At 39.6% G+C, this 144179-nt stretch overlaps 1 pseudogene; it reads left to right on the top strand.

Moving 5' to 3' along the window:
* The first annotated feature begins 49698 nt into the window (after positions 1–49698).
* Positions 49699–135524, top strand: LOC139002580 (broad substrate specificity ATP-binding cassette transporter ABCG2-like; annotated as a pseudogene).
* Positions 135525–144179: the final 8655 nt, after the last annotated feature.

The following is a 144179-nucleotide window of genomic DNA, read 5'->3' as shown; positions in this document are numbered from 1 at the left end:
GGCTCCCAGACTGTAAGAGGGCGCAGGCCGGGCTGAGGGACCCCCCTCCCTGAGTGCACAAATTTCATGCACCAGGCTTCTAGTATAATTATAAGAATGAAATGATGAGAAAATGAAAAAAAAAAAAAACACAATTGGCATTTTATTTTTTTAAAAAAATATTGAATTTACTGGGGTGACATAGTTAATAAATGTATAGATCTCAGAGGGAAGGGGGTAAGGGTAGGAAGAGATTAACCAAAGAACTTGTATGTGTACATGCATAGCCCATGGACACAGATAATAGTGCAGTGAAGGCCTAGGGTACAATGAGGGCTGGGTAGAGGAAGGCCAAAGGGGAATGGGGACATCTGTAATACTGTCAGCAATAAAAAAAATTTTTAAAAATATAGGTTTTAGGTGTACAATTCTATAACACATCACCTGTACATTGTATTATGTGTTTGCCACCTCCAAGTCAAGTCTCCTTCAGTCCCCATTTATTGTGCCTTTAACCTCTTCTACCTTCTCCAACCCCCATTTCCTTCTGATAATCACCATATTGTTGTCTGTGTCTATTCAATGAAACAGAATAGAGGGCTCAGAAATAACCCAATGCCTTTATGGTCAATTAATATTCAAGAAAGGAGACAAGAACATACAATGGGGTATAGATAGTCTATTCAATAAATAGTGTTGGGAAAATTGGACAGATACTTGCAAAAAAATGAATTAAACCACCTTTTTACAGCATACAGAATAATAAACTCAAAATGCATTAAAGACTTAAATGTAAGACTCAAACCCATAGAAGATAACATAGGCAGTAAAATCTCAGATATTTCTATTAGCAGTATTTTTTCTATTGTCTTCTCAGACAAGGAAAACAAAAGAAAAGACAAACAAAATTGATTATTTCAAACTAAAACGTTTTTGCACAGCAAAGGAAAACATCACCAAAATGAAAAGATGAAACACTGAATGGGAGAACATATTTTCCAATGATACATCTGATAAGAGTTTAATATCCAAAATTTCTAAAGATTTACAAAACTCAACACCAAAAATTCCAATTACAAAATGGGCAAAGGACCTGAATAGACACTTCTTGAAAGTGAACATACAGAAGGCCTAGAGGCCTATGAAAAAATACTCAAAGTCACTAATGTTCTGATAAATGCAAATCAAAATGAAAATGAGGCACCACCTCACACCTGTCAGAATGGCTATCATCAGTAAATCAACAAAGAAGTATTGGAGAGGATGTGGAGAAAAAGGAACCCTCATGCACTGTTGGTGAGAATGCAGATTGGTGCAAACACTGTGGAAAAGTCTGGCATTTTCTCAAAAAATTAAAAATGGAACTGCCTTATGATGCAGAGATTCCACCTCTGGGAATATATCCAAAGGACCAGAAACACTAAACTGAGAGAATATAAGCACACCTATGTTCGTTGCAGAGTTATTTACAATAGCCAAGATTTGGAAGAATTGGCATTTTGATTTATAGAAGACCATATAGCTGCCCCCAAATATCCAATATATTTTTATAACTTGACTAGAGGCTGGTCCACAAAATTCGTGCATGGGTGTGGTGCCTAGGCCTGGCTGGCGATCGAAATGCAAGCATCTGGTGTGGAAGGGCAGGTCCCAGCTGACCTCTGGGTCCTGGGCAGCACCTGGGCCCCCAGGCCTCTGCACACCCCCTCCCCCTGAGTCCCCACACAGAGATGCGGTAAGCATGTCCGGATGCCGCGGGCTGGGGCACAGCGTGGGCCTCTGGGCCACCGCGCAGTGTAATGTGGAAGCTGAGTGGGCAGCGCACTCTCTCCCAGCCGGCCTCGCAGACCAGCTCCTGCTTAAACCCACGGGGAGCCTGACTGGCCCGGGCAGTCCCTGTGGCTGCGGCCCGGCTCACGTGCAAGATGCCGCAGGAATGCAGGGCAGGCTCCTTGCGGGCACCTGGCACCTGAGTCGGGGGCTTCCCTGGCAAGTGAGCCCTGGTGTCCCAGGAGAGGGTAGCAGGGGGAGTGAGAGCGAGGTTGGCAGACACCCCGCATTCTCACCACACCTCCATCCCTGTCACTTTCTCCCCAGGTAGCAGGTGAGAGGTTGCAGCATGTTGCCAACGCCTGCCATGTTCTGCACTGCCCCCGAGTGGTCAGTGCACATCATAGCGAGCAGCCAAACTCCTGGTCTCCTGGTTGAACTCCTGGTGGAACAACCTCCAAAGGGGACAATTTGCATATTAGGCTTTTATTATATAGAATTCCTTGAGATACTAAGGGGTTCTGGTTTCTCTACCACATAGTAGACAGAAAAGGCACAGCCAATTTAAAAAATATTGGGAACAAGTTAAGTGAGTGACCTAATCATTTTGTTTTTATTATTTTTTTCTTTTGTTATTGCTACTCTTTTCAAATGTTGTTATATGCTTGCTTCAGCAGCACATATACTAAAATATTGTTATGTTTCTACTTCATTTTCAGGAACCATTGCTTCACACATTGTTATTTGACTTTATTATTAACATGTCATTGTTTTGGTCACAGATTGTGAAAGCTGAATTATTTTACATAAGATTAATGGTTAATATATACCTTCATTAAACTGCACCCTATTAAATAAGTTTCTAAAGTTTGGTATTAAATTCATTTATGAAACTAAGGTATATTTTTACATTACCCATCTTTTTATATGATTTATGTTGAATGGTTGCTATTTTGTGTTGTTTTTTAATGTTGTATTTTATGTTATGCAGCTGTGTTACCTCTGGGTTAGTTTGATCCTTTCAGGATTCATTTAAGAATGTTTAGAATGAGTAAAGGTAATCTTCATTCTCGGACTAACTGTGCCCCTTCTCTAAAGCAGGCCTCACTGCAGTTTCTAATGATGCCATATTGATTGAATGAGATTTAACCACTTTTTTGTATGGAGCTCAAGGAACTTTTTTTTCTATTTGAGCTCTGGGATTTATAAGTCTTAACAGATCTCCATTGATTGTTCTTGCCTCAGAAGTTCTCTTCCCTGGCTTCTGGAACTCTGCCTGACAAATTCTAACTTCTCAGTGTTCCTGTAATCCTATCTCAGTCTGCTCAACTCATGGAGATTCACATTCTCTGCACAACAGCCTATAAATTGCACTGAAATACCCAATTAGATCTTAATCTAACAATGTAAAATAGCTGACCTCTTTGTTTAGACCAGTTATAAAAGTACAATATAAATATACAATAAAGTAGTTCAACAGAACTCACAATTATAGCAATAATGCAAACACTATTTTATTTTATTTTTTTTAATAAAAATGTCATGGATTCACATATTCAATATTTTCAGTTTTATTGAATTTATTTTAAGTATTTAATAAACATCTATATTGTTTTAAAACAATGTCACAATAAAGGTAATCACTGTAGGATAATTAAATCATGATTTTAAATTTTTAAAAAGCTGCTATGTATCATAAGACATTTGAAATATAATTTCTCTATTAAAAAATCCTTGTTTAATGTCAAATCCACACACACTAGAAATATTAGCAATTTAAACACAAAAGTAAAAAAATTAGGTGCTTTTTATTTAAATGCAAAGTTCCTTAAATTTTGTGGGCTTTTTGAATTGTCTTTGGAATTATTTTTATTTGACTGCATTGATAATGAGATCATATCCCACATGTGGTGAAAACAAAAGAAATTAATATTTTTAACTCTAAACTCTCAATATGAATATCTTACTCCAGGTTTTTTTCTAATGAATAAATGATTAAAATAATAGTTGCATTTTATTTTTAATATATTTTTATTTTTTACAGTATTACAGATGTCTCCCATTTTCCTCCTTTGCCCCACTTCTGTTCACCTCCACCCTACCCCAGGCCTTCACCTCACTACTATCTGTGTCCATGGGCTATGCATATATGCATATCATTATTTGTTTAATCTTTCCCATATCACCCCCCCAACCCCTTTCCCTCTGAAAACTATCTGTTCCATGCTTCCATGTCTCTGGACCTATTTTGTTTATGCTAAGTGAAACAAGCCAGTTAGAGAAACACAATTATCACATGACATGACCTAACTTATATGTGCAATCTAATGAACAAAATAGATGCATTTTAGATCATGGAAAGAACACATCTTATGATTATGATTTTGTTCAATGTATTTATGAAGTAATCTATGCTACTCTATTCTGAATCAAACTCAGGAATGCTACAGAAAAAGATGGGGTTCATGCACCCTGAATAAAATTTTTTAAATGTGAGAAATCCTTGGATAACCAGTTATCATATTCCAGTGTCAATGAATGAAGAGTGCACACATTTATACTTCTGAACCTTCAAACTGCATTAGCAAGAGTGAAAGGGAACCGCAGAATGATGAATAGTTCTAGAAAGAAAAATCTTTCCTCTCTTACCATCTAGTTCTCACAGCCTCACCAACAGTATCTCCCTAATAATGAACAGGGTTATTTCCATAATATTTGTCTCATTTGTTGTTTCCATAAGAAATTCCAATTTTAGGTTATCTCATAACCCCTGAATCCACAACCCAAATGACATTTAGCATCACTTTATCTGGCCTAATTTCCCAACCCTCCCTCTTCACTCCCATAGCTATTCTAAGCCTCCAGGCATGCCCCATCAGGCATTAGCAAAACACCTGTATCATCAAACTTTTCTAAGAATGTTACTATTAACTTTTTTTCTGAAACCTGGTAAGATGCATTTCCTGAAACCATGTATATTTTCTTACTGCTTCTCTAACATACCCTTCATGGTAATAGGCAATGAGATAGGGGTATTTTTGTGAGCCGTATTTAGATCATTGCTTTGTTCTCTCCATAACAACAATAATAATAGCAATGATCCTATATAATAAAGATGTAATATGCAAATGGTCGTTATGTAATGACCGACCTCATAAGGACTGGATCATGGATCAGCAGGAGGGTGGGGCAGCGAGCTACAAGCGGGCGGCCGAGAGCTACAGGAGGGGGAAGGGCAGCAAACTATGAGGGGGGGGCAGGAGGTGAGGGGGCTGGGGGAGCTACAAGAGGGTGGGGCAGTGGACGGAGAGCTACAGGAGGGTGGAAGTGAGCTACTGGCTACAAGCGGGTGGTGGAGAGCTACAAGAGGAGGCAGGGCAGCAAGTTATGAGGGGGTCCGGGGGAGCTACAGGAGGGTGGGGCAGCAGGCAGAGAGCTACAGGAGAGTGGCAGTGAGCTACTGGTGCATGGATTCATGCGCAGGGCTACTAGTAATAATAATAACAATAATATACAATCACGAGGATTAGATGATCATTTTGTATGAAAAACTACTCTCCATTTTTTTAATTTAAATTCTTTATTGTTTAATGTATTACATAAGTTTCCTTTTTCCCCCATTGACCTCTCCCCACAGCCCCCAACGCCTAGCACATGCTCTCACCCCCCCCCCCCCACTCCTGTCTGTGTTCATTGGTTATGCTCATATGCATGCATACAAGTCCTTTGGTTGATCTCTTATCCCCTTACTCCCCACCTTCCCTCATAGCTTGGACAGTCTGTTCAATGCTTCTATGACTCTGGTTCCATTTTCGTCCCTCAGTTTATGTTGTTCATTATATTCCACAAATGAGTGAGATCATGTGATATTTATCTTTCTCTGACTGGCTTATTTCGCTTAGCATCATGCTCTCTAGTTCCATCCATGCTGTTGCAAATGGTAAGAATTCCTTCTTTTTTACAACAATGTCTACCCACTGGTGGTCAGTGCACTTGATAGCAACTGGTTGACTGGTCAACTGTCTGCCCCCTGGTGGACAATGCACGTCATAGTGAGAGGTTAAGCTGCCTTAGCAATATCATTAGCTAATTATGCTTTGATTGGTTGACCAGATGACTAGATGACTGGACACTTAGCATATTAGGCTTTTATTATATAGGATTAGAAATCTGAAATGCTGGTTCACTGTATGGTGATTGGGTGAAGACCAAAAATTTGGTTAGAAATCCTTAAAAGCATGTCTTTTATTTTAGGCTATATAGATTTTTCCCCTAAGGGACATATTTTAATTCCAGGACTGTATAAAACACACCGCCAACATTCTGATTGTTGAATAATAGAAAAGAAAAAAGTCTTTCATGTGTTATGTTTGAGTTCTAGATTTTTCATTTAAAACCTTCTTTGAACTTTCATTCCATCCCTCGGTTGTTCATTCTGAGTCCAGAGACATTCGTCTTCCACTCTGGGGTAGGAAGTGACCTGGGGCTCTAAGTGCTTCTCATAAGTATATTTAAACAACCCTTCTTTTTCAGCCATAACCTACACCCAGTCTTAGAGAATACTGATGTCTCCTAACTTTAAGGCTTTGTGGCTTTGTGAAATATAATTTCACCTTCCCCACTAATATTCTTTCCATGCCTAGGTTTCAGTATTCTCTGTCTGGCAAATCATTCACCAGGTTCCATCTCTTCTCCTTTCTTTAGCATATTGGGAATTACTTTTTACTCTCCACTGTGTTTTGGTAAGGTTTCAGGTGGAAATGAAATTAATGTTTTTAAATGTATTGTATTAAACTGATTAAAATAATCATGCAAATTGAAAGCCAAATAAATTTTAAAATTTTGCCTTGTTTTAAGAAATGCACGAAATTAATAAATGTTAGAGGATGAAATGATATACGTGAATTAAAAAAAATGATAGCAGCATAGGTCTTTGTCAAGGTAATATAATTAAGTAAATTTATTAAATGTATTATATTCAGGGGGGCTGGGAAAAGAAATAATGATTGAATTTAAGAGGAAAATATCACACTAGAAAAACTGATAATAATGTGTCAAAAAAAGGAAGCAAAAAAGTAATTAAGTGTCTTTCTTATTTTTTTACACACATGGTTGGCCAGTTATTGATACACATATATAAACATTGCATTGGGCAAATAGGTCATTTTAAATAAAATTGCAGATTTACATATTTATTGTTTTACAATTTAAATACATTTTAAAAAATACTACTCTAAGTTACACTCTATATTTCTGTATTTTCCTGTTTCACTTGGGCCTTAGCAATTGTTCAAAATATAATTTTTTTGGTATCTTTATTTTTTATCAATGTTAGTGATGAAATAGGGCTATGCATAAATTGTCTATATATATAAAAGGCTTATTGACTGTCAACCGACCGATATATATGACGTGCACTCACCACCATGGGGCAGACGCTAATCACAGGAGCTGCCAAGCTGTGGTGACTTGGCAGTGGTGGTTCTCAGGTGATGCACCCTGGAACCAGAGAGGAGGGAACCCAATTCCTCTTGGGGCCTCACTATTCCACCTTCTGCCATGGATGCACAAATCAGTGGACTGGGCTACTAGTGTCTTTATAAATGAATATGTTAACTTGATACAAAAATGAATTTTTATGAAAACATTTCCCTTTTATTCTTACACTAGAGGCCCAATGCATGAAATTTGTGCAAGAGTAGGCCTTCCTTCCCCTGGCTGCCTGCACTGGCTTCCCTCTGGCACCTGAGACCCAGGCTTCCTTCCTCTGGCTGCCAGCAGGCACCCTGTACCTAGGCTTCGCTCTGGCCCCAGCTTCGTCTGGAAGGACATCTGGTCTAATTAGCATATTACCCTTTTATTATTATAGATGACTGCTATACTTCTCTAAATCTTGTATCAATTAGAGTCTGAACTCTAGTGTTATATAAGCAATTTAGATAAATCTAAGATAATTCCATTAAAATGCTCACTGAGTCCTTTTTGTATATCAGATTCTGCAGATGGAGTTCTTATTCAATTATATTTTGAGATTTATAGCCTACTGTTGATTTCATTCCTATGATATGACCCAATCAGTTTTATTCTTATTGTTTTACTAGGGACCCAGTACATGAATTCATGCACCTTGAAAGGAACTGTGGGCCATGAGGCTTCAGTGGGCATAGGGACAGGTCTTGGCCCCTCCCACCACAGCCCCAGTCCCCTCCAACAGCCCCACTCCCGCTATTGGGGTCAGCACCAGCAGTGGGTGCAAGCGGGAATGGTGCCATCAGTGGGTGTGAGTGGTAGCTGCTGCCCTGATTGCCCCTCTGGAGCAAGGGGAGGTGGAGAAGCCCTCAGGGGCAATCGCTGCCAGCAGCCACTGCTCACACCTGCTGATGGTGCCAAGCAATCAGGACTGGCACTGGACTCTGGCTGGAGGTGCAAGCGGCAGCTCCAGCACCAACAGTGGGTGCAAGTGGGGCCTGGGACAGCAGCAGGTGTGAGCTCGAGATGCGCAGAGCAAAGAATTTTCAGTATCCACCAGAGGCTCTCCCCGATGACAGCGACTGGCATCCCACCTTGGTCTGGTGCCCCCGCTCACCTGCTCCACCAATCCATAGCGGCCCACACCCGCCAAGTTCCGCACTCTGCCACCTGCTGCCGACACCCACCATGCTCTGTTCATGCAACCCCTGGTTGTCAGTGCATGTCATAGTGACCGGTTGTTCGGTTATTCCACCATTCAGTCTATTTGCATATTAGCCTTTTATTATATACGATGTTTTTATGCTAAGTTCAAAATTTTTTATTTTGCATAAAGATCTTTTTTTATAACTTTAGTTGTTATTTGAAGCTTTATTTAGCCACATTAAATTTAAATTAAGACTTAAAAACTAAAAAAATATTTTCTCCCATTCTATTAGTTTGAATTGCTAATATGAAAATGATGACAAACATGGGTTCTCAGATATTTGTTGGTTGTGGGCATTTTTGACATTTTAGAAATAGAAATTGATAGATTTTACTATCAAAGCATTTTTAATCTCAAGTTGCCATTAGGGAGTATAATATAGATGAGATCCTCAGGAAAAAAATGAGGAGCTCAATAAGTGGGCAGAATTGGTTGTTTCTCTACAAAATAAACTATTGATTTTAGAGTTCAACTTAGAGAAGTTCACAAATGGGCATATTTTGTTTGTGTTTGCAAGTATTTTGTTTCTGTTTTTTTATAAATTTCAATATATTTAGCACTGTGCAACATCAGTTTTACATGATGCAAAACTCAATTAGTACTTGGGTATAATAAAAAAGATTTGTTCTAATTATAAACTTGTGACATAATAATTTAAGATATTTTATTATTGATATTTATTTAGTGAGAACTATTTGATAATATAACTAAATTTTTGACATTTCAAATAAAAATTCCAATGGAAGGATAGCATTATATAATAGATTTGAAGTTGTTTGTCCATTTAGAATAAGTCTACTCCTAAGGAACAAATATATGGTAAGAAAAATATTCTTTATGCTGTTTTCTGTAGAGAACATTACTTTTCAATTACCCATTATTTTTTATAAAGATATTAAAAGTCACTTTCATTTTTTTATAATTTATCTTTATTTTTGAAAGTATTACAGATGCCTCCTCCCCTCTCCCCCTCCCATTAAGCCTCTTCTCTCCTGGTCCTGATCCCTTATTTCAGACTTAAAAGAGTATGTACAGCCCTAGCCGGTTTGGCTCGGTGGTTGGAGCATCGGCCTGTATACTGAAGGGTCCCGGGTTCGATTCCGGTCAAGGCCATGTACCTTGGTTGCAGGTACATCCCTGGTGGGGGTGTGCAGGAGGCAGCTGATCGATGTTTCTCTCTCATCGATGTTTCTAAATCTCTATCTCTTTCCCTTCCTCTCTGTAAAAAATAAATAAAATATATTTTTAAAAAAGAGTATGTACATACAAAAAATGTAAAATTTTGTTCATTAGCTCTCTAAAGTATACCATTTGGAAAAACATAAGAACAACTATCTTTTTTTATTATTTGTTAATCCTTGCCAGAGGATATTTTTTCCATTGATTTTTAAAGAGAGTGGGAAGGAAGGAGGGAGAGAGGAAGAGAAAGAGAGAGAGAGAGAGAGAGAGAGAGAGAGAGAGAGAGAAACACCAATGTGAGAGAGACATTAATTAATGGCCTCCAATATGTACCCCAACCGGGGTGGTCAGAAATTAAACCTGCAACCTAGGTAGGGGCCTTGAGTGCTGGGGTCAAGGCTCTGATCACTGAACAACACCAGCCAGGGTGAGGTAATTATCTTTTAAACTGCTTTTATTGTAAGAGGACAATTTGGCAGTGTCCAAGATAATATATTTTTAAAAGAAAAAACAATTAACCTTAAAGTACATAGAATGCCATAGTTATGCCATTATAACTTTTTCTTGCCTTTATTTTTATTCTGTTCACCTTAACGTTTTGATAATTCAAACAACTGAGATTTGCTTGCTGTTGGTGTAAGTGTATGATGACTTTAACTTATTAATATTTTTCAGAATCAAAATTTTATGCATAATGAATAAGCTGTTCTAATAAAACTTCATATTCATGAATATATTGTGGGCTAGTGTTGAACCATAATTTGTAGACCAGGGAGTTGGACCAATCCAAAACAAAAGCTGTAAACCACATCTAAAATATTGAATAGAATAGTTGAATGCTTTAACCTTCATTGAATAGATACTGGTTTGATTATCCCTTAAAAATCACTTGAATATTATGTTAACTTATAAATTAAAATATGTTGTGGGCCAGTGTTGAAACATAGCCCATAGCTATAGACCAGGGAGATAGACCAATCAAAAATAAAGCCTGCAATCCACATCTAAAATATTGAATAGAACACTTGAATGCTTTAACCTTCATTGAATTAATACTGGTTTATTTATCACTTAAAAGTCACTTGAATATTATAATAAATTATAAATTAAAAGTTAAATTTTATATATCAATATTAATTATTATATATATATTATATATGCATGTATATACAAGCATCCCTTTCTATCTTTTCATATTTCTGCTTGTCTGGTATTTCCAATAGAGCATCAAAGAAGATAGGACCTCAAATCACAGACTAAGGCATGAAGGATAAATTTTGAATCTTCATGTTTTATATACACTGAGTGGCCAGATTATTATGACCGGCCAGATTATGACCACCCCATCAGTACTTCGTTGGGCCACCTTTTGGCTTCAATACTGTGGCAATTCTTCTTGGCATTGACTCCACGAGATGTTGAAAGGTGATGGGAGGAATCTGACACCATGCCTCATGAATAGCACTGTCCAGTTCTGTGAGATTTGATGGTTGTGGAACCAGCTGCCTGTTGGCTCTTTAAACTTCGTCCCACAAATGCTCAATTGGATTGAGATCTGGTGATTGTGGGGGCCACCTAAGCAAGGTAAAGTCTCCCTCATGTTCTTGAAACCACTCCTGCACAATACGAGCACCGTGGCATGGCGTATTGTCTTGTTGGAAGAAGCCATCTCCATTGGGATACACCATCAACATGGTAGGATGAACTTGATCAGCAATGATATTTACATATGTTGTGCTATTCAGACGCTTATAATGATCTGGCCCTCTAGCAACTTCAGCGCAAAATTATAGCTAATTTTCCTACAAACGTCAGGTGGTCATAATAATCTGGCCACTCAGTGTATACTCCAAGTAGGATTGACACAGAGATAAGATGGTCAAGCCACAATGAAATGATACACATCAAACTGTCCTGGCTAGTAAGAAGACAAACTCATCCATAAACCATTTTTGGCATTTCTGGAGGTCAAGTACTCCCCGTCATAGATCTTGTCTCACTGTGAAGGACAGCTTTGGAATGGTGCTGTCTGGCACATTTGCCTATCACAGAAGGCATAAGTCTGATAATTCTATTAGCTTCAAAGGATTCATATCATAAATGCATATTTCAAAGGACATAGTGTTCAGGTCAAAATGGCATAAAAAATGGAAAGCTGTCAAATACTCTTTTAGGAGTGTAGAAGAAACCAAGCATCAATCTTCTTTCAGTTCCTAGAACTCTGAAGCAATTTTTGAAACCATGCTACCGATCTACCTTAAGAAAAAAAAAATCTCTCAAAGACATTGAATTGGCTTGTATGGCACTAAAAATTTTTACATGTGCAATTTTGAAATAATTTTGAGATATTTAGGATGTTATATTTATATAACACTTGGTTTTAATGAAATCCAAGTAATTTATGGATATCATTTCATTAAACATATGCTAAGCAGTCTGTATTACCTTCCCTTGGCTATCTGTTACTCAGATTTAAAATAGTAATAACTGATCTTTATAGAGTCTAAGAGAAGTAGACAAATGTACAAAATTAGACATACTGAAATAACAAAAATATATATATATATATGAATTTGATTGCAATAACATAAATCATTCAGTATGGCTTTAATATTAATTTTGTTGTTGTTAATCCTTACCAGGGTATACTTTTCCATTGATTTTTAGAGAGAGTGGAAGGGAGGGGGAGAGATAGAGAAAGAAACATCAATATGAGAGAGACGATGATTGGTTGCCTTCTGCACAGGACCCGATGAGGGCCAGAAATCAAGCCTGCAACCAAGATGTGTGCCCTTGACCAGAATCAAAGCTGAGACCCTTCTGTCTGTGGGCTGACGCTCTATCCACTGAGCAAACTGGCTAGAGCTCAGCATGGCCTTAGAATAACTCTTTAGGGGAACTCAAATGCAATCATTTAATGTCCAGCTAGTTTTGTTTTAATACATTCTGATGAGAATTTGTCAATATTTCTCTGCCTGAATAAATAACATATTATGAAATTTTATTTTATTTGAGAAATTAGTATATAAAAAGTTAATATATATTTTAATTTTAGGGTGTATCTTGGAACTAATTTATTAATTCAAAACAATAACAACAAAACTAAGATAGCAGCTATTTTGTGGGCATATTCTTTTACAAAAATTTAAATGCACTGACATATGAGTGGCTTCATATTAGATAATTAAATTGGATTAATAACTATATAGATATAAGCCTAAGCGACTGGTCAACCGGCTGACCGTTTGACCACCTGACCAGTAGCTATGACACACACTGACTACCATTGGGCAGATGCTCAGCACAGGAGCTGCCGAGCTGTAGTGACTTGGCATCTGCGGTTCTTGGGTGACACACTCAGACTCAGAGGGGAGGGAGCTCAATTCCAGGATGCATCACCCAAGAACTGCCTTGTTGCAATTCAGGACCCCACGGGGGATATTGGAGAGCCAGTTTTGGCCTGATCCCACAGGCCAGGCGAGGGACCCCACCAGTGCACGAATCCGTGCGCCAGGCCTCTAGCCCATTGGCTTCCCCCTTCGCGTCTGTCTCCCCACCAGTCTCTAGCCCATTGCAGAGGTCGTGAGTCTGGCCCTTACAGAAACTTTTCGACATGATTAGCTAAATGATGAGACGTGCAGGACCTACTGGCTGCAGCCCGACGTCTGGAGTTAGCAACAGATTTCCAGTGGCGGCAATGAATTTTCCAGCTACCACTTTTGGCTGGAAAACCAGCCTCAGCTTCCCTCCTTTCGGGTAGGCAGTAGCTCCAGCAGGCAACCTTCAGGGAGGGAAGGAGGAAAAAGAGCAGCTCAGGTGGAAAGAAGGAGGTTCCAGCTGCCACACGACTCCACCTGGATGGAGGGCCTGGGTGGGAGCCTGACATTGATCAGGGTCTTGCCCTAGGCCAACTAGATTCCAGGCTAAGTAAATCCTGTTTGCTAAATAATTACATTTTGCAATTAAATGCTTATAAGTCATCAGTTACCGCCAAACTTAGGATAAAATAATACAGAGAAAGTGACATAATATTGGGAGAAGAGAGGAGGGACCCTAATTCCAGGGTGTGTCATCCTAGAACTGCCCTCTCACAATCCAGGATCCCTCAGGGGATGTCACAGAGCTGATTTCAGCCCCATCCCCAGAGGCTAGGCTGAGGGGCCCCACCGGTGCAAGAATTCATGCACTGGGCCCCTAGTTCAGTATAAATCTATATAATAAAAGCCTAAGCAACAATTATGGCAGAATAACCAGAACAACCGGTCGCTATGATGCGAACTGACCACCAGGAGGCAGACGCTCAATGCAGGAGCTGCCCCTTGGTGGTCAATGCACTCCCACAGGAGGAGCGCCACTCAGCCAGAAGCCAGGCTCACGGCTGGTGAATGCAGCGGCCGTAGCAAGAGCCTCTCCCTCCTCCACAGCAGCCCTAAGGAGCAGCGAGCCCAGTGATAAGGAGCAGGGAGCAGGTTGGCGGTAAGAAGCAAAGGCTCCAGGACTGCGAGTGGGTGCAGGCTGGGCTGAGGGGACCCGTCTGCCCTCAGTGCATAAATTTTGTGCACCAGGCCTCTAGTATCAATATAATATACTAGAGGCCTGATGCATGAAATTCGTGCAAGGGACTCAGCCTCTGCCACCACGGTTGCCTCCTCTGCCTCAGCCCTTGCAGCCCCGGCTTTGTCTGGAAAGTCATCCTGAAGGACATCCAGTCTAATTAGTATATTATGTTTTTATTATTATAGATGTTTTTAGCATCAATATTTATTATTTTGTAATTATTTTTTTCTATAATTGAAATAATTGGGATCTTAATATTATTACTTAGTAGTTTAGTGAATTCTGGGTTTACTATGGCACATAATAATTGATAACATTTTGATTCTCCATACTGAGTAATCCAAGTATTAACATGTATAAATAATGTGTTTGGAATTATGGTTAAAATAATTATTATAAGCATTGATTTGTTTGTATCAATATTTTGTACTTCCAAATATATATGTCAGATTCAAAAAACCACATTAGTGTTTTAGATTTCTTGTCTTTAAAATTGCAATGATAAAAGTATATATATTGGAAGATAATTAGTATTTTTAGTTTATTTTGTATATTTGTAATTTTAATCTGAGTGTTTAAAATAAAAATATGGTATTTAATAGCTATTGAGGTTAGTTTGCCACTTGTATCCCCAGTCAACTGAAATATAGTTGAATTTATTAGTTTTGTTTGTTTTTCTTTGTAGATTTTTTTGCTCCAATCTTTTTAAAATATTTTTTTTTCTGAATTGGTAAAGATTAACATGACCCCAAGAGTCAAAACTACAAAAATGTATATTCAAAGGAATGTTGCTTTTCCTTACTTATTCCACTTCATCCTCACCATTCATCCTTTTATTTCACTCTTAACCATCCCCTGTAAGCAGTCACTCTTCATTGTTTCTTTCTTTTAGGGAAAATAAGCAGACATATGCAGTTGTCCTTATTTCTTATACAAAAAGTATTAGTATTATACAATTGGTATCCTTTTAAAAAAACTTTGTTATTTTCCTTTGAAACTACACCTCAAGAATTGCTCCCTGTGGGTTTAGTTCATAAATGTATTCTATATTATTTTTAACAGTTACATGATACTCCATTGTGAAGGTAAATGCACTTTCCAATGCTCAAATATTTAGATTATTTCCAAAATATTGCATTTATAAACAATGGAGTAAATGTGGATATGTATGGCATTGTTGGAGAATTATAGGAAGGGTAAAAATTTATAATGGCTGCTGAGTCAGAAAGTAGGCACATGCATCATTTCATTATGTATTGCCAAATTTTCTGCAAATGTACCCATTTCATTTTCAACAGACAATATTCAAGTGACTCTTTCCCCACAGCCTCACTAAAAGAATGTTTTCTCAGGCTTCGTAATTATCCAATATGATAGTTGAAAAATAGTGTTTCAGGGTAATATTTTGTATTAAAATTTTTATTAAGATAATTTAAGATGTACTTGTCATAAGAAACAATACAGAGAGATCCCACATTCTTTTTCTAGATTCCTCCAGCAGGGGAAACATCGTGCTAAACTATAGCAAATGCCTCAGCCTGGATGTCGACATTGATGTAATTAACAATCACATTTAGATTTCCTGAGTTTTACTTCTTTTCATTTGTTGTGTGTGTCTCTGTGTGTATGAATTTAATTCTACACAATTTCATCATATGTGCAGTTAATGGGCCCACCACTACAGTGTAAATGCAGGACAATTCCATCACCACAGGAATCCCTGGTGCTGGTGCCCTTTAATGATACTCATCTCTCTCCCCCTCCCTGAATCCCATCACTAGCCCCTATAAACAAATACTTTGTCTCCTCATTTCTAAAATTTTGACATTTCAAAAACATTGTATAAATGTTATTATACAGTATGAATTGAGCATTGTTGTTGTGTGCAAGAATAATTTGTTGCTTGTGTAGGTCCCATGTATCCCAATGCATGGACATATCATAGTTTGTTTAACCATTCACCTGTTGAAGGATATCTGGGCTGTTTCCAGTTTGGGGCTATTACAAATAAAGTTTATAGAAACATTCAGAAATAAGCTTTATGTAAACATCAGCCTTCATTTATCTAGGTTAAATGCAAAAGACTGCAATTGCTGGAAAACTGAATACTTAGTGTTTTATGAAATTTGCATATTGTTTTGCAGAATTGCAATGTATGATTGGTCTATTTTTTTATATCATTGCCAGCATTTGGTGTTGCTACTATTTTTCATTTTAGCAGCCTGATATGTTGTAGGGTATTTTATTTGTGTCTTAATTTGAATAACCCTGATGGCTAATAACATTGAACATTTTTTTATTGATTTTTTCAATCTGCATACTCTCTTAAGTTAAATGTTCATTCAATTTTTTACTCATTTTCTGTTCAAGCTTGATATAATTATTACCTTTAGATACTAGTCTTTTGCCATATAAATGCTTTGAAAATATTTTTAACCAGTTTTTAGCTTGTCTTTTTATCTTTTTTACATGTACTTTTACAAAGCAAAAGGTTTTCATCTTGATCAGCTACAATTTCCATTTTTAATTTTTTTATGGATTGTATTTTTTTTGGTGTCATCTAAAGACTCTTTGCTCAGCCTTAGATTTCAAGGATTTTATCTTAGGTGTTTTTTTCTAAAGTTATAGTAGTTTTAAATTTTTAATATAAATTATTAAAAATTTTGTATGTACTATATGTTAATATTTAATTTGCTAATTTTCAAATAGTCTTTAAGTATTCCTATAAAACCAATATTTTCACAAAGAAAGAAAATAGCAATTGTCCCTACTGAATCTTAATTGAGTTAGTTTAGGAAATACATACTGTAAGAAAAATTTCAGACTATAAACATCGTTTGGAAATAAGTCAGTTGGATAACTACTTAACATAGAGAAACAGTGTAAAACCTTATGATAATTGCTAAGTATTTAACAAAATATATAATAATGTACAAAAGCAATTAAGAAATTCAATAAATTTTGACTGAACTGTGTCCTTGTACATGCTATATAAACATATCTAATTAAATATCTGTAATTATTGATACTTCATATATACATGCATTTATTCACACATAGTATGTACTCAAGTTATATGTATTATAACACCAAATAGTATGGTTACAAGAGTACTACTTGACACTCTCAACCATAAATGACAACACCATGTTGCTCTACTGCACTTTCCTTAGTTCGAGTGTCACTTGCCCATCTGTGTCCTCACTCATGGTCTCTCTTGCTGCCATTACTTTGTATTGTGGTGAACAGTGAGTGGAGAAAGTGAAGGTGCTTGAGGTGCTGCAGAAGTGCTCAGGAGCAATCAGACTAAAAGTTAAAGATGAGAACTTTATTGTTGCTTGAAATGGGTGAGCATCTTACAAGGTGAGCCAGTGACAATGCGATAAATCTTGAAAGGTGATTAGGAAGGAACTGGTGACAGTTTTTGAAAAAGTCAGCTATAAAAGTAAAGAGAAGACACTATGGTTGAAAGCATGTCACCACTGCAACAATTTACAATGTTAGCAACAAATGCCCACAGGAAGTATGCTGGGATTTCACATTTAGTTGAATTTAATTAGCACTTATTTTAAGTATGGTGACATTTCACTTAACAGGAAAGGGGTTTTATTTCATCAAATACACACCTCATATAAAAGGGAGATACAGATATACTAAACATAACTTAGCACTTTAAATTGAATAAAACATATTGGAATATTTTTTAGAAGAAATTTCATATACCTTGTATCTTATACATAATTGTTCTCTGGGGTGAATGCCCTCTCTAGTCTTTACAGAAATGTTCACTTTTATATAAATACTAGAGGCCCCGTGCATGAAATTCGTGCACTGGAGAGGGGGATTGTCCCTCAGCCAAGCCTTCACCTTCTCCAATCTGGGACGCCTCTAGGGATGTCTGACTGCCCATTTAGGCCCTGTGGGATCAGGCTTAAACAGGCAGTTGGACATCCCTCTCACAATCCGGGACTGCTGACTCCCAACTGCTCGCCTGCCTGCCTACCTGATTGCCCCTAACCGCTTCTGCCTGCCAGCCTGATCATCCCCTAACCGCTCCCCTGCCAACCTGATCAACTCCTAACTGTCCCCCTGCTGGCCCAATCACCCCCAACTGCCTTCCCCTGCTGGCCTGGTAGCTCCCAACTGCCCTCCCCAGCAGGCCCAGTCGCCCCCAACTGCCCTCCCCTGCTGGCACAGTCACCTCTAACTGCCCTTCTCTGCTGGCCATCTTGTGGTGGCCATCTTTGACCACATGGGGGTGGCCATATTGTGTGTTGGAGTGATGGTCAATTTGCATACCGGCCATGACTAATTAGCCTATCTGGGCTAATTAGCATATCCCTCTCTTATTATATAGGACTAGAGGCCCAGTGCACAAATTCATGCACGGGTGGGGTCCGGCTGGCCCAGCCCCAATCAGGGCAGATCAAGGCTGGGCCTGTCTGGAGGAGGAGATGGTGGGAGGTTGGCCAGCCAACCCGCCCCAATTAGGGCCTGATCAGGACCAGACTGGCTGGGGGAAGAAGCCGCAGGCAATTGGCCAGCTGGTCCCACCCCTGATTGGAGTTGGGGGGCTGATTGGGGGTGGAGGCTGGCCATGTGGAAGGGCTATGGGCCAATCAGGGTGGTGGGGGCTCATAGGGGGTGGATTGGCTTGGGGGGAAGGGGCTGCAGGAGGTTGGCCAGGTGACCCCACCCCCTATTGTTTTTGGGGTGTTATCAGGGGTGGGGCCGGCCAGGGAGAGGGGCTGCGGGAGGTTGGCCGGCTGGCCCCAACCCCTATTGGGGTGGCGGGCTGATCAGGGGCTGCCGGCTGTGTGGAGGGGCTTCAGGAGGTTAGTCAGCTGGCCCCATACTCTGATCAGGCCAGTTCGCTGGTCACAGTGGACATCATAATGACTAGTCATCTGTTGTTCTGGTCGTATGGATGCTGGCTTTTTATATATATAGACTAGAGGCCCGGTGCACAAAAATTTGTGCACTCGCGGGGGGGGGGGGTACCCCAGCCCGGCCTGTGCCCTCTCTCAGTCTGGGACCCCTCGGGAGGTAAAGACCTGCTGGCTTAGGCCTGCTCCTGGGTGGCAGAGGGCAGGCCCAATCCCTAAGTGCAGCCCCTGGTCAGGCTCAGAGCAGGGACAATTGGGGAGTTGGGGCGCCACCCCGTCATGCACAGAGCAAGGCGGATCGGGAGGTTGCAATGCCACCCTCAGTCACTTTCAGGGTAGACTAATTGGGGGGTTGGGGCACCGCCCCCTGTTACACTCAAGGCAGGGTTGATGGGGAGGTTGCGGCGCCACCCCCTGTCACACACAGAGCAGGGCTGATCAGGGGGTTGGGGCGCTGCCCCCTGTCACTCACAGAGCAGGGCCAATCAGGGGGTTGGGGCGCTGCCCCCTGTCACACACAGAGCAGGGAAGATCAGGGGGTTGGGGCGCTGCACCCTGTCACACTCAGGGCAGGGCCAATGGGGAGGTTATGGCTCTACCCTGTCACACACAGAGCAGGGCCCATGGGGGGGGGGTTGGGGGTGCCGCCCCCTGTCACACACAGAGCAGGGCGGATCAGGGGGTTGGTGCGCTGCACCCTGTCACACACAGAGCCGCAGGGCGATCAGGAGATTGGGGAGCTCCCCCCTATCAGGCACAGAGCAGGGCTGATCAGGGGGTTTGGGCTCTGCCCCCTGTCATGCTGATCCTGGTGCCGGGAGCCTCGCTGCTCCACTGATCCCGGTGCCGGGAGGCATATTACCCTTTTACTATATAGGATAGAGGCCTGGTGCATGGGTAGGGGCCAGCTGGTTTGCCCTGAAGGGTGTCCTGGATCAGGGTGGGGGTCCCCACTGGGGTGCCTGGCCAGGCTGGCTGAGGGGCTGAGGGCTGTTTTCCCTCTGGCAGTTGACTAAAAGCTCCCAACCGTTCCTTTTTTTCTTTTTTCTTTTTTTTTTTTTATTCTGGGCCAGCTTTAGCTCTGAGGCCTCGCTGCTGAAAACATGGATACAATGTTGCGGTCCCGGGCTCACTGAAAGCCGTTTTGTTTAGCTTCTTATTTGCAACATAGTAATAGTTGCTTAGAGTTGCAGTTAAGAGTCTGGCAAGTGAGGCGGGGAACGTTGGAGTTTGCAGTCCCTGGAGGAAGCAAGCCTCCCTGCTCGCTTCAGTGCATGTCTGCCGGCCGCCATCTTGGCTGACAGTTAATTTGCATAAGGATACGCTGATTAGCCAATGGGAAGGGTAGCGGTCGTACGCCAATTACCAGGTTTCTCTTTTATTAGTGTAGATATACTTTTTAAAAAAATATATATTTTATTGATTTTTTACAGAGAAGAAGGGAGATGGATAGAGAGTTAGAAACATCGATGAGAGAGAAACATCAATCAGCTGCCTCCTGCACACCCCCCACTGGGGATGTGCCTGCAACCAAGGTACATATCCTTGACCGGAATTGAACCTGGGACCCCTCAGTCTGCAGACCGATGCTCCATCCACCGAGCCAAACCGGTCAGGGCTATAGATACACTTTTGATTTAGTGTCAACCTCATCCTATCTAATTAAAAGGGAATATTCAAATTGACTGTCACACCATCAGAAAGATGGCAGCGCCCATAGTGGAGTCAGGGTTTCCATACACAAGATGGCGTGCCACAGCGGAGGCCGAGTTCCCGTAATGAGCCTTAACAAGCAATCAGCAGGGACCTGAGGCTGTGTGGTGCTGGGCCGGGGCAGGGAACCTGAGGCTGCTCCCCCCACCCAGTAGGGCTTGACAGGGGACCTCAGGCCACACCCCCCACACTGGCACCGGACTGGGGGACCTGAGGCTGCGACCCCACCAGGTGGAGCTTGACGGGAAATCTCAGGCCGTGCCCCCTGCCTGGCAGGGCTTGAAGGAGGACCTAAGGCTGCTCCTTCTGCCCCTGGCTGGGGAACCTCAGGCCGCAACCCCCACCCCAGCTCCAAGGGACCTGAGGATGCACCTCCACCAGGCAGAGCTTGACGGGGGATCTCAGGCTGCATCCTCCACCTGGTGGGGCTTGATGGGGGACCTCAAGGCATGCCCCCCACCCTGGTGCCAGGCCGGGGTACTTCAAGCCACGCCGCCACCCCCGGGGACCTGAGGGTGCACTGGGGGACCTGAGGCTCCACCCCCCTCCCTGTGGGGCTTGATGGGGGACCTGAGGCTGCGCCCCCAGCCTGGCTCTAAGCCAGGGGACATGAGGCTGCACCCCGGCTTGGTGGGGCTTGACAAGTCTGGGTTTCACATGATTTTGAGGCACTGCAGGTGGGCGGGGACTTGACTCTGGGGTGGGGGGGCGTGGCCTGAAGTTCCCCAGCCAGGGGCGGAAGGAGCAGCCTTAGGCCCCCCCTCAAGCCCTGCCAGGCAGGGGGCACGGCCTGAGATTTCCCATCAAGCCCCGTTTGGTGGGGTCGCAGCCTCAGGTTCCCCCTCAAGCCCTGCCAGGCAGGGGGTGTGGCCTGAGGTCCCCCAGCCTGGTGCCAAGGTGGGGGGTGTAGCCTGAGGTCCTCTGTCAAGCCCTACTGGGCAGTGGGCACAGCCTCAGACTCTGACAGGAGGAAGATTTTCATATACATTTTACTAATTTTCTTTCATCTCTGACACTTTTATTATAGAGAAAGGGCAAATAGCAATATTAAAATATTTCCTCTAATTAATCCCCTTTTTATGAGCATGAATTTTGTGCACCGGGCCACTAGTATTCTATGTTAGCCCTTCACCCAACAACAGTCTTTAGAAAAACTATATAAAGTGATAAGCCCAATAAAATACACCTTTCTCCTGACATTTTCTTACCTTGCTCCATTAATAGCTTGGATTATTAGTGACAAGTTTAGAAAATAATATATTTGAATGCTTTGTGTCATGAAACAAGAAAAGTCATTCTTACATTATAATTCTATTTTATGCTTACATCTTAACTTCTTTCAAAGACTCTCAAGATCCTCAGGTCATGTGCTGAAAAATCTGTCCAGTGCACATAATGTGCGCTCATATTTAGCTCAATAGCAATTTCAAGTATTTTGACAGGAGGTAGTCTAATGAAAGATTTGGAGTTCGAGATAATTGAGAGGATTTAAATACTGGCAAATGAGAAACTAAAAAGAGTGGAAAATAATTTTGTGTTCTGAAAATCAAAGCTATCAGTAAGTTTTTAATCTTCAAATCCTAAAGCATTGTATTCATTTGATTTTCTTTCCTTAGAGACAAAATTTGGATTTATATTAGTTGAGACATAGAGAAAAAGTAATGCAAATTGGCTTTCCAATATTCAACGATCTTTTGAATTTAGCCTGGAAGCACAAACTCTGGGAATTCAGTGCAATGTTAGAACAAGGGGCTTGGGTAGATGCACCATCTGTCTTTTCTCAACAGACCACATTTGATGGTTCTCTGGTTGGTTGGTTGGTTTCTTTGGTCAGTAACTCAATGCATCCTCAGGTATACAATTTAGGCATAGTTGTAAAATAATACTGCACTTTTAGATCCCCCTGTTTATTTTTGTCAATTAACATTCCCTTAACACTGTGATTTAAGAATTTTTTTCTTGCTGCCATGTTCTTGCTTACTTGTGAAAGAGAGAGAGAGAGAGAGAGAGAGAGAGAGAGAGAGAGAGAGAGAAAGAGAGAGAGAGAGAGAGATGATCTCTCTAAGGTGCCAGGCTGAAAAACAAAAAATAAATGAAACTTTATTGCCCACATATCCTTCTTAAACATAGTGCTTTGAGCCAAAAAGAGGTCATTCAGAATTAGAAAAGCATGACTGACATATTATAACATTAGATGGACACTGATATAATATTGTAATTTGAATTAAAAATAATTAAAAATTAAAAAACTATATAGAATGTGATATAATAATATAATAAAATAATGTGGAATTAATATATGTGGTTTATTTTTAATGAGAAACTATTCAAACACATGATTAAGTTTCAGTTTTTTACAAACTAACTTTCTCTTTCAAATTATCAAATAATTTTTTAAAAATATCAAACCTAGTTAAAAGTAAAATAGTTTTCCCAATGCTTGGAAGAAGGGAATTTTTCACACATATGGTGGGAGTATGTATTTATTTAAATTTATTGGTGTAATATTAGTTAATAACATCGTATACATTTCAGGTGTACAATTCTGTAATGCACCATCTGTATGTCACATTGTGTGATCACCACACAGCGTCCAGTCTCCTTCCACCACCTTCTTCATCCTCCCTCCACCTTTCTTTCTCTCTGGTAACCACCATTCTGTTGTTTCTGTTTATGGTTATATTTGTTTTGATTGTTGCTTTCTATTTTATATCTCACATATGAGTGAAATCTTGACCTTTTCCATCTTACTTATTTCACTTAATATGATACTCCCAAGAACCATCCATATTGTTGCAAATGTTAATATTTCATCACTTTTGTATGTCTGAGTGCTGGGTGTTTTGGAATACACTCATTAGTCATCCATTAAAAACTCCATGGTGGGAGTTTTCATTGGTAAAATAGTATAGGAAAAGAGCTTTTAAAGATATGTAGCCTTTTTCTTTTTAATTATGCTTTATGGAATTCTCAGTGATATACATAATACTTGTAAAAAGATGAAGAATCAATTATCACATGCATCAGATGAAAGGCTTTTTAATCATTGAAATGTTATTATAGATAATATAATACATAAAAATGAATAAAAGCAAACTACAAGGATGTACAAACATGTACCTTTCCTAAATATTCAACTTTTATACCTTTTTATATTGTTTGAATTTACAATATATTTATATAAACTAATACCCCATTGTTTTGCAATTTTTTTCAATTAAGAAGTTATATTAGATAGATCTTTTAAATAACCATGTGTGTATCTAACTCATTTCACTGCAGTTCATTTTTTATATTTCTTTTTTTTTTTTACAGAGAGGAAGGGAGAGGTATAGAGAGTTAAAAACATTGATGAGAGAGAACATCGATCAGCTGCCCCCTGCACACCCCCCACTGGGGATGTGCCCACAACCAACATACATGCCCTTGACCGGAATTAAACCCTGGACCCTTCAGTCTGCAGGCCAACACTCTATCCACTGAGCCAAACTGGTCAGGGTTCATTTTTTAAATTTATCTTTATTGTTGAGAATATTTCAGTTGCTTCCCTTTTCCCCTCTTCCCATTGCTCCTCTCCACCCATCTACTGCCCCACCCTAGGCATTCACAGCACTGTTATCTGTGTCCATGGGTTATGAATATAAGTTCTTTGGTTGAACAGACTGACAAATCTCACAGAAAAGGGGGAGTGGAGGATGGGAAGAGATTAATCACTGTAGTTCATTTATAGATGTATCATACTTTATAAAATCAGTCTCCTTTTGAAAAAGATTCAGATAGAGAATATACATTCATGTAAAGAAAAGTGGTAAATTACTAGAATTGGTTAAAAAAAGAACAAAATAAGTAAACTAACTAAAATGAGAAATAGGCTTGATAATTTAATTGATTATGAATTATAAAACCCTGAATTTCAGAAACATTGCCATTATTTGAATTAGTGGTTGATATGATTGAAGTAATAATTAAGTGAACATGGATTAGGGTGGACAATATCATGTTTTCTTTTCCTTCCTTTCTTCCTCCTTTCCTCTCTCTCTTTCTCTCTCCCTCTGTCTTTATGTATTTTTTTTAATATAGAGTGGTTTCTTCTTTTAATTCAGTTTAATATAATTTCAGAAACTATTTTTTATATATGACATAATAAATAAACCTCTAGATAATATTGTACATATAGTAAACTTATCTTTCCCATAGTTAACTGATAAATGGCAGTTATTTCTATGGGACAGTTGTCATTACACCCACTTGTTGATAGAATTATGTAGCAATTTAGAACTTTGTCAAAAGAAATTACAAATCTATATACAAATTATTTTATGACTTTAATCGATTAAAAAATATAGCTAACTCATCGATTTTTTAAAAAATAAATACTTATTGTTGAAAGTATTACATATGTCCTTTTTTTCCCCCATTGCCCTCTCCCACTCCCCTCCTCCCAAGCCTTCACCACCCACTGTCTGTGTCTATGAGTTATGCATATATGCATATGTGTTCATTGATTGATCTCTTCCCCTGCTGCCTTCCCTCTGAGGTTTGACAGTCTGTTCAATGTTTCTATGTTTCTGGCTCTATTTTTGTTCATCAGTTTATGTTGTTTATTAGAGTCCACATATGAGTGAGATCATGTGATATTTATCTTTCTCCAACTGGCTTATTTCACTTAGCTTAATGCTCTCTAGGTCCATTCATGCTGTTGCAAATGGTAAGAGTTCTTTCTTTTTTACAGCAGCATAGTATTCCACAGTTTTTTAATCCATTCTGCTAATTCATTCTGCTAATGAGCACTTAGGCTGTCTCCAAATCTTAGCTATGATAAATTGTGCTGCTATGAACATAGGGGTGCATATATTACTTCTGATGGGTATTCTGAGTTCTTGGGATATATTCCTAGAAGTGGTATCACTGGATCAAATGGGAGTTCCATTTTTAATATTTTGAGGAAACTCAGTGGCTGCACTGGTCTGCATTCCCACCAGCAGTGCAGGAAGAGTTCCCTTTTCTCCACATCCTCGCCAACAGTTTTCGCTTGTTGATTTGTTGATGATAGCCATTCTAACAGGTGTGTGATGGTACCTCAGTGTCATTTTGATTTGCATCTCTCAGATGATCAGTGACTCTGAGCACTTTTTCATATGCCTTTTGGCCTTCTGTATGTCCATTTTAGAGAAGTATCTATTGAGGTCCTTTGCCCATTTTTTAATTGGATTGTTTATACAACTCATTGATTTTTAAGTAACTCCTTAAAAATTACAAGAGTTGTAATAGACCACTAAAATAATTTAGAGTTTTAGTAATATGGGAGAGAATAAGATATAGAATTATTTATGGGGTAAAAATTATAACACCATAAATACGCAGCACTTTATTATATTTTATATAATTATTTTAGTGCAGAAAACAAATAACTTTTACTGAATCAAAAATTTCCAACTACATCATTCAATACACTTTTTGTTGTTTTTTGTTTATTTTCATTGCAAGGGTATGGAATTGGAGAATTCCCTATTTACAGTCCTACCTATACCATGTGTATTTAAAGCTATGTGTTATTTAGATTTTTGTTATATTTAGAAAGTTATAATAAATAACATTTTCTAAGAATCATTACCTCCAAAAATATGGCAAATTAGATCATGACCCAGTATATTAGACTGGTGGTAGACATAATTGCAGAGAAAAATAATATTTTTGAAAACACAATTACCCATGAGAATTGTAATTTTTGAAAGCTGCTCCATTTATTAAATAATGTTTAGGTATAACAATTATGACACAGTATTGGAATGGGTTTATGTTATCCAAGAATAGCATAAAGTTGCTAATTTTTGTGCAAAAAAAAAAAATTCCAGGGACATAAAAAACTGCAGGATTATAAAAATAAATAAGATATTTTTAATAGTATATGCTTGCTTTCTGTGATGTTTTATATTTTGTTACTAAATATCTACACTAGAGCTATTGATTTATACTTGTGTTAACTGACTCAACAATGGAACTATGCCAACAATAGATTATATTAGAAAAAGTAACTTCTCTGATAGTTAAACATTTCCTAAAATAACCTAGATTTGGAGGCAAATATATTCTGTAGTTTTACTTTCTTCTCAGTCTCTAAAGTAGCCCCATTAAAGCATAACTTATTTAAAGATGCCGTCCCATAAAAATAAAAGTAAAGCAAATACAGTTATACATTTCAGTGAAGAATTGAGCCAACCCAAGCAATTTTCTGCAGAGATGTGTTTGTGTTTAGTTTATTTCTTAACTTATCCTCTAGTGAGTATCTGTAGAAAAGTTGACTCTGAAATTATTCTCTAAGTGTAGATTTTCTTCTTTTCTAACTTGGACAGAAATGCTGTCAGGTAAAAGGCCAACTCACCTTACTGCCTGATTGTACTAACACTTTTAAATAATGTTCTTTGGAATAAGTACCACAGAGGATTTCAGAAGCCACAAAATGATTTGCATCTTCTCCTCTTTTTAAAAAAAATTAAATTAAATTTTATTTTTCCATCACCTTTTATCCCCTTCATGCCTTCTTCCATCTCCCCTCACCACACCTCCTCCACAATCACAACACTGTTGCCCCTGTCCATGAGTTCTTGCTCTCTCTTTTTTTCTTTTTCGCTCAATCCCTTCATCCCCCAAAAAAACCCACCCACCAGAGCTGTCTGCCTGTTCTCTATCCATGAATCTGTCCCTATTTTTATTGGTAGTTCAGTTTCCTCATTAGATTCTGCATATGAGTGAAATCATATGATACAGGTCTTTCTCTGATTTGCTTATTTCTCTTAGTATACTGCTCTCCAGGTCCACCCATACTTTCAAAAAGGGCAACATTATCTTCCCTTTTATGGCAGAGCAATATTCCATTGTGTCAATGTACCATAGTTTTTATCCACTCATCCACTGATGGACAGTAGGCTGCTCCCAAATCTTGGCTATTATAAATAATGCCCCAATAAAGATAGGGGTACATATATTCTTTGAAATTTGTGTTTTGGGTTTCCTCAGATAAATTCCCAGAAGTGGGATCCCTGGGTCAAAAGGCAGTTCCATTTTTAATTTTTTGAGGTAACTCCATACTGCTTTTCACAGTAGCTACAAAAATCTGCATTCACACCAACTGTACACAAGGGTTCCCTTTTCTCTACATCCTTGCCAACACTTGTTTATTCATTTATTGATGAATAGAGGCCTGGTGCACAAATTTGTGCACCAGTGGGGTCCCTTGGCCTGGCCTGTGGAATTGGGCTGAAACCGGCTCTCCAACATCCTTTAAGAGGTCCTGGATTGCGAGAGGATGCAGGCCAGGCCGAGGTACCCCACTGGTGCTCGATCAGGACTGGGGAGGGACGCGGGAGGTTGGCCAGCTAGAGAGGAATCACGGGAGGGTTCCAGGGCATGTCCAGCCCATCTCGCTCAGTCCCAGTAAGCCAGACCCCAGCAGCAAGCTCACCTACCAGTTGGAGCATCTTCCCCCTGGTGGTCAGTGCACGTCATGGCGACTGGTTGACAGGTCGACTGTCTGCCCCTTGGTGGTCAGTGCATGTCATAGAGAGCAGTTGAGTGGCCTTAGCATATCATTAGTATATTATGCTTTGATTGGTTGAACGGCTGACCGGATGACCAGACACTTAGCATATTAGGCTTTTATTATATAGGATAGCCATGCTAACAGGTATGAGGTGATATCTCATTGTGGTTTTAATTTGCATTTCTCTGATGATTAGTGACATTGAGCATCTTTCATGTCTATTGGCTGATTGTAAAGAAAAGTGGAATATTTAATAACCAAAATAATTCAAGATTGTAGCTACTCTTCAAAACTTTTCAATGGTTCCTCATTATTTCCTGTTTTAAAAATATGATGTTTAGTTTATCTAACATTTGATAAGTTCTGAGAATTTTACAACTAGTAAAAGAAAGCTTAATTTCAGAGTTAATATGATTGTGCATAAAAGGAAATCTCCCTTTCCAATAGAAAAGACCACCAGAACATTAAAATCATGAGATATAATTCTCAAAGTCTGTATTCATACTGAAAATTACAATGAAGTAATCCAGAGTAGATTTCTTTACTCTATCAGCTAGGGATATGATCTAGAGTCACATTAAAATTATCTACAAATAAGATTAAAGATATTTTCTCTCTTACAACAACATAGTCTATTATTTTTGTTTCATCACTACCATGTCTAAATCACCATAATATCTAACAGAATGAGCTACTTTCCTAAAATGCATGGTATTATGTCCTGTAAGAGAAAGGATGAGTACTTTTAATTTGCATATTGGGAAACCATATACTAGGTAGTCTGTTAAGTATTGAGGATATGAACACAAACAGAGCCAAGTTCCAATCCCTAGTCAAGCTTACAGTCAAGCTATAATGCAAGTATATATGACAATATAAACTAAGCATGCTGAGTGCATTACCTGTGGGAAATCTCAAATAGTTCTTAATAAGTGTGGCACAAATAATGTCTAAAATGACATTTAACAGGGAAAGGGGCATTTGTGCCAAACTATTGAGGATGTGTGAAGGTTCACCAGGGCTTGATGTAGAGAATATTCTATAGAAAGGCAACAGGATAAAACCCAATAAATTGTGACAGCACATATATTATTCATTTAAGAAATATTTATTGAGCCCTGGATGTGTGGCTTAGTTGTCTGGGTGTTGTCCTGTGCACCAAAATGTTGTGGGTTTTATTCTAGTCAGGACACATACCCAGGTTGTGGGTAAGATACCGGTTAGAGTGCATGTATAAGGCAACTAATCAATGTTTTTCTCCCACGTCAATCTCTCTCTCTCTCTCTCTCTCTCTCCATTAAAAAAGAAAGAAATATTTATTGAACCCTGGATGAATAGCTTACTTGGTTAGAGTGCCGTCCCCTACACCAAAATGTTTCAGGTTTGATCCCTAATTGAGGCATAAAGGATAGGCAATCTATTGATGTTTATCTCTCACCTGAATGTTTCTCTCTTCCTTCTCCTCTCTCTAAAGTCAATAATAATAATAATAAAAAACCACAAAACACACACAAACATATACTCATGTAAGGATTTTTTTTTAAATAAGAAAGAAATATTTATTGAATAGCTATTAGAAAATGGGCAAAACTCATGAATTAAATATTCAGGACAACTTTCCTCAAAAGCTCATAGTCAATTGGGTGAATATAGACATTTCTCTATGACAATAAGGGCCTATTAGAGGTGGGCACATGAGAGGCTTAGAGAAGATATTTAATCAATGAGTTGATAAGATGCAGTTTTGTAAAGAAGACACCACCAATGAATAATAATGAATATAAAGTTAATCAAATAAAATTAGTCAAAGTGTACAAACATGCTGAAGATAAGCATAATTCAAAATAGTCTATTTAAAGATCTAACTACGTCTGATACATGGCAACATTGGGAAATTGAAATTAGCTGTTTACCATTGTTGTACTGAAAAAGGAATATAATAAAGTGCCCATGTCCAATAAGGAGTGAAAACTCATTAATTATAAAAATATTTATTGATTAGCTACTTTGTGTCAGGGTCTATGATCAATGATTATAATTTAAATTTATATTAAGCACATTTAATTATTTAATTTTTATTATATTCAATTTTATTTTTGTTAACATTAAATTAGCTTTCAATTTTATCTATTTTACAACTAGAGGCCCAGTGCACAAAATTCATGCATGGGGGTGTCCCTCAGCCCAGCCTGCACCTTCTCCAATCCGGGACCTCTTAGGGGATGTCCAATGGCCAGTTTAGTCCCAATCCCGATGAATGGGCCTAAACTGGTCATCTGACATCCCTCTCACAATCCTGGACCACTGGCTCCTAATCACTCACCTGCCTGACTGCCTGGTCACCCCCATCTGGCCCCCTGCCAGCCTGGTTGTCCCCCACTCCCCCTTCCCCACTCGCTAGCCTGGTTGCCCCATGCAGACTGCTGTTCAGTTGTTTGGTTGTCCCTCACTAACCCCCCTGCCGGCCTGGTCACCCCACATAGCCTACTTGTTCAGTAGTTTGGTTGTCCTTCACTAACCCTCCTGCAGGCCTGGTCACCTCACACAGCCTGCTTGTTCAGCCATTTGGCCATCCTTCACTAACCCCCCTGCCAGCCTGGTCACCCCATGCAGCCTGCTTGTTCAGTCATTTGGTCGTCCTTCACTAACCCCCCTGCCAACCTGGTCATAGGCAGCCATCTAGTGAGGGCTTGAGGGTCAATTTGCATATTACCTCTTTATTATATAGCATTTTAATCATTTTTTAAATATATATTTTAATTGATGTCAAGAGGAAATGAGAGGGAGAGATAGATAGAAATATCCATGATGAGAGAGAATTGATCAGCTTCCTCCTGCATGACCCCCACTAAGGACTGAGCCCACAAGCCATGCATTTACCCTGATCAAGAATTGAACTATGACCTCCTGGTTCATGGATCAATGCCCAACCACTGTGCAATGTTGGCCTGGCAACCTTTTGATTTTAATATGCTTTTTAAAAAATTATAACCCCTTCAGTACCACATTGTTATACTTTACTAGTTCAAAAGGAAAACAAAATCTACAAGGAGTCAACCACCTTAAATAAAATGGGCAATTTGTTTTTGTCATACATCTTCTTAATTCTATTAAGTAATTTTGAATACACTTTTTGTACTAAGTGAGCAAGAAATAAAATGAAAATGTGAAAAGAAAAGTTGTATGCTGAAAATTTGTTTTGGAGCAAATTTTATAACTTTTTGTGAAGAAATTATAAATTTAAAGAGGAAAAACTTAAATGGGACTCTTACTCAATATCAATTTTGAATTTAATGTAAATTTTAATTACACTGTCAACTTATTGTATTTTAAGTCTGATGTCAATGTTTGTATAATCTTAGGAGCAAAATATACTGTCAGTCTATATAATAAAAGGCTAATATGCAAATTGACTGAATGGTGAAATGACTGGTCTCTACGACATGCACTGACCACCAGGGGGAAGATGTTTAAAGCAGGAGCTGCCCCCTGGTGGTCAGTATGCTCCCACAGCGGGAGCTCCACTCAACCAGAAGCTGGGCTCACAGCTGGGGAGCACAGTGGCGGTGGTGGGAGCTTCTCCCACCTCCGCAGCAACACTAAAGATGTTCCACTGATGGCTTAGGCCAGCTCCCCTTGGGGAGCTGGCCTAAGCCATCAGTTGGACATCCCCTAAGGGCTCACGAACTGCCAGAGGGCACAGGATGGACTGAGGGACGCCCCCACACCTGAGTGCACAAATTTCATGTGCCAGGTCTTTAGTATAAATAACAGTATTTTAATTTTTCATTAATTTTTCATCTCTGATGAATAATGAGAATTCAAAATATAACATATTAGCAATTAAACTCTAAAACCAAAGTCTTTGTTGTTGTTGTTGTTAATCTTCACCTGAGCATATTTTTCCATTGATTTTTCAAAGAGAGTAGAAGAGAGGGGAAATACAGAGAGAGAGAAACATCGGTTAGTTGCCTCCCACGTGCACCCCACCACCGCTGGAGATGGAGCCTGCAACCAAGGTAAAAAGCCCTTGAGTGGATTCAAACCTGGAATTCTTCAGTCTGTGGGCTGGCACTCTATTCACTGAGCCAAACTGGCTAGGGCTAAAACCTAGGTCTTGAAGTATGGATGTAAGTGTATACATAAACACCTATATCTGTCAAAAGTAGTACTATCATTATTCCCATTGCATGATTGGAAAATTGAAATGCCATGTGGATAAAACTTTTCCATGGTCATGTTACCGATATGTGTCAGAATTACACCAAACACAGACAAAAAATAATAACTGCCTATTTCAATTTCATGATCATGATATACTCTTAAATAGATCTATCTTCTCTCCTCTCAGTCACTATATATTTTATATGCCATGCTCTATACCTAAAATGTATTCCCATCTTAATTCCTTGTTGAAACTCTTGTAAGACCAGATATTAAATATGAAAACCTATGACATGGCAACAATTTATAAAGTATATAAATTGACTAAGTGAGAAGAAATATGACACCTATTTTCACTTACTAAAAAAGATAAGTAATGACATTTGAGACCAACTGAGAATGGATTACTAAATGTGAGAACTGTTCAATGTTGTTAGAAAAAGCTGTAAAAGGCAGACATCAGTGTTGATGCTTAATAAGTATTAAACCATGCACTTTCAACAATTGATGCTTTCAAAGCTGTTCATATTTGTCATTGTTCATTTCAGTTACTTAGAAAAACAAGAAAAAAATTTATTGGTTCTTTAAGAAAAGCACTTAAATCACAAGCAAACACACCCATACATATACATACAAAAGAAAAGTAAAAATAAAAAATAAATGTAAAGTGTATAACAAACAAATATCAAACAAAAAGGGCTGGTATTGCAATATTAATATTAGAAAATATAAGACATAAATATAAAAAAGTTTTATACATAATTAAAAAGAGCAATTCAATAAGAAAATGTAATAAAATTTTAAAACATGAAGTAAAAATCAATAGATTTATGTGGACGCATTGAATTATATAGTATTCACTTATATCAATACAAAATAAAAGTACAACTGACACAAGACATTTAGAAAGAGACTCAGCTAACATATAATACTCATTTCAATTTAACTAATTGAGGCAATTGTGAGCAAATATCAAGAAAATCTCCTGTTAGATACATTAAGGATGATGTTAGATGTTTTGTAGGTTTAATGAAAAACATTATTAATCAAGAAAGTCAATCTCTCCTAGCAATATGTTTACCAATACATCTCCTAGGATAATGGAAACTAAGGAGAAAATAAACAAATGGGACTAAATAAAAAATTTAAAAAACCCAAAAAAACCCAAAAAATACTTCTGCACAGCAAAATAAACCATCCACAAAATAACAATAGAGCACACTGCATGGAAGAACATATTTGTCAATGATACATCCGATAAGGAGTTAATCTCCAAAATTTATAGGGAACACATACAACTTAATAAAAGGAAGATAAACAATCCAATTAAACAATGGAAAAGGACTGAAATAGACACTTCACAAAACTGGACATACAGAAGACCAAGAGACATATGAAAAAACTAGGGGCCTGATGCACGAAAATTTGTGAAAGAGTAGGCCTTCCTTCCCCCGGCTGACAGCACCGGCTTCCCTCCAGCACCCGGACCTGGACTTCCCTTCTCCTGCCACTAGCAGGCATCCAGGATCCCAGTTGGCTTCTCCTGGGCCACCCGAAGGCACCTGGGACCCCAACTGGCTTCCCCCAGGCTGCCTGTCAGGAAGGATGTCCGGTATGACATCTGGAAGATGTCCGGTCTAATTAACATATTACCCTTTTATTATTATAGATGCTCTCTAAGTCACTAATTACCTGAGAGATGCAAATAAAAATGACAATGAGGTACCATCTCACACCTGTCAGAATGGCTATCATCAACAAAACAATGAAGGACAACTGTTGCAAGGATGTGGAGAAAAAGGAACCCTCATGCACTGCTGGTGGGAATGCAGACTAGTGCAGCCACTGTGGAAAACAGTATGGAATTTCCCCCCCCAAAATTAAAAATGGAACTCCCATTAGAACAAATGATCCCACTTCTTGGACTATATCCCAAGAAATCAGAAACACCAATCAGAAAGAATAAATGCACCCTTATGTTCATAGCTGTGCAATTTACAATAGCTAAGATTTGGAAACAGCCTAAGTGCCCATCAGCAAATGAATGGCTTAAAAAAACATGGTACATCTACACAATGGAATACTATGCTGCTGTAAAAAAGAAAGAACTTTTACCATTTGCAACAGCATGGATGGATCTGGAGAGCATTATGCTAAGTGAAACAAGCCAATCAGAGAAAGATAAGTATCATGTGACTTCACTCATATGTGGAATCTAATGAACAACATAAACTTATTAACAAAAATAGATCCAGAGACATAGAAGCATGGGACACACTGTCAAACCTCAAAGGGAAGGGGAGGATGGGTGGGCGGGAATAGATCAACCAATGAACTTGTATGCATATATGCAAAACCCATGGATACAGACAATAGGGTGGGGAAGGTCTGGGGAGGGGGGTAGAGGCAAGATGGGAGAGGCTAATGGGGGGAAAAGGGATATATGTAATACTTTCAACAAGAAAGATTTTAAAAATAAAATAAAATTTTTAAAAAGGCATTTTTTGCAGGTTGGCTGAAAGAGATTTTGTTTTTATTGTCAAGAGAAATATCTACAATTAATTGAATAAAATATGTGGAACAGAATTTAACATTCTGTTCATGAAACTAATTTCCCATTCCTGCTAGGCTCATCATAGCTAGACTATATTTTCCAGTATTTATTGCAGTTTTGTTCAGTTATATACCCAAATTTTGGCTGTAAGGTGGTTGGAAGTAATGTATATTACTTTAGTTTAGTCAGGACTATAAAAACTTATGCCTTTTGTCTGCATGTTGATATTCAGGTAAACCTCTATCAGGATGTATGGGTAGATAGATAACTATTGTGTTATATTACAGATATAAACTTTTATTTAAGTAAATGCCTTCCTTTCCTATGTCCACTAAACTTCCTTTTCTCATGACTAGAGTTTTCCTTAAATTCTAAAGCTCTACCATGACATTGGAAGGGTAACACTAATTTTTGCTGAACTGGGAAACTATAGAGAATTAGCAGCAGAAAGACCAGGAACAAAGACAAGAGCTCCTCAGTTTCTAGAACTTAATTCTAAGAGATGTCTGGGCTCCAACACAGACTCCATGATCACTTTCGGGTCTGTTTAAATGAAAGGATTCTGAAGGCATGACCTGGTCACTGAAATAAATAGAGCTTTGAATGAACAAATGAAAAAAATAAGGAAATCCACAATGAGACTAAGAAAGACCTGGCAAAACTTAAAACTGTCAACTCCTAGTAAAGTAAGAGACTTGTAATAGGAAGATCAGAGTCCAACTTATAATAACATTAAGAGTCAATTATAAAGAATATTTCCTAGAAAAGTGAATTTTGAATTATTGATTCCAACTAATGAACCATGAGATGGTAATGACTATTGAGTACTAAATTATTAGCCTGGAATATCAAAAGAAAAAATAATGGTCATGCACGAGTAAGTAAAGCAGGATCTAAAAAAGACACAATGAATATAAACAAAGGAAAGAAAATTTCAAGAAAGAAAAGGAGCCCAATCAGCATGACTCGGTAGTCGAGTGTCAACCTATGAAACGGGGTTATAGTTCAATTCCTGGTCAAGTCACATGCCCGGGTTGCAGGCTTGATTCCCAGTGTAGGGTGTGCAGGAGGCAACCTATCAATGATTCTCTCTCCCCATTGATGTTTCTTTTTCTCTTTCCCTCTCCCTTCCTCTCTGAAATCAATAAAAATATATTAAATATATTTTTTAAAAAAAAGGAAAGGAAAGGATAAAGGGATTTGGGGAGCTTACTTAATGATAACACAAGTTTCAAAAAGAAAATAAACAGGAGATACAAAACATAGAGTAATAAAAATTATAGCAACATCTATAGATGTTTGTAGATTGAAATGTTTCACTAAGGTTTAGACAGATTAAAAAAAGAAAATTTAAAAAATAAATTACACCAGAAAAGCTTAGTGATTTCTGACCTAAAAAACACATCTTGTTAAGAAAATACTTGGCATCTGACTTTTCATTCAAAACACTCTACAGGGAAAGCAGCCTAGTCAGAGCTACTACAGTTAAAAATGTACAATGACACTAGCATCCTAAATATGCCCAAACTTTCTAACATTCTTACTAGCACTAAGGAACGATAGTGGTTTATATATAGCAGTTGAGAGAGTAATTCAGGCACATATGGCATCTGAGGAAAATACTCCACACTGAAATCAAATGAGCAAACTATGAAATTTCAATATAGGAAGAGATTAATGGTAGAGGATAGTACAAACCAACGGGCTTTTAAAAGCCATATAATTTCATATAAAAAGAAAAGGATTGGTTATCAGCATTCTTAGAATAGAGTTGACTCATTGTAAGGAAAAGATTATCATCTAACAGCTAGGAAAAAAAAACAATAGTAAGCCTCATGAATGTAGTTTTTTGAGACAAAAATCTAATGAGAGCACTCATAGAAAGTTTAGAGCAGGGGTCCTCAAACTACGGCCCACGGGCCACATGCAAATACAAATATTGTATTTGTTCCCGTTTTGTTTTTTTACTTCAAAATAAGATATGTGCAGTGTGCACAGGAATTTGTTCATAGGTTTTTTTTAAACTATAGTCCGGCCCTCCAACGGTCTGAGGGACAGTGAACTGGCCCCCTGTTTAAAAAGTTTGAGGACCCCTGGTTTAGAAGGTTAGAACACTTTTAAAGGTTTTGCTTAATTGACATCAAAAATATAGAGAGGACATTAGTGGTGATGGGGTCAGGAGAATTAATTAGGTATCTTATTTTTTAATAATAATAATGAGGAGACAGAAGGAAGCTAGGTAGACAGGGGTGCAGCCACAGGAGAGGAAGTAGAATCAGGAACCCAGATGGGCAGAGTTACTAAGGCACCCCAACTGGGCAGGGAAGGAAGGCACTCATGAGAGAGACATGAACTTTAATATGTATGGATGTTGCTAAGGCAGGCGGTGTGCAGAAAACCAAGCACAGGGCAGTGAGACATAAAAACCAATCCAAAGGATATTGCTTAGGCAGAATTCTTTGAAAAGATCAATTAGGAACTAGCAAGACTACCCATCCCCTAAATTAAAATGTGTGCACTTTCTCTCGCTCTCTCTCTTTTTCCTGGCACACAATGGGCTCTGTGGTGGGGGAGCACATACCTGTGTCCACGCGGGTTATGGCCATGTGGGCCTCCACACACAGACTATTAGACTTTTGCTCAGATACTAAACTACTCCCGACTGCAACATGGAAAGGAAGCTCTGAACACTGGCCTGCTCTTAGAACCCCGGCTACACCTTTTCCAGGACTGGCTTCTCCCAATAAACTTTGGTTCCATTAATTGTTTGTGTCCCTGATTTTATTGAACTTCATGAGACATGATCCCAGGAAGAACTTTGGCTTGGCATTCGGGTACCAATAATAATGATAAGGGCGCAGATATAGTTAATATTTCAGAAATGGGAAAATAGTTACTAGAATGGGTTAACATGTAGAGTTGAAAATAGAACAAAAGACAAAGTACTTAATATATTGCAAATCAAGAAAATTAAAAAAAAAATTAGTATACAAAACAGAATCAAACAGGAAACAAAATTAAAGTTTTGGAATATAATAAATTGCATCTGAATGTTAAATGACTTGTTTCATTTATTACTAAAGCTGGATTTCACAAGCAGAACTAGACTACTTGTTATTTTAAAGAACTACTCTTACAAAAGTATTGAAGAAAAGTTAAAAAAAAGAGATAAACAGAAAGATACTGGCAAATATTAACTAGTAATAATAGCAAAATATTATTGCAATGTTAATAGCACAGTATAATTGATAATATTAAGAGTAAAACATTGATAATTTTTAGTGGCTTATGGTATATGCATATTCTCATATAGTTTGTAGGACTAAATTGACGGCAAATTTATTGGAACAGAATTTCATAGAGTACAATCTTTGACTTAGTGATTTCACTCTATTATTCTACAGAATAATTTCTACTTGATGTGTTTATCCTTACATTTGAACTCAGGATTGCACACAAATATACAGACAAATATTTTAGCGATTCTAATATATCTGTAAGATAATATTCTAAGAAAAAATTATATTTAAACAATGTTAATGAATAGATTAAGTGGGAAGAGATTAAGGAGAAGTTGGATAAGCTCAATATCAAGAAATACTATATTTTTTTTCTAATCTGCAAGGCATTACCTAAATGATTTTTTTTTTAAGAAAGCTATTTGATAGGTAGTAATTTTTGGGACAAAAATTATTAAAGGAACAAAAGGCAACAGATAAGCATTCAAATATATTTAGATATATTAACAAAATCTGTATTCACAAAGAAATTTGTAGGATATGCAAAAAATTTTTTGATTACTCATACTCTCTATTTTCTTAATAACTAACTGTTAGAAACACTGCATATAAAACTTCAAATTAAAGTATTTTTATCTTGCCGTAACCAGTTTGGCTCAGTGGATAGAGTGTCGGCCTGCAGACTGAAAGGTCAGGTTCGATTCTGGTCAAGGGCATGTACATTGGTTGCGGGCACATCCCCAGTAGGAGGTGTGCAGGAGGCAGCTGATCGATGTTTCTCTCTCATCGATGTTTCTAACTCTCTATCTCCCTTCCTCTCTGTAAAAAATTAATAAAATATATTTTTTTAAAAAAGTATTTGTATCTTACTCCATTTCTTATGGCCTTTACCAAGGAACACATATTTTCTATGCCGTAAAAAGAATACTCCTGTAAAGGGGCTCTGAGTGGAGCACCAATAATGTTGACTACTAATAGCACTTAAAGTGGGAATATTCCATTGTGTGAATGCACCACAGGTTTTTTCATCCACTCATCTAATGATGGGCACGTGGGCTGCTTCCAGGTCCTGGCTATAGTAAATAATTCTGCAATGAACATAGGGGTGCATATTGGCCACCCAGGACTTCTGTCCATTTTTCAATTGGATTGTTTGTTTTTTGGTGTTGAGTTTTATAAGTTCTTTATAAATTTTGGATATTAACCCATTATCAGATGTATCATTGGTGAATATGTTCTCCCATTCAGTAGGTTGTCTTTTCATTTTATTCATGATTTCCTTTGCTGTACAAAACCTCTTTAATTGGATGTAGTCCCATTTGTTTATTTTTTCTTTTGTTTCCCTTGCCTGAGAAGATATATCAGAAAAAAATATTGTTACAAAAAATGTCCAAGATTTTACTGTCTATGTTTTCTTCTAGAATTTTTATGGTTTCCAGTGTTCATCAGTAGATGAGCGGATAAAAAATGCTGTGGTGCAATTATACAATGGAAAAGTACTCTGCCATAAAAAGGAAGAACATTTTATTTTTTGTGATAGCATGGATGGATCTGGAGAACATTATGCTGAGTGAAGTAACCCAGCCAGAGAAAGATAATTACCATATGATATCACTCATATCTGGAATTTAATGAACAAACTGAACTTGCAAGCAAAATAGAGATAGACTCATAGATAGAGAGCAGGCAGACAGGCCTGGTGCGGGTGAGAGTGTTAGAGGGGAGTTTATGAGCAAGAAAGGGGAAGAAAAGAAAGAACTCATGGGCATGGACAACAGAGAGAGAACTCATGGACATGGTGATTGTGGGGTGGGGTGTGGAGGTGGAAGAGGGCAGAAAGGGGATAAATGGTGATAGAAAAAATAAAATAAAAATTTAAAAATAAATAAAGTGGGAATATTATCCAGTCTGCAAAAAGAGCATCATTAAAGGTTTTGCTATTCATCATACCTCATTTTTCTTAGGTAAAATGTATTCATGGAGAGTAAAGAGCTTAAAATATTAAAGTTAATATTTTATCATTCATTATTTAATTCCTTTCTCTTTATCAGTCTGCTAACATAACAGCATTCAAATATTCTGTTGTTTAAGGGTCACAGTCAGTAGTCAGCTGAATGTTATAGGATGCATTTTAGCTATATCATTGATTATCACCATTATCATTATTATCAAACTAGAGGCCTGGTGCACAAAAATTTGTGCACTCAGGGGGGTCCCTCAGCCCAGCCTGTGTCCTCTCGCAGTCTGGAACTCCTCAGGGGAAGACCACCTGCTGGCTTAGATCCGCTCCCTGGTGGATTGGGCCTAAGCTGGCAATCAGACATCCCTTTGGCAGCCCAGGAGCCCTCGGGGGATGTCTACTTGCCAGCGGGGAACAGGCCTAAGCTGCAGTCGGACATCCTTAGCACTGCTGAGGACGTGGGAGAGGCTCCCACCACCATTGCTGTACTGGCAGCCGTCAGCCTGGCTTGTAGTTGAGCAGAGCTCCCCCAGTGGGAGCGCGCTGACCACCAGGGGGCAGCTCCTGCATTGAGCATCTGCCCCCTGGTGGTCAGTGTGTGTCATAGTGACCAGGCATTCCCAGATATCCTGCTGTTAGGGTCAATTTGCATATTACATTTTCATTATATAGGATAGAGGCCTGGTGCATGGGTTGGGGCCGGTTGGTTTGCCCTGAAGGGTATCCCGGATCAGGGTGGGGGTCCCCGTTGGAGTGCCTGGCCAGCCTGGGTGAGGGGCTGATGGCTGTTTGCAGACTGGACACAGCCCCTTCAGGGTGGGGGTCCCCACTGGGGTGCCTGGCCAGCCTGGATGAGGGGCTCATGGATGTTTTCAGGCTGGTCAAGCCCCTCAGTGGGGACCCTCACTCCATGAGGGTGTGGCCAGCCTGGGTGAGGGGATGATGGCTGTTTGCAGACTAGCCACAGCCCCTTCAGGGTGGGGGTCCCCACTGGGGTGCCTGGCAAGCCTGGGTGAAGGGCTGATGACTGTTTGCAGGCTGAACAAATCCCCTGAGGGTGGAGGTCCCTGCTGGGGTACCTGGCCTGTCTGGGAGAGGGGCTGATGGCTGTTTGCAGGCTGGCCACGACCCCCAGCCACCCAAGCTCCCAGTGGAGGCTGGCTGGAAGCAGGTATCTGGGATTTATTTATCTTCTATAATATTTGAAACTTTGTTGCCTTGAGCGGTGGCCACAGCTGGCCAGGGCAATCGGGAAGCTTGATTTCCTCCATTGAAGGGGAAACCAAGCCTCCTGCTTGCTCCAGCTCTGTGGCTGCCGGCTGCCATCTTGGTGAGGTTAATTTGCATATAGCCGCTCTGATTGGCTGGTGGGCGTGGCTTGGGCGTAGCAGAGGTGCAGTCAATTTGCATATTTCTCTTTTATTAGATTAGATATTTATTGAATCTACACAGGACATATTTCACTTGTGTGTGCTTGTTTATATTATTCCTTAATAAGTTACCATAATTTTAATACAAGGTGCATAGTCTGAGGATTTATTTCCTTTTCAACACAATTATAGTGGGAAAGAAACATGACTTTCCACAAACTCTGTCCTTTTGTTATTTAGCATTCTTGTGCTTCCCTATTAATGCTGAATTCCCAACAGGTGGCTTTCTCTTTAAGTTGAACAACATATATTAACCCTAAATTCTAAAATAGCATTTCTATTGAAAATAAAAATTAGGAAAAACAAAACAAACAAACAAACAAAAAACCTTTGGAAACATTTTTAAATGAAAAACAGAAAAATAGTGTATTCCCAAAAAAACAAGTAAACATGACAGGATCCTTTTGCTTTTCTTTTTTCTTCTTATCTACTTGTACATCTTTAAATATATACATACAAATATTTTCAACAGAATATTAAGAGTATAATTAATATTTGATATTAACAGTGTTAATTTATTGCATTGTATTATTGTCTTTAATGTGTGGTATATTAACATTGGTTAAAATAACAAAACACCTATGTCAACAAAGTGAAGAAAGCATAACAAATTGTACCATCATATTAAAAAGCATAACAGACAACTAGAACATGTTATTTATTAATTTACTCCAATTCATAGAATTACCAAATTATCAATGTTTTCAAAACATATAAATGTAATCGCAAAACGTCCAGTAAAATATCCAGTGTCTTGTCCAGTAAGATTAGAGTGTGGCAGTAAGTGAGAACAGGATATTTATTTTCTCTCTTCTCTGCTTGTTGATTTACAGTGAGTTGATGGTCTCCCTTTATTAAAGTTATGGCTCCATTCACAGGACCTTCACACTATATTTTATCTTCAAGATCTGCAAACTGATCTTTTTTTTTTTATATCCTCACCTGAGGATATTTTTCCATTAATTTTTAGAGAGTGGAAGGGAGAGGGAGAGCTGGAGAGAAACATCCATGTGAGAGAGACACATTAATTGGTTGCTTCTGTATGGACCCCAACCAGGGCCAGGGAACCTGCAACCAAGGTATATGCCCTTGACTGGAATGGAACCCAGGCCAACACTCTATCCACTAAGCCAAATCGGCTAAGGCTGCAAATTGATCTTTTGTTTCTTCTGGCCTTAGCATAAAAATGGACCCTTTCATACATCTGGTTTCAGGTTACTCATCATCCTTGTCAGTTTTTCCATTAAAACTGAACCATATTTGCTGTGCAGAAGCTTTTTATTTTGATGTAGTCCCATTTGTTGATTTTCTCCTTGGTTTTCATTCCCCTAGGAGCTGTATTGGTAAAGACATTGCTAGGACAAATGTCTGCTATTTTGCTGCCTATGGATTCCTCTAGGATTGTTATAGTTTTCAGTCTTATGTTTAAGTCCTTTATCCATTTTGAGTTTATTTTTGTGTATGGTGTAAGTTGATAGTCTAGTTTCATTTTTTTTTCATGTATCTGTCCAATTTTCCCAATACCATTTATTGAAGAAACTGTCTTTACTCCATTGTATGCTCTTGCCTTCTTTGTCAAATATTAATTGAGCATAATGATTTGGGTTGAACTCTGTGTTCTCTGTTCTGTTCCATTGGTCTATATGTCTTTTCTTGTGACAGTAACAGCCAGTTTTGAGAACAGTAGCTTTGTACTATAGCTTGATATCTGGTGTTGTGATACCTCTAATTTTGTTCTTCTTTCTCAAGATTGCTGCAGCTATTTGGGGCCTTTTTTTTTTTATTCCAGATGAATTTTTGGAGAGTTTGTTCTAGGTCTTTGAAGTATGCAGTTGGTATTTTAATGGGGATTGCATTAAATCTTTAGATTGCTTTGGGTAGTATGAACATTTTAATGATGTTGATTCTACCAATTCATGAACACTGTATATTCTTTCATTCCTTTATGTAACCATCAACAAAACAACAAGAAAGTCCACTGCATGGGAGAACATATTTGCCAATGTTATCTCTGAAAAGGGTTGAATCTCCAAAATTTATAGGGAACTCATACAACTTAACAAAAGGAAAATAAGCAATCCAATCAAAAAATGGGCAAAAGACCTAGACACCTTTTGTAAGAGGACATACTTAAGGCTGAGAGACATATGAAAACATGCTCAAAGTCACTAATCTTCCAAGAGATGCAAATCAAAACAACAGTGAGGTACCATCTCACACCTGTCAGAATGGCTATCATCACCAAATCAACAAATGACAAATGTTGGAGAGGATAGGGAGAAAAAGGAACCCCCTTGCACTGCTGGTGGAAATGCAGTCTGGTGAAGCCACTGTGGAAAACAGTATGGTGTTTCCTCAAAATATTAAAAACGGAATTTCCATTTGCCCCAGTAATCCCACTTCTAGGAATATATCCCAAGAAAACAGAAACACCAATCAGAAAGGACATATGCATCCCTATGTTCATAGTAGCATAATTTACAATAACTAAGATTTGGAAACAGCCTAAGTGCCCATCAGCAGATGAGTGGATTAAAAAATCGGTACATCTACACAATGGAATACTATGCCACTATTAAAAAGAAGGAACTTTTACCATTTGCAACAGCATGGATGGAACTGGAGAGCATTATGCTAAGCGAAATAAGCCAGTTGGAGAAAGAATAGATTGATCTAGAGAAAAATTGTAGGGCAAGGGGGTTAGAGAGCAATCAAAAGACTTATAACTAATAACTTATAGCTAATAACTCATTGGTTATTAGCATAACCAATGGACACAGACACTAGGGTGGTAGGTGCTTGCCCAGGCTGGGAAGGGATGGGGGAGGAGGTCAATTTGGGGAAAAAGGAGACATCTGTAAAACTTTAGACAATAAAAATAAATGAATAAATAAATAAATAAATAAATAAAAAGTTGTTACTTAAAAAAAAAGAAAATGGTGGTACATCTACACAATGGAATACTACGCTGCTGTAAAAAGAAGAAATTCTTACCATTTGCAACAGCATGGATGGAACTGGAGAGCATTATTCTAAGTGAAATAAGCCAGTCAGATAGAGATTAATATCACATGATCTCACTCATTTGTGGAATATAATGAAGAACATAAACTGAGGAACCAAAATAGAACCAGAGTCATACAAGCATAGAACAGAATGTCCAACCTATGAGGGAAGGTGGGGTTGAGGGGGTAAAAGATCAACCAAAGGACTTGTATGCATGCATATGAGCAAAACCAATGAACACAGATAGGAGTGGGGCGGGTTGGGGCAGATGCTGGGGGATTGGGGTGAGGTCAATGGGGGAAAAAGGAGACTTATGTAATACTTTAAACAATAAAGAATTTAGTCCTAACCAGTTTGGCTCAGTGAATAGGGCATCCGCCTGTGGACTGAAGGGTCCCAGGTTCGATTCTGGTCAAGGGAACATGCCTGGGTTGCAGGCTTGGTCAACGTGCAGGAGGCAGCCAATCGATGATTCCCTCTCATCATTGATGTTTCTATCTCTGTCTTCTTCTCCTTCCCTCTCTGAAATCAATAAAAATATATTTTTTTAAAAAAATAAAGAATTTAAATTTAAAAAAAAGTTAGCCACATTGGTCTAGTCAATTTATGAAAGACTTCACAAATTACACAGTTTGGGAACGCCATTTGTTTGTTGATAGAAGTCAAACTTCTATAGCTGAAGATTCTAGATTGTAATTATCTATATATATAAAAATCTAATATGCTAAGTGTCCCTCCACCTGTCCGACTGGTCGCTATGACGTGCACTGACCACCAGGGGGCAGACGCTCAAGCAGGAGCTGCCGAGCTGCAATGACTTGACAGTGGCTCTTCTCTGGTGACTCACCCTGAAACCAGAAAGGAGGGAGCCTGATTCCTCGTGGGGCCACATGATTCCACCTTGGGCCATGGGTTATGTTGTGGCTGGGGCACTGTCGACCCCGAATCTGGTTTGCTGCACACTTGTGTTTGCGTTTCACACCCTGTACAACAGCAACTTTGCAGAGTGCCCTCTCGCACTCCAGGACCCCTCGTGGGATGTTGGAGAGCTGATTTCGGCCTGATCCCCACAGGCCAGGCTGAAGAACCCCACCTGCCAGAGGTACCCCACTCTCTCCACAGACGCCAGGGAGGGACTGTGGGAGGTTGGCTCCAGGGCATGTCTTTCCCAGTCCTGCCCCGCCGGCCACCTTCTAATTAATTTTCTTTTGATGTGCACTAGTATACAAATATAACTGAAAAATAATTTTAGCTAGCTTTAATGTGTTAGGTTTTTGTTGTTGATTTGTTTCTTATTTTTAAATGGATAATACCATAACCTAGACAACTATTGATGAGAGCATTATGTAGGCTTTTAATTTTATAAAATTCTAATCTTATAAAATTCTGTTTTTTTAATTTACAGTAATAATTTTGTTTTATTACATGATAGAATATTAGTCTGCTAGTAATCATTGAGAAATGACAATCTTACAATAGATTAGTTTATCTTTCCATTGGAATTAGTAATGCCTTATGAAAAGAAAGAGGAAACTGTAAAAGATTATGCATATTTCTTTGCCTCAAAATATACCTTATAAAAATTATAGTTGGAAAAGGAGTTAAGCGTCCATGATGACGGGAGGAGGAACACTATTTATTGTTTTTGATTGATTTATTATCTATTCATGCTAAACGAATCTCTTAAATTGTTAAGTGTTTTTTTTGTTTGTTTGCTTGCTTGTTTATTTGTTTTGTGTTTTCCTTCTTTTCAAAAAATTCACCACAATCAAGCATTCATGATTATCTCATTCATTATGTAACTAAAACATTATTAATCTAAAATTTTAGTTTGGACATCAAATGGAAGAAAAAGTGTGAGTCTTAGAATGCTTTAAGTTTCATAAGTAAAACAGTTATGCAGCTGGGATGAGTCATGAGCTAAATGCCTCCTCAGAAGGGTTACATAATAATTCTTTTATTCCTTAGGTTTGAATCATGAATATTTTGTTGAATGTCCTCATTGTGTGAGGAAATTTAGAAAGTAATGGATCGATTTTGTCATGCTGTATAAACATTCCTAGTGTGGTAAGTACTGAGAACTGCACGCTCAGAGTTTTACCAAAAAAAAACACACTGAAATGAATTTCTGAAGCCTGGGACATGATAAGAGAGAGGCGAAAGAGAGATAACGTGGTATTGACCCTAGAGAGTTTGAAAATGTTATGGTCATGTCTTTTGAGAGAATCTCTTAAAAGGAGATAATGGGCAAACTGAATCTGTAAAGAAAAGATCTTGCTATCAAGTGCCTGAGAACAGGGCAATCAAAAGCCATGGGCAGTCAGCCAGAACCTGAGTAAGTTATTCACTTGCTTCAGAGTGAGGCTGTGCCCATACAACAAGAAATAAATTAACCAGCACCACATCTTTTTTTTTACTCTCCACACTAAACTTAACAGACATTCTTTTTTTTTCTTTGTTATGGTTTATAATGTGGGAGTTGTTAAACTCATGCATTGTGAAAAACATATAAAGGATATTTCATGAAAGTATCTGACATGATATTTGATAAATGAAACATCAGATCTGATAATTGTTTAATATTGTATATTTATAGTTCTTTGACCTGTTCAATTTGTGGTTTTAACTCAATATTTTATTGAGTTAATATTCTTCATTTCAGTTATATATCAAAATATGTACCCTGAAGGTACTGTCATCATCCATAATTATGTTAGACTTGATATCTCAAACTCTTGACTTAATCAATTCCAGTATTCCTATATTTCTTGCCTTATATTTCCCCATGTATTCATCTCAATTTTTACACTTTGACATGCCCTTCAGCTCCCTGAGCTGTCCTCTTCACTAGCCCTATCTCCTCCACACTACTACCAGACCTTCCCATTCCCATTTCAGCTCCCCCACTCCTTATGTCACTTGAATTTGAGGCCTCCTGCCCCCGTTGGTGACACTTGCAAGGCCCAAGGACCACAGAAGTAACCATCTGAGGCTAAAACAGCTAACTGAGATCAGACTGTATATTTCATCCACACAGATGAGTTTGGAAATACCCAGATGACCAAATGGTATCTCCTCCATCATTTGGAGTACAAACTCTCCATAAGATCATACATCATGACAAAGAAAATCTTAGGGTTCTCTTCCACAAATATAGGTGAGGACACTTTAGCTCTCATATTGAACAGGTAAACTCCACTTTTTCAATCTGCCAAAACACAGCTATGATAAAATACAAAGGTGGGTCAAAGATAAGAGTGAACTCTTTGTTGTAAACCAATAATACTTGCTTTTTTTGTGTGTGTTTATATCTGAGCTATGGCTAAAGTTTTAAAAATATAAACTCTCTATTTTTGCCTATATCCTTATGCATATTTTTATGTATATATTTGTGTGTGTGTTATATTTTCTTAATTCCAGATAGTCTTACCAAATTAACTCTAAAATCTCTTAAAGTATCTCCAGTCTAATTAGAAATAAGTAAATGTTCATATAAATTAAATAGACCTAAAAATTACAGAAATTAAAAAACACTGAATTTCTTATATTTCCAATATTAAAAAAATGAATTAAAAAATCAAGTTTGCATTTATATACACTTTGGTAAACAAGTGTAGTTTAATACTACTCATTCAATGAAAAAGGCTATGTGTTCTGAGCTATCAATGTTAAGTATAAAAAAATACATATATATTTTTTAATTCTACTTGTGTATGTTCCCTAAACTTTACAGGTCCTAGTTGAATAAGCTAGCATTATATAGATGGTGTATAAGATTATAAAAACATAAATGTGCATTCAATCACATTGAGTCATTAGTCTGAATAACTTTATTTAAAGACAATTATATTTTATAATACATCAGGTTAAAGACAGCTTCCAAGGTATTTCTGGTTACTTAAAACATTAGCCTTAGGTTAAATTAAGTATGCAAGATATGTACAATGTGTGTCTACGAGTGTGTGTGATTTTTGTTTTAATCTGCCCAAAAGGCAAGGATGGTGTGTCTCATCAGAATAATTTTCAGTATTTTAAGTTGATTTATTATGTCCTTAATTATTTTTTTTAAAACTCCTTACTTTAAAATTTATTTTTTTGTTAATCTTCACTCAAGGATATTTTTTCATTGATTTTTAGGGAGAGTGGAAGAGAGAGGAAAAGACAGAGAAAAACACTGAAATGAGAAAAACACATCAATTGGTTGCCTCCTGCACAAGCCCTAACCAGGGCTCAGGCTGGGGAGCAGCCTACAACCAAAGTATGTGCCCTTAATGGGAATCAAACCTGGGACCTTTTGGTCCGCAGGCTGACACTATCCACTGAGCAGAACTGTCTAGGAACAAATCTTACTTAAAAAGTGAGGGATATATAAATATTTCTTCCATGGGTTAACTTTCACAGGTATCAAGTGCACAGTTCTACAGCACATCGTCTGTCCATTGTATTGTGTTTACCACCCCATTTCATGTCTTTGTCCATCACCATTTATTCCCCTCTGGCCTCCTCCACCTCTTCCCCTGTTACTCCCCTGAAATCGTCACATTGTTCGCTGTTCTCCTTGTCTATGAGTTTTTCCTCTTTCTTTCTTTTTTCTTTCTTTTTTGCTCAATTCCTCCACTTGCCCCCCAACCCCACTACCTGTCATCCTGCTCCTTATGAGTCTATCTCTATTTTTGTTACTAATGTTGTGGCCCCACCCCATAACAAAGAAACAGAATTTCTGGAGGATGAGGCCCAGAAATCAGGATTTTGAAAAGATTCCCAGGTGATTCTAATGTGCAGCCAAGGTTGAGAACTACTGCCCTAAGGTATGGGCCATCCACGGAAAAGTAGACAGAGCGGGTATGGCTATAAAGGCACTATCTCGCCTCACCCCAGGGTTGGTGGAGTAGGATTGGGGCGGACATGCCCATGACAATCCCATACTCCAGAGGCCAGGTGTTGGTCACCCCATTCCATGAGGTCTCTTTTGGTTTGCTGGAATCCCCTTACTAGAAAGGTCTTTTCTTAACCTTACAATCTTAGCCCACCAGTCTTGGAAGGCCATGGTGGGGGCAGTTGAAGCTCAACAGGAATCACTAAATTCCCTAGCCCATGGTCCTCCAGAATCAAAGGCCATAGACATACTGACAGTAGAAGGAGGAGGGACACGTACTCTGATAAATGAAACCTGCTGCATGTGGATTAACACATCCTCTACAGGTAAAGGAAAATCTTAATATTATAAAAAAGAACATCAAACTCATTGACAACTTGAAAGCACAGGCAGGACAGGGCCCTAACTGGCTCCTGTCATTCTTATCTCAATTCAAAAGTTCCTTGTGGCCCTAACCAGTTTTGCTCAGTGGATAGAGCGTCAGCCTGCAGACTAAAGGGTCCCAGGTTCGATTCCGGTCAAGGACGTGTACCTTGTTTGCAGGCACATCCCCAGTAGGAGGTTTGCAGGAGGCAGCTGATCATTGTTTCTCTCTCATCGATGTTTCTAACTCTCTATTCTTCTCCCTTCCTCTCTGTAAAAAATCAATAAAATATATATTTTTTAAAAAATTCCTTGTGGTCATGGCTATTACCCATTTTGTCTCCACTTATTATGCTTAAGTTAGTACTACTATTTGGATCTTGCCTTTTGAATTTACTCGTATATTTTGCTTCCACCAGAATAGAGGCAAGCAAGCTACAAATGTTCATGGAAATGGAACCCTAAATGGCAGCTCCCATCTTCCATGGTCCCCTATCACCCACCTCTGATGGAACCCTAACGATAATTGCCCATCACCAGTGCTCTTACCAGGTAGAAATAGTAAGAGCAGTTGGAGGGGGGGGGATGAGGAGTTAGGAGCGGCTAGGCAGTTAGGGACTGCACTAGTTAGGGACAGCAGGAGAGTGTAAAGGGCAGGTGCAGTTGAACCCCAAGACCAGAAACCAGTTTGTCAGCCATACCCTGTCTCATATAAAATCACAAGACCAAAGGGCCCTGATCCTGGGCTGAACACTCAGGGCGGGGAAAATGAGCGGGATCCTTGAAGTTTAAAATGTATGGATGTTGCTAGGGCTGAATTTTTCAAACCAACCAATGGGAAGTTAGCAGGGCACATTCTTGGGTCCCCTACCTGCAGCAGGGATCTTTTCTATTTTAAAGCTTTGCTTTAAAAGAAGAAGAAAAGAAGAAGAAGAAGGAGGAGGAGAAGAAGAAGAAGGAGGAGGAGGAGGAGAAGAGGAAGAAGAAGACGGCAGCTAGTGTCACCATTTATACAAAGTTATTGCAATTATTGACTGGATACAAAAATAATGTATCATTACTTTTTTAAATCCTTATTGGAGGATATATTTTTATTGACTTTAAAGAGAGAGGGAGGGAGAGTGAGGGAGAGGGAGAGAAACATTGCTGTGAGAGAGAAACACCAATCAGTTGCATCATGTATGTGCCCTAACAGGATGGAACATGAAACCTGGATATGTGCCCTGACCAGGAATCAAACCCATGACACTTCAGTGCATGGGTTGATGCTCTACCCAACTGAGCCATGCTGGTCACGGCTAAATTATTTAATTTATTACTTTTGTATTGGTATAAATGAATATTATATATAATTAAGAAGGAATCAACAGCCCATTGGTATTATTTCTTAAAAGAATATATTTTTACTGACTTTTAAATTTGCCTGTAAGACACAGTAAACCAAATAAAAATATGCACATGCATGTGTTTCTCTCTCCCTCTCTCACTCTTTCCCTGGTTTGTTTATACAGGTGGTATCACATGTTACAAAATGTTTTAACTTGCTTTCTTCTTTAAAAAGTCCTTAAGATTGTTCAATATTAATAAATATAGAGCTACATTTGTTTATTTATTTTTTAATTTACTTTATTTTTGAAAGTATTACAGATGTCCCCTTTTTTCCTCTATTGACCCCCTCCACTCCACTCCTGCTCCCTCCTCAAGCCTTCCCCACACTATCAGCTATCCATGGGCTATGCATATATGCATGTAAATTCTTTGGTTAATCTCTTCCCCACCCCCCTCCCTCTGAAATACATCAGTCTGTTGTATGCTTCAATGTCTCTAGAGCTAAATTTATTTTTAATAACTTAATAATATTAAATTTTAATATGTCCTGTGCATATACCATAATTTATTTAACCAGGACCTGTGCCTTTTGCTGGACATTCAGGTTTCTATTTGATATCACAAACAGTAATGCATTGACTATTCTATCAAGACTCTGAATGGTATGAAACTTTACCCTTCTTGCAAATTTACAGTGTATCATGCCATAGTTTTGTGGATTCTGGCAAGAGACATGAGATTCATGAGTTAAAGACATTATTCACAGCAGTAGCAGTAGCCAGAGTATTGTTATTTGCACTGATTCCTAGTGCCCCAGTCCACACAGGTGGTGCAAAGAGGGCCAGGTGATACCTGCAAACTGTGGATGATGTTATTACAAGAGAAGAACACTAAGTACTAAGTTTATTTTTATTTATTTATTTGTTTGTTTGTTTGTTTGTTTATTTATTTCCTCATCCAAGGACATTGGAGAGAGAGAGAGAGAGAGAGAGAGATGTGAGAGATAAATATTGATCATATGTGCCCCAAACTGGGATCAAACCCACAATCCAGGTATGTGGACTGGAAGTGAACCAGCAAGGCAACCTTTCAGTGCAGAGAATGTTGCTCAACCGAGCCACTCTGGCCAGGGAAGAACACTGAGCTCAAAAAACACAATCTGCCTCCATTTTGCCTCAGAGAGAAACATTATCTTTATTATACTGGACAGTAAACAAAACTGACTTGTTCTGGAGGAAATATTATCTTTATTTTTCAAAGTTGCTCACTATACAAACTTCCTTGAACGGAATGTCTGGAACAAGACTGTCAGTGATTCTGATCACAATACATGTGGGAATGTGAAAGACCTGTGAAGGGCTGTCTTCCAATATGTCACATATATATTTTTAATTGAAGGATACATTTCCAATAATAAAATTGCTGAATTGCATTTAAACATTTTTTTTTATTTTGATAGAAATTTTCAAATTCTTCCATAGCAATGTATAGTGTCTACTCTTTCCAGCAATATTGAAGAGTACCTGTTTCATAAAACCCACTTAAACTCAGGGAATTACCAAGCTTAATTTTAAAAAATAGGTATATTTAACATTAAACATTATATTAGTTTAAGGCATACAACGTAAGGATTTGATATTTGTATATATCATGAAATAATTACCATAATCTATTCAACTTCCATAACCAACAGTTATATTTTTCTTATGATGAAAGTTTTAAGATTTATTGTATTAGCAACTTATAAATATACAATACAGCATTATAACTATAGTCACCATGCTATACATTATTACATCCTTATGACTTATTTTATAGCTGAAAGTATTTGTATTTTTTGAGGTTCTTAATCCATTTCACCCACCACTATCCCCTTCTAGCAATCTTCAATCTGTTCTTTTTACCTAGGAAGTCTTTTTTTTTTAAATTCCACATATAATTGTGATCATACAGTATTTATCTCTCTATATCTCATTTATTTAACTTAGCTTAATGCCTTAAAAGTTCATTCACGTTGTCTTATATGGCAAATTTTATTTTCTCTTATAATTGAACTAGAGGCCAAGTGCACGATTTTCGTGCACTTGGGGAGGCGCAGTGTTCCTCAGCCCAGCCTGCACCCTCTCCATTCTGGGACCCTTTGGGGGATGCCTGACCAGCGGTCGGATATCCCTCTCACAATCCAGCACTGCTGGCTCCTAACCACTCGCTTGCTTGCCTGCCTGATTGCCCCTAACCGCTTCTGCCTGCCAGCCTGATCACCACTTAACTGCTCCCCTGGTGGCCTGATTAACACCTAACTGCTCCCCTGCTGGCTTGATTGCCCCCAACTGTCCTCCCCTGCCAGCCTGGTCACCCCCAACTGCCTTCCCCTGCTGGCCTGATCTCACCCCCAACTGCCCTCCCTGCTGACCTGATGGCACCCAACTTCCCTCTCCTCCTGGCCTGATCACCCCCAACTGCCCTCTTCTGCTGGTCTGGTTGCCCCCAAATGCCCTCCCCTGCAAGCCTGGTTCCCCTCCCCCCAACTGTCTTCCCCTGCTGGCCTGATCAACCCTAACTGCCTCTGCCTGCCTGATCACCCCAACTTCCCTCCCCTGCCAGCCTGATCTTGCCCCCAACTGCCCTCCTCTGCCAGCCAATTTGGTTCTGATTGGTCAGTTTCTATGCCAGTCAGTGTCAAAAGCTCAGCTTTCTAGGCAGCCATTGGCTCCTCACAGTTGACCCCAATTTGGTTCTGATTGGTCAGTTTCTATGCCAGTAAGCATCAAAAGCTCTGCCTCCTAGGCAGCCATTGGCTCCTCACAGTTGACCCAGATTTGGTTCTGATTGGTCAGTTTCTATGCCAATCAGTGTCTCTGAGCCTATCAATGGGGCATAATCAGAAAGGCGGGGCTGATCAACAGCCCAGGTGGAGGCCTGAAGAGAAATGGAGGCACTGCTGCTGATGAGAGCTAAAGAGAGAGGCAAGTTTTGATCAACAGCTGCCACAGAGGCTACAAATCAGACTCTGCTTCTCTCTTTAGGCTTCTCTCTGGGCCTGATTCACAGCCCCCTCAGCAGACAGTGCTGGGTCACTGGCAGCGCACTGACTTCTGGTTTGTCCAGCCTCCTGGGTCTTCGTGGATGTGATGGATCCAGGGTTTTCATATATATTAGGATATATCCATTCTTTTTAGCTTGGACACAGATTGTATCCATATCTTGGTTGTTGTAAATCTACACTAATAAAAGAGAAACATGGTAATTAGCGTACGACCGCTACCCTTCCCATTGGCTAATCAGCATATCCTTATGCAAATTAACTGTCAGCCAAGATGGCAGCCGGCAGCCATGCACTGAAGCTAACAGGGAGGCTTGCTTGCTCCAGTGACTGTGGACTCCAACGTTCCCTGTCTGACTTGCCGGCCTCTCAGCTGCAACTCTAAGCTGCAACTATATTGCAAATATAGAAGCTAAACAAAACCCCAGAAACCGGCTTTCAGTCAGCGACGGACTGCAACATTGTATCAAATACAGAAAGAAAACCAAAGGCCAGCAACCTGTTTTTAGCAGCTGAGGCCTCAGAGCTAAAGCTGGCCCAGAATAAAAAAAAAGAAAAAGAAAAAAAGGAGTGGTTGGTAGCTTCAGTCTACCCACCAGCCTGTAAACAGCTCTCAGCCCCTCAGCCAGACTGGCCAGACACGCCAGTGGGGACCCCCATCCTGATCCAGGACACCCTTCAGGGCAAACCAGCCGGACCCCACCCATGCACCTCTATTCTATATAGTAAAAGGGTAATATGCCTCCCAGCACCGGGATCAGCAGAGCAGCGAGGCTCCCGGCACCGGGATCAGCGTGACAGGGGGCAGTGCCCAAACCCCCTGATCGCCCTGTGGCTCTGTGAGTGACAGGGGGCGGGGCCACAACCTCCCTATCCGCCCTGCTCTGTTCATGACAGGGGAAGGCGCCCCAACCACCTGATCAGCCCTGCTCTGTGCCTGATAGGGGGAGCTCCCCAACCCCCTGACCGGCCCTGCTCTGTGTGTGACAGGGTGCAGAGCCCCAACCCCCCCACACCCCCCTATGGGCCCTGCTCTGTGTGTGACAGGGAAGAGCCATAACCTCTCCATTGGCCCTGCCCCGAGTGTGACAGTGGCGGAGCCCCAACCCCCTGATCGGCCCTGCCCTGTGGTTGATAGAGGGTGGCACCCCAACCCCCCTCCACGGGCCTTGCTCTGTGTGTGACAGGGTAGAGCCATAACCTCCCCATTGGCCCTGCCCTGAGTGTGACAGGGTGCAGTGCCCCAACCCCCTGATCCGCCCTGCTCTGTGTGGGACAGGGGGCGGTGCCCCAACTCCCCTATCGGCCCTACTCTGTGAGTGACACGGGGGAGCTCCTCAACCTCCTGATCGGCCCTGCTCTGTGCATGACAGGGGGGAGCTCCTCAACCCCCTGATCGACCCTGCTCTGTGTGTGACAGGGTACAGAGCCCCAAACCCCCTGATGGGCCCTGCTCTGTGAGTGACAGGGGGCAGCGCCCCAACCTCCTGATTGGCCCTGCTCTGTGAGTGACAGGGGGCAGAGCCCCAACCCCCTGATCGGCCCTGCTCTGTGCGTGACAGCGGGTGGCGCCGCAACCTCCCCATCGACCCTGCCTTTGAGTGTGACAGGGGGCGGTGCCCCAACCCCCCAATCGGCCTTACCCTGAGCGTGACTAGGGGTGGCATCGCAACCTCCCAATCCGCCCTGCTCTGTGCATGGCAGGGGGCGGCGCCCCAAATCCCCAATCGGCCTTGCTCTGAGCCTGACCAGGGGCTGCACCTAGGGATTGGGTGTGCCCTCTGCCACCCGGGAGCAGGCCTAAGCCAGCAGGTCGTTATCTCCCGAGGGGTCCCAGACTGCGAGAAGGCACAGGCCGGGCTGGGGGACCCCGCCCCCGAGTGCACAAATTTTTGTGCACCAGGCCTCTAGTAATGATATAATGGACATTGGGGTGCATATACCTTTTCAAGTTATTATTTTGATTTTTTCCTAAGAAATACCCTATTTTTAAGTCTTTGAGAAAAACGTAATACTGTTTTCCATAGTAGCGGCACCAATTTACATTCCCACCAACAGTGTATGAGGCTTCCCTTTTCTGCACATCCTCACTAACACTTGTTACTTCTTGTAATTTTTATAATAGCTATTCTAGCAGGTGTGCGGTGGTTCCTCATTGTGGTTTTGGCTTGTATTTTCCTGATGATAACTGATCTGGAGCACCTTCTCATACACTTATTGGACATTTGTATGTCTTCTTTGGAAAAATGTCTATTCAGAACCTCCCTTCATTTTTAAATCACAGTTTCCTTTCTTATTGAGTTGTATGAGTTCTTTATATGTTTTATATATTAACCCTTGTCAGAAATACAATTTACAAGTATTTTCTCCCATTCGGTACACAGCCTTTTCATATTGTTGATAATTTCCTGTGTTGTATAGAAGCATTTCAGTTTGTTGTAGTCTCAATTATCTATTTTGCTTAAACTTTTTAATATTTGAAATGTTATGGATGAAATGTTATTTTCATAATTGTAAGTACTCTTTCTTCATGTTATTTCAATATAGCATTTTTTCATATTTGAGAAGCATTTATAAATGTGTCTATTCATAGCTTATATTAATATTTCTGTAAGATTGTAAATCATTGTTCACACTGACTTTAGAAGCTTCTCACATTTTAAGGCAATTATTAGCTCTTGGTGTTTATGAGTTATAAATATTTTCCTTTTTGTAATGTATCTTTTGTCCTCTTTTACCATGTTTTGTTTATTTCAAGGTCTAGTTGTTTGGGTTTTGTGTATGCAAAAGTACCCATACTTTTTTTTAAGAAACTGGTTTTGTGTTATTTTTTTATGAAGGGCTTCTATATTATTCCTGTAACTTATGGATAACAAGACTTTGATTAAAATAACACACTATTGAATTCTACCTTTATGCAATGTATTTATCTAATTTCTTACAGAGAAAGGAAGTAATTTTATTTTAATATGTATGCCTACTGCACTGTCTAGGCTGAATAAAAATGGCAAGAACATACATCTTACCCTTATTACCAATCTCAAATGGAAAAATATTCATTTTTCATCATCTGATAATTTCTGTACATTTTTCATAGACGTCCCTTAGCATTTGAAAAGGGGTTTACTTCCTGCTTTGTTTATCTAAACTTTGTTTTTTGTTTTTTTAAATCCTCATCATAGAATATGTTTTTATTGATTTTAGAGAGAAGGGACAGGAGAGGGTGAGAGAGAAACATTGATCTGCTGTCCCCGTATGTACCCCAAGGGGGGGATCAAACCTGCAACCTAGGTATGTGCCCTGACAGGAGTGAAACCCACCAACTTTTAGTGTTTCGGATGACGCTCCAACAAACTGAGCCACACTGGCTAGGGATAAACATTTTTCCCAAAAATAGATATTGAGTTTTATCAAATCATTCTGCATCTGTTGAGATTATCATACCATTGTTATAGTATAATCAAATAAATTGATTGGTTTTCAAATGTTGGACCAAAATGAATTTATGAGATAAAGCTCAGTTGGTCATGCTATATTATGTACAAGGTGTCCCCAAAAAATGCATACAACTTTAACAGCTGATAGCTCAATTTTGAAAAGGAAATGTGTTTTCATAAACATTGCCTTTATAATTATTCAAAGTGTGTGTGTGTGTGTGTGTGTGTGTGTGTGTGTGTATGTACATTTATGGAACATCCCAGATACCATTTTATTTATTATTGGATTTATTGGCTAAAATTTTGTTAAGAATGTACATTAAGTTCTCACTTAACATCGCCGATAGGTTCTTGAAACTGTGGCAAAACACATATAACAAAACCAGTTTTACCATATGATAACTGATAGATACAAGAGTTAACTTTCTACAGTGTCCGATTAACATTATACTGAAATGACATTGAATGAAATGACATCCGTTGAGGACCTGCTGTGTGAATCTATATTCACAGAGAATACTTGTGTAATAGTTTTATTTATACTAGTAATGTCTATACCTAACTTTGATGGGATAATGTTTGTCTTAAAGTATAAATTGGAAAGTTTTTCATCCTTTTTTATTTTAATATAAAATTGGCATTTAATTCTTTCTTAAATGTTTATAGAATTAACCAGCAATCTATGTGGGCTTGGATTTTTCTTTGTGGAAAAATGTGTAAACAAAAATTCAGTGTCTTGTTAGATGTCAAGCTATTCTTGGTATTCTAAATGGAGTTACAGCATCTCAAAAATAAATGAATTTCATTGAAATTTTCAAACATCCTGGCATGAAGTTGTTCTTAATAGCCCCTTAATTGTATTTTAAAGTCCATAGGAATTTCCTGTGAGTATCCTCACTACAGTTTGTGAAATCATGACTTAGTCACAGTCCTGTGTGTTTCCTGGTGATTGATATGCCTGATCCTTTCTGATGAATTCCCCACAGTCTTGGAGAGCTTTCTCAAGTGTGCACTGGTTTGTACTCAGTTGAAGAACAAAAAAGAATCCTTCTCAGATATCCAGAACCATTTCTATGTCTGTGCAGCTTTCTTTTATCCACTAATCTCCTCTGAGAATTTTACACTTTGGCTTTCATAAATTATGAACATGTTCTCTTTTACTCAGAGAGACTGATTGTTTCGGTTTGAGTAACCCTTCCTGGTATCAGAGTCTGGAAAATGTCTTCACGCAGTAAGCTGGGCTATTGTAGGGATTACCTCATTTGTTTGCCTTCTCTCAAGACAGCTAGCCCTTGTTGCCTGATATCTCATGTCTGAAATTATATATATACTAGAGGCTCGGTGCACAAAAATTTGTGCACTCGGGGGCGGGGGGGTCCCCCAGCCCGGCCTGTGCCCTCTCACAGTCTGGGACCCCTCGGGAGATAATGACCTGCTGGCTTAGGCCTGCTCCTGGGTGGCAGAGGGCAGGCCCAATCCCTAGGTGCAGCCCCTGGTCAGGCTCAGAGCAGGGCCGATTGGGGAGTTGGGGCACCACCCGTCATGCACAGAGCAGGGCGGATCGGGAGGTTGCAATGCCACCCTCAGTCACGCTCAGGATAGACTGATTGGGGGGTTGGGGCACTGCCCCCTGTTACACTCAAGGCAGGGTCAATGGGGAGGTTGTGGCGCCACCCCCTGTCACGCACAGAGCAGGGCCAATCAGGGGGTTGGGGCGCTGCCCCCTGTCACTAACAGAGCAGGGTCCATCGGGGGGTTGGGGCGCTGCCCCCTGTCACTCACAGAGCAGGGCCCATCAGGGGGTTGAGGAGCTCCCCGCTGTCACTCACAGAGTAGGGCTGATAGGGGAGCTGGGACACTGCCCCCTGTCCCACACAGAGCAGGGCCAATCAGGGGGTTGGGGAACTGCACCCTGTCACACTCAGGGCAGGGCCAATGGGGAGGTTATGGCTCTACCCTGTCACACACAGAGCAAGGCCCGTGGAGGGGGGTTGGGGCGCCACCCTCTATTACCCACAGAACAGGGCCGATCAGGAGGTTGGGGCGCCACCACTGTCACACTCAGGGCAGGGCCGATGGAGAGGTTATGGTTCTACCCTGTCACACACAGAGCAGGGCCCGTGGGGGCTGGGGGTTGGGGCACCTCACCCTGTCACACACAGAGCCACAGGGCAATCGGGGGATTGGGGAGCTCCCCCCTATCAGGCACAGAGCAGGGCTGATCAGGAGGTTTGGGCGCTCCCCCCTGTCATGCTGATCCCAGTGCTGGGAGCCTCGAGGCTCCACTGATCCCGGTGCTGGGAGGCATATTACCCTTTTACTATATAGGATAGAGGCCTGGTGCACGGGTGGGGGCCGGTTGGTTTGCCCTGAAGGGTGTCCTGGATCAGGGTGGGGGTCCCCACTGGGGTGCCTGGCCAGGCTGGCTGAGGGGCTGAGGGCTGTTTTCCCCGCTGGCAGTTGACTAAAAGCTCCCAACCGCTTCTTGTTTTCTATTTTTTTTTTTTATTCTGGGCCAGCTTTAGCTCTGAGGCCTCGCTGCTGAAAACATGGATACAATGTTGCGGTCCGGGGCCGACTGACAGCTGGTTTTGTTTAGCTTCTTATTTGCAACGTAGTAATAGTTGCTTAGAGTTGCAGTTGAGAGGCCGGCAACTCAGGCGGGGAACGTTGGAGTCTGCAGTTCCTGGAGGAAGCAAGCCTCCCTGCTCGCTTCAGTGCATGGCTGCCAGCTGCCATCTTGGCTGACAGTTAATTTGCATAAGGATACGCTGATTAGCCAATGGGAAGGGTAGCGGTCGTAAGCCAATTAACATGTTTCTCTTTTATTAGTGTAGATATATATATATATATATATATATATATACACACACACACACACACACACTGAGTGGCCAGATTATTATGACCACCCCATCTGTACTTCGTTGGGCCACCTTTTGCCTTCAATACTGCAGCAATTCTTCTTGGCATTGACTCCACGAGATGTTGAAAGGTGATGGGAGGAATCTGACACGGTGCCTCATGAATAGCACTGTCCAGTTCTGTGAGATTTGATGGTTGTGGAACCAGCTGCCTGATGGCTCTTTTAACTTCGTCCCACAAATGCTCAATTGTATTGAGATCTGGTGAATGTGGCAGCCACCTAAGCAAGGTAAAGTCTCCCTCATGTTCTTGAAACCACTCCTGCACAATATGAGCACCATGGCATGGAGCATTGTCTTGTTGGAAGAGGCCATCTCCATTGGGATACGCCATCAACACGATAGGATGAACGTGATCAGCAATTATACTTAGGTGTGTTGTGCTATTCAGACATTTATAATGATCTGGCCCTCTAGCAACTTCAGTGCAAAATTATAGCTAATTTGCCTACAAATGTCAGGTGGTCATAATAATCTGTCCACTCAGTATGTGTGTGTGTGTGTGTGTGTATATATATATATACACACTAGAGGCCCAATGCATGAAATTTGTGCAAGGGGCTTGGCCCTCACACCCCTGGCCGGCCCTCCCAGCCCCGGCTGCCTCGGCCAGACCTCGTAGCCTTCACTGGGCACTGGGCCTTGCAGCTCCTCGCAGCCTTGGCCAGCTCTTGAAGCCTGGGCTTTGTCCAGAAGGTCATCTGGAAGGAAGTCTGTTCAGTTGTTCAGTCTAATTAGCATATTAGCTCTTTACTATATAGGAGATTATATATATATATATATATATATATATATATATATATATATATATATCCTGTTACTTAATTATGACAGGAGAAAAAGGTCAGAATGTTATATTTTTATGGAGGAATAAGTAGAGTGAGGCAGACTAAGATGAAAGAAAATGTTTGTAGAAATGTACTTGGAAACATTAAAAACTATCTGCATCTTTTCATAATTCTTAGCTTCCTCTTTCTATTCACATTAGTTTTTCTATTTTGTTTATTTGGTTTGACTTTTGTTTGTTCATTTGTTTTGGATAGGGTATGAAACCTAATTCAAAAATAAATGCTATCAAATGGAGGAAATAAAAAGAAGTTTAAAACATCTCTCACTGGTTGAAGAAAATGCATTTTTCAATCAAGAAAAATATAATTCTATTTAATATATAATGTGACAATTTTATAGCAAATTTCAAGGCTTACTGGCAATATAGGAGACTGTTTGGCTCACTGATTTATATTTTATTTCAGTAAAAGAGAAAAGCACAGATGCTTTGGACCTTAGTTCAGAGCTCAATTAACTTTGAAAGGTTTGAAAGTAATTTCCAAGGCCATACAAGTATCTAATGAATCAAGTGCCAAGGGAGGTGAACGTACCTGAGCAAGAGATAATAATAAACCTCCCCCTCTTTGACCCACAAATCATAGATGACTTTCAGTAGCTTAGTAAGTAGGACAACATATTTGTCATGCTCAAGATGAAGTAAATAAAAAATATATAAAGAAAATAAGGGTGCTTTTTATAAAATAAATGAACTGACCTTAACTATAACAAATATATTTTTAAATCTTTATTGTTGAGAGTATTACAGATGTCCCCCTCCCCCACCCCCCATTGCCCACCTCCATCCAGTTTCCATCCCATGCCAGGCCTTCACTATCCTACTGTATGTTTCCCTAGGTAAGATCTTTGTTTAATCTCTTCCTGCACCACCTTCTTTCCTTTCAAATTTGTCAGTCTATTCCATGTTTCCATACTTCTGATTCTATTTTATTCACCAGTTTATTTTGTTCCTTAGATTTCTTGTTCATTTATTTTTATTTTTAGATTCAATTGTTGATAGGTATGTATTTATTGTCATTTTATTGTTCACATGTTTTATCTTTCCTTTTTTTCTTCTTATTCATCTTCTTAAAGAATACCCTTCATTGTTTCATGTAATACTGGTTTGGTGGTGATGAATTCCTTAGGTCTTTCTTGTCTATCAAGCTCTTTATCTGACCCTCAATTCTAAATGAGAGCTTTGCTGGGGAGAGTAATCTCAGTTGTAGGTTCTTGCTATTCATCACTTGAATAGTTTCTTGCCACTCCCTTCTGGCCTGCAAAGTTTCGGTTGAGAAATCAGGTGACAGTCTAATAGGTGTTCCCTTGTAGGTAACTAACTGCTTTTCTCTTGCTGCTTTTAAGATTCTTTCTTTGTCTTTAACCCTTGGCATTTCAATTATGGTGTGCCTTGGTGTTGGCCTCTTTGGGATTATTTTGTTTGTGACTCTCCATGCTTTCTGGACTTGTAAATCTATTTCTTTCAACAAGTAGAAGTTTTCTGTCAGTATTCTTTAAATAGGTTTTCAAAATATTGTGCTCTCTCTTATCCTTCTGGCACCCCCATAATGTGAATGTTGTTAGTTTGAAGTTGTCCCAGAAGCTCCTTACACTATGTTCATATTTTTGTTGATTTCTTTTTATTCTATATTTTTCTTGATTTCACAGAGAAAGGGAGAGGGAGAGAAATATAGAAATATCAATGATAAGAGTGAATCATTGATCAGCTGCCTCCTATACACCCCTACTGGGGATTGAGCCCACAACCCAGACATGTGCTCTTGACCGGAATCAAACCCAAGACCTTTCAGTCCACAGGCCAACACTCTATCCACTGAGCCAAACCAGCTATGGCTGTTCATATTTTTGGATTTTTTATTTTATTTTTACTCTTCTGTTTGAGTATTTTTTGCTTCCTCATATTCCAAATCGTTGATTTGATTATGCCTCCTATCATTGTGCTTATGTATGCAAATTAACCACCATCTTTGTTGGCGGTTAACCACCATATTTGTTGGCAGTTAATTTGCATATCACCCTGATTAGCCAATGGGAAGCGTAGCAAAGGTATGGTCAACTACCATGTTTGCCTATTATTAGATTAAATAGGTATATAATTACAATAATAAATAGTAAATTAAATATTTTATTTCTTTTTAAATAAAAAAATAGAATAAATAAACAAAATTTTGATCTTTTTGAGGATATTTTGGGAAAATATAAAAATTAGAAAATAAAATCTGTGTAAAGAATTTAAGGAAAACTTGATATTTAAACTTTATTAGATTTGTGATGTCAATCTAGAAACAATTAATTTTAATAAAACTTAATTTTAATTTAATTGAATCAATTAAAATAATTTTAATAGATTTTTCAAAATACTTATCCAAGGATATGTTTATTGACTTGGGAGGAAGGGAGAAGGAAAAAGAGAGAGAAAACATATATGTAAGAGAGAAATATTGATCGGTTGCTTCCCATACACTCCCCCACCAGAGATCAAACCTACAGTCTTTTTGGTTTACGAGAGGATGCTCCAACAAATTGAGCCACCTGCCCAGGCAAAATAGGTTTTAATACAATAATTTTAGAGAGATGTTGCAATTACATATATTTTTAATAAAGCTTCTTTTTTTATGCATTTTCAGATGAGACTTCAGAGGCTTATTTCAGCAGTAGAGACCCATTTTCTTCATTAACATTCATTAACATCGGTTATTAAAAATCCGAGCTTGCTTTTAACATCTTACAATTTAATTCACAAGTATAAAATGTTCTCACAGAGGCAGTGTATGGTTGGAAGCTTAGCTTCTGCAAGCAGTGGTTCATCCTGATTCACCTCTGGGGATTTATGGTATTAATAATTATTGGTAGATGTTTATGGGTTAAAGTTTATATTTTATTCATATATATTAATATGAGAATAACACTAATTATCACTGTTCTATGTATCTTTTATTGAAATTGTAGAGAAATACAATGAGAGTGAACTTAAACAAAATACCGTAACCACATTGGTAAAAGAAAATTTGACCACATAACGCTAGTAGTAAATTACTGTATGCTTAATTTAGAGATCCAAATTTAATCTTTGACATCTTTGACTGCTAGTCATATTTTATGCAGATAAACCAAATAGTCTTTTCCAAGGCTTGTGCTGTAAATAAAAGAGGCACTGATTTTATAATATTGACACCCATGGGAAGTACCTCTGCATTTCTCTCAATTTCTAGAAAACATGTTTATTAAAAATGTGTAATGTATAATAATCACATTGGAAAACAAAATTTGCTTAAAATTATGAAGACTAATGTTTATTTCTACCTGCATTGTGCATTGTGCATTGTGCAATCACTTTTTGATCTCTACACTTTGCCTTATCAACCACCCTATTGTTTTTTTTTTTTGGAAAATTGAATATACATCTCACAAGGCATATAATAAACCAAGTTGTTTTTTAGCTATAAATGAGAAATATTTCTATATTAAATGGACACTATTTGTCTGTCTAAAGTAAATAGCTGATATCCTTATACTTAACATATTAAAACATTTAAGAGCAACAGTAATCCCTGGCCTGTGTTGCTAAGTGGTTAGAGCATCGGCCTGAGCACTGAAGGGGCCTGGGTTCAATTTCCAGTCCAGAGTACGTACCAGGGTTGCAGGTTTGATCCCTGGCCTGTTTAGAGCACATGAAGGAGGCAACCAATCTGTTTCTGTCTCACATGGATTTTTCTGATGTTTCTCTTTTTCTGTCTCCCCATCCCTCCTTCCTTTTCACTCTTTCTAAAAAAAAAAAAAAAAAAAAAAAAAAAAAAAAAAAAAAAAAATCAATGGAAACAATATGTTTGAGTAAGGATTAACCAAAAAGAAAAAATTAAAGAACAACAACAAGAAATACAGAATAACAGTATTACTGAGGTATTTGATATACACTGAGTGGCCAGATTATTATGACCACCTGACATTTGTAGGCAAATTAGCTATAATTTCACGCTGAAGTTGCTAGAGGCCCAGACCATTATAGATAGGGAAGCAGGTTGTTTACCACGACGGTAGGGTGATCTTTTTCTGAAGATATGGGTAAACAACGCTATTTAACAGTCTTTGAACGTGGGATATAGTTCTGGTCGTGATGCCTGGCCTTTTATTATTATAGATGTCCCAATTCCAGTTTCTTTGTTGTTACTTTCTGTTTGCTTCTTTGTATGGTTAACATTAGGTTCATGCAAAAGAAAGTTTTATACATAGAGTAGTCCTCCTTTTGTGTTTTGGTTGTCACAAATGATCCCTTTATATTGGAGTTCCTTATCAAGTTGCAGTAGCTAGAAACTACTTTTCTTTCTAGCTACTTTTCTTCTCCTTTTCTTTCTTCTTTTGTGTTTTTACCTTTTTTAACCTTTATGTTATATTTAAATGTATAGTACCCTAGTATGAATAAGGGTTGCAATGACTGCTCTGTCTGTTAGTGATCTTATTTACAGTTTTATATCCTTTTGCCTTTTTGTTTCAATATTTCCTGTTATATATGTCTTGTGATGATAAATTCCCTCAACTTCTCTATGTCTAGGGCTGAGCAGGAGGAGGTGGATGGAGATTTCCAACACCCTACAAAGAACATCACAGATTACAAGTTAAATAAAAATAATGAATAGAAAGTAACTTTATATAAAGATAAAACTACATTTTCTACTTATGAGGTAAAATTAATTTCTATTTGATTTCTTCAAAGTATTTGGACAATATTTGACAGTGTTAAGGGAAATGTAAAGTCTGTCTCTCACACTGGATACTAAATAAGCAGAATTGCAGCTAAACCTCATGTTATTTAAGAGAAGATTGATTGCTGTTTTATTTCACATAGAGATATGTGTTTTATAAATATGCTTATTAGAATGGCTGATTATATAAGTAGTAGCTATTAATCTCATTTTCTTGCTTATACTGGGAATAAAATAGGAATGACTCATAGTTCTCATTTCTTTTTAGCAGTTGCCCTAGTCCGTTTGGGCTGCTATACCACAGAGTGCCTGGATCAGAAACCTCAGTTATGGAAGCTGAAAGTCTGGCATCAGGGTGCCAGCACAGACTGGTGAGGCCCTTGCTCTGGGTTGCAGATTTCTCTTTGTATCTTCACATAGGAACTGGGGCTTTCTCTGATGTCTCTTTCATAAGAACACTAATAAACCCTCAAGACCTAAGCATTTCCTACAGGCCCCTAATACCATCACCATTAGGTGATTGTAATCACCTCCTAGTACCATTAATATTTCAATTTATGAACTTATGGGGTGGGGGTGTGGGTGCACAAACATTCAGACTATAGCAACAATTTAAATGAATATACTTAGTAGTTTTATTTAATCCAAGTTTAGATAATTTTGGCATAAAATCACCCAACAATGGTTCTAATAATAGGCTTAATTTAACCAACAACAACTTAAGTATTATAACAAAGTATATAAGTATATTGAGTAGAACAACAGTCAAAGGTTATAAATTGTGGCTTTCCTTGCAAACTTTAAAATCTGTTTTTTAGGCTACCATTTTACTCTTACCTATATATATTTTTTAAACACAGATCCATAACACAATAAAGGAAGGGAAGGGAGAGGGAGAGGGAGAGGAAGAGGGAGAGGGAGAGGGAGAGGGAGAGGGAGAGGAAGAGGGAGAGGGAGAGGGAGAGGGAGAGGGAGAGGGAGAGGGAGAGGGAGAGGGAGAGGGAGAGGGAGAGGGAGAGGGAGAGGGAGAGGGAGAGGGAGAGGGAGAGGGAGAGGGAGAGGGAGAGGGAGAAGGAAGGAAAGGAAAGGAAAGGAAAAAGTAAGTATTCAAAGTAAATGACATTTAGAGATACTTGCTTAAAAATACTGCCAGAACAGAGGAAATGGAGGCTGAGAGACTTGGTGAAAGAGGTAAATGGATTAAGAAGTACATATTGGTGGTTACAAAATAGTCATGAGGAATTAAAATACAACATGGGATACATAGGCAATAATCTATACCAGTGGTTGGCAAACTCATTAGTCAACAGAGCCAAATATCAACAGTACAACGATTGAAATTTCTTTTGAGAGCCAAATTTTTTAAACTTAAACTATATAGGTAGGTACATTGTTATTAACTTAATTAGGGTACTCCTAAGCTTGCCTTTGCTAAAAACGTCCTCAATCTGATTGAGGTACGTTCGCTGAGGTCGACCCCTTCCAACTCTCACATACACACTTGTCTTGTATACTTGTTTCAGATAGACGAGTGTGGATGGGAGAGTTGAAAGGGGTCGATCTCAGCGAATGTACCTCAAAGCAATGTACCTCCCCTGCGCTGCGTATCCCATGGCCAGCCTGCACTGGTCTCCCGTCGCCCAACCGTCACCCCCCACTTCTTCTAACGCCAATTCTTCAAAATAGATTCACCCAGGCCGAAAAACAACTTCTGCACATGGACCATGAAGTTTCAATCACACTGTACGTGTGCGCCTGCACGTGGTATTTTGTGAACGAGCCACACTGAAGGGGCCAAAGAGCCGCATGTAGCTTGCGAGCTGCGGTTTGCTGACCACTGATCTATTCTAATAAATGGTAAAATGCTAATTAGACTGGGTAGACCAGACGTCTTCCAGATGTCCTTCCAGACAAAGCCAAGGTGGTGGGGCTGAGGCAGTTAGGGGCAATAAGGCAGGTATGCAGAGGGGCTAGGAGTGATCAGACTGGCAGGGGAGAGTGGTTAGGGGCATCAGGCAGGCAGGCAGAGGCGATTAGGGGTGATCAGGCAGGCAGGCAGGCAGGCAGTGGTGGTTAAGAGCAATCAGGCCAGTAGGCAGGTGAGCAGTTAGGAGGCAATTGACCTGGATTGTGAGAGGGATGTCCAACTGCCAGTTTAGGCCCAATCCTAAACCGCAGTCGGACATCCCCCAAGGGGTCCCGGATTGGAGAGGGTGCAAACCAGGCTAAGGGACCACCCCCTCTCCATGTACAAATTTTTTGCTCCAGGCCTCTAGTATTACAATAACTATGTCTGGTGCCAGGTGGGTAATTGAAATATCAAGAAAACACTTTGTAAAGGGTATGATTGTCTAACCACTATGCTGTACACTTGAAATCAATGCAAAATAATACTGAAAGTAGCTATAATCTACACTAATAAAAGAGAAACATGGTAATTAGCGTACGACCGCAACCCTTTTCATTGGCTAATCAGTGAGTATATGCAAATTAACTGTCAGCCAAAATAGTGGCTGGCAGCCAGGCACTGAAGAGAGCATGAGGCTTGCTTGCTGTGGACTCCAAAGTTCCCCACCTCACTTGCCGGCCTCTCAACTGCAACTCTAAGCAACTATGTACTATGTTACAAATAAGAAGCTAAACAAAACACCAGAAACCAGCCGGAATGAAATCCAGCCGGACCAAAACATTGTATCAATGTTTTCAGCAGCAAGGCCTCAGAGCTAAAGCTGGCCCAGAATAAAAAAAAAAAAAAAAAGAAAACAAGGAGTGGTTGGGAGTTTTTAGTCAACTGCCAGCGGGGAAAACAGCCCTCAGCCCCTCAGCCAGCCTGGCCAGGCACCCCAGTGGGGACCCCCACCCTGATCCAGGACACCCTTCAGGGCAAACCAGCCGGCCCCTACCCGTGCACCAGGCCTCTATCCTATATAGTAAAAGGATAATATGCCTCCCAGCACCGGGATCAGCGTGACAGGGGGCAGAGCCCAAACCCCCTGATCGCCCTGCGGCTCTGTGTGTGACAGGGGGCGGGGCCACAACCTCCCTATCCACCCTGCTCTGTTCATGACAGGGGATGGTACCCCAACCCCCTAATCAGCCCTGCTCTGTGACTGATAGGGGGGAGCTCCCCAATCCCCTGATTGTCCTGCATCCCTGTGTTTGACAGGGTGCGGCGCACCAACCCCCTGATCGGCCCTGCTCTATGTGTGACAGGGTGCGGCGCCCCAGCCCCCCCCCACCCGCCATGGGCCCTGCTCTGTGTGTGACAGGGTAGAGCCATAACCTCTCCATCGGCCCTGCCCCGAGTGTGACAGTGGCGGTGCCCCAACCCCCTGATCAGCGCTGCTCTGTGGGTGATAGAGGGTGACGCCTCAATCCCCCTCCACGGGCCTTGCTCTGTGTGTGACAGGGTAGAGCCATAACCTCCCCATTGGCCCTGCCCTGAGTGTGACAGGGTGCAGTGCCCCAACCCCCTGATCAGCCCTGCTTTGTGTGTGACAGGGGGCGGTGCCCCAACTCCCCTATCGGCCCTACTCTGTGAGTGACAGGGGGGAGCTCCTCAACCCTCTGATGGGCCCTGCTCTGTGTGTGACAAGGGCGGTGCCCCAACTCCCCTATCGGCCTTACTCTGTGAGTGACATGGGGGAGCTCCTCAACCCTCTGATCGGCCTTGCTCTGTGTGTGACAGGGGGGAGCTCCCCAACCCCCTGATCGGCCCTGCTCTGTGCATGACAGAGGGTGGCGCCGCAACCTCCCCATCAACCCTGCCTTGAGTGTGACAGGGGGCAGTGCCCCAACCCCCCAATCGGCCCTACCCTGAGTGTGACTGAGGATGGCATTGCAACCTCCCAATCCACCCTGCTCTGTGCATGACGGAGCGGCGCCCCAACTCCCCAATCGGTCCTGCTCTGAGCCTGACCAGGGGCTGCACTTAGGGATTGGGCCTGCCCTCTGCCACCCGGGAGCAGGCCTAAGCCAGCAGGTCATTATCTCCTGAGGGGTCCCAGACTGCAAGAGGGCACAGGCCAGGCTGGGGGACCTCCCTCCCCCCGCCCCCCGAGTGCACAAATTTTTGTGCACCGGGCTTCTAGTATCTACACTAATAAAAGAGAAACATGGTAATTGGCGTACGACCGCTACCCTTCCCATTGGCTAATCAGCGTATCCTTATGCAAATTAACTGTCAGCCAAGATGGCGGCCGGCAGCCATGCACTGAAGCGAGCAGGGAGGCTTGCTTGCTCCAGTGACTGCGGACTCCAACGTCCCCCACCTCACTTGCCGGCCTCTCAGCTGCAACTCTAAGCAACTATTACTATGTTGCAAATAAGAAGCTAAACAAAACTGGCTTTCAGTCAGCCCCGGACCGCAACATTGTATCCATGTTTTCAGCAGCGAGGCCTCAGAGCTAAAGCTGGCCCAGAATAAAAAAAAAAAAAATAGAAAACAAGAAGCGGTTGGGAGCTTTTAGTCAACTGCCAGCGGGAAAACAGCCCTCAGCCCCTCAGCCAGCCTGGCCAGGCACCCCAGTGGGGACCCCCACCCTGATCCAGGACACCCTTCAGGGCAAACCAGCTGGCCCCCACCTATGCACCAGGCCTCTATTCTATATAGTAAAAGGGTAATATGCCTCCTGGCACCGGGATCAGCGGAGCAGAAAGGCTCCCAGCACCGGGATCAGCGTGACAGGGGGCAGCGCCCAAACCCCCTGATGAGCCCTGCTCTGTGCCTGATAGGGGGGAGCTCCCCAATCCCCCGATTGCCCTGCGGCTCTGTGTTTGACAGGGTGTGGCTCACCAACCCCCTGATCTGCCCTGCTCTGTGTATGACAGGGTGTGGTGCCCCAACACTGCCCCCCCTACGGGCCCTGCTCTGTGTGTGACAGGGTAGAGCCATAACCTCTCCATTGGCCCTGCCCTGAGTGTGACAGTGGCGGTGCCCCAACCCCCTGATCAGCGCTGCTCTGTGGGTAATAGAGGGTGGCGCCCCAACCCCCCTCCACGGGCCTTGCTCTGTGTGTGACAGGGTAGAGCCATAACCTCCCCATTGGCCCTGCCCTGAGTGTGACAAGGTGCAGCGCCCCAACCCCCTGATCTTCGCTGCTCTGTGTGTGACAGGAGGCGGTGCCCCAGCTCCCCTATTGGCCCTACTCTGTGAGTGACAGGGGGGAGCTCCTCAACCCCCTGATGGGCCCTGGTCTGTGAGTGACAGGGGGCAGAGCCCCAACCCCCTGATCGGCCCTACTCTGTGAGTGACAGGGGGCAGCGCCCCAACCCCCTGATTGGCCCTGCTCTGTGCGTGACAGGGGGTGGCGCCGCAACCTCCCCATCGACCCAGCCTTGAGTGTAACAGGGGGCGGTGCCCCAACCCCCCAATCAGTCTACCCTCAAAGTGACTGAGGGTGGCATTGCAACCTCCCGATCTGCCCTGCTCTGTGCATGACGGGGTGGTGCCCCAACTCCCCAATCAGCCCTGCTCTGAGCCTGACCAGGGGCTGCACTTAGGGATTGGGTCTGCCCTCTGCCACCCGGGAGCAGGCCTAAGCCAGTAGGTCATTACCTCCCGAGGGGTCCCAGACTGTGAGAGGGCACAGGCCGGGCTAGGGGACCCCCCCCCCCCCCCCCCCACCGAGTGCACAAATTTTTGTGCACGGGGCCTCTAGTTATATAATAAAAGCCTAATATGTAAATTGATCAAATGGCAGAATGACCTATAGCTATGACACGCACTAACCACCATGGGCAGACACTCAACACAGGAGCTGCCCCCTGGAGGTCAGTGCATTCCCACAGGAGGAGCACCACTCAGCCAGAAGCCAGGCTCACGGCTGGTGAGTGCAGCAGCAGTGGCAGGAGCCTCTCCTGCCTCTGAGGCAGTGCTAAGGAGCAGCGAGCCCAGCAGTAAGGAGCAGCATGCAGATGGGTGGTAAGTAGCAAGGGCTTCCAGACTGTGAGAAGGATTTCAAACTGCTAGCTTCGGCCTGCTCTCTGTGGAGCGGGGCTAAGCCAGTAGGCGGACATCCTCCAAGGGGTCCTGGACTGTGAGAGGGCTCAGGCTGGGCTGAGGGACTCCTCTGAGTGCACAAATTTTGTGCACTGGGCCTCTAGTAAAAAAAATATTACCAGAACATTTATAGTAGCTCCACATAGTCATCAGTAGGAGAGACACAGAAATGCCACTTCTCTGCTTATGACTATTTCAAATGTGAAGTAATACATTTAGTTTAATACTAACACATAACACTGTGGATACAAATTAATTTATGAATATAAAATTATTTTTACTTTCCAAATATCAAGAAGTTTGGCTTTCATATCAGACTAAAGTTTTAAATTGAGAACTCGAGTGAAATTCACTTTTATTTTATCAACAAATTTCCATCGGACTCTGTATTTCACACTGTGTGCACACATAATGATTCAAACATTTCATATCCTACTTCCAGAGGTAGTAATATCATGCACCCAACAGTGTGCATTTGATTTAAACTGCAATTGAGCATATTTTAGAAACAATCTATTTTAAAATCATATGCACAATTTCAGTGTTGAAAACTTTTATTCTTATGAAAATATATACTTCAGAGTAACAGCTTCAAATATAAAAGGAAATTCAAGAAACTAGATGAAAGTGTTGGTAAGTAGATGATGTGCCACTTCTTTGAAATTATTTATATTACTAAAAGTGATATAAGACAAGGCAGGAGATAATGTTCTGTAGCATTTAAATTCAAACAAAATCCATTTGTAGTGGCCATACAATTCAAGTAATATTTTTAGTTTTAATCTTGAAAGGTTTTAATTATTTCATGTCTAAAATGTATTTCTAATCTGATTTTTTGAAAGATTATGAAAAATTGGCTTTATTCTGTCTCTGTGCTTTGAGGTAGTAATGAACATTAAAAAATCAGCATATCCATTTATTTATATACCAATGTATAGTTAGAACACACGTTATAGAGTCAGACTCAGTATAATAATGCTTCAGTCAACAATGGACCACATGCATATAAAGTAGTGATTCTGTATGATTATTATGAAGCTGAATTTCCATTAAAAAATGAACTATATGTGGTTCAGAAAGAATTCGTTTTTCTCTGATGAGAACAATATATGTGGGGAGTAGCAATAGATTCCCTCTCACTGACAGCAGCTCAATTTTGAGTGCACCGATTACATCCCAGCGAGTCAGCCCCTAGCCTGTTTCAGCACAAAGGAGCCTGTATCTCCAGCGCTTCATATTGAGAGGGCACTACAGCCTTCCCAGATCTAGTGTGATGGTCTTCAGAGGGCATTGCTTTAACTTCTTTGTTGAGGACCTAAGATCTGATACCGGGGCCCATGTCACAGGATCTACTTTAACAAACACTAAATGCCGTTGCCACTTTAGTAAAAGCTTTCTGTGATAGTGTGAAGCTAACCTGTCCTTGTACTTACAAGCTAAATATCTTCAGCTTATAATGAGGCACAGATCAGTTTTATTTCTTCTATTAATTCAATGATAGATTGGGTCTATGGAACCAAAAACAAATTTCCAAGGTCAAAATTTTGAGTACTCAATTCTACACTCTCTCCATATTAAACATCATATATATATATTTTAGAGGTCCGGTGCACAAAATTCGTGCACTGGGGAGTGGGGTTCCCTCAGCCCAGCCTGCCCCTCTCACAGTCTGGGGGCCCCTCAGTGGATGTCCTACTGATGGCCACAGTCTGGCAGCAGAGGCTCAGAATAGGCGTCCCATGTGTATGGTGTGTGTGTGTGTGTGTGTGTGTGTGTGTGTGTCCCCGCTGGGGGCCTGCCCCCAGCTGCGTAGGAAGCTCAGAGCAGGCACTATGTGTGTGTGTGTGTGTGTGTGTGTGTGTGTCTGCTGAGGCCTGCCCCAGCTGCATTGGAGGCTCAGAGCAGGCACTGTGTGTATGTGTGTGTGTCCCCGCTGGGGGCCTGCCCCCAGCCAAACCATGGAGGCTTGGAGCAGGTGCCCCTCTGTGTTTATCTCTCAGCCTCCTGGCCTCCACTGCGTGTTGTACTCTACTTTAAGCTGCGACAAGGGTGGGGTGCTTCCTGCATGCCATGCTTTCCTGCTCACGGATCGCCGGATCGCCACAAAGACCCAGGGGCAGGCCTTCCTGGGTGCTGCCTGCAGCCGCACTTTCCTGCTCTGGGATCGCCATGGTGACCCAGGAGCAGGCCCACCTGGGGGTTGCCTGCCCTCTGCACACGGGGGTCCCAGCTGGGGGCGGGGCTGCACATGGGGCCCTGATGGCGGCTCGTGCTATCCCGCCCTGCCTGCAGTAAGCAAATTAGCCACCATCTTTGTTGGCAGTTAATTTGCATATCATGCTGATTAGCCAATGGGAGGCATAGCGAAGGTACTGTGAATTACCCTCTTTGTCTATTATTAGATAGGATATATATATATATATATATATATATATATATATATATATGGTGAAGATCCTTAATCTGATCACTGTTCCAATGTTCCAACATGCAATAGCCCAAACCACATTGCCATGACAATCCCCTAAATTCCTTATCTCTGTATCTTGATTTTTAATTCCTACTGATCCTCTGGCCACCTTTCACTCCCTCCTTATAGCCACTATCATAATGATCTACACATGACCCAGAGAATTCCTCCTCAGTATTTCTAATCAATTCAACCCACATCTCATGTTCATGGAGCAGCATTAACAGCTTTGATATTGTATTTCTGACCCTGCCAGTTGGAAGCAGGATGTGGGTTTGTGGGACAGTTACAAAATCTACTGTAGCATACAGTAATGCCCTAGCCTTCACATTCTTTCACTGTGCATTCACTGACTGACTCAGAGCAACTTCCAGTCCTGCAAGCTCCTTTCATGGTAAGTGCCCTATACAGGAGTACCATTTTTTATCATTTATATCATATTTTTACTGTACATTTTCTACATTTAGATATGTTTAGATACACAAATACTTATTTCCATTGTGTTACAATTGTCTTCAGTATTCAGTACAATATGCTATACAGGTTTGTCACATAGGAACGGGAGGCTATCTTGTACAGCCTAGGTGTGTAGTAGGCTATGCAACCTATGGGTGGGCAAGTGCACTTGATGTTCCCATAATATTGCAGTTGCCTAACAACCATTCATCAGAACAGATCCCTGTCTTTAAGTAACACATGACTAAATATTCATTTGGTTATTATTAGGCTAAAAAGCTCAATTGACCATATGAATCTCCAATAAATATAACAGAGTAAGGGAGGATATAATTCTCAACAAATGTTATACAAGGGGAAAATGTAGCTTAAAAAAAAGAACACATGAAATGCTATGGGATTTCATAGAAAGAAAAAAAAAATAGTGTTTGAGGAACCAAAGAAAACTTCATGAAGGAATTTCTATTTGAACCAGGAAATAGAGAAATTCTTTGAATCGTGGGAAAATGGGAAGTTAAATTTATTCAAGTCTATAAGAAAACAATTGGAAAATATATGGCAGCTCGGCTGATGTGACACAGTGGCTGAGAATCAATCATGAACCAGGAACTCAGTTCTGTTCCATGTCAAGGCACATCCCCAGATTGTGGGCTGGATCCCCATTAAAGGCCATGCAGGAGGCAGCTATCAATGATTCTCATCATTGGTGTTTCTATCTCTCTCTCCCTCTCTTCCTCTCTGAAATCAATAAAAATATATTTTTTAAAAAGAAATATACAGCAACAAAAAATATTTGGACTAGAAAAAATTATAGATTCCATATTTTTAATGCTAGAACATATATCCATTTTTCCAGGAATTATTTTGAACTCAGAACAAACATATTTTGCACTTTATATTCTACAATCATGTATTTTTAATTAAATAACATTTTAAAATTGATTTTAGAGTGGTAAAAGAAACAAAGTTTGCTAATTGAGAATATGAGTTCCTAGCATGGGTTTTGCACACTACTTCAATATGCTTTCACAAATTATCAAAGCATGTGTGACCACAAAGAGATAGCTTATATTTTAAATTATTAAAAAATATGGCAATATTTCTTTGTGAGCCAAATATTTTCTGGTTGTGATATGTAACTATAAAGAGGAAGAGAGAGAGAGAAAAAAAGAGAGAAAAAAAGAGAGAGATTAAAGAAAATATTTTAACAATGATTTCACATACTTCTTACACATGAAAGAGGAATAACTATATTTTTATTAGATGTTAAAGTTTCATAAAATGAACACTAGATTTTTGTATTCAATTTTTATATTCTGAATTGAAAAATTATAGGTAAATATATCAAATGAATTATTTTTTGCCATATGGTTATGCATGTTCATGTTCCTGTGTATGTATAATTCTTTATCATTTGAGTCAATTCTTGAAAGTAAAATGAATTGATTATTATATTTGATACAAGTTAATTACTGTACATTTCTTCAGAGCTAACTCCATAATAGCTCAATTTTAAAACAAAATGTAGAACTCAGTTTTAAATACTGCAGTCATGTAAAAAATCTTTGATTAAATTAAAACAAGCAGAGTTGTTGTTTTGTTCTATTAGCATCATGAAAAATCTTTTCTAAGTATAGGTATTTACTAAACAGTAATTCTAAAAATAATTGCAATAAACTTGATCCCAGGAAGAATTCATAAGACCTAATTTAACACTATTTTTGTTTTTGAAACAAGTTTTTTTCATGATGGTTTATAATAAGTTAGCAAAATATAAATAATAAACTAATGCAAAATCACGTTCAAAATTAAAGGTTGAAATAATAGTTTAAATGGTAAAAATATCTTTTATAATCACCTTGAAAGCATGTTTGTAAATTTTAAAACATGCATTCAATCTGAAAATATATAAATTGGTCTTCTTGGGAAGGTGTATATATTTCTTTAAAATAACATTTTAAAAGAGCGTGAGTTCTATTAGAGGTCATGAAAAACAAAATGACTAGGATTTTGTATTACATGTTCAACCAGAATTACAGATACTACTTTATTTTTTTCTAAATCAATTTTTAAAAATGAGACGGGTTTTGAGGTAATTTTTTTACTTTAAATTTTTTTTGCTAAATTTATTAGGGTGACATTGGTTAATAAAATTATGTAGATTTCAAGTGTACAATTCTATGATACATCATCTATATATAGCATTGTGTGCCCACACCCACAGTCAAATCTTCTGTTACCATACATTTGGCCCCCTTTACCCTTTACTACCCCCAATTCACTCTCCTCTGGTAATCACCATAGAGTTGTCTGTGTCTATGAGTGTTTGTTTTTCTTTGTTCATTTATTGCTTTCAGTTTCATATCCCACATATGTGTGAAATCATATTATTCTTGATTTTTTTCTGTCGGACTTATTTTGTTTAGCATGCTATTCTCAAGATCCATTCATGTTACAAATGGCAGTGTTTCTTTTTTTATGGCTGAGTAGTATTGCATTGTATATGTTGTATTTTCTTTATCCATGATGTATGCACACTGTGTCCATTGCATCATTAAATCAAATTATTTTTAATTTCTTCAAGTCTCTCTAGTCTTGATCTATTAGAGCATTTTTTGATTGTTCAGAGGGTCCAAATAACAAACATATCTCATGTCCTTTCTTTGGAGTCAAGAAATTTTACCTATTTCTTTCTTACCCTCTGTTTTAAAAATTTTTTTCTGCCTTATCCTCTAGTCTTTCCATCTTGATGACTTTCTTATTTTGATCTAATTGGGTTTAGATTGAAAACCTCTGCTTAAGGTATATTATTGACTTAGCACCTATCTAGGAAAATATTCTAGAGACCTATACTATACAAGCGCTTAAGAGATGTCACATCGAAGGAACCAAGATGGCGGCATAGGGAAACACCTGAACTTGCTGCCGCACACAACCACATTAAAACTACAACTAAAAGACAAAATTAATATCATCCAGAATCATGAGAAGGTTGACTGAGTGAAAATTCTACAACTAGAAGGAAAGAGAAAAGAACATTGAGTCTGGTAGGAGGTGCAGAGTTGTGGAAGTGTGGAGGTACAGAGGCGCACACAAAAGGGACTGGCAGCTGGGTATACTGTTGTCTTTTTCTTTTTTTTTTTTAATATATTTTATTGATTTTTTACAGAGAGGAAGGGAGAGAGATAGAGAGTTAGAAACATCGATGAGAGAGAAACATCGATCAGCCACCTCCTGCACACCCCCCACTGGGGATGCACCCTCAACCCAGGTACATGCCCTTGACCGGAATCAAACCTGGGACCCCTCAGTCCGCAGGTTCACGCTCCATCCACTGAGCCAAACCGGTCTCGGCAACTGTTGTCTTTTTCAATCAGGAGGGAGATACAAGCTCCCGATGGCTCTGAATCCCAGTTCCAGGCAAGAATCTGGGGACCCAGACTCATATGGAGAGAAACTGGACTGTCTGGCATCGGGCCGGAACACGAGGGTGGTTTTCTCTCAGAGGTGCTTACAGAGGTCATTGTTCCTGCATGGGGCCGCGGGACACAGAGACCCAGGGACCTATATGGGGGAGGGCCGAAGGGCAACCATTGCTGTTTGCTCCACCCTGGTGATTCCCTGAGACCTCACCCCACCCAATTTACAACCCCACCCAAGCTGTGTGCAGAGGTTTTTGCATACAAATTGCCTAGCCTTTCTCCACCTAAAAACCTGTCAAACTGCAGCTGGGTAAGAGAACCCCAGAGCTTCCAAAAGAAGGCCTAAGGCTCATCAGCAGCCTGCATTGCTTCATAGCTGCACCTCATCTGGGCACCTCCAAACCCCAAACAAAGAAGAGGAATCTGCAGAGCTCCCTGTAGCTCCTGCTGGGTGGCCTCAGGCAGTGGCTAACTTTGCATTTCCTTGGAGATCCAAGAGCCAGTGTACCCAGTTGTCAGAGTGAGACCATCCAGATTATAACTCCTCACATCCATAAGAGACACACTCAGGGGGCAGACTCAGTGAGTGCCAAAACCCCACTGAAGCAAGTCCTGCCCCATAAGGGTGTCTCCAGCACAGAAGTTCTCCCATTGTAGACACAACTGTCCTCACAGCCAATTGGCCTGGAAGTCAATTTCTCCCAGTGATACCAACAGCAATCAAGGCTTAACTACAAGACTGTGCACACAGCCCACAAAGGGGTGCACCAAGACTGTCAACTTCAGGTAATTAGGGAGGCTGAGCCACTGGGCCCTATAGGACACCTAGTACACAAAGATACTCTATCAACACAGGGAAACAGCCAAAATGTGAAGACAAAGAAACAGGTCACAAATGAAAGAAGTGGAGGAAAGCAAACTACTGGATATAGAGTTCAAAACCACAGTTATAAGGTTACTCAAGAATCTTCTAGAAACCTCTGAGAAATATAGTGAGACCCTCAAGGATATGAAAAAGGACCAATTAGAAATTAAGCATACACTGACTAAAATAAATAATAATATACAGAGATCCAACAGCAGACTAGAGGATCCCAAGAATCAAGTCAAAGATTTGAAATACGGAGAAGCAAAAAACACCCAACCGGAAAAGCAAAAAGTAAAAAAAAAATCCAAAAATATGAAGATAGTGTAAGGAGCCTCTGGGACAACATCTAGTGTACCAACATCCGCATTATGGGGGTGCCAGAAGAATAGAGAGAGCAAGATAATGAAAACCTATATGAAGACATAATGACAGAAAACTGGTGAAAGAAATAGACTTACAAGTCCAGGAAGCGCAGAGAACCCCAAACAAAAGGAATCCAAAGAGGACTACACCAAGACACATCATAATTAAAATGCCAAGGGCAAAAGGCAAAGAGAAAATCTTAAAAGCAGCAAGAGAAAAACAGTTAATTACCTACAAGGGAGTACCAATACAATTGTCAGCTGATTTCTCAACAGAAACTATGCAGGCCAGAACAGAGTGGCAAGAAATATTCAAAGTGATGAATAGCAAGAACCTACAACCAAGATTAGTCTACCCAGCAAAGCTATCATTCAGAATTGAAGGTCAGATAAAGAGCTTTACTGATAAGAAAAAGCTAAAGGAGTTCATCACTGCCAAACCAGTATTATATGAAATGCTGAAGGGTATTCTTTAAGAAGAGGGAGAAGAAGAAAAAGGTAAAGATAAAAATTATGAACAACAAAGTGACAACAAATACGTATCTATCAACAAGTGAATCTAAAAATCAAGTGAATAAAAAATCTGATGAACAGAATAAACTGGTGAATAGAATAGAATCAGGGGCATAGAAAGGGAATGGATTGACAATTCTCAGGGGGTAGGGGGTGTAGGGGATGCGGGAAGAGACTGGACAACAATCATACACCTATGGACGAGGACAGTGGGTGGGGAGTAAGGGCAGGGGTGGGGTGGGAATGGGTGGAGGAGAGCTATGGGGGGAAAAGAGGAACAACTGTAATAATCTGAACAAAGAAGATTTATTTTTAAAAGAGAGAGAGAGAGATGTCACATCAAGCTCATTGGAGGTTTTAAACATAATTTGCCACTCTGAAAAGAACACCAATAGATGCCCCATTCACATGAACACCTCTACTGCCATCACTCTTTTATTGGGAAATACATCATACTTTTATAAAGATCATCATAAATTTTATATCGTTTGTTATGCATATATGAATTAGATAACTTTCAGAGGTTTCAGATTGAGGGAAGAAAAAAGAATTCCAGGTAAATGAAGTAAAGAAGACATATTACAAAAAAAAAAAAAAGTAACATGCCACCAGAAATCACATTGATAAGCTTTAGGTACAATCAATCTTCTTGTCTGCAATTCTTCTTAGGTTCAACATTGATTTCCATAGCCTTTCCTAGTAGACAATGAATTTTAAATGTGTGCCAATAGCGGTTGGCACAGAGTTTTATGAAGTGGATGAGTGCTTTCACATTTTTGACTTAAACTTTCATTGTCTCTTTTTCAAAGTTATATTTTTCTTCCTTGGTTAGAAAATCAAAGAATTTATTTTTCAGGTTTTATCTTTGTACTTCTCTTCTCTTGAGGATATGGTGGTGGAGAGTTTGGTCACCTTGTAAGTATTGAGGAAATCACAATTAAATGATCTTTCAAGGCATGTTTCAGGATGTGCCCATGTTCCTCGAAGAATACAGGTCTTAGGTAAGGATTTGAATTTAAAACTGTTAATGTTCTATAACATCATAGAATATTAAAACTATGAGAGATCATAAAGTTAATTCTATACTGATAACCTTGTTTTATCTGAAAGAAAAAAGCTTCAAAGTGACAGAATATAGCCCAAAGTCACAATGTCTGTTAGCAACTGAAGATAGACAGAAACTTAGGCCTCCTGATCTAACATAATCTTCTGCAGTTAACTGGATATGGAATTTTTCATACATCAAAGTAGTGATGATATAACAATGAATCATCCACCTTGACTAACGACCATAATGTAAGACTTGCTTACCATAACAAAAGTAAATGCAGTAAGCAGATTTCTTGAATTTAAGAGGCTGTAATGTCTTTCTATGGTCTGCAATGTAATGCAACCCTGGTCTTTTTAATCTGCTTATGTTGTAGTTACCAGATCTATGATAACTGGTAGGAGGATATTAACATATTTTAGATAAATATTTTAATTTATATGTTATGGGAAATTTAATATCTAAGAAAAAATCTATCAATACCCAAATCCTAATATATAAAAACCCAACATCCGTAACAATTGACTGAAGGCTCGACCAAACACTGGAAGTCAGTCCTGCATTCAGTGCTGGATTGAACATTTTTCAGCACTTTCAATGAACATAGGCAGTGGTGTGCAATTAATAGAGTGCGTTTGGTAAGACTTAATGGTTTAAGTTTCTTTTTATGGAAAGTTTCTTTGAAATAAAGAAATAGAATTAAAAAACCAATTATGAAAAAATGTCAATAAATATAGGAAACAGAAAATCCTACCATGTAAGTTACATATGATATGTTTTTATAAAGAATTTGGTATTAAAAGAGAGTGAAGCTGTTAATTTGACATGTTATAATCACAGATGAAGGATCTAAACAACCCAGTTGAGGGAACCACTTCACCAGTTTGACTCTGATGTTTCTTCAGTAATAAGGATAAAATAAAACCTCCCTTAACTATTTCCCACAGCTACTCTGGGGACAAGTTAAAATGGTGATTATAAAGTGTCTTGAAAATACAATTTCAAATAAAAAACTAGATGCCATGATAATTAGTTCTAAATGTAATGAGCTCTCATAAATGTCTAAAATTAATATTGTTTTTATTTTAAAAAGCCAAATATTTCTTTTCCTTTTCAGTTCTCCTTTACATTTTATTCTTTCAATATTTTCTAATGAACATATGGGGATAATTTTCTTTTATTACATATATGAAACACACACACATACACAACACAGCCACATTTTTCTATGCCATATTGGTGACATTTTCTCTGTAACTACACAATTCCCCAATATAATTATTCATCCTTGATTTTTTTTTTCCTTCCGAGTGCCAGGCGAGACCACGGTGCATGGAAGCAAAGAATTTTCAGAGAAGCTGCCCTGATGACAACGACTGGCACCCCACCTAGGTCTGGCACCCCTGCTCACCTGCACCACCAATCCTGCCACAGCAGATGCCAGCCATGTTCCACGTGCCCCCCCGGCTGTCAGCACACGTCATAGCAACCAGTTGTTTGGTTGTCCGCCATTCGGTCTGTTTGCATATTAGTCTTTTATTATATAGGATAATACTGTCATATTTGTAAATTGCTAAGAGATGTCTTAAATGTTTTCATCAAAAGAAAAACAATTAACTATATATAGTGATGTATGGTCATTTTGCAATATATGCAACTATCAAATAATTGTTATACAACTGATACAATTATAATATTATATATCAATTACAACTGAATAAAAAAGATTGTAGGAAAAGTGTAACTTTCATATGTAAAAAAACACCATGTTGCCCTGGCCAGTGTGATTTAGTGGTTAGAGCAGGGGTCCTCAAACTTTTTAAACAGGGGGCCAGTTCACTGTCCCTCAGACCATTGGAGGGCCAGACTATAGTTTAAAAAAAAACTATGAACAAATTCCTATGCACACTGCACATATCTTATTTTGAAGTAAAAAAACAAAGCAGGAACAAATACAATATTTGTATTTGCATGTGGCCCGCGAGCCGTAGTTTGAGGACCCCTGGGTTAGAGCATAAGCTCTCCCACCAAAGAGTCCTGTGTTTGTTTCCTGGTCAAGGGCACATACCTGGGTAGCAGGTTCAATCCCTGCCCCAATAGGGGCACTTGAGGGAGGAAAACAATCAATGTGTCTCTCTCACATCAATGTTTCTCTCTCTCTCTCCCTCTCTCTCTCTCTCTCTCTCTCTCTCCCTTCCACTCTCTCTGAAAATCAATGGAAAAAATATTCTCAGGTAAGGATTAACAAAAAAAGAACCACCAAGTAATTCTCCACACTTCACCACAACTAAAGAAATACTTTGATATGAAAAAATGGATGTAGAATGTCCACATATATCTTTGTCATTAAAAAAAAATCAACACACAAATCAACTTAAAGAATGACTCAAACCAAGGGAATATGGAAATCAATGTTTGAAGCACCTGATAATAAACATTGAAACTATTAAACCTAAAATTTATTTTTAAAAATTTACTATAAATTTAAATATGTGTAATTTATTGTTTAAGATCTTGTACAGTGGAGCCTTGACTTATGAGTGTCCCGACTAACGAGTTTTTTGAGATATGAACCGTCTCTTGGCCGATTTTTATGCTTTGAGTTGCGAGCTAAAATTCGGGTTATGAGCCAGCTTCAGATACCCCACCGCTAGTTGGCGCAGTGAACGTCACAGTGAACGCCACAACATCAGCCCAGCATCACGTGTCTCACTCATTCACTTTTTGATTTGACATACGAGTAATTTGAGTTACGAGCTTGATCATGGAATGAATTAAACTCCTAATTCAAGGCTCCACTGTACTTAGTTTTTTTACCCATTTTGAATTAATTTTTGTACATAGATACAAACCGTAGTCTACTTTCATTCTCTTGCATGCGGCTTTTCAATTTTCTCAACACCACTTATTGAAAAGGCTTTCTTTACTCCATTGTATGTTTTTTATTTACTTGTCAAAAATTATTTGCCCATACACATGTGGTTTTATTTCTGGGCTCTCAATTATATTCCATTGGTCTGTAGGTCTGTTTTTCTGCCAACACCTCACTTTTTAAAAAATTAAGTTTAATAAGGTGGCATCTAATCTAATAAAAGAGAAACATGCAAATTGACCGTACCTTCTCTACACCCACAAGCCACACCCATAAGCCAATCAAGAGCAAATATGCAAATTATCCTAACTAAGATGCTGGCTGCCATGGAGCTGGAGCGTTGCCCCTACCAATGGAGGAAGCCAAGCTTTCCGCCTGCCCTGCTGGCTCTGAACTCCACTCAAGGCTATAAAGTTTCAATTATAGAAGGTAAATAAATCCCAGATACCTGCTTCCAGCCTGAGGCCATGGCCAACCTGAAAATGGTCATCAGCCCCTCACCCAGGCTGGCCAGGCACCCAGCGGGACCCCCACCCTGATCCAGGACACTCTTCAGGGCAAACCAAACAGCTCCCACCTGTGCACCAGGCCTCTATCCTATATAATAAAAGGGTAATATGCAAATTGACCTTAACAGCAGAACGACTGGGAATGATTGGTCACTATGACACACACTGACCACCAGGGGGCAGATGCTCAATGCAGGAGCTGCACCCTGGTGGTCAGTGTGCTCCCACAGGGGGACCTCTGCTCAGCCACAAGCCAGGCTGATGGCTGTCAGCATAGCGGTGGTGGTGGGAGCTTCTCCCGCCTCCTCAGCAGCACTAAGGATGTCAGACTGCAGCTTAGGTCTGCTCCCCCCTGGCTAGTGGACATCACCCAAGGGATCCTGAGATGCCAGAGGGATGTCTGACTGCCAGCTTAGGCCTGATCCCCCAGGGAGCGGGCCTAAGCCGGCAGGTGGACATCCCCCGAGGGTTTCCAGACTGTGAGAGGGCACAGGCCGGGCTGAGGGACCTGCCTGAATGCACAGATTTTTTTGCACTGGGCCTCTAGTATATTAATAAGATTATACAGGTTTCAAGTGTACATTTCCCATGCTGTTTTTTATATATATATATTTTATTGATTTTTTTACAGAGAGGAAGGAAGAGGGATAGAGAGTTAGAAACATTGATGAGAGAGAAACATTGATCAGCTGCCTCCTCCACACTCCCCACTAGGGATTTGCCCACAACCAAGGTACATGCCCTTGACCAGAATCAAACCCGGGACCCTTAGGTCTGCAGTCCGATGCTCCATCCACTGAGCCAAACTGGTCAGGGCCCCATGCTGTTTTTTTTATTTAATTTTTTATTGTTGAAAGTATTACATATGTCTCTTTCTTCCCCCATTGACCTCTCCTTGACCATTCCCACCCCCCCAAACGTGCCCTCATCCCCCTACTGTCTGTGTCCATTGGTCATGCTTGTATGCATGCATACAAGTCCTTTGGTTGATATCTTACTCCTCCCCTATCCCACCCTCCCCTGTCTTCCCTCGGAGGTTTGACAGTCTGTTTGATGTTTCTATGTTGTTTGATTATCATTGCTCTATAGTATAATTTGAAGTCAAGTATTGTCTTAACTCGGGCTTTCTTCTTTTTTTTTAAATCAAGACTTCTTTGGCTATTTGGGGTCTTTTGTGATTCCTTATAAGTCTGAAGATTTTTTGTTCTATTACTTCACAAAATGTCATTGGAATTTTTGACAGAGGTACTATAATTTTGGACCTTGGTCTTAGGAAAGATCTTATGAATTTGACTCTAAAGGCAAGGGAAGTAAAGACAAAAGTAAATGAATGGAACTATTCCAAACTAAAAAGCTTCTGCACAGCAAAAGAAACAAAAAGTCAACCCACTGAATGGGGGAAGACATTTGCAAAAAACAGCTCCAACAAGGGGTTAATATCCAAAATATATTAGGAACTCATACAATTCAACACCAAGCAAAAAATCAATCTAAGTAAAAATGTCCAGAGGACCTGAACACGCTTCTCCCAAGAAGACATACAAATGGCCAAAAGAAATATAAAATGATGCTCAACTTTACTAGCTATTAAGGAAATGTGAATCATAATGATATCCCATAACTACAATGGGATATCATCTCACAACTGTTACAATGTCTATTATCAACAACATCTTATCTAATGAAGGGGTAATATGCAAATTAACTGTCAGTCTCTCACAAAAATGGTGGCACCCATAGCCACAAGATGGCAGCACCTAGTCCCTTCAGTCCCGCTGGAGTCTCTCAGTCCTGGGGTGGCGGCCGCTGAGAGCAGGCAGCATGAGCAGCCTGGCAGAATGCTTGCTTTGTTGCCCCGGCTGTGGAGAGCCTCTGGGCAGCAGGCACAGAGCAGCCAGGCCCCACAGAGAACAGAGAACCACAGGGAGTTGGCCTAAGCCATCAGGGCTCCCAGATTGGAGAGGGCTCCTCTGAGGGCTCCCAGATTGGCGAGGGTGCAGGTCGGGCTAAGGGACCCACCCCCCAGACACGAATTTCATGCACCAGGCCTCTAGTCTATATATATAAAAAGCCAGCAACAGGAACTCTGTAGCAACGAGAATGACCAGTTGCTATGATGCCCACTGTGGCCAGCAAACCAGCCGGATCTGGAGGTGGGGCCAGCCAACCCCCCCTGCTCCTCTTCCCTGTCAGCCCTGCCACTGATCACCCCCCCCCCCCCAAGCCCCAATATGGGGTGGGGCCGGGCGGCCAACCTCCTCCAGCCCATCCCCCTGCCCGGCCTCCCCACCCTGATCAGGGGCAGGGCTGGCTGGCCAACTGCCTGCAGCCCCACTCCCTGGCAGGCCCCACCCCCAATGGGCCCCCACCACCCTGATTGGCCCATAGCCCCTCCCTCCAGTCAGTTCTGCCCCCGATCAGCCCCCCAACTCTGATCAGCAGGGCTGAACCACCCACAGTCCCTCCCCCAGGTCTCCGGCCCCTGATCAGCCTCCCTACCCCATTCGGAGGTGGGACCAGTCAGCCCACCTCCCATAGCTCCTTTCTACAGCTGGCCTCACTCCTAGTCAGCCCCCATCACCCGATTGGCCCACAGCCCCTTCCCCCAGCCAACTCTGCCCCTGATCACCCCCCACCTCAATCTGGGGCGGGGACTGCTGGCCAACCTCCCACCATCTCCTCCTCCCTACAGGCCCAGCCCCAATGCACCCTGATTGGGGCTGGGTTAGCTTCACCCTGCCCATGCACAAATTCATGCACTGGGCCTGTAGTAGGTAATAAGTGTTGGAGAGGTTGTGGAGGAAAAGAACTCCTATTTCACTGTTGGTGGGAATATGAACTGGTACAGCCATTATGGGAAACAATATGGAAATTCCTCAAAAAATTAAGAATAAAATTACCATATGACCTACCAACCCCTCTTCTTGGTATCTACCTGAAAAATTTAGAAACATTTATTCACAGAGATACATGCATCCCTATATTTATTGCAGCATTATTTGTGGTGGCCAAGACATGGAAACAACCAAAGTGTCCTTTAATAGATGACTTTATAAAGAAGATGTGGTACATATATACAATGAAATACTACTAAGCCACAAGAAAAGATGAAATACTGCCATTTGCAACAACATAGATGGACCTTGAGACTATCATGCTAATTGAGTGGGATATTTGCATGAGGTGAGTTTAGAAATGTAAGCAATTAAAAATAAGTCAGTCAGAAAAAACTCAGAACCATATGATTTCACTCATATGTGGAATATAAAATTGAAACTAATAGTCTCAGGCAACAGTATGGTGGTTACCAGAAGGAAGAGGGGTGGGGGAATAATAGTAAAGGAGACTAAATATATAGTGACAAAAGATGATTTGACACACACAGTGAAATATACAGATCATGTGTCATAGAAATGTGCACTTGAAATCTATATGATCTTATTAATAAATGTCTCACCAATAATGTTAATAAAGAAGGAAAAATATATAAATGTATATATAAGAGAGGCTGCAACTGTAGTGAATAAATTTGAAAGAAAAGAGACATTAAGTAATATAATTATAAATAAACAACTTGGGCTTGAAAGCTATAGAGCTCTAACCAACACACACTGAACATTAGAAAAATATATTTTTAGAGAATCTGATAATTAAAAAAAATATTTTAAGTTGATTTAAAAAGTAACTAAATTAACAATGAATGTATTTGACATATTTTTATGTTAATCAAACACTTAGGGAGAAAAAAGTATAGGCCTCTACAGATCTTAGTCCAATAGGACACAGATTTGAAATTTACACTGTAATGTAGTTAAAATTGACATTAATTGTAATAAGGATAATAATGATATATTTAATAATTACTTTCTATATGCTAGAACATGACCTCAGTGCTTTACATATTTTAAATCTCTAAACTTCACAGTAAATATATTATGAAATGATACAGAATAATGGTCTTGAGTCTTCTCTCTACCTGAATTCCCATTAATTTCACCTTTCAATTATGTCCTCTTATATTAAATCCATTATAAAGTACAACTGGTTCTGCCTCCAACCTATATTTCAAATCTGTTCATTTCATTTCCCATGGCCTCAATTCTACCACAAGTCAACATCTTCTCTCGCTTGGAATACTGAATTTGCCACCTTAATGATTAATTTTCATAGAATGTGTCAGAGTTATTTTATTGAATATAAATTTGATCTTGCCTTTCCTCTGCTTAAATCCTCCAACATCTTCCCACTGAACTTTCAATAAAATTTAAACTCTATATTGAATTCTAAATCTTATAGAATGGAGTCCTTGCTTACATTTCTAAACTCACCTTATGCAAATATCCCACTCAATTCAGTCACTCTGGCCTTTTTCCTGTTCTTCACTATAATAATAACTTTTCCCATTATTTTACATTTGCTGGTTCTTACGTGAAAGCTATTCCCAAGGTGTTTTAATTGGCTGACACCTTCCCATTTTGCAAGTATCTGTCAAATGCAATTTCCAAAGAAAAGTTATCCCTAAGTATTCCATCTAAACTAAGTAATGATCCATTACCATCTATCATTTACTTCTATGTTTTTCAAAAGATATTAAAAAGTTGAAATGATTTTTATTTGTTTTATGAGTTTATTTATTTAATTATTTCCAAAAGGACTAAGATCCTTCATGGATCTGACATTGCCTATCTTTCTTTTAATATTTCCTGGGCCTAAAACACTGACTTGTGTATAGAAAACAATAAACATGTAAAATAACATTTTGTGTTGAAATTATATAAATGGTGGAATTGTATCTTTCACAGGGTAGCATTCTAATGTCAAACAGGAAAGTAAAATGACATATAATGAAAATGGTAACCTCAAATATTCTTTCATTATTTTTTTTTAAATATATTTTATTGATTTTTTACAGAGAGGAAAGGAGAGAGATAGTTAGAAACATCGATGAGAGAGAAACATCGATCAGCTGCTTCCTGCACATCTCCTACTGGGGATGTGCCCGCAACCCAGGTACATGCCCTTGACCGGAATCGAACCTGGGACCCTTCAGTCCGCAGGCCGACGCTCTATCCACTGAGCCAAACCGGTTTTGGCTATTCTTTCATTATTAATAATTACAAGATACACATTTTGTGTGTAGCTAACACTCTCTGTAGACAACAGTAGTGGCTCTAATGTTTTATTGGTCATGTTTTCCCTATGGCAGTCAAATAAATATTTGAGAAATATTTTTATGATCTTTTTCATGATTTTCTTCAACTAGCTTTGACAATTAAGGTTTACTTATAAGCGATTTTCCAGTGTTGTTTTCCTCCTTCTTCTCCTTCTCCTCCTCCTCCTCCTCCTCCTCCTCCTCCTTCTTCTTCTTCTTCTTCTTCTTCTTCTTCTTTCTACCTTTTTTTAATTATGAGGGAGAAAAAGTGATTTTTTAAAATATATTTTATTGATTTTTTACAGAGAGGAAGGGAGAGAGATAGAGAGTCAGAAACATCGATGAGAGAGAAACATCAATCAGCTGCCTCCTGCACATCTCCCACTGGGGATGTGCCCGCAACCCAGGTACATGCCCCTGACCGGAATCGAACCCAGGACCCTTCAATCCGCAGGCCGACGCTCTATCCACTGAGCCAAACCGGTTTCGGCAAAAGTGATTATTTTTAAGTGACTCTAAGTATTTCACAAATTATCACCTTATTCATGGTATACAAATTTAAAGAAACATTAATAATTTCTCACCCCCCTAAATCATACCTTTTCATTTAATGATGATGCAACAATACAAAACATATACATAAAATAAGATTAAAAATTGATAATAAGCTATTTAACATTTCTGAATAACTTGAGTCACAAAGGAATGATTTTGATGGAGCACCTAAATGAGTGATGGTCTCACAGATATGGAGGTAGAGCAAGTAATGGGTGAGAAAACAAAAGGATTTCACTTTTAGACAGGTTAGATGTGAGATTATTTAAAGAATCCAAGTAGAATATTGCAAGTATTATATGCAAGTATAAAGTTTAAGAGAGAAATTGGAAAGCGATTAAAATTTTGTAGTCACCACTTTAAACGGAGTATATAAAATGTGGATGTGGTGAGATAACTAGAGGATTGAGAACAGAGAAAAATGAGAATTGACACTGCACTTTGTATAATTCACAATTGAATATTTTGTGGGTGGCAAAACAGGAAAAGCTGGTAAAGAGAATGAGCAATAGGAGGGGGAAAACCAGGAGAGTGTGAAATGTCCATGAAGTTTCTAGTTAAATGCTGTACTTCTGGAGCTTTCCTTGATGTACATAATGCAAATGAACAACTTATTTCTCTGTCTCTCTCCATATGTATCTGTTCTGTGAGTGCATGTGCTAAATAACAATGTAAATGTTAATGTGTCACAGCCAAATGTTTTTTAACCACTTTACAGTGCTTATTTCCTAAAGTTCAATATTTCTCTTTTAGCATGAAAATTTTTACAACAGTTTCTAATGAACTAAATGTATTATTTTTTATTACTTTATGCTCAGTTTTCCTCTTATTTGATACTGGAGTAAGTGAACTTGAGTGCACAATTTGATACAATATATCTCTTTTATTTTCTTTTAAAAAATAAGCATAAACTTAACGAAAGGGTTATTTTTATTGTTTCCTCTCCAATTGTTTATGCCCCAAGTCAATGTCCTTCAAAGTACATGTTTTGCTTTTCATTTTGTGTACCACGGAGTAAATGTCAAGTGCCATGTATTCTTGCCACTTCTGTGTCTAAGTTGATTATCCTATATAATAAAAGCCTAATATGCAAATTGTCCCCTCAATCAGGAGTTCAACCAGGGGACGGGGCCAGTGGGCCAACTGCCAGCAGCCCCTCCCCCTGGCTGGCCCAACCCTGGCCAGCAGTGGTGGTAGGCAGCCAGGGGAAAGGAGGCCCCGGCCGGAAGCCAGCAGCTGTTAGGGACCCTACTCATGCACAAATTTCATGCACTGGGCCTCTAGTATTTTTAGAAAAGACAATTTAGTTATAAAATTAGTTTTAATATTTTCTTATATATAGTACATATTTTTGTGTCTCTGAGAGCAAGCTATTTTATTCATATTTTATGTACTTACACATCACAGACTATTCTCCAAGATTAATCATTTGGGCATAGTTTATAATAGAAAAATACTCGAGATCTTCTAAGAATAATACACAAGCCTTCACACATTATGCCACACTGATCCACATGCCAACTAGCATTCTCTAATAAGCAGTATTTTTCAAAAGGAAATCATAAAATTATTTTTAGGTAAAGTCAACCACAGAAAATGTATGACTCAAGGGAAAAATTATTTAGTGATAGTTCCTTTTCAATAGTTTAGAGATCTTGTTCCCAAAAAAACCTATGACTTACATACATAATATTTTACTAGTTGTATATGAGTAATCGAAGAGTATATTAGTAATAATTAAAATTAAATTATTTTTATGTAGAAATGTTATGCATAATTTTATTTTTCATGGTGATTTTAATAACTATTATATCCCCTTTATACATTTAATATTATAATATTTATATAGATGTATGGTTAGTACTCAATTGAAATAAGAAGCTAAACTGTCACTAAAATCAGCAATCATCAGTTCTTATTTATTTTATGGTCATTAATGCTTTTATCTATTTCCCTACATATATACATTCATATTATTTCATACTAGGATCCCAGTGCACAAATTTGTGCACCTTGAAAGGAACTGTGGGCCACAAGGCTGCAGTGGGCACAGGGGCGGATCTTGGTCCATCCTCTGAGCCCCGGCCTGGTCTCTCCTGCAATGGCCCCTGGTCCCCTGTCTGCTGGCAGCCCCACTCCCACCACCGCTGTTCCCATGTGCTGACAGCGCCGGCCTCACTTGCACCCACTGATGGTGTGGAGTGATTGGGTCCGGCGCTGGCAGCAGGTGCAAGCAGGGCTGGTGCCGACATTGGGTTCTGTTGTTTAATGGTCACCAACTGGTGGTCCGCAGACCACTGCTGGTCCATGAGGTCCAAAAGGTTGGCAACCACTGGAATATGTAGGGAAAACTATTAAAATTTGATTTTAGCTCAGCAAGCATGGCTCAGTGGTTGAGCATCAATCTATGAACCAGGAGGTCAAGGTTTGATTCCTGGTCCAGGCACATGCCCAAGGTTGTGGGCTTGATCACCAGTAGGGGATGTACAGGAGGCAGCCAACCAATGATTCTCTCTCATCATTGATGTTTCTGTCTCTCTCTCCCTCTCCCTTCCTCTCTAAAATTAATAAAAAATATATATATTTTTAAAAAGCATCTTAAAATTCTTCCTCATGGATCTGTTTGTTCTGATATCTAAAACTTGATTTAATGGAAATTTATGTTTATTGTATATCAGTTAAATTTAAAAAGTATATAAAACATTAAAATAGTGAACTTGCTGTTTTTTTCTACACAAAACTGTCAGTAATTTCCGTCTTTCTTTCTAAGGATTTGCATTGCAATGATTCTATAAATCTTTCTTAACTCCTGCAAGGATGGTTGATCTTTAGAATGCCATTGAAAATGAACTGGTGGTACAGGTAATTTCTATGTGGCAAACCTATTTGCACACTGCCATTAGCATGCAATGACAAGATATAAAAATTGTCAGAGCAATTAATGTGAAGAACATCACACCAAATAACATCATCGAGGACCTGTGTAACCAATCACAACACATTTTTCTGATCTCTTTAATGCTGTGCATGTAATAAATTATTCACCTGATTGTATAGTACTTTGTTCAAACCATGTTGTGTGTTACTATAATCAACAAACATACAAACACACAGAGTTTCCAGTGCATTAAATTCCAGTGAGAGGAAATCTGAGACCCGGGCAGAACTAGAGACTGCCTGATAGAAGCAAACCTTTATTAACCTGTGGCACCACTGTAGTACTTCTAGCCAGCAATTCCACAGACACTTAAATCTAAATTACTTAATGGTCCTTGTCAGCAGCCTGCAGTTCTAGGGATGCTGTGAAGTATTTCTTTCTTCCAGTCACAGAGAGCCTTGACTAGAGTGAAGTATATTGAGGAAGTAGGGCATGTGCTATAAATGAAATATATTGGATCTCTAATGTACATCTCCTAGAAACCATTATTATTCCCAAGTTTCTCAGGCTGAAAGTCTAGTAGCTGCCAAAAAGAAATAGTGGTAGTGGCAGTTAGAGCAACCAAGGCTTAAAAAGTAAATGTCTTCCGGGCATGGATAACTGATAGCATGAGATCAAATGAAAACTTCCACTTTTGAATGCAAACCTATTTTAAAACAAATCTAAATTTTAAAAAATGCAATGACTTTATTCCATGGCACCATCTGGTTACACATGTCTATTCACAAGAAAGTATTATTATGTTGTGTGATCTTTTTTTTAAATTTTTTTTATTGATTAAGTCATTACATATGTGTCCTTATCCCCATGTTACCCCCTATCTCCCCCACTCATGCCCTCACCCCCCTGTTGTCCGTGTCCATTTAGGCCTAATTGCTTGCATATAAGTCCTTTGGTTGATCTCTTCCCCTTATCCCCACCCTCCCTTACCTTCCCTCCGAGGCCCGACGGTCCGATCGATGCCTCTCCGTCTCTGGATCTGTCCTTGTTCATCAGTTTATGTTGCTCGTTATATTCCACAAATGAGTGAGATCAAAAGGAACCCTCGTGCACTGCTGGGGGGAATGCAGACTGGTGCAGCCACTGTGGAGAACAGTATGGAGTTTCCTCAAAAAACTAAAAATGGAATTCCCATTTGACCCAGTGATCCCACTTCTAGGAATATATCCCAAGAAACTAGAAACACCAATTAGAAAGGATATATGCACCCCTATATTCATAGCAGCACAATTCACCATAGCTAAGATTTGGAAACAGCCTAAGTGCCCATCAGTAGATGAGTGGATTAAAAAACTGTGGCACATTTACACAATGGAATACCACACTGCAGTAAAAAAGGAGTTCTTACCATTTGCAACAGCATGGATGGAATTGGAGAGCATTATCCTAAGTGAAATAAACCATTCAGAGAAGGATAAATACCACAGGATCTCACTCATTTGTTGTGTGATCTTGACCCCAGTTTCCATTTCTCTCAAAATGAGGATGACAATGAAAAACCTATAGGATTGCTGTGAGCAAAAGTTTTATAGCCTTTAGAACAGTGTCTGGCACATAGTAGGCATGATATAAGTGTATGGGAAATAAACTAGAGAGAGAGTTTAGAAAACTAATCACAGAAAATTTAACTCAAATGACTGCTTAACTCACAGCATGAGTCAGATTCCAGCCTTGCCTTTTACAAGCTCCACATTCTTGGACCAATTGCTTAACCTTGCTAAAATTCACCTGTAGAAAAGGAAATACCACTTGTTTCATGGTGATAACTCAGAAAATTAAAGGAGCAGGTGCCTGTAATGCAGTAGATTGAATAAAATAGATGTTCAGCACGGAAGAGGTAATATTGTCTAGTTTCTCTTGTCACTAGTTAGTGCTGGGCTTATGTTTCGGTTATTTTCAGCATGTGACCTATGCTGAACCTGATTCAAGTTTTCATCAGCACTTTGATAGCAGAAGCCTTTCAAGACAGTGCTTACAGAGTGCAGGCCTATTAGAAATGAAGATGTTAACGAGAAAAACCTCAGGATGCCATAGTCAGAGGCATGTCCAAAGGGAGCACTTACTTACCTGGAAGCAATGACTTTTGTAAAGGGTAGAAGACTTGCTCAGGTTGAATTTAACTTATAAGTTATTACTTTTTTCTATCAAAAGCAGATGCCAAAGAAGATGTATGGAATGAATTAGATGCAGTTCTAGATAGCACAGAGATACATTAATGAGGTTTCTACCTTTGAACAATTGCAGAGAGAATGAAGTTAGTATTCAAGCACAAACATATGAAAATGACCATTTTCACTTAGGTTACTTTACAATGAAAAAAGGTCAGTGGATGACAGAAAATATGAATTAAAATTGAGATATTCTATAGAGGACCAAGTGAAATCAGTCTTAACAATAACTAACTGAAGGGTATCAGTTTCTTTATGCAGAGAGCTGCATGCTAACATAATGATCGTGCTATATAGTATGTGGAATTGGTTGAGAGAGAATATTTATACTGTACATGTACATGTGATTGTGTGCCTTGAACTACAGAAAACTAATATAGAGGGAAGCAAAGATGAAGTAATACATAAATAAAAAATATCTTTGAGGGTTTATTGAAGTGAAGAAAAAACCAACAAATTGAAGGTATTATTCCAAAGACATCATGGAAAAAAGACAAATGGAAGAAAAAGTATGGCAACAACTACTGGAAAATTCATTAATTTCCCTGTTGTCCCTTTGGTAAAGTACAAGAAGAAGTTGGGAAATAAGGAAAATAAATAGAAGTGAGACCATTGATCTAAAAAAAAAACAACACAACCATAATATCAACCATCATTGATTTTATAATCCTGCAGAAGCCCTACTTAAAAAGTGGAACAATAAATCTCTCTCTCTCTCTCTCTCTCTCTCTCTGGATCTCCCTTCCTCTCTCTCTTTCTAAAAGTCAATTTTTTAAAAAGTAGTCTACAAATACAAGTAGAAGACATTACTTAAAATTATAAATAGATTAATATGGGTAGAGTGTTAGGATGTATACATTAAAAGGAATCAAAACATGCCAATGTATAATTTGCAATTGATATTGAAACCTGTAGGAAGCCACCAATGGAATGCAAGCAAAGGCTGACAGGGTTTTTGTAGAAAACCATTTGCATGGCGCAGTAGATGTGATTGGTACTCATGCCAGAGAGTTTCTTTCTGAACAGATGAACTTATTTCTTCCCTGAACTTTTGCTATTACTATGAGTGTGAGCTACTCATGGATCACAGTTGTTCCTTCAGCCATGGTGACCTGCCATACCCAGTATGTTATGTTCCCTCCTTCCTAGCGGGCTCCATGGGCAAAATGACTAACTAATGTGAAAGTGCCCAAGGCTGGCCCAAGGGAGCACTAATCCTGGCCAGTAGTTCATGCTCAAGCACAAGCACACCCCAGGAGATCAGGTTGAAGGTAAACATGAACAAAGACTACATTTTGGTTTAGCATTCTCTCTTGCTCTATCTTGCATCCATTATTTCCCTTCTCTGGAGAACATTCCCTCAGTGAATTGTTTCAACAACATTTCCAAGTAAGAATTGGCTTTGAAAAATTCCAACCTAAATGAGTTATTGGTGTAAAGGATGGGCCTGAATGGGAAACAGAAGATTGAGGAGAAGCATTAATTCAAAAATCAGAGTAATTAAAGAATTCTTATTAGAACTAGAAAAGAAGAAATAATGAGGACCAGAAATAAAGGAAAGCACTTAGACCAGAGAAGATGGCATAATTTCCAGGGATATGGAAGACCAAATTGACAAGACTAAGAGGTATGTGATAAAACAGAAAGTAGTACCAAAGGTGACATCAGGATGTAGTTATTGGAATTAATAATTACTGGGGGAAAAGCATTTAAAATTTATGTAAACATTCAAAGACACAGAGAAAATAAAACTGCACATTTAAAAATTTTTCATTCACTTTTAAAGACACCAAATATAATAGGATAGCTGTCTGAATTGGGGACAAGAAATGAAATCAAAGATGGAGAAAAATATAAAATCAAATGAGAAGGAACTGTACTAATGAACAGTAACAGTGGGCTCTGACTTGAAGAGTGTGATACTCAGCTTCCTCTTTTCATACCATTAAGTAGGAAAACCTGTAAGAGAAGAAAATACAGTGAGTGGAGGTAATTTGATGGAGGAAGAGGTTATTTATTAAGCATTAGATATGTCTAGTAGGAAGTTGAAAATTATGCACTTGAGAAGAAATTTGACTCCAATATATCCATCTGCAATGAGAAAAGAGTTACCACATATGGTGAGAAATCATTCTATACTACTTGCTAAAACACCGATACACACATAAACATCAATTTTTCCTTATCATTCTTGCCCACTTGACCTTGTGATTGTATCTGATTGTATATTGAGAAGATGAAAACTCTATCAGTTTGCACAGTTTGCCTTATTCCCTAATATGTGTTTCTGAACTTGCACTTTGGTACCACTCAGCTTTTCTTTTCATCTGATCCACTTCTAAACTAAGGACTATTGGCCTCAGGCCCTTTGATCATTTCAGCCAATTAACTACAGGTTTGCTGTGTATCTTATCATTCACCAAGAAACTATTTGTTTTAACTACCAAATCTTATCCTTTCCTTAACCAACATATCCTAAGTTAAGCTTCTTTGTGTGGGTGGTATGGAGTGGGAGAGAAACCTGCCATTCTCCATGTAATTCCCTACCTTTAAGTCACTGGAGTTTTACAACTTGGATATTTCGGGTTAGTTTGCTAGTTTTAAATCACTTAATGTAAAGAAGATGAGACCAGGTTCCTCATGAGTTATCAGTATATACAATAGTAAAAAATAAACATTATATTCAGGTGGAAAATAAAGGCAGGTTATTACCATTATATTTTGGTTGCAGTAGCCTCCTGTTTGGTTGTTCCATGTTACATAAATGTATCTTAGCCACACCTTCTTCTCATAGCGGATGATCCAATTTAAATAGTTGCAGGTGAGGCCACAATGGCTTATGGACTATAAAGAAACAAAGAATTGAATAAAGATATCAAACATGAGATCCAGAAAAAAAAAGACTGCACAATTAATCACACAGTAGCCAAGGCTAACTTCAGAAGTCCCAGGAACCCAGAACATGATACTGTGCTGTGCTGTTTCCTATAATCTAGACCAGATAGCATACAGGACAAACAGTTAAGGACAGAAACTGAAACCAGTATCTGAGACAGAACAGGGAAAGAGGGTGGGATTAAAATGTTGGCTCATAAATCCATCCTTCTGCTTTTTAGAAAAGATGTCATTAATCCATGCCCATTCTCCATGTACACACACACACACACACACATACACACACACAGACACACACACATACAACCTTCCAGGAAGGGAACTCTATATTAATACAATTTACTATGACTATTACACCTTTAAAAAGGAGAGGGGCTGACTGGTTTGGCTCAGTGGATAGAGCGTTCGCTTGTGGACTCAAGGGTCCCAGGTTCGATTCCGGTCATGGGCACCAAAAATAAATAAACAAAAAGGAGAGGGGCTTAGTGCTAGGGCAGTGGTTTCCAAAGGTTTACATTTATCTCCCTTATTGATTTTTGCCTATTACTAATATTAATAAATGTATTTATATTACACAAGATGAGTGTATACTCACATGCAAATAAATATATAAACTATATATATACATATATATATATATACTCATATATTACTTACCTTATTTCTACTTCATTTTCCCTTCACTTATTTTTTCTTCCTTTTTATCATTTCTTTCTTCATCCTTACCTTTCCTCCTTCCTTTTTCCTCTTTATTTCTCTTTCTCCCTCCCCCCCTCTTTCTTATTCTTTCTTTCTTCTCATTTTCTTTCTTTCAATTGAACTATCTATATTACTTTCATGACAAATAAAGGTGGATCATGAACATAATGTCAAAAAACATTCTTGGGACATAATTAGATATGCAGTGACATTTTTACCCAATAACCAAGTAAATCAAGAAAATCATGGATTACCTAAAGATAAAAATGGATTTGGGATAATTACCTACTAGATTTTAATTTCAACCTTAATTAATGTTCTTTCCCATTCTTCCACTACTCAGGCTAAATTATAAATTTTACTAGTGGCCCGGTGCATGAAATCCATGCATGGGGCAGTGTCCCTCAGCCCGGCCTGCACCCTCTCCAATCTGGGGCCCCTCGGGGGATGTCTGACTGCCGGTTTGGACATCCCTCTCACAATCTGGGATGACTGGCTCCTAACAGCTCAACTGCCTGCCTGCCTGCCTGCCTGATTGTCCCTAACCACTTCTGCCTGCCAGCCTGATCACCCCCTAACCACTCCCCTGCTGGCCTGATTGATGCCTAACTACTCTCCTGCTGGCCCAATTGCCCCCAACTTCCCTCCCTTCCCGGCCTGATCGCCCTCAACTGCCCTCCCCTGCCGGCCTGATTGACCACAACTGCCCTCCCCTGCCATGACCGGCCTATTCCACTGGGACCCGCCTCCTCCGCGTGGCAGCAGAGATGTTGGGATTGGCCTCCTCTGTGCCATGCGGAGCCAGGGGACCCCTAGGCCTCACCATGTGGAGTGGTCGCCAGGCCCTGCCTCTGCTCTGCGCACAGCCATCTTGTGGTGGCCATATTGTGACAATGTCGCACGTGAGGGCCACCTAGGTTTTTATTAGTATGGATTACCTCAGGCTAATCCCAAGCTAATAAACATGGAACTGTGAAGTCTTTAACAAGATAATACTCTTGAAAGGTATCTTTAAACAAAGACCGTGCCTTTGAACTTACTTACTTGTTTCTTTAAGAAGTCTAGAAACATACTTAGGGAAATAAGTTACAAATTCTTTCATATCAAGAAGATAATGTGTCTGAGATGCAGGATTAGCTATGGACTAATGAACTTCCTTGAGTGGTAAAGAAGGAAGATATGCCTGTGATTTGGAAAAGGGGAAAACCATAGAAATCTCTCCTCTAAGTGTCTTGGTTTTCAGAGAGAAGATCTCTCTGCACTCAGAAAAACAACCAGTTAAATATTTATGAGTGAATATCCTAAACCAAGAGGATGGATGAAGAAACCTTAATGTTCCTATTAGAGCTGAAGAAAGGTCCTGCCTCCAAGGAGCAGCCAACAGATCTATCAAGCTCAGAGAGGTCAATTAACAGCGGTCTCAGAAACCAACTATAAATGCCAAAAACTATGCTGAGAAGTCCACTCACTTCTCAAAGGCACTCAACCCGGGATCAGAATGAGGCTTAGATCCCCCTGTCTCCAACATCATATGATTATAAAAGCCCTTTTTTCATCTCCTCAGATGCCAGTTTGAAGAAGAGCAGGAAAAATTATTCTCTATGAACTAAAGGTAATACAACACAAAATTTAAATGACTGGAGCTAACAACATTTTATATTTGTCAGGAATAAATTTTACCCTGTACCTAAACAGGAAGCTCATGAATTCCAGTAATTAATAATCAAGATAAAAGAACAATAATTTCTCTATGCATATGAGTTGTAGTTGATCAATTTTGATACCTTACACATAGTCACAGGATTAACTTCTCTAAATCATATATAATACTTAAGTCCATATACTGAAATAAAGTTAATATCCCAGAAAAAGCATTGCAACCCATTGTCATTTTAAATTTTCTTTTGTTATTAAAACTTAATACCACAGATGTATAAATTCTTTATTGAGCATGTTTTCCTCCCAAATGAAAAGGATTACCTTCAGGACTGCTTGGATGGCTAATCCACTTAAGCTGGGTTTGGGGGCTAATCTTTTGCTTATTTTCTTGCATGTTCTATAAAGAATGCTACTTCATAGAATGATGCCAAAGGATAGAATTCTAATAAATCACAGAGTAATTTCCTTTGCCTCAGTTAAGACTGAAAATATATTCTAAAACACAGTTATTTATATAAATTATTAAAATATACAGATTATATGTATCAAAGTGCATAATCAATTAAATATTCTAATGACTACACTTATAATCTAAACATAACAATATTTAAAAGGTGAATACTACCTCAATTGTCCCTTTACATCTTCTAATAGTTTTACCAATTTATTAAAGTAATAAGTTGTCTAATTGGTGCTAGGGTTCTAGTACTTTCTTAAAAAAAACATGGTGTTTTTCTAAAAAATATGAACTGAATACCATGTTTTATTCTTCACATTGAGTCACATAGGATAAATTCATGACTTGTAATGTTCTTCTAAGATAAAAAGATTACAAGTGCACACATGTAAGCATATCCCTGAAAATCCATGCACAGAATGTCAGAAGTTCACATCTAAATGAGTTGTGAGATCAGGTTTGCATAATTATTAAATTACTAGAGGCCCATTGCATGAATTCATGCACAGGTGGGGTCAGGTTGGCCTGCCCCAATCGGGCCGTTGGGGGCAGGGCCAGCCGGAGGGAGGGGCCTTGGGCAGTTGATGGGCCTGCCCCGCCCCTGATCGGGGTGTGGGGTGCCAATCAGGGATGGGGCTGCCTGGGGGCTTGGGGGGCCATCCCTGCTCCCTGATCGAACTTTGTCAAACTCCCAGTCTAGGGGACAATATGCATATTACCCTTTTATTATATAGGATGATTATGAAGCTATAGTTACTAAGATAATATGTTATTCACATGGGTAAAGGAAAACAGAGCACCATAAAATGGAGCTACTTGATTTATGGGTACTTGTTATATAGCAGAGGTGGCACTAGAGAGTAATGGAATGTCTTCTAACAAAGATACAAAAAGCAAATGATTTGAAGATGTACTTCAAAGATAGGAACATTAATAGAAAATAATATTTCAAATATGTTTCATTTAGCCCTAACCGGTTTGGCTCAGTGGATAAGAGCATTGGTCTGTAGACTGAAGGGTCCCAGGTTCGATTCTGGTCAAGGGCATATACCTTGGTTGCGGGCACATCCCCAGTAGGGAGTGTGCAGGAAGCAGCTGAATTGGTGTTTCTCTCTCATCAATGTTTCTAACTCTCTATCCTTCTCCCTTCCTCTCTGTAAAAAATCAATAAAATATATTTTAAAAAATATATGTTTCATTTCATCAGTCAACTAGAAAACATAAATTAAAACTAATTTTATACCGCTCATGAACTCACATCTGTTCTCCAATTCTTAAAGAATGAAAACACCAGTGATGTTCAAAGATGTGAAATAACAATGCATTTACACAATTTTGGTGATGTAGTAAATTTTTAAAATTACTCTTATATTTTCTAGTAACATTGACAACAAACATATTCTAAGACCTATAAATTCTACTACCTCATAATCCACTAAGCCTTTTGTAAATATGCAGCTAATCATTATAAATATTGCTCATAGGAATATTATTTTAATTGTAAAAAATTATAAATAGCTCAAATATTCATGACCATTTGATGCATGGATTTATTTATGTGTATTTTTGCAATATAATGCTATAAAATAATAAAAATGAATGAATTATATATATATTTAAAAATATATATTTCAATAAAAACATGTCACGGATGAATATATTTAGTCTTAATACATATGTTTATAAAGTGTAAAACAATACATTTAAATATATTATTTAAACATTCAAATATTTGTGGTAAAACTATAAAGAAAAATAAGTGAATGACAAACTTTTTAACAGTGACTACATCATTTTTGAAATATAATTTTAACATATTTTTTATTTTAATGTAAAATTTATGAGTTTGTTTAGTGTATGCAATTGTACAATCATTAACACAAACTGGTTTTAGAACTCTTACATCACTCCATAAAGAATTTTTGTGATCTCCACAGTGAAACCATGCTCAGAACCACAGTCCAAGGAAACGAATATTTTATTATATATCTACTAGAGGCCCAGTGCACAAAATTCATGCATGGAGGGGGAGTTCTTTAGCCCAGCCGCACCCTCTCCAATTTGGGACCCCTCGGACATCCCTCTCACAATCAGAGACAACTGGCTCCTAACCACTCACCTGCCTGACTGCCTGATCACCTCTAACCCCTCGGCCTGCCAGCCTGATCGCCCCTACCTTGCCCCCTGCCAGCCTGATCACCCCTATCTTGACCCCCTGCCAGCCTGATCACCCCTACCTTGCCCCCCCACTGACCTGATTGTACTTACCTTGCCCCCCTGCCAACCTGATCACCCCTACCTTGCCCCCCTGGTGGCCTGATAACCCCTACCTTGCCCCACTGCTTGCCTGATAGCCCCTAACCGCTCTGCCTGCCTGCCTGCCTGATCACACCTAACTGCCTCTGCCTGCCTTCTTGATCACCCATAACTGCCTTCCCCTGCAAGTCTGATCTCACCCCTAACTGCTCTTCCCTGCCAGCCTGATCGCTCCTAACTGCATCTGCCTACCTGATCACCACTAACTGCCCTTCCCTGCCGCCCTGATCTTGCCCCCAATGGCCCTCCCCTGCCAGCCTGATCACCCCTAACTGCCTCTGCCTTGGCCCCCACCTCCATGGCTTTGTCCAGAAGGAAATCAGATGTCTGGAAGATGGCTGGTCGACCCAGTCTAATTAGCATATTACCCTTTTATTAGTTTGGATAGATTATATAGGATAGGATTGCTTAAATGGGGGGAGGGCGGGCTTTTTCAGCAGGAGGAGATGCTCTTGGCAGACAAAAACACATAATCCCTATATCTGGACTGATAGCCATATGCCCTATACTGCCAAACCGGTCATTAAAAAATTGAATCACTTTCTTACACCTTACACCAAACAGTTGTTGCCCTTAAAATCCCTCTTCAGCCCTCACCTTAGGTTCTGCCTTCGTAGTTCACCCAGATTTGGTTCTGATTAGTCGGTTTCTGTGCCAGTCAGTGTCAAAAGCCCAGCCTCCTAGGCAGCCATTGGCTCCTCGCAATTCACCCAGATTTGGTTCTGATCTGTCAGTGTCTATGACAGTCAGCATCTCCGGGCCTATCTATGGGCCTGATCATAGAGGGGGGCTGATCAGCAGCCGCTCCAGACTGCTGGGGAGTGGGCTGAACTGCTGACCTCTGGGAGAGAGAGAGAGGCTTGGCTGCTGGCGAGGCCCGGAAGGAGAAGCAGGGTGATCAGACTCTCTCTCTCCGAGAGGTCAGCAGTTCAGCCTGCTCGCCTGCTGCATGTGCAGCCTGCCATTCGGTTGAGCCTTTGGTCATTTGGGATGTTACAGCACTGGCTCTCTCTCTCTCTCTCTCTCTCTCTCTCTCTCTATATATATATATATATATATATATAGTATTGTCTTTCCTTGAAATTATATGTAAATTACATACAAATTGTGTCATACAATATGTTTGATTTTTTGCCTAGTTTCTGTCACTTAGAATGATGTTTTTGAGATCCATCCATGCTATTGTGCTTAGCAGTGGTCCATTCCTTTTCATGCTGTGTTGTATTCCATTTTAATAGAGGTTGCATTGGCTCTACAGATCAATTTTGAGATAATTACAACTTAACAATATTTAGACTTCAAATTCATGAATATAATTTATCTTTCTATTTGCTTAGGTCTTTTTTTCTCTCAGCAATGTTTGTTGGACTTTATTGTAGAGATTTTGATGCCATTTGTTAAATTTTCTTATATATTTTTGTGATACTATTATTCAAGTGAATTAATTTTTTATTTTAATTTGATGTTTACTATTATATTTACATACAACAGCTTTTTACATATTTATTTTGTATCATGTGACTTTGCTTGACTCACTTTTTAGTTCTAATATCATTTTTTATAGTTTCTTTAAAATATTTTCTGTACAAGATTGCATTTTTTGGGAATAAGGCAGATTTGACTTCCAATTTTTATTCTTTTAATTTATTTTTATTGCATTATATGCTAGCTAGATAGTTTAGCATAATGTTGAACAGGAATGGTGAAAGAAGAAACCCTAAACTTCTTTTCCATCTTAGAGGGAAAGTATTCGGTCTTTCACAATTAAGTATGATGTTAGCTTTAGCATTTTTGTAGGTGCCCTGTCTGAGATTAAGTTTTTTGAGAGTTTTTATCTTGAATATAAATTATATTTTGTCAAATGCTCTAAACTTATTGGTATGATTACATGCTTTATTACTTTATTCTCTAAAAATGGCACATTATATTTATGCTTACTTTCGATGCTCTACGCTTTATTATGATTCAATGATTTCTGTGATTGTTTCTATAAAAAGTTTATTATCACTTCCAGAACATGATTGGAATTGATTATCTTTTTATGGAAATCTACTCTTCCCAAATTCATTAAATAATCAAGGAATCAGTGAAGAATACATTTACCATCCCTGATTGTTTTATTTTTATAACAAATTGTACATTTATATATGTGAGTGTAAAATATGTTTATACATAATATTAAATTATATCTATTGCTTTTCTACAGTAAATATCACAATTTTTTTCTTCCAATCCTAACAATAACATGCAAGGGGGAAAATGTGGTTTAATATATAGTATGAATTTCAGTAATATTTTTATCCATTTGCTGGCACTTTTAATGGGCACAGCAATGTTACTAAATCCCAGAATCTCCTCTTTAATTATAAACTTCTCATAAGGACTTTTTCCTATGTATGTAAACACAAAAACAAAATTTAACAAGATAACAATTGAGGGGGGGGTGGGAAAACAGTTGTATTCTGTATTACAATAAGCATTCCATTAAGGAATATAAATATTTAAATAAGTATGTAAATAAAACATTTGCACTAAAAATAAAAAAAAATAAATATGGCACATTATATTAATTGAATTTTTGATATTAACCTTATCTTGTATTCTTGTATTATACTTGGTTAGAGTACGTTATCTTTATATATTGTTGACTTTATTTGTGAATCTTTTGATGAATGTTGGTTTGTAGTTTCCTTTCCTTGTGCACTAAATTTCTGGCTTTGGTGTCAGAGTAATGCTGACTTTTGATTGGGCATTAATTTTTTATTTAATTTTTTAAATTAACCATAATAAAAAAAAATGAGCCATGGTAAGAAAAGGTACTTTTAAGCAAGCAGGTTAACTAAATAAGCTTTGATTAATTAAAAAAAATAAATGGGATGACTACTTAGAATGGGATATTATAAAAACAAAGCAATTAAATTAAAAGAAAACGGACTGGAAAATAACGATATGGACCAATAAATGGCGATACATGGAATTAAAACACTCTAAGGTTTTGCTTCCTGGTTGCCAGCATTTTCTCAGCAGGCCCTTGCAGTGCAAAGTAATTCTCTAGCGTCTGCATGAACAGCCTCTACAGTGTCTTGCCTGCCCAACAGTATTCAGTGGCCATCAGCTTCTGCAGTCACCCTAATTTGGATGGCTTATTAGTTTCCTAGAGTTGCCATAACAAAATATCACAAATTAGTAAAAGAAATTTCACAGTTCTGGAGGCGAGAAGTCAGCAGCCCGTATTCCCTCTGAAATCTACAGGGTCAACTCTTTCCTTGACTTTTCTAGTTTCTCATGTTATCTGGCAATTTATTGCATTCTTTCGCCTTTAATGCATCACTCCAATCTCTGTCTTCGTTGTCACATGGCCATCTTCTTCATGTATGTCTCTGTTCTTCATATGCCAGTCTTCTTTTTCTGTCTCTCCCCTGTTCTTATAAGGACCCCAATCTTATTAAATTAAAGGCCCACCCTTCTCATTATGGCCTCATTAACTAATTATATCTGCAATTTATATCTACTATTTCCAAGTAAGTTCATATTCACAGGATTTGGGTCTTAGTCATCAATATATCCTTTTGGAAAACACAATTTAGTTCATAACAGGTGGTGCTTTCAGTGAAACACTCCCCAAAATGACCTTCTCTGGTGCCCTCAAGGGCAGAATTCTGACAAATTTCAGAAGATCAATTTGTAGCAAATTTCATCAGTGTGGCACCACACTGACTTCTCTGCCTTTTGCTGAGAATCAGGTCCTCTCCAACGGAGTCTAAGTATGGATACAAAGTAGAGTCTCTTCTTTTGACACTCTCTCTTATACTTAAGTATAGTAGCTAATATATACTAAAATATATTTTATGTGATATGATTATAGGACATCTGACATGAAAAATTACATTTGCTATTCCTATATTCTTTGAAGTTCTACTTACTTTCTATTAGCCAATCTCTTGTAATCCTAATTTCCTGTTAACTATTGTTTACATTAAGCTCTCCCTGTTTAAATTACAGTTTTCTCTTTTCCTATTGTAAACAAACTTATATAAAACTAAAGTTTTATATAAATGAAAATATAACTTCTAAATAATAAAAGTGAAAATGGGAATGCAGAAATATCTTTAGCACGTTAAACAAAGGCAGCAGAACACAAGAAAGGAAACAAATACACAGTTTTATATACTGAGGTGTTTAAGATGGCAGAAATAAAATCAAGAAAGTCAGTAATGGCAATAGATGTAAATATTAAAATCACCTAAAAAAAGACAAAAATTATATTAGAATAAAAAATAGAATAATCAAACCAACACAAACCAGGTATTTACTTTCTATAGGATACATCTCAATTAAAAATAATTTCAAAATATAGGATAAGAAAATATAACTCAGGAAAAAGTATCTAAACAAAAGATAGTGTAGTAAATTTAATCATTTTATTACCAAGATAAAATAATAATTACATTATATGTATGAAACAATATAACATCAAGCATATACATTCCAATCCTGTAATGAAAAGAAGAAATTGACAAGTCCATAGATACAGTAGCACTCCTGTCCTCTCACCAACTGACACATCAAGTAAGACAGAAGTTGTTAAACATGTATTTTATTAAAATATAATATATACCTGAAAGCTTTAATTTTCATAAGTGAGCATCTCAATAAATTCTTACAAATTGAACACATTTTTATAAGCACTATCTGAACCAAGTTGTTGAATACTATGAACACACCTGAAGGGGATTTCTTGTATGACTAACTGCCCCACGAAGATGACCACTACCCTGATCTTTTTGAGCATAGATAATTTTATATAAGAGTATATGCAAGTGAAGGGATTAAGCCAGAAGAACAAACAAAACAACAACAAAAAATAACTCATAGACAGCAGTATGTGATTACCAGAAGGGTTAAGAGTTGTGGGGAGGTAGAAGACGCTCTAGGGTGAATAAATTGTGATGGAAGGACACTTGACTTTGCGTGGAAAACATACAATACAATATACAGGTAGTATCTATAATAATAAAAGCATAATATGCTAATTATATCAGACATCCTTCTGGGTGTCCTTCCTTCCAGACAAAGCCATGGCAGACAGGGGCCAAGGCCCTTGCATGAATTTCGTGCATCAGGCCGCTAGTATTATAGAATTGTACACCTGAAACCTATACGATTTTATTAATCAATGTCTCCCTAATAAATTCAATAAAAAACAGACTATATGTAGGCTTACTTCCTCACTATCCTGTCTGGCTGCCCACTGCCCATTACTCCTTGACTATGACCTCAACCTCAGGCAGTTGCCTTCCCAGGTGTTCACTGTGGTGTAAAGGCAGAAGCTCTCCAGATGTCTTCTAGCAATGACTATATTTTTATCCCAGTGTCACAAAAAAATACCAATGGCATCCCTGAGGGACCACCAACAACCTGAAGATGTTTACTAAAGCAGCTGTTAAGTTTTCATAACATCTGCTATGGAGTGAAAGTGAAAAGTGACTTTCTAGTTGTTCAAAAAATAACTGATAAAGAAATACTAATGAATATCAGTGGGATTATGAGACCTGACTTCAATGCCACTCTGGGACCCACAGGTGAAGGCAAATCTTTGTTGTTGGATGTCTTAGCTGTAAGAAAAGATCCACAGGGATTATCTGGAGATGTTGAGATAAATGAAGCACCATACCTTGACTTGCCATTTTCAAATGTAATTCAGGTTATGTGGTACAAGATGATGTTGTGATAGGAACTCTAAGAGTGAGAGAAAATTTATAGTTCTCAGCAGTTCTTCAGCTTCTAACAACAATGATGAATCATGATGAAAATGAATGGATAAACATGGTCATTCCACACTTCGGTCTGGCCAAAGTGTCAGATCCCATGGTTGGAACTCAGGTTATCCATGGTGTGTTTGGAGGAGAAAGAGAAAGGGCTAGTATTTGAATGGACCTTATTACCAGTCCATCCATCTTGATCCTGAAGGAACCCCCAACTGTCTTAGACTCAAGCTCATGAAATGCTATCCTTTTGCCAGTGGAGAGGGTACCTAGACAAGTACAAACCATCATCTTTTCCACTTATCCACCTTGCTTTTCTCTCTTCAAGTTGTTTGACAGACTCACTTCATTGGCCTCAGGAAAACTAATGTTTCATTGGCCTGCTCAGGAGGCATTGGGGTACTTTGCATCAGCTGGTTGTCATTGTAAGCCCTATAATAACCCTTCTTCCTGGATATCATTAATGGAGACTCTTCTGCTGTGGTATTAAGCAGAGAGGACGAAGATGGTAAAACCAAGAAGAGCCTTCCAAGAAAGGTACACCACTCATAGAAAAATTAGCTGAGTTTTATTTCAACTCTTCCTTCTTCAGAGAAAGAGATTGAGTTAGATTAATTCTCAAGGGTTCAAAAAAGAAGATGAGTGTAGTCGTCAAGGAGATCACCTATGCCACTTTCTTCTGTCATCAACTCATGGATTTTCAAGAGTTTGTTAAAAAACATACTGTGTAAGCCCCAGCCCTCTGTAGCTTAGATAATTGTAATAATATTCCTAAGACTGATTATAAGTACTGTTTTCTGTCATATAAAAGTGAACTTATGGAATCCAGAATAGAGCTAGGGTACTCTTCTTCCTGACTTGCCAGTGTTTCAGCAATATATCATCCGTGGAGATCCTCATGGTTGAGAAGAAGCTCTTTATACAAGAATATATCAGTAGATACTACAGAGTTTCATCTTATTTCTTTGGAAACTGTTATCTGATTTACTACCCATGAGTATTATATTTACTTGTATAACATATTTCTTGTTAGGATTGAAACCAATGAAGGCCTTCTTTATCATACATATACTAGAGGCCCGGTGTAAAAAAATATGTGCACTGTCGGCGGGGGGGGGGGGGGGGGGTGTCCCTCAGCCTGACTTGTGCCCTATCAGTCTGGGACCCCTCGGGAGATAACGACCTGCTGGCTTAGGCCTGCTGTAGGGTGGCAGAGGGCAGGCCAATCCCTAGGTGCAGCCCCTGTTCGAGCTCAGAGCAGGGCTGATTGGGGAGTTGGGGCGCCGCCCGCTGTCATGCACAGAGCAGGGCAGATCGGGAGGTTGCGATGCCACCCTCAGTCATACTCAGGGTAGGGTCGATTGGGGGTTGGGGCACTGCCCCCTGTCACACTCAAGGCAGGGTTGATGGGGAGGTTGCAGCGCCACCCCCTGTCACGCACAGAGCAGGGCTCATTAGGGGGGTTGGGGCTCCATACCCTGTCATGCACAGAGCAGGGCCGATTAGGGGGTTGGGGAACTCCCCCCTATCACGCACAGAGCAGGGCCAATCAGGGGTTTGGGGAGCTCCCCCCTGTCACTCACAGAGCAGGGCTGATCAGGGGGTTGGGGCGCCGCTGCTTTCACAGTCAGGGCAGGGCCGATGGGGAGGTTGCGGCTCTACCAGGTCACACACAGAGCAGGGCCCATGGGGGGATTGGGGGGCCGCACCCTGTCACACACAGAGCAGGGCCAATCAGGGGGTTGGAGCACCTTCCCCTGTCAGGAACAGAGTAGGGCGGATAGGGAGGTTGTGGCCCCACCCGCTGTCAGACACAGAGCAGCAGGGTGATCAGAGGATTTGGGCACTGCCCCCTGTCATGCTGCTCCAGGGGCCAGGAGGCCTCGCAGTTCCGCTGATCCCGGTGCCAGGAGGCCTCGTGGCTCTGCTGATCCCAGTGCTGGGAGGCATATTACCCTTTTACTATATAGGATACAGGCCTGGTGCACCGGTGGGGCCGGCTGGTTTGCCCTGAAGGGTGTCCTGGATCAGGGTGGGGGTCCCGCTTGGGTGCCTGGACAGCCTGGATGAGGGGATGATGGCTGTTTGCCGCTGGTCACACCCTCTTCAGGGTGAGGGTCCCCACTGGGGTGCCTGGTTAGTCTGGGTGAGGGGCTGAGGGCCGTTTTCAGGCTGGAGGGCGACTGAAGTTCCCAGACTCTCCTTTTTTCTTTTTTTTTTTCATTCTGGGATTTATTTACCTTCTATAGCTGTCACTGGAGCTGAGAGCCAGCTTTAGCTCTGAGGCCAGCTACAGCTTGAGGCCTCGGCTGCTGAAAGCAAAAATCTGGGTTTGTTTGGGTTCTATAATGGCAACCTTGTTTCGGTCCTGCTTACTGCAGTTATGACGGCTGAAAGCAGGTTTCTGGAGTTTTGTTTAGCTTCTATATTTGCAACAATGTTTCTTAGAGAGCAAGCTCAGAAGCCAGAAAGGCAGGCAGGGAACCTTGGCTTCCCCGTCACTGGAGTAAGCAATCCTCCCTGTGCACTTCAGCTGCCTGGCTGATGGCCGCCATCTTGGTTGGCAGTTAATTTGCATATCCTGCGGATTAGCCAATGGGAAGGGTAGCGAAGTTATGGTTAATTACCATGTTTCTCTTTTATTAGATAGGACCTCAGGCCCGGTGCACAAAAATTTGTGCACTCAGTGGGGTGGAGGTTCCCTAGCCCCGCATGTGCCCTCTTGCAGTCTGGGACCTCTCGTGAGATAACGACCTGCTGGCTTAGGCCTGCTCCCGGGTGGCAGAGGGCAGGCCCAATCTCTAGGTGCAGCTCCTGGTCAGGCTCAGAGCAGGGCCGATTGGGGAGTTGGGGCGCTGCCCCGTCATGCACAGAGCAGGGCGGATCGGGAGGTTGTGATGCCACCCTCAGTCACGCTAGGGTAGGGCCGATTAGGGGGTTGGGGCACCGACCCCTGTTACACTCAAGGCAGGGTTGATGGGGAGGTTGGGGTGTCACCCCCTGTCACACACAGAGCAGGGCCAATCAGGGGGTTGGGGCGCTGCCCCCCTGTCACTCACAGAGCAGGGCCAATCAGGGGGTTGGGGTGCTGCCCCCTGTCATGCACAGAGCAGGGCCGATCAGGGGGTTGAGGAGCTCCCCCTTGTCACACACAGAGCAGGTCCGATAGGGGAGTTAGGGTACCGCCCCCTGTCACACACAGAGAAGGGCGGATCAGGGGGTTGGGGCGCTGCCACTGTCACACTCAGGGCAGGGCCGATGGAGAGGTTATGGCTCTACCCTGTCACACACAGAGCAGGGCCTGTGGGGGGTGGGGGGTGGGGGTGCCCCACCCTGTCACACACAGAGCAGGGCCGATCAGGGGTTTGGGGCGCCGCCACTGTCACACACAGAGCAGGACTGATCAGGGAGTTGGTGCGCCTCACCCTGTCAAACAGAGAGCCGCAGGGTGATCAGGGGATTGGGGAGCTTCCCCCTATCAGGCACAGAGCAGGGCTGATCAGGGGGTTGGGGCGCCTTCCCCTGTCAAGAACAGAGCAGGGCAGATAGGGAGGTTGTGGTCCTGCCCCCTGTCACACACAGAGCCCCAGGGTGATCAGGGGGTTTGGGCGCTGCCCCCTGTCACGCTGATCCCGGTGCCGGGAGCCTCGCTGCTCTGCTGATCCCAGTGCCGGGAGGCATATTACCCTTTTACTATATAGAATAGAGGTCTGGTGCATGGGTAGGGGCCAGCTGGTTTGCCCTGAAGGGTGTCCTGGATTAGGGTGGGGCTCCCCACTGGGTTGCCTGGCCAGTCTTGGTGAGGGGCTGATGGCCGTTTTTAGGCTGGCGGGCGACTGAAGCTCCCAACTGCTCCTTTTTTTCTTTTTTTTTCTATTCTGGGCCAGCTTTAGCTCTGAGGCCTTTGTTTACGTTCTGTATTTGATACAATGTTGAGGTCAGGCTGGCTGAAGCTGGGCTGACTGAAAGCTGGTTTCTGGGGTTTTGTTTAGCTTCTACATTTGCAACATAGTTGCTTAGAGTTGCAGCTAAGAGGCCGGCAAGTCAGGCGGGGGAACGTTAGAGTTCGCCATCACTGGAGCAAGCAAGCCTCCCTGTTCGCTTCAGTGCATGGCTGCCGGCCGCCATCTTGGCTGACAGTTAATTTGCATAAGGATATGCTGACTAGCCAATGGGAAGGGTAGCGGTCGTACGCTAATTACCATGTTTCTCTTCTATTAGTGTAGATATCCTATCTAATAGAAGAGAAACATGGTAATTAGCCATACCCCCGCTACCCTTCCCATTGGCTAATCAGGGAGATATGCAAATTTACTGCCAACAAAGATGGCGGCCGGCAGCCAGGCAGCTGAAGTGCACAGGGAGGATTGCTTGCTCCAGTGATGGAGGAAGCCAAGCTTCCCCTCCTGCCTTGCCGTCCTCTGAGCTGCAACTCTAAGAAACATTGTAACAAATATAGAAGCTAAACCAAACCCCAGAAACCTGCTTTAGTCAGCCAGGCTTCAGCCAGCAGGACCGCAACATTGTTTCAAATACAGAAGGTAAACAAAGGCCAGAAACGTGCTTTCAGCACGGAGGCCTCAGAGCTGGAGACAAGCCTCAGAGAGAAAGCTGGCCCAGAATAAAAAAAAAGAAAGAAAAAAGGAGAGTTTGGGAGCTTCAGTAGCCCGCCAGCTTGAAAACAGCCCACAGCCCCTCACCCAGACTGGCCAGGCACCCCATTGGGGACCCCCACCCTGATCCAGGACACCCTTCAGGGCAAACCAGCTGGCCCCTACCCATGCTCCAGACCTATAGACGTTGAGTGATATGCATATCTGTATTTAAGTATAAATCATTGATATATAAGCATTAAGTAATAGTGAAGAACATTCTCTCTCTCTCTCTCTCTCTCTCATCACACACACACACACACACACACACACACACATGCACATCGTGTACAGACACACACACATACAACATGTTTCTTTGGAAATCTAAGTATTGCAAAGAACTTAATCTAATCAGTCACATAAATTCTACATCTATTTTCCCAAATGGAATGGACAGTTTTGTTCATTCAGCTTATAAGAATCTATCCTTAATGTAAATGAAGAAAACAGTTACATTAGAAGACAATTCTGAACTATTTGTTCAGAATATGACATATAGAAATTCATAGTATTTAGATAGTTTCAATAAATAAAATTAGAATTAATGTTAAAGAGAATGACTTTCAGCATCAAAATTCTTAAAGAGATTCTCCTCATTATATCTATTTTTATTTTAACTCACACTTTCTCTTCTATAGGCCATTGGTGTATATTTGTTAGAGATTTGCTTAAATATTTTCTTTAAAATATTATGATGGGGAATTCAAAATAAAAATATAAAATTTAATACAAATGTACCTTAGGTTATGACATAGCAAAAGATCATTAAAAATTCTAGTCACTAAGAAAGCTATAAAAATAGAACTATCCACAGTCCTTGTCTTATGTAAAGTTGCAAATTTATTTTATTGTGTGAAAAAACACATTAAATTCCTCTTCATTACTTGAAACCATTTGAGTATACGCTTTTTTATAATTATACAGATGACTGAATTTGTGATGCTAATTCAAGCATACAATAATAGCAACAGTAAATAAATTCAGTAGGCAAAAGAATAAAATTATCAAGGGCAAATGTTAGAATTCAGTCAATCAACTTTATAATATTGATTATGAGAAAACAATAATAGTGGGGTAAAGAAATACTTCATAAGGTTATATTCAGAAGGCTATATATCAAAAATGATTACCTTTTAGGTACACACCACCATAAATCAACTAGAATACACATTATAGTATACTTCAGAAAAGGTTAAAATGTGTTAAGACAAAAATATTTTTGTGTGTGTGCTAAAAAGAAAGAAGAGAAAGAAACGGGCCAGATAAAGATGGAGCCATACAGAAGAAAATGTTTTCTCTCTCCTGTCATAATTTTCTGAAACTTTTCCTATGAGTGCCATAGAACATATCCTTAAAAACACTACACATTATTATTATCCTTACGTTTCACTTTTTAAAATGTGATTTCTTCTCATAAAATTCATTTTTTATTAAGTAGGGCTTGAAAGTCATGACATATGTGCTTTTCTCCTCTACCCTAGGAATGTGCACATTTCTAATTGGATTGATCATAACATTGTTTAATAATGTGCATGATAATGATAATCCCAAAACACTCAATACAGAAATTTAGCCAATCAGTCCGTATGAGTTGATTGACAAGGTCACATAAGCACTTAACCTAAACTGCTTGATGTTACTATTAAATCAGTCTGTCTCTCCAAGTACTGCATATTCTAAGCTCTAGTGCTAAGCTCATATCCCATCTTTGTAGCTCAATACTTTCTTTTAATAGGTGTACAATACAAATTTATTTATAATAAAGGTATAGAAGGAATGGGCTAGGGTTCAACAACAGCTATGTTGTTTTGTGTTATATATGTATATATATATTAACTCAAATATTCATTATTGCTGGCCACCAAAAGTTTCTCTTCAGAGAACTGGTAGAATTGTACATTCCCATGCTTTTGAAATAAAACTTAGACAAGATTTGTCTGGTGCAGTGGTTTTCAAACTTTATTATGCATCTGAATCTACTGAAGGGCTTGCTAAAACATAGATTGCTAGGCCTCAATTCGGTATATAGATAACCAAATAAATCCATGATCCTCATTACTTAGGAACTTGTTAGAAATGTTTAGAGCATTTCTAACTGGGAGTTTAACTGCTCAGAGTATTTAAACCCAGAACTTAATTCTGAAGATCGGTCCAGAAATTTTGCATTTCCAAATTTCTAGGTGATAGTGATATTTCTGGTCTAGGGAACACACATTTAAAATCACAGTTCAGCCCTGGCTGGTGTTGCAAAGTGGATAGAGCATTTCCTGTGGACTGAAGGGTTCCGGGTTCAATTCCATTCAAGGACACATGCCAGGGTTGCAGGCTCGATCCCCAGTAGGGTGTGTGCAGGAGACAGCTGATCAATGATTCTCTCTCATCATTGATGTTTCTAACTCTCTCTCCCTCTCCTTTCCTCTCTGAAATCAATAAAAATATATTTAAATAATAATAATAAAGTCAAATAAAATAAAATCACAGTTCAATGAAATGTGAGTGCAAAAGACTGAAATTTTAAGAACTAGTGAATGATTTTCAAATCTCTCTCTCTCTCTCTCTCCCTCTCTCTCTCTCTCTCTCTCTCTTTTCCCATCCACCATGGAAACCTGCAACATCCACATACTTCTCTGGTAGCCTGGATTCGAGATTTAGGAGACATGAAGGCAAACACAGGCCATGGAATACATATAGTACACATGTAACATGAGGGAAAAAGAAACCTTATTGCTTCAAGTAACAAAGATTTTTCAGGTGGTTGGTTTCCATAGCATGCATAACCTACCCAATTTCACAGAAAAATGTGCTGTACAATTTTTCAACATCAACATGTTTCTTTAATAAATATCTGATTATAAAGTGAAGAAAATAATTTTTATATCTTTCCTTGATTGTCTCAGAATTAAATTTGCACTCATTTCTTTATATTAGCTAGATTAAACCACTTTCCATCCTGGTTTTCAAGTATATAAGAAATAGTTGAGTAAGTAATTATGCAAATTAAAATAAAGTATATGCCCTAGCTAGTTTGGCTCAGTGGATAGAGCATTGGCCTGTGGACTGAAGGGTCCCGGGTTCGATTCCATTCAAGGGCACAAGCTCTGGTTGCAGGCTCCATCCCCAGTAGGGGGCATGCAGAAAGCAGCTGATCAATGATTCTCTCTCATCATTGATGTTCCTATCTTCTCTCCCTCTCAATAAAAATATATTTAAAATAAAGTATACATTTTTATAGATCAAGTTTTATAAAATCAGACTTTGGTAAAAGTCTGATTTTGGATAACAAACGAAGTTTGTTGACTAGCCATTTGCACTGGTTAAGATAATTGATTAAGAGAAAAAAATAATGCAAAGCACAACTATAATAAATCAAATACAAGATTTGTAGAATCTAGGACGTAAGTAAATAACATAATTAGATTACAAATAAGTAAATTTCAATTGATGAAATTTAACGTTAAATTAGAGAACGTTATTCAATATTTTCTCAAAGTCATCAAATATAAGGAAGGATTTGTCATAAATAAAATATAGACTCTGGAAAATGATTATTTATTTTTTAAGCTACATATTTTTTTACTTTAGAAATACAAATTGAAGAATCTATCATATCTCATATCCTGTGTATTGGCATTCAGATAATAGTATTGGAAACATTTTTACTTCTATATAGAAACAACCTTTAAACCAACTTCATTTGACATACATTGAAAAATCAAATTACACATATGAATCAGATTAGTGTGTCTTAAATATCCTCCAATTTCTTAGAAGTTTATATCAGCACTGTAAGATCATTCAATTCTAAAAGGTTAAAGTACAAAGACCTACAAATTTGGAAGATAAGACAATTTTTCATTGTTAGATCAATCTGAATAAAGTACAAAATTCAAGAATACTTTTTTCCTGTCAGCAATGTATTCAATTGCTTTATGTTTATTAAATCACTCTGTATATAAAATTTTCTTTAGCAATTAAAACTTAAAAAATTTATGTTAAAGTATTTGCATACCTTAAGTGGTATACTTTGGCCTACTAGATAATAATGTGCTCTATGTGGTAGAACACTCACCACTTATCTAATAATTTTATTAGATTAAAAACTCTTCTAGCATGAAATATATTCCTTGAAATAAGGTAGGATCTTTAAATAACTAAGAAGGATTCAAGTAACCTTGAAAATCTTTATGTCTCAGAGGGATTCTTGTTCACACTATTTCATTTTGGAAAAAGGGGAAGTATCCAACCTGACCAGTCTTTAAACACTTGGGAGTTTTTCTTTACATTTTGGTGGTTGACAAAACACTCTTGAGATTTCATATCTCATTTTCTATTGTGGACTTTCTGTAAATCAATTATTTGGTATAAAGTACTATTCTAAAATAAAAAATTACCTTTAAAATGGTAAGTGTGGTTCATGTTCCATTCATAGTTTTCATGCAGGCCTGAGTAAGTGTAATTCATGTGTGTGTACATATATGTTTATGCATACATTATACATATGAATATACATATATGACACATATATGTATAAACACACATGTATGATTTTATGGAACCTTTATTTGGCCTTTAAAATACATAAATCCTAATGATTATATATTTTTGAATATATACTGTATGAGTTTTTGTTTTTCTTTTTTTTTTTTTTAGCACAGCTTATGTGCATTCGTCCATTAGTTATTTTCCCAGTTTCCTTGTACTCATTATAAATATTCTGCATGGCAATTGGTATAAGACATCTTGTCTAACAATTATAAGTGTGTGCTATGGATGTGGCTGTGTTTTGCATGTCATCTATTTAATATTCTTTTTCAGTTTGTATCCATTTCAATAAGTTCATAATTTTAGCTGATGTTCCACCTAGTTATGTGCTTAACAATTTCACTTAATGGTTGGACCACAAATTTTAATAAATTTGTGGTTCAACCCTTATTTAGTAAAATATAATAAAGAGCATTCCTATCTTCATTTGTAGCCTGAGCATCCAGTAGGTAAAATGAAGAAAATGGAAACTCAGCCCAGTTGTGTCCAAAGTAATACTTTCAGGATCTCATTAGTGCTTAGAATATGAAAAAAGCAAAAAAAAAAAATTCTCCTTCTTTTGACAGTATTCATGTTTCAACTACAGTAATAATGATTGTTCCAAAATTGAGATGAAAGACTTAATATAGATTTATATTGAATTTATAAACATAAATGAACTTTCCAGTTATTTTTAATGTTTGTGTGGTTTTAACATAAGGCATAGGTAGGTTTTTAAGGTGATATTTATTTTTCTTTCTTACTTTCTGAAACTATTATTAAAGTCATATACTTATGTTATGTATAATATGTCAAAAATATATATATACATATATATATACATATATATATATAAATTGAGATAAGGTGAATTTGGAAAACTGTTTCAATGATGTTTCATACCATATCATATTTTATAAAGTGCTATAAAGATGGTCTGAATAACAAGAGTTTATTTTGTATCATGTTGAATTATTCCAGATATTTTACATTCTATGTTGCTATATTGTATTGGAAGAAACATTATGATATTCTTTTTTTAAAAAAAAATATTGATTTCAGATAAGAAGGGAGAGGGTGAGAGAGAAACATCAATGATGAAAGAGAATCATTGATTGGCTGCCTCCTGCATGCCCACTACTGGGGATTGAGCCTTCAACCCAGGTATGTGCCCTTGACTAGAATCGAACCCGGGACCCTTCAGTTCACAGGCTGATGCTCTATCCACTGAGCAAAACTGGCTAGGGCTGATATTCTTTTAATCCTAGGTTTGATGAGTTAATAAACCACATATTTGAAAGGAAATAGAAGAAAAATGAAAGAGAAATATCTCAATGAAAGAAAAAATGAACATTGAACAAAAATAGTCTAAATTCATTTATCTTAATAAATTAATCATTGTTTTATTCTTTCTCTGAGATTTGTCACAATTCATTGCTGCTAATTCTGCCAAAGTAGTCCATTGTCAAGAGTAGTTTGGAGTCCTAGCCAGTTTGGCTCAGTGAATAGAGCATAGGCCTGTGAATCAAAGGGTCCTGGGTTTGATTCCCATCAATGGTATGTACCTTGGTTGCAGGCTTCTCCTTGGCCAGGGCCCTGGTTAGGGCTTGTGCAAGAGGCAACCAATCAATGTGTTTCTATCACATCAGTGTATCTCTCTGTCTTTCCCTCTCTCTTCCACTCTCCCTAAAAATCAATGGAAAAATATCCTCAGGTGAGGATTAAAAAAACAAAACAAAACAAAAAACGTAGATCTTAGGAAATACTAAGCAATTGAGATTTCTCTCTCTCTCTCTCCCTCTCTCTGTTGTATTACTAAATGCATATAGTTAATGATAATAAACCATTTTAATTGTTTAAGATGAACAAACTTTAGTTCCATCAATCAATATTCCATGCTCAGTTATTTATAGAAAATATTTTTCACCTGAATTTTATTCCCTCTAATGTACAATTACTTATAAAATATTCTTATTATAATTTTCAAGGTTTGGTGTTTCATAAATTTTGTATAGGTTTTAAAGAAATGATTTCTTTATGAATCAAGTTAAAATGTGTATGTAGTTATTTGTTTTGACATCTAATAGTTATTTTAATTGAGTTTTATTTTGAAACAAATTGCAATTGATACATTCCTGTGTACACAGTTTTTGCAAATCTTCCATTACTAATAAGATTCCAGCAATCTGGATTTTGTTGATGGTGGTGGTATTGTTAAAATTCCTGATTTTAACATAGCTGCAACTTGTTTAATATACAATATTATCATGTGGGTAAATCATCTCAATATATCTGTAAGCAGAATACCATAGTTTTGATCTCCTGATCAAAACTCCCAGCAGTGTTGTAGGAAAATTGAGCAATATTTTTTTATAGAACTTGATAAACAAGAGTTTTCTATAATTCCTCTTAACTACTTATAAAGATAAGTTATAGCTGCTACAGATAATTGATTTGATTATTTCAATAGTCATAAGCATTATGATTTTAGAATATTAGGTGTTTTTAGTACTTAAATTCCCCAACAATTTTAAGCATTGTACTCCTATCCAGTGGAAGGAATAAGAATCAAATAATTTCTGCTCATTACAAATACCTTTATATCCATGACCCAATACATTATTTTGAATTTTGCATTGAAAGAGTTTATTATAGCAAGGTTCTAATGATCAAAGATTGATTCGTCAGTCTATTGTAATTGGATAAAGTGATTAGCCACTGGTAATAGTTTTACCTTGAAGCAGCAAATACTATACTACAGTGATATTCAACTTGGGATTAGATAAGTTAATCAGTTTAATAAATTGAATTAAGTATAAAATTTTCTAATGATAATATTTATTTATTCTGGGCTTGTCGATAAAGTTTATAAGTAATCTTCATAAATTTTAGTACATTATATACTACTAGAGGCCCAGTGCACAAAATTTGTGCACTAGGGTGTGTGTGTGTGTGTGTGTGTGTGTGTGTGTGTGTGGGTGTCCCCTCAGCCTGGCCTGCATCCTTTCGAAGTCTGGGAGCCCTTGGGGAATGTCCGACTGCTGGCTTAGGCCTGCTCCCCACCACCACCACTGCGCTCGCCAGCCATGAGCCCAGCTCAGGGCTCTGGCTGAGTATCACTCCCCTGTGGGAGTGCACTGAACACCAGGGAGCAACTCCTGCACTGAGTGTCTGCCTCCTGGTGGCCAGTGTGCGTCATAGTGACCGATTGTTCCACCATTTGGTCGATTTGCATATTAGCCATTTATTTATTTATTTTTCTTTATTGATTAAGGTATTACATATGATCTTATTAGCCTTTTATTATATAGGATATCTCTAGAAGCCATTTCATGCATTACTATCTTGGTTTGGTTTATAAAGTATACTTCTTTGTAGGGGAATATTAATATTTAAATTTGTAGTTTTTATGTGTGTATCTTTTCATCTCTAAATTATTTTAAGTGAGTTGCAAATCTATTACCTGTTTTGATAAGATACAAATATTTACTGAACTGACAGAGCATGTTATTTACAAATTTAAAAAATGTATAAATGTGAACATTTTTCTTTGAGAACTGCAAAATCAGGATGTGATAAATTCCAAACGAATGTGATGTTAGCTTCCTCGTAATTATAGTTTCTGAATGATAAATTCAATTTCATACACTGTACAATTATTAACCATGTTCTCAATACCACATTGGGCGTCTGAAGGAATAGCTCATTTGGTACCAGTTTCTTCCTTCCTTCCTTTCTTTCTTTCTTTCTTTCTTTCTTTCTTTCTTTCTTTCTTTCTTTCTTTCTTTCTTTCTTTCTTTCTTTCTTCCTTCCTTCCTTCCTTCCTTCCTTCCTTCCTTCCTTCCTTCCTTTCTTTCTTTTTTCATATTTCTGGTTTTTTTCTTTTTTTAAAAAAAACTCATCTTTAGTTTTGAAAGTATTACAGATGTCTCTTTTGTTCTTCTGTTTTCTTTTTTTCCTATTGACCCCTTCCACCCCACATCTGACCCTCTCAGGCCTTCACCATGAGCTATGCATATATGTGTATAACTCCCCCAGTTTGGTACCAATTTCTACTTTACTCTTACTCTATTGTCTTAGGTCACTTATTTTTAGTTCATATTGCATATATTTTATTTGCATTTTCTAACAAAGTAGCATTATTTCATATACCACTCAGTTCACCTCTGCCAATTATATTTGATTGAATAAACAATTGAAAGTAAATGGTATCGATAATACTCAACAACAAACATCCTGAATCAATAAAAGTTTAGTTTAAATTTAGTTTCCTGATGACCCAAGATAGTAATTATTCATAAATTTTCAGAGAAGAAAGTGCACCCATATTTATTTATAATTTTAGGTGGTTGTTTGATTACATTGAAAAGGGCTTTATCTTTTTTTGATTAGTAATACATCTATAATTAAAGTATAAATGCTAAGTGAATAAGTCAATTTAATCATGTACTTCTCATGATTTATTTTGTCCTTCAGCTCTTCTGAAAAACTTGATTTTTTAATAAAGTTTAACACTTGAAATATACATACTTTAATGAAACCATATGAATTTTACTACAAAATTAACACAAATAGTCTGTTATATGTAAGTGTATAATTTTTAAAAACATGTAATTTTATTTAAAACATATTTGATCATCATGGTAGAATAATTAATATAAATTTAGTAACTATAATGTGAAACTATGTTTTTTCTTTACTTCATAGCAGAATGGATAAAACAATTGAGTTTCTAACACTATCCAGTTACTTTATAATACTGATACTACATAAACATTCATATTTGATCTACACATTAGCATTATTAGTATGATAAAATATTGTAGGGTTTTTTTTGTAATTTATTGATTTTTAGAAAGAGAGAAACATCGATCTGTTGCCTCCTGCAGGGGCCCCACCAGGGACATAAACCGCAATCTCAGTATGTGCCATGACTGGGAATTGAACCCACTACCTTTTCGTGTAAAGGACAATGCTTCAACCAACCGAGGGCAAAATATTGTAATTTTTTTGCACATTTTTATTTTTCATGTCTATACACCAAATAAATATTAACATAAACATCCCTGCCTAAAATTAAAAGGTTGTGTGTGATTATTTTTAGTCTTGGTAAATTAAACAACAAATTACAAGTCTTCCAATAATTCCAGTATAATTAATCTTTTCAATAAATCTATGAACTATCTTTAGGCACTTTCAATAGTTGAAATTATTGTGTAAAACATATCCTTAAATTATTTATTTCCTCCTAATATGCTTATTTACTATTGTGTATGCCATGTATTATTATGCACTTACTATGAGATAAGCAGCATGCTAAATACATCCTAGAGATGAATTCCTATAATGCTTACAATAACCCCATTAAATAGATATCCTCACTCTCATCTGGCACCTGAGAATCTGAAAGTCAAGAGTTGTGTGACATACTGACTCACACAGCTATTAAGTGTTAGAATCAAGATTCAAACCCTAGTGTTTTAAAGCTAAAGCTCATTTTTCATCATTATAGAATACTGCCCATATTCTTGAGAGAGTTGTCAACATTACTGTGTCTACTTCCTCCCTTCCCATTCTCTTCTCAGTTATTTAAATTTGATGTCTATTTTCACTTGCCCATGGTTAATGGTCCCTGTATTGCTACACATGACATCTGCTTTGACAAATGACCTCCCTAGTGCCATATCCATTAAATCTTATCTATTAATTTATTGATATAGTTGGCAGCTCTCAAGAATATCTGAATATCTTGGTTTTTTTAAGATTTAGTTCTTTTTCTATTTTTCCAATCTGTTAATACATTAATTAAAAATAGCAAAGTATGGAAAAAATGTAAGATGTCCAGTAGGAATTAAAGGAAATGCTTTCAGCCTTTGTAATGTAATTAATGTTATATTGTACAAAATGGTTCTTTATGTAATTGATACAACAGTGGACTGGAGTCTTGTAGTCCTAGAGTCTAATATGGATACATTAAGAATTAATGTTTTAATTCAGGAGAAAATAACATTTCATCTTTAACCTCAGTTTACCTCCAGAAAAATGGCATATAAAAAAGCTTCCACTTCATACCATGTGTAGAATGTCATTTGATTACCCCTATATTTTTATCACTTAAAACATGGTAATGAAAATGTAGTATAGTGAAAATAAATAACATTTATCTTTTAAAAACTTTCAGTTTGTTCCTTTTTGCATTTTCTATGTTAACAGATATTTAGCCTTTCTGTAAAACCCCTATCTATAAAATGGAAATGTCTTTGACTTATGCACTTAATAAAATTATTTGAAAAAATATATACTCTCATATTTTTTCACTTCTAACATTTTTACATAAATTTAAATGTAAATTGGGTCATTTTAATGTAGTTTCTCTCTCTCTCTTTCTTTAATCCTGTCAGAGGACATGATTTTATTCATTTTTTTAGAGACAGAGGAAGGGAGACAGAGAGAAACATCAAGTGGTTGCCTCCTAAGCACCCCAACCGTGGATAGAACCTGCATTCTAGGTATGTGTCCTGACCAGGAATTCAACCTGCAACCTTCTGGTGTATGGATCCATGCTCAAACCAACTGAGTCACTCGGCCAGGGCTTCATGTAGTTTTTAAAAATATATACTCAACATAAACAATGTGTCAAAAATGGGGGGGGAAAGGCAGAATTTTTTTTTACCAGGTACCTCAAGCCTTGTAAATGTTGAGGTTATCCTGCCCCATTAGCATAGAGAAATGGATGGAGGTTGGTCAGGCCCAAGAAGTTCTCAGGTTGATGGAATAAACTGGCACATCTATATCACTTTACTCATTGGAGACCACAGTGTTTACCTCCAGCAAGAAATTTCTTAGATAAGGACTCCCATCAAGGGTTCATCTCCAAGGCCTGCTGTTTGTCTGCTAGAGTGTGCATAAGAGATCTGACCTTAGAAGTGATTGGGAGGATAATGAGGTAATTATGTGAAAACCCTATTGTAAGCTGCAGAAGGCAGCAAAATGAAGAGCTGTCGACTCTTTATCCCCAAAATACCATCAAGGTATTTAAAGCTTTAAAAGAAGCTCATTTTCAGTAAGTTTCTATGTGAATCTGTCCATCTACACTAAAAGTAGTTTAAATATAAGTTTAAAAAAATAAAACTATTACCCTTTTAACATAACACTTTGGAACCTACCAATAAATATTTTGAAAATATATCAAAAAGTTCATCTTTAACTGTTAATATCAGCCAGGGACAACAAATGGCATGGAAGATAGCATTTGAGAACCTATAACTTTTGCAGTCAGATAAATCTAGGGAGGAGGTAAATCTAAGGAGCCACACAGATGTGGTTTGATAGTTCACACTCACAATTATGAGAAACTTACTCAACAGGAGGATGTGTAACTGAGGAGAGAGGATACAGGGGTATTATGCTATCAGAAGTAACATTAAAATAGGAAGTGACTTAACATTTTCTCAACATTAAATTAATGTTACATTAACAATCTCATAAATTAATCTTGTCATTAAGTATCTATACACTTAAGCCTATTTTATTGAGTCCACATGCATGTCTATATGAATTATATAAATACTAGAGGCAAGGTGCACAAATTCATGCACCAGTGGGGTCCCTGGGCCTGGCTTGCAGGATCGGGCCAAACCAGCTCTCCGACATCCCCTGAGAAGTCCCGGATTGTGAGAGGGCAGGCCAGGCTGAGGGACCCCACCAGTGCACTATCGGAGCCAGGGAGGGATGCAGGAGGTTGGCCAGCTGAGGAAGGATCGCAGGAGGGCTCCAGGGCATGTCCAGCCCATCTTGCTCAGTCCCAATCAGTTGGACCCCAGCAGCAAGCTAACCTACCAGTCAGAGCATCCGCCCCCTGGTGGTCAGTGCACATCATAGTGAGCAGTTGAGCAGCCTTAGCATATCATTAGAATATTATGCTTTGATTGGTTGACGGGACCACAGGATGACCGGACACTTAGTATATTAGGCTTTTATTATATAGGATATGTATGCTTATAAAATGTGCATATACACACATATTTGCATATCTTTTGCACCTATTTTATAAAATAACCTTTGTGTTAATAATAATATTAAATTAATTATGTTTTAACTTAATACTACTATTTATGGAACGTTTATACACACTTTTTCTATATATCCTTTTCCATTTAATGCTATATACTGTTCTTAGAACTTTCTTAAAGACCTCAACATTTCAGAAATTTGAATGGAAGCAAAACTAATATTACATTCCACTGCATCAAATTTGTGCTCTTTTTAAATGTCTGTAATGTAATTAATTCTCAGAATAACATTTTCATCTCTTTCTCTCCTGAAATTCTCTTAATTACTTCTCATCACCTTTTTAATATGTTTTTATTTGTATTAGTCTGGGTTGTCCAGAGAAAAAAGAACCAAGAGGAGATATATATGTACTTCGGTCTGAATGCAAAGGCCTGAGAATCTGGACGCTGAGGGTATAATTCAGTCTGAGCTGAGTTTTATGTCAGGGGAGAAGACTGATGTTCCATCTCAAGCAAAGAGAGCAAATTCCCCCTTTCTCTGTGTTCAGGCTCTCGGTGGATTGAATGATGTCCACTGGATCTTCTTTACTACTAAATTTAAGTGTTCAAATGCTAATATGTTCTGGAAACACCTCAGACATACCCTGAAAAGTTTTACCAGCTATATGGGCATCCCTTAGCCTAGTCAAAGTGATGCATACAAATAACCATCATCCATTACTGTTATCTTGCAACTCTGCTTTGAATATGTTTTCATTGCCTTTTTTTCACTTTTATATTTTTAACATTAATAAATATCTACTTTTTTAGATTTATTGAGCTTCCTAGAGCAAAGTGTTCCCCATAACTATTTTTATGATTCACTTTTATATTTGATTTCCTATTTTTCTTAATCTCTTCAAATACAAGCACCAAAAAATTTTTCAGTAATTTTTGCCTCATTTGTCCCCTTTCAATGTTCACTACAAGTCCATGTAACCATTGCCAAAATATTCTTAATTCTCTGTTCTCCCTCATTGCCCCTTCACATTTCTTCTTGTGAAAGTATTAAAAGTTTGTTAAATTATACTTACCTAGGACACAAATAATATTTTTAATAACAAATATTTCTTGGACCTTTGAGATATCATGAAATCATCCAGATGTTTAATTAAACTGCAACTAGAGGCCCAGTGCATGGAATTTGTGCACTGGAGGAGTGTCCCTCAGCCCAGCCTGCACCCTCTCCAAGCTGGAACCCCTTGGGGGATGTCCGACTGCTGGAAATTCCTCTCACAATCTGGGACTGCTGCCTCCTAACCACTCACCTGCCTGCCTGATTGCCCCTAACTGCTTCTGCCTGCCAGACTAATCGCTCCCTAACTGCTCCCCTGCTGGACTGATTGATGCCTAACTGCTCCCTTGTCGGACTGTTCACGCCCAAATTCCATCCCCTGCTGGCCTGATCGCCCACAACTGCCCTCCCCTGCCAACCTGGATGCCCCTAACTGCCCTCCCCTGCAGGCCTGGTCCCCCCCAACTGCCCTCACCTGCTGGCCCAATCACCCCCCAACTGCCCTTCCCTGCTGGCATGTTCACCCCCAACTGACCTCCCCTGCTGGCCTGATCACCCACAACTGCCCTCCCCTGCCAGCCATCTTGTGGCAGCCATCTTGTGATGAAATGAGGGCGGTCATCTTATAACCACATGGGGGCAGCCATCTTGTGTGAGGGTGTGATGGTTAATTTGCATATTATATAGGATATATATAGTGGGTTTTAAGTATTGTAATATTATCAGTTTGGGGTAAATTTTAGATTTTTATAAATGATGCTATTGTGATGTTTTATCATATCCCTATAAATTAACTAAACAATGATGTTGTTATTCCTTAGTTGACTCACTATTCAATTAATTTATTGGAATTTAAAACCTTTTATTCATTAATTTGTCTCATCTATGTTTTGTATTTATTCAGGAAAATTGGCTTCTGAGAGTTGTGTTGTGAGATATAGAGAAAGAAGAAGGCTATAAGTTATCTGCTCTAATCTCAATCAACATTATTTACTTTTTGGGTAGCCACACAAGACTAATATCATACAAATATTGATACTTCCTTTTATTTATAGCAATTTTTATTATATACTACATTACTTGTTTATATTAATAAATTCTATCTGTAGAGTAGTAGGAATACTTCCTTATATTATATCAAAATATTGCCAAAATTTAATGTGGATGATATGCAAGAATAAAAGGCATAGACCGGCAATTGTTTAGATTATGCATGTACTGTTAAAAATTGTGTATTTTTTTCTAGTTAAATTAATGGTTTACTCAATAATATTTTTCACTTGCTATCATCATAAGACACTTGTGTTTTATTCAGTTAACAAATATGCCAAAATAAGGTCTTTATTCTTCATTCTATTCAAGAGCAAGAGATCATTCTATACAAGAGAACAAAAGATATATATATATATATATATATATATATATATACACTAGAGGCCCGGTGCACAAAAATTTGTGCACTCGGGGTGAGGGGGGGTCCCCCAGCCCAGCCTGTGCCCTCTCACAGTCTGGGACCCCTCGGGAGATAACAACCTGCTGGCTTAGGCCTGCTCCCCGGTGGCAGAGGGCAGGCCCAATCCCTAGGTGCAGCCCCTGGTCAGGCTCAGAGCAGGGCTGATTGGGGAGTTGGGGTGCCGCCCCGTCATGCACAGAGCAGGGCGGATCAGGAGGTTGCGATACCACCCTCAGTCACGCTCAGGGTAGACTGATTGGGGGGTTGGGGCACCGCCCCCTGTTACACTCAAAGCAGGGTCAATGGGGAGGTTGCGGCACCACCCCCTGTCACGCACAGAGCAGGGCCAATCAGGGGGTTGAGGAGCTCCCCGCTGTCACTCACAGAGTAGGGCCGATAGGGGAGTTGGGGCACCGCCCCCTGTCACACACAGAGCAGGGAGGATCAGGGGGTTGGGGCGCTGCACCCTGTCACACTCAGGGCAGGGCCAATGGTGAGGTTATGGCTCTACCCTGTCACACACAGAGCAAGGCCCGTGGAGGGGGATTGGGGAGCCACCCTCTATTACCCAACAGAACAGTGCCGATCAGGGGGTTGGGGCGCCACCACTGTCACACTCGGGGCAGGGCCGATGGAGTGGTTATGGCTCTACCTTGTCACACACAGAGCAGGGCCCATGGGGGCGGGGGGTTGGTGTGCTGCACCCTGTCACACACAGAGCCGCAGGGCGATCGGGGGATTGGTGGGCTCCCCCCTATCAGGCACAGAGCAGGGCCGATCAGGGGGTTGGGGCGCCACCACTGTCACACTCAAGGCAGGGCCAATGGAGAGGTTATGGTTCTACCCTATCACACACAGAGCAGGGCCCATGGCGGCAGGGTTTGGGGCGCCTCACCCTGTCACACACAGAGCAGGGCCGATCAGGGGGTTGGTGCACTGCACCCTGTCAAACACAGAGCTGCAGGGCAATCGGGGGATCGGGGAGCTCCCCCCCATCAGGCACAGAGCAGGGCTGATCAGGGGGTTTGGGCGCTGCCCCCTGTCACGCTGATCCCGGTGCCGGGAGGCATATTACCCTTTTACTATATAGGATAGAGGCCTGGTGCACAGGTCGGGGCCAGCTGGTTTGCCCTGAAGGGTGTCCTGGATCAGGGTCGGGGTCCCCACTGGGGTGCCTGGCCAGGCTGGCTGAAGGGCTGAGGGCTGTTTTCCCGCTGGCAGTTGACTAAAAGCTCCCAACTGCTCCTTGTTTCCTTTTTTTTTTTTTTTTATTCTGGGCCAGCTTTAGCTCTGAGGCCTCGCTGCTGAAAACATGGATACAATGTTGCGGTCCGGGGCTGACTGAAAGCCGCTTTTGTTTAGCTTCTTATTTGCAACATAGTAATAGTTGCTTAGAGTTGCAGTTGAGAGTCCGGCAAGTGAGGCGGGGAACGTTGGAGTCTGCAGTTCCTGGAGGAAGCAAGCCTCCCTGCTCGCTTCAGTGCATGGCTGCCGGCCGCCATCTTGGCTGACAGTTAATTTGCATAAGGATACGCTGATTAGCCAATGGGAAGGGTAGCGGTCGTACGCCAATTACCATGTTTCTCTTTTATTAGTGTAGATATACACACACACACACACACACACACACACACACACTAGGGGCCTGGTACACAAAGATTCATGCACTTGGGGGATGGGGGGAGTGGAGGGGGGTGTTCCTCAGCCCAACCTGCACTCTCTCCAATCTGGGACCCCTCAGGGGAGCCCTCTCCAATCCGGGAGTTTCTGTCTGTCTTTGCAATCATATGAGCGAAATGTCTGAGACCACCAACCCAGTTTGGTTTGTTGCTCACAGAATAATAGAGGCATTTTTTTTCTTTGCTCCATTGGTGGAGATTTCCTGGAAGTTTTAGGATATCTTCCCTTTAATTTTTCCTAGACACTCTGATTTTACTTATGTCTCTCACCTTTGATTTCCCTCCATCACCAACCGCAACAGTAACTTGCTCCAGGGTCACTTTGCTCTAGTGTCTAGGAAAACTATGATTCCCAGCATTCCTGGTACTCCCTGTGTTCTGGGCTTCCGCTTCTGGTCCAGGGGCTGCCACCAAAACTACTATTCCCAGAATTCCTGGTGCTCCCCACGCTCTGGGTTTTCCCTGACCAAGGGAGCCATGTCCCCCCAAGCCTCTGGCTTTCCTGCTCTGTTCTCTGTCCAGTGACCAAGAGAACCATGTCCCCCGAAGGGAGAAACCGAGGGAGTGACCTAGGGAGCCACATCCCCCCAAGCTGCCGGCTCTCCCACTCTGCTCTGTGTATTCAAATTACTCGCCATCTTTGTTGGGTTAATTTGCATACTCACTCCTCATTGGCTGGTGGGCATGGTTTGCCTGGCTTGAGTGTAGCGAAGGGATGTTTAATTTGCATTTTTCTCTTTTATATTATAGGATATATATATATATATATATATATATATATATATATATATATCTTAGAAATATCAGACAAACACAATTTCATACATATACATATATATATATATCATATATATATACATAAATATACCATTTTTTAACAGTACATACTTAATCTAAGCAATTGCCAGTTATGCCTTTTATTCTTCCACATAACATTTTGGCAATGTTTCTGATATAATATAAGCACCTTTGTGGGTTGCAAAATATAAATGATGTCATTAAGTATTATTTTAAATAGTTCTAATTTAACAAGTGCATAATCAGACAACCATCTTTCATAAGTTAATATCTATTTTGTTATTAACACTGTATATAAATACTAAGAAAAATTGTTATTAAGTATTTATTTTCTATATATTTTTATTATCAAAATTTATGTACCCAAGGCTATTTTCTATTTTTAATATTACAAATAATTGTTACATATTTCTTGTTCAATAAAATATAATGTCTTCAAACATTTTTAAAAACACAATTTCATATAATATTTACTTTGGAAATGTTCTTATTTTATGATAACTTTTATAGGATCTAATTTTGCTGCTTTTAAATTTTAATGATTTTCTGTTATGCTAAATTTGTGATGCATGATGAGATAAACAGAAAAAAACCTGTATGTTAATTTTGTAAAATTAATTTAAGATACTTTAGAAGCACTATAACAACCTTGTTAATTATATAAAAAAGTGAGTTTATAATTTATGCACCATCAAAAAAAGTGTTTCTTAACACAGTAACAAATCAATTAATTAGGGCTCAGATAAATATGGCATGATATAATGCTCTATTAGACCATAAAAAAAGAAATAACCAGGTGAGGACAAATTAGCACTAAGTAGATATGGGTAGATCTTTGTACACTGTTTAAAAATATGATATTGCCTGAGCTTTTTAAAAATGTTTGTAGTTAGATATATCAGACAAACACAAATTAAAGAACATTCTAAAAGTAATACTATTCTGTAATCTTCAAAAATGTGCAGGATATTAAAGTCAAGAATGAAGCGTTGTACTGGACTATGAAATTGGGTTGGATTGTCCAATGTAAAAGCTATTATTGGGACAATTTTTGAAATCTGCATGAAGTATCCAGATTGAGGATATATGGGGCATTTTTTACTGACTTTATTTTTTCTCTAATTTTGAAATGTATTCAAAATAAACAGTAAAAGAGAAAGAAAAAGAAATAACTGATTGAAGTGTGTGTCTTGTTAAAATTATAGCTAATGTATACCTCATGGTAAATTATATCCTTTTATTCACATAAAATCTGAAGTTACAGAATTAAAGGTCATGAAACTTTGAAAATAATGTGAACAAACACTTAATACAAATAACGGACATATGTCCTATAAAAAGTAAAAACAAACAATTTTATTCATGCTTAAAATAATGTTTGTTAACAATTCTTGCATTGACAAATACAAAATTTCTCAATACTTGATAATGTAAGGGCTTAGATGCTAAGGGGTGGAGAATGTTGGATTTGAGGGCCATATAAAGCCTGTGAAATCATTTGGTCTGGCCCTGACAAGACATTAAGGGTGAACTAATTAAATGTTTGACCAAATATAGCAGGCTAATTTTTAAGTTGATAATTTTGCATGTCTCGTGAATCATGTTATAAGTATCCCAATGGTTCTTGGCAGAAAAAAGATTCCCCATACCTGAGAAACACATATCCTACCTAATAATAAACAAACATGGTAATTAACTGTACCTCCGACACGCTTCCCATTGGCTAATCAGGGTGATATGCAAATTAACTGCCAACCAAGATGGCGGCCGGCAGCCAGGCAGCTGAAGCGAACAGGAGGCTTGCTTGCTCCAGTGATGGAGGAAGCCAAGGTTCCCCGCCTGCCGCTGCCGGCCTCTGAGCTGCAGTCTAAGCAACTATGTTGCAATTATAGAAGCTAAACAATCCCCAGAAACCTGCTTTCAGCCAGCTGGGCCTCAGAGCTGGAGTTGCAACAGTATATTAATTATAGAAGCTAAACAAAGCCCAGATATCTGCTTTCAGCAGCCGAGGTCTCAGAGCTGGAGAAGAGTCTCAGAGCTAAAGCTGGCTCTCAGCTCCAGTGACAGCCATAGAAGGTAAATAAATCCCAGAATAAAAAAAAGAAAAAAAGGAGAGGTTGGGAGCTTCAGTCACCCGCCAGCTTGAAAACGGCCCTCAGCCCCTCACCCAGAATGGTCAGGCACCCCAGTGGGGACCCCTACCCTGATCCGGGACACCTTTCAGGGCAAACCAGCCGGCCCCCACCTGTGCACCAGGCCTCTATTCTATATAGTAAAAGGGTAATATGCCTCCCAGCACTGGGATCAACGGAGCTGCAAGGCCTCCTGGCACCAGGAACAGCGGAGCTGCAAGGCCTCCTGGCACCAGGAACAGCAGAGCAGCAAGACCTCATTGCCCCGGTGTCAAGTGGAGCCACAAGGCCTCCCAGCACTGGGATCAGCAGAGCCTCGAGGCCTCCTGGCCCCTGGAGCAGTGTGATAGGGGGCAGCACTCAAACCCCCTGATTGCCCTGTGGCTCTGTGTGTGACAGGGTGCGGCACCCTAACCCCGCCATGGGCCCTGCTCTGTGTGTGACAGGGTGGAGCCGCAACCTCTCCATCAACCCTGCCCTGAGTGTGACAGGGGGGAGTGCCCCAACCCCCTGATTGGCCCTGCTCTGTGTGTGACAGGGTATGGAACCCCAACCCCCCTGATTGGCCCTGCTCTGTGTGTGACAGGGTATGGAACCCCAACCCCCCAGATGGGCCATGCTTTGTGTGTGACAGGGGGAGCTCCACAACCCCCTGATCGGCCGTGCTCTGTGCATGACAGGGGGTGGCGCCGCAACTTCTCCATCGTTCCTGCCTTGAGTGTGACAGGGGGCGGCGCCCCAACCCCCGAATCGGACCTACCCTGAGTGTGACTGGGGGTGGCACCACAACCCCCTGACCCACCCTGCTCTGTGCATGACAGGGGGAGGCACCCCAACTCCCCAATCGGCCCTGCTCTGAGCCCGACCAGGGGCTGCAGGGCTGGCACCTAGGGATTGGGCCTGCCCTCTGCCACCCAGGAGCAGGCCTAAGCCAGCAGGTCATTATCTCCCAAGGGGTCCCAGACTATGAGAGGGCACAAGTAGGGCTGAGGGACACCCCCCCGCCAGTGCACAAATGTTTGTGCACCGGCCCTCTAGTCCGTATTTATAAAAAGCCAGAGGCCATGACGACCAAAACGACCAAATGACCTGTCGCCATGAGATGGCATTGACTGGTAAGTGGGCTGAACTGCTGACCTCTCGATCCCTCCCCCTGGCTCCTGCAGCTGGCAGTGGCTTGCTCCCATTTCCTGTGGGCTCCAGCGGCTCCCACCCACCTCCAGCAAACTGCCACTGCCCAGTGTAGCCAGTGAACCAGCCTGATCAGAGGTGGGGCAGCCAACCTTGTGGCCCCTACCCCCACCAGCCTGCCCCTGATTGGACTCTCCCATCTGGATGAAGAGTGGGCTACACAAAGCCTGGACCCTTCCTGGCAGCTCCGAGTCCCTGAGGTTGAGAATTCTAATGGCCCTGCCCAGAGAGTAGAGGCGCCTGACAGGCAGGGACAGGGATCACAGGCCTCCAGGGAACACCACAGAGTTATTAAGGAGAGGAGAGGGCCTGCGGAGAGGGGAGGAGACGAAGCCAGTGGACATCAGCCCAGAATGCAGCCCTTCTCCCCTGAGGCAGTGGGCCCTCAACCCAGAACCCCAGCCTGAATCGGAAGAACCCGAGGGAGACTTCAGAAAGCTCTACCCAAAGCTGCATGTTGAGAATAAGAGATTTCTTGAGGCCCAGGCTGAGACCACACTGCTGGCTGGTGCAGCTCAAGGTGGAGCTGGAGCATGCCACACAGAGGCAGGAGAGCTTTTCAGAGAGTATGGCCCTCCTGGAGTTGGAGAGATTTGAGTGCAGGGCTGTGGAACACAAGGCTGCTGAGCTGAAAGAGGAGCTGAAGGGCCTGTCCCATGTATGGGCTGACAACCAGCGCCTCAAGGACGAGAATGTGGCCCTGATCCGTGTCATCAGCAAACTGTCTAAGTGACCCTGGAGGACTTGCCCCTGTACCCACATTTATACAGCTGCTTCTGCCACACGCCCCCCTCCCCCTGTGTGAACATGAGTGACAGGGCTGCCGGGGAGTCTCTGAGAAGCCATAACCTCCCCTTGGTACCTCCAGGATGGGAGGGGAGGACAGAGCCCCCAGGAGCGAAGGAGGCCATCTGAGGACAGGATGGAGAGGGGAGGCTGAGCCAGGTTGGGGGACCAGGCTGCAGGCAGGATGAAGAAGGAACCGAGGACCAGGAAGTGCCAGGACCAGTAGCCAGGACCAGAATGGCCACCCGGAGGTCCACTCTCACGTGTGTTGCCATCAGTCACTCCTCCCGCACTTGAGCAAGGATCCAAGAATGTGCCAAGCATCCCTCTGGCCTGGGCTGGGTGGGCCTGTATATAGGGTCTGTGAGCAATAGGGAGGAATGTCTTCTATTTTTTTTTTCCCGCTCCCTGATGTTGATGGAGAAGGTATTCTTGAGTGCATCAGGGCAGTGGGTGGGGCTGCGAGCAGCAGCAGGCTGCCGCATGCACGATTTCATGCACTAGACCCCTACTATTCATATAATATGGATGATTGTAATATGGAATATTAAAATTAAAGAACTATTTGGAAATAGCTAAGATTAATTGCTATTAGATTTGTGAGAATGATTTTGCCTTGCATTTATTTCTCCTAGTTTTTATTTTGATAATGGTATCCTTTCTAAACAAAATCATCACATTTTTGTTTTTTTATTTTTAATTTATTGATTTTATTATTTATTGATATTGTTTAAGGTTTTACATATGTCTTCTTTTTCCTGATTGACCCCCCACCCCCACCCCAGCCAATACCACCCCTGACGGCAAGCCCTCACTGCCCCAGTGTCTGTGTCCATTGGTTATACTAATATGCATATATACAAGTCCTTGGTTGCTCTCTAACCCAACCCCCCTCACCTGCCATTTTTTCTGGATCTGTTTTTGTTCATCAACTTATATTGATCATTATATTCCACATATGAGTGAGATCATGTGATATTTATCTTTCTTCAACTGGCTTATTTCACTTAGCATAATGCTCTCCAGTTCCATCCATGCTGTTGCAAATTGTAAAAATTTCTTCTTTTTTATAGCAGTGTAGTATTCCATTGTGTAGATGTACCACTGTTTTTTAATACACTCATCTGCTGATGAACACTTAGGCTTTTTCCAAATCTTAGCTATTGTAAATTGTGCTGCTATGAACATAGGGATGCATATATCCTTTCTTATTGGTATTTCTCATTTCTTGGGATATAGTCCGAGAAGTGGGATTACTGGGTCAAATGGGAGTTCCACTTTAATTTTTTGAGGAAACTCTGTACTGTTTTCCACAGTGGCTGCACCAGTCTGCATTCCCACCAGCAGTGCAGGAGGGTTTCTTTTTCTCTACATCCTTGCCAGCATTTGTCCTTTGTTGATTTGTTGATGATAACCATTATGACAGGTGCAAGATGGTATCTCACCGTTGTTTTGATTTGCATCTCTCTGATGATTAGTGACTTTGAGATGTTTTCATATGTCTCTTGGCCTTCTGTATGTCCTCTTTCAAAAAGTGTCTCTTTAAGTCCTTGGCCCATTTTTTGATTGAATTGATTATCCTCCTTTTGTTAAGTTGTATGGGTTCCCTGTAAATTTTGTAGATTAAACCCTTATCTTAATAGCATTGGAAAAATGTGTTTTCCCATGCAGTGAACTTTCTTGTTTTTTTGTTGATGGTTTCTTTTGCTGTGCTGAAGCTTTTTATTTTGATGTAGTCCCATTTGTTGATTTTTTCCTTAGTCTCCATTGTGCTAGGAGCTGTATCGGTAAAGATGTTGCTATGACCTATGTCTGATATATTGCTGTCTATGGAGTCTTCTAAGATTTTCATGGTTTCCCCTCTTACATTTAACTTCTTTAGCCATTTTAAGTTTGTTTTTGTATATGGTGTAAGTTGGTGATCTAGTTTCATTTTTTTGCATGTATCTGTCCAATTTTCCCAACACCATTTATTGAAGAGACTGTCTTGATGCCATTGTATGCTCTTGCCTCCTTTGTCAAATATTAATTGAGCATAATAGCTTGCATCAATTTCTGGGTCTATATGTCTGTTCTTGTGCCAGTACCAGGCAGTTTGAGAACCATGACTTGGTAATATAGCTTGATAACTGGTATTGTGATCCCTCCAACTTTGTTTTTCTTTCTCAAGATTGCTGTGGCTATTCAGGGTCTTTTTTTTTTTTTATTCCAGATCAATTTTTGGAGAATTTTTCTAGGTCTTTGAAATATGCCATTGGTAGTTTAATGCGGATTGCATTGAATCTATAGATTGCTTTGGATACTATGGACATTTTGATGTTGATTCTACCAATCCATGAGCATGGTATGTTTTTCCATTTGTTTATATCTTCTCCTTTCTCTTTTTCCAATGTCCTGTAAGTTTTCAAATACAGGTCTTTTACCTCCTTGGTTAATTTTATTCCTAGGTATCTTATTTATTTATTTATTTATTTATTTATTTATTTATTTATTTATTTATTTTTGGTGCAATGGTAAATGGGATTTTTTTTTTTTTTTTTTTTTTTTTTTTTTTAGTTTTTCTTTCTGTGAGCTCATCATTGGTGTTAAAAAGGCCATAGATTTCTGGGTGTTAATTTTGTATCCTGCTACATTGCTGAATTCATTTATTGAGTCTAATAGTTTTTTGATGGAGTCTTTGGGCTATTCTATGTATAGCATCATGTCTTCTGTGAATAAGGACAGTTTTACTTCTTCTTTTTCTACTTGTATGCCTGTTTTTTCTTCTACTTGTCTGGTCACTATGGCTAGCACTTCTAGTACTATATCAAACAGGAGTGGGGACAGTGGGCATCCCTGTCTTGTTTCTGTTCTGATGGGAAATGGATTTAGTTTTTGCCCATTGAGTATGATGTTGGCTATAGGTTTGTCATATAAGGCTTTTATTATGTTAAGGTATGATCTCTCTATTCCCATTTTGCTGAGAGTTATTATCAAGAAAGGGTGATGGATTTTGTCAAATGCTTTTTCTGCATTGATTGATATGATTATGTGATTTTTGTCTCTCAATTTGTTTATGTGATGTATCACATTTATTGATTTGAAAATATTGTATTATCCTTGCACCCCTGGAATAAATGCCACTTGTTCATGGTGTATGATCTTTCTAATGCAATGCTGGATCCGATTTGTTAGAATTTTGTTGAGGATTTTAACATCTGTGATCATCAAGGATATTGGCCTGTAATTCTCTTTCTTTGTAGTCTCTTTATCTGATTTTTGAATTAGAGTAATGCTGGCTTAATAGAAAGAGCTTGGAAGTGTGCCTTCCTCTTGAATTTTTTGTAATAGTCTGAGGAGGATAATTTTTAGTTCTTCTTTAAATGCTTGGTAGAACTCCCCTATAAAGCAGTCTGGACCAGGGCTTTTGTTTGCTGGAAGATTTTTGATTACTGCTTTAATTTCTTTGGCAGTTATTGGCCTATTGAGTTTTTTTTATTCTTCTTGATTGAGTTTTGGGAACTTGTATTTTTCTAAGAATATGTCCATTTTGTCTAGGTTGTCCAGTTCATTGGAAGAGAGTTGTTCCAAGTACTTTTTTATAATCCTTTGTATTTCTGTGGGGTATGTTGTTACTTCATGTCTTTCATTTCTGATTTTGTTTATTTGGGTCCTCTATCTTTACTTCTTGGTGAACCTCACTAGAGGTTCATCAATCGTGTTTATCCTTTCAAAGAACCAGTTATTGGTTTTGTTGATCTTTTATATTGTTTTTTGTTTTTGTTGTTGTTGCTGGTTTTTTATTTTTGTTTTTTTCTCTATGTCATTTATTTCTGCTCTGATCTATATTATTTCCTTCCTTCTGCTTATGCTGGGCTTTTCTTGTTGCTCTATCTCTTACTCTTTGAGTTGTAGGCTTAGATAATTTATTATCAGTTTTTCTTTTTTTTTTTTTTTTTTTTTAGGTAGCCTGTAGAGCAATGAACTTCTCTCTCACGACAAAGTTCACTGTGTCCTATAGATTTTGGAGTGTTGTGTTTTCTTTGTCATTTGTTACCAGGATGCTTTTTATTTCTTCTTTGATCCCTTTGGCAACCCAATCATTGTTTAATAGCACGCTATTTAGCCTCCAGGTGTTTGATTTTTTTATTGTTTCTATTGTAGTTGACTTATAATTTATGCCATTGTGATGTGAGAAGATGCTTGATATGATTTCAATTTTCTTGAATTTGAATAGACTTTTCCTGTGTCCCAATATATGGTCTATCTAAAAATGACTCATGTGCACTTGACAGGAATGTATATTCTGTGGCTTTTGGATGAAATGTTCTGAAGATGTCAGTTAATTCCACCCAATCTTGTGAGTCATTTAGGATTGATATTTCTTTGCTAATTTCTTTTTAGAGGATTATCCAGTGGTGTTTGTGGGGTACTAAAGTCTCCTGCTATGACTGTATTGATGTTGATCTCTCCTTTGACATCTTCTAGAAGTTTTTTTGATGTATTTGGGTGCTTCTCTATTGGGGGCATATATGTTTCCTAGTTATAACTTCTTGTTGAATTGCTTCATTTAGTATTTTGAAGTGGCTTTCCTTATCTCTTGTAATGGCCTTCACTTTGAGGTCTAATTTGTCAGATATAAGTATTGCTACCCCAGCTTTTTTTTTCATTTCCATTAGCCCGAAAAAATTTTTTTCACCCCTTTACTATCAGTCTTTGTGAGTCCTTTGTTCTGAGGTGGATCTCCTATAGACAGCAGATATATGGGTCATGTTTTTTCTTATCCATTCAAGGTACCCTATGTCTTTTGATTGGGGCATTTAATCCATTTACATTTAAAGTTATTATTGATAGGAACTGATTTGTCACCATTTTTATTCTTTATGCCTGTGTTCCTTCTTCCTTTCTTATTTCTTCTTTTTAGAGCAGTCCCTTTAGCATTTTTTGTATTGCTGGTTTGGTGGTAATAAATTCCCCCAGTCCTTTTTTGTCTGTGAAGCTTCTGATTTCACCTTCAATTTTGAATTATAGTCTTGCTGGATATAGTCTTGCTTTGCATGACTTTGTATATTTTATTCCATTCCCTTCTGGCCTGATGTGTTTCTGTTGAGAAATCAGTTGATAGTATGATGGGAGATTCCTTGTAGATAACTTTCTGCCTCTCTCTGGCAGCCCTTAAGATTCTTACTTTGTCATTGGTGTTTGCCAATTTAATGATAATGTGCCTTGGTGTCAGTCTTTTTAGATTTATCTTGTTTGGGACTCTGTGAGCTTCTTGGACTTGTGTGAGTTTTTTCTTCCCAATACCAGGGAAGTTTTTTTGTCATTTCTTCAAACAGGTTTTCTATTCCTTGCTCAGTTTTCTTTCCTTTAGGCACCCCTATTATGCAGATGTCGTTTCATTTTTTGTTGTCCCAAAGCGCTCTCTTAGACTCTCCTTCTGTTTTTTAAGGTTTTTTTGTTTGTTTGTTTGTTTGTTTTGTTTTGTTTGTTTGTTTGTTTTCCATTTGCTGCTCTGCTTGGGTATTTTTTCCTACCTTGTCTTCTAGCTCACTGATGTGGTCCTCAGCTTCTTCTAATCTACTTTTGATGCTTCTGTTGAGTTTTTTTATTGCAGCTATGTCATTCTTTATTTCTTCTTGGTTCTTCATTTCCTCTTGGTTCTTACACATGTTGTTGAATTTGTCTTCCATCCTTTTTAGCGTCCTTATAGCCATTGCTCTGAATTCTTTCTGTGTCAAATTGCTTGCCTCCATTTTATTTTGTTTGCTTCCTTTTCCAGTGATTCCTCCTTTTCTTTCATATGGGGGTTGTTTCTTTGTCTCTCCATTTTCACTCCTCTCAGGGTGTCTGGTTATGTGGCTCACTCTGTACTGCATTGACTTAAAGGCACAAAATACAACTCGACAAGACACAATACAGAGGGCACAAGACACAAATGTATGCACAATACCAATAACCTCAAATAAAAGTGACCACCAGAGAAAAGAGAATTAGGGGAGAGAAAAGAGCGCAAAAAATGAATTTCAGAAAAGGAAAAAAGGTGAGAGAGAAAGGAAAAAGAAAAAAAAAAGCAGGGAAAATATATGAATATGAGGAGAAAACTCGAAAAACCAACAACTAATCCATAAAATTCAAACAACAAACACCCAGAAAAGAAGGAGTGAATCTTAATCTGAATACACAGAGCTTATTTCCAGAAGGTAAGGTCAAGGAATTGACTGAATGGGGGATGGGCATGATTCAGTACAGAGGAGGTAGAAAGAGAGTGAGTGTATTAGATGGAAAGTAAAAAAACAAAATACTAAAAAAAATGTAGAAAATAATAATTGAAAAAATAATAATAGAAAAATATATATTAAAAATATATATGTAAAAGAAAATATATATATATATATAATTTTTCCCTTTCTTTTATCTATCTATCTATCTATCTATCTATTCATCTATTTTTAGAAAAGGAGAATAGAGAAGAGATCAACCTGAGTTGATGAATGAAACTAATTAAGCAAGCTATTTGTAGAAGAAGCGAACAAGTGAGGAGAGAAAAACCAAAGCATAAAATAAAAAACAAAAACACAAAAAACTAAATACTAAGAGACAATCAAACAAACAAAAAGAAAGAAAGAAAGAAAGAAAGAAAGAAAGAAAGAAAGAAAGAAAGAAAGAAAAGAAAAGAAAAAAATTCGCTCATTCACTTGTGAAGAAAAAGAGAAGTGTGCATGGACTTGGAGCAGGAGAGAGCAAATTAGATATATGAGTAGGCCAATTGAGTCTACTTTAATAGTAATGCATCAATAAAGCAGGTAAAGAAGATCAATTTTTAACAGGGAATAAAAAGAAAGAATAGATAAAAACTAAAGCAGGATCAGGAGAACAGGACAAAAAAGGGAAAAGTGAGGAAGAAAGTGTTGGCATAAAGGAAAAATTGTGATAGAGTAAAATAATGATAAAAAATAAAAATAGCATGTAGAACACTAGTCCAATTTTTTAAATGGTAAAAAAATAATAATAAATAAAAATATGACAAAATAAAGTGAAAAAAATTAGTTTCTTAACTAAGAGACAAAAAATAAAAAAGTGAAGGAGTGAAGTTCGTTCACTTCAGCAGAGGTTCAATGACCCACGTGGCTGGTTTAACACCACTCTCTATTGTTCAGCCTTCCATGTCTCAGTTTCCTGTCAGGTAGTCAGCACAGTGTTAAAGTTCCCAGCGATCCACCACTCCTCTGTGTCATACACCACATCCTTGGTTTCAAGTGGGTGGGACCAGTCTTCCCACTTTGTTTTTCTGCCTGCTTTCAGTTGTATTTACACAAGGGTCTATTTCTGACCCGGTGGGTGGCGGGGTCTCTGTATTAGTTTCTGGGACCAAATGGCCCCTGAACCCAGTCTCCCAGGGCTCCCTGGGGGTATTTAGAATATTTCTTTCCCTGCTGTGCTCCAGACTGGGTGCAGCTGTGCTGCTAGAAGGAGCCTGGTCTTCAGGAGAAAAAAGTCTCTTCAGGGTGAGGGACAGACTGTCCCAGAGCTGGATTTCTGCTAGTCTCTCCCTATTCTGTTCCCCAGTTTCCACAAAACCACCTTCCCCTGCAGTCTCCATGTTTTTAATTGAAAGATCCTATGCACTGGGTTTAGCAAGTAAAAGCAAGGAAGTTATCAAGACAGAGCAACTGCACAGCCTCACGTCTTTCTCCCCCCGGCACTGTGCAGCCAGTATAGAACTTTAGGCTGCTTTTCTGGGTGCAGTCTCCCATGGCTGTGGGTTTGGATATAGAGTCCCCCACTGCCAGAAGCCTTGTTGACCCCATTCCACATTCAAAGGATACACTGAGCCCAAGGGCTGTGGATTTGGTGCAGTCTCCCTTTGAGACTCTAGTCCCCGCTGCACATGTTTCTCCCTCCAGCCCAGATGCCCGATCCCACCTCTCTCCAGGCAATCTCTGATCTTTCTGTCCACACACTGTCTCACCAGCTGTGTTTAATTCTCCAATTCTTGGTGGATGTTATTCAATTCAGGTGTTTCTTCTATCTGCTCTGTGAGTTGGCACAGAACATGTGCGCCCATTCAGCCACCACCTTTTCTCCTTCTGGATAGACATTTTAGGCACCCACGGTTGGGGAGGCTGGAGTCTCAGTGTTTGTGGGTTCGCAGCCGAGGCAGCTGGTCTGTGGGCATTGTGGCTGTAGGGTCCTGGGTGGTAGCTGAGGTCTCCCCGGGTGAAGGGAAGGCTGGGCTTCCAATCACAGCCCCTCTCCCCTTCGAGATGGCGTGGTCTCTGAGGCAGAGATTTCAGCAGCAGTAGAGGCTGCCCAGCCAGAGGAGCCTGGTCTGCCAGTCCCCAACAGTCCTGTGGAATATAACTGTCCCTCACGCACATATACACACACTCCCCACACGTGCACACACTATACTTTCACTCTTTCACTCACTCACACTATTTTGCTCACTGCCATCCTGTCAGCAGCCATCCAAAAATAGGCACATTTTTTATTTTTCTTTCGTTTTGGTTTAATGGTGAATTATAAAAATATTTTACTGTATTCAATATTTTTCAAATATAAAAATATATTTTTTTTCATATTTTGATGGTGGGCTCTCCTTTTTATTCTGAATTGTTAT

Source organism: Myotis yumanensis, unplaced genomic scaffold (genome assembly GCF_028538775.1).
Source record: "Myotis yumanensis isolate MYYU_CA2020_CCGP unplaced genomic scaffold, mMyoYum1.0.hap1 SCAF_2, whole genome shotgun sequence".
NCBI lineage: Eukaryota > Metazoa > Chordata > Mammalia > Chiroptera > Vespertilionidae > Myotis > Myotis yumanensis.
This window is presented reverse-complemented; position numbering and strand designations above follow the sequence as displayed.